Genomic DNA, 121896 nt, shown 5'->3' on the forward strand with positions numbered 1-121896 from the left:
AACTGGTGGTTCCACATTTGCTGTATGTGTGACACAGATAAAATGCTTAAAGCAAGAATCAATCCATGCATGAATGTGTGGCTATAATAGATGATAATTGTGACATGAGGTATGTAAACAAAAGCACTTTGAGTACTCGGTAATACTAAGCAGTGCTATATAAATGCCAGTCTTTCCATTAAATACACACATGTATGGATCACGTAACCACAGGCGCTGGATATATGATACATACTTATTCAGAGAGCTTGTGTATCTACACTTCCTGAGCACACAGTTTGGTCACACATCAACACAAAGCAGCTCACAACTACGCCATGCATTGACCTCGATCTTGCATTTGTTTTTCCGACACATGAAAGCGCTGCGATTCTGTTACACTATGTACACTGTCAGTCTTCAAGAGTCATAAATACACTTTAATCTAAACAAAGACCACAGTGAAAACCACACACCCATAACTGGCTTCTCAGACACTTCTGCCTGAACGGTCAGGACATTTCTTTTCACGTGTTTACAGGAAGATTCAGTCTGAGCTGTATACATTAGCCAAACATTGACTCAGGGACCTTTTTCCTGCATAGGAGATGTGAAAGGGTGTAGCCAACTTGCCCGGTCTCTTAGTGCCAGCACTGCTGCTCCTCTGCTGTCACAATGGCATCGAATCCCTCCACAGGAGGCCGAACTGTATCAATTACACAGCCAGTGACTGTTTAATTTGAGATTTTGGTTTGCCTTCCCATAGACTCTCTATTCTTTCTGCCAGATTCACAACTAACCAACAGCGTGCGACAGTATAATATATAAATTAATCGACTAATTCTCAAAACATTCAGTTTTCTAAATATACTATTTTTAACAAATGTTGAAATCCGTGTAGCATTAACATGTGGTAATCCGTGTATGGACCTCCAGTGTAATGCACTACAATAGCATTAAATACAGCCATTTATTCTGCGTGTGGTTAGATTGACACGCTGTGCACATTTACTAAACCGAAGCTGATCGTTGCCACTAACAGACAAACATAAATGTCATCGTTACAATGCTTATAAAAGGTTTTTTTTCTTGCAATGAAATAGCCCAGGTTTATCAGACAAAACGATTTACAACCATCTCATTGAGTTAACAATAATTAACATGCTGGCTGCAGTTGATAAAATCTGCCAGCCTATTTCAGTTAGTGGAATCAATTTGCCTTTGTTTTAAATCAAGCACCCATTGTTTCATAAGCTATTGTGAATTTCTGGTGGTAAGTCTTCCACTGTTGCAGTGCTCGGCTAGAGGGGAAAGCTTGGCGGGCATAGCAACAGTAAGGAAAGGAGGCAGGGCCTGGTAAACAGATACACAACACCAGCACACTCTCTCCTGTCTTTCTCCTCTGCGTAGCAGGTGAAGGGCAGAGAAAGGGTTCATGCATGCGGCAGCTAAGTGGCTCAATGCGCTATCGACTGGCTCGCCGAGGCAACCTGCAGAATTCCACCGCCCCCTCACGAGCCTGGCAGACTATCTGTTCGCCATTCCTTCCCTCCTCCTTCCTTCCCTACCTCCCTCCCTCCCTTCCTCTGTCCTTCTTCAGCTCCCATCCCCCACTCCAACAGCTCCAGGGAAGCAGTGACGTGGGGGCTCGCTGCTCTGAGAGGGAGACATGGAAAGAAAGGCTGGCAGCAAGAGGGTGATGTGAGAGAGAAAAGACAGAGCTGCTGCCACACTAAACAGAGAGTGAGAGAAAGAGGCGAGGAGCAGGAAAGAGAAAAGATAAAGATCTCCTCCCTCTCCCAGCACTCGTTGACAATGACACCAGGAGAGTCATTTCGAAGCAATGAGCCAGAAAACGCAGAGCCGCCGCTGCCATTCATCCTCCTAAGCACAACACTCAGTCACCACCGTGCCACAATCACATTCATCTCTGAGAGAACAGTGCTGGCTTAATAACATGTATGGCAGAACACTCGTGCTATAAAAACAGGCCATTTGAATGCAGTGACTCACTTTAATAAAAAATAACCGAAAAGTGAATTGAGATTGTGTAGTATGACTACAGTGGTTTAGCTCGCTCTTTCATTCATTTTAAGATATTTGCTTTTGACTTGTATTTTAATGCAATAAAGGGGAGGATTGATACCGTGCGCTACATGATGCTCGGCCTGTTCAGCCACTGGAAAGCAGCCAAGATGATCACGTATTAAATTAGGAAATACGTCATTACTCATTTAAAAACATATTTTTTACTTAAATGACAGTAATGTCCTTTACGTCAGTTAAACCTATAAATCAAGCATTTAGTATATACTGAATATTTAATGTTAAAAATAAAGGAACGTACTGGTAACTATCCTGCTACTGTGGCTATGCCAGTACTTTACTGCAGGCAAATTGCGAATTTACTACAATAGTTTTTTACTATAAAAATATTTTGTGATAATAATCAGAATAAGAGTCAGAGTACTTTATTAATTCCAGAGGAAATTATGTGGTCACGATAGCTCCAAGACAGTAAAAGCTTTAATACAAATAGCTCTAATATACAAATATCCCCTATGTAATAGACATAAGAAGTATAAAATATGAAGTTGAAGCTGAAGTGCCCGTCTTATCATACTGGCATTTATTTTCTCTGTAAAGGATGTGCAGATAACACTGAATAATACAGAAGCATTAAAAATATAATCCCGTCAGCTGTTATGACTATACTGCAAATGTTCCTAATCCTAATCTCCATAAACAGTGTATTACAGTGTTAGTGTAATATAAGTACAGCAACCTATGCATGCATGTTCTGGTTTACAGTAGGCACGATGTACAATTACAACGTGTAATTAATCATTAAAAAACTACTAAATAAATAATCTGAACTTAAACATTTATATCACCACAAATCTCCACAGTGTGAAATCCTGGGCTTTTTCCCCCCTATTTCTCTGTTTTTTGTGACTCTGAAGTCTCAAACGAGGCGGGAGAACAGAGGAAGCTTGCTATGATCAATGATGCATACGTGCATTCTTTGGAAGTGTTGTTACTTGTGACACTGCTTTTTCAGTCATCTGAAAAAGAAAGTTTTCCACAGGGCCCATGAAAAAAATAAATACACCTTTACTGCTTTCACAGGGAGAAGAACGAAAGCAGCAGCCAGGCGCTGATAATCAAATATGTTTGAATGTGGCCACCAATTTAATAACAGAGGTCCTGAGCATTTGGGTCTTTAGTAACACAAAGACGTAATCTTTGTGTCCTTTTGTCTTCCACTGTTTATCCAGGAGTGGACATCTCAACGTAAGACCATGTCATGGTTAGAAAAACTGCAAAAATATGGCTTGATTGGAAGGGTTGCCAGGAGAAAGCGCCTTCTCTTTAAAAAGAACATGGCAGCACACCCTAGGTTTGCAAAGCATAAATACTATCAAGCATGGTCGAGGGGTGATGATTTGGCGCCTCTGATGGAGTCACTGAGTCAATCATGAACTCCTCTGTACCCCGAAGTATTCTAGAGTCAAATATGAGGCCATCTGTCCAACAGCTAAAACTTGGCTAAAGGTGGGTGAGGTATCAGGACTGTGAATCCAAGCACTGCAGCAAATCTATATAAGAACGTAACACCTTGGTTATCTTATTTTTCCAAAGTCGAGAACTCAACCTGACTGAGATGAACTGTAGCTACATTATGGAGAAGAGTGGCTCAAAAGTCTTCCAGAACAGTGATGATAAAATGATAAAATCATACTGAAAATGATCACCTCGAGTACCTGCTGCTGAAGGACTGACTGTACAAAACATGTAGTCAAGACACTTTAACAATTATTCCCTCATAATTTGTCTTAGTTATTTAAATGTGCCAATTGGGTTAGCACTGACCCCCCTTGGTCTTAAATTTAAATGAGTTTGTGTGTGAGCATATAAAATGTGGATAACATGTGGCCTGTTTAAAGCACCTTGTGGTCTAAAAGACTGAAAAAGCACTAATATATATCATGAAAATTCTGACATCTGAGCTCATAAAATTCTGCAGTAACAAAACAGCAGGCCGACGATGCAGCAATGGTGCTATACTTTACTGAAATTGCTTTAAATGGACGGCTCCAAAGCCAGGATGTCTGAGTTTATTTTATTTTATTATGCTGGTGCCTCAACTCATGTCTCTTCTTCACCTCCTGTGGTGGGAGAGGATGCAAGAAGAGGACACAAGGAGAGGAATCAGGGATGATTCCTCAGGGATGAGTGAGAGGAGTGGTGTCTGCAACATCACTCTGATTTTTAGATTTAGATTTTGACTGTGTGCTAAATAAATCAATGGAACTTAACATAATTTTGCTCAGATGATTTATGGGCAGACTGAATCAACAGAGAGTCAAGTCTGCCTTATTTCAAAAAGAAGAAATATTGTATTTTGCTGTGAGACTACACAGTAGCTTGCTGCTTTTCCTCAGTACTCTCTGAGTATTGACAAAAATCAATCATAGAATCAAAATGTTGTGAACAACAAAATAAATTGTAATTTTTGCTGTAAAATTTGAGAGACACATTTTATAATACAAACTCACAAACCAATCAATATGTATGAAATAACATAAAAATAGTAATTTTCATTTAATACAGCGTCTTATTATTAATCCAAGTAGGACATCTTGTAATGGCCTGAATTGAATATTCATACCCAGCTCTCTACTTTCCCTTTTTTCTCTACAAATAATCAAAAATACCATTTCATTTCCCCCCAGTCAGCCCCAGGTCATGTGCTGATGATGAGATGGAAAACACAGCATGTCGTTAAGCTGCCTGCTAATCAGTGTTAGCTAGTAATCCTCCCCCTTTCCATCTACCACACGGGCCCCTTCTCTCCCTCCACCTCTGCTTCTTCTGCTGCTGCGCTGCTGCTGTAGTCTGCCTGCGAGATGGATGGCACAGCCCTAATCACCCCCTGCAGTGCACTGTCAGCGTGGCTGCGGGCCGCTCTTAACATTTACACCACATGATCACACACGCACACGCAATAAACACAAGCCAATAAGTGAGAAAATCTACCCTCCTCCTCCTCTTTTCTCATCCTGCAGGTACCAGCTCCCTCACCCTCCACTCTCCCCTCCCCTCTGCCTCTGCCCAGGGCCCACCACGCACCAACACTTCTCTCACTGTCACCTTGGATGGATTCAGTGAGATGTGGTTATGTCCTGAGGGCTAAGATAGATAGTCCTCCTCCTCCTTCTTCTCCTCCTCTTCCACTGCCTCCTCACACTGCGCCTTCCTGCGGTTATCTCCAAGCTGGAGCCTCATCAGCCTGCACAGTAGCTCTGGCTTCCAGCTGTCTCACCAGCAGCTCCAACAGGGGAAGAGGCTGCCAGAGGAGCTGGGAGGGAGGCCGCTCCTATATCAGCATCCTCTCATGTGGCCGGCTTCAAGGTTCCTCTTAGGCAAGCTTTCAGTCTTTCAGACTCATCTTGAGGCACGCACATGGAAACACAGCCTCAGTGGTTGGCATGAATTTTAAGAGTCTCAGAAGTGCAGATTTTAGCCCAGTTTTTATTATTTTAAAACAAGCTTTGGTTTGATAGTGTCTGTGTCATAGCTATTGTGGTCAAATAATAATTCATAATAATTAAATAAATCTAGTGCAACGAAAATTGAATGTGTCCATAAACATCACGAGGAAATATCGTGTGGATGTGGAAATTCTTTCTAATTGAGAACCAGATGTTCTTTCTGCATTCATACGGGAACAAATCAATCAGATATAGACAGAAGTTCCTCAGATAATAATGATCTGTGTTTATCAGATTTCTAAAAGAAACACGTCCAGTTTGAAGTCTTATTCAAGAACACATGATGTGCATTTTGTACATTTTGTTCCCTCAGCTTCTCAGATTCACTCTTCGCTCATTGTGTCTGGTTTCATAACACCAAGATGGCAAAAATGCTCAGCTCAGATGCTTCAGGACAGGACCTCACTAACAAGGGTGTGAAATCACAGTGGCTATTAAATCTTTAAAAAGAAAACAACAAAAAACAAACTTTGCTCTTAAAGTACATTTGACATAAAAAAAATAATTATTTTCTCATGCAAAGGCACAATTTGGTCTCCTTTACACTCTCACACCACCGTCATAATACTTACAGATTCACTGATACATAAAAGTTTGATAGAGATCTGAGGAAAGAGATCAAGATCTTTTTTTGTTTTGTTAATTTCCTCACGCCACTTTTGAAGAATGTTTGGGAGATAGCATGACTTGATATGCTTTTTTTTTATGCTAATAAAGCAAACAGGCATCTGGGAATGTTATTTTCCTGAAAGGGTGTAACTGTTTTGCAACATTTTTGTAGATTGTACCTGTTGAGAGTAACAGCCACATGTCAGATACCAAGGTTCTCAAGAACTCTACTGTCTCTGGCAGTCTCGATGTAGTCTCTTTCCCAGGTAAACGGTGCACAAAATTCACTTCTTCTATTGCTCCACGGTCCAGTTCTGATTCTCACATGCGAACTTCATCCACCTCTAAAACTCACCACAATGTCTGCAGCTCTGCAGCCTCTGTATGCAGGAAGCTGCAATGCTGTGTGTTTTCTGGCATCGCTCTTCTGTGGAACTGGACAGTCGTCACTCCCAGCATTCATCTGTGAGCCTTGGGCAGCCATGCCTCTGTTGCCAGTTCACTGGTTATCCTTTAATAGATATAATGAACACTGGGAAAATCCCACCACAAGATGTTTTCAAGGATGCGCTCACCCCGATTAGCAAACTATCAATACATTGGTCCTTGTCGTTAACTTCATCTGGTTTTAATGCGGTGGCTGACTGGCCACAAAAATCCTTTTTCATCTATTTCTGTTCAAATCTCTGACCTGGGTTATCCAGCTCCTCTTTGGATTGCTCCTCACCAACCAGGTCTCCTATTGCCTGGTTTGCTGAGTTTTTTTCCTGACTAGAGACATTTCTTGAAGGGGTTTTGAAAGAATCTTTCTTGCAAACAAACTTTTCAAACCATTATCCTTTTGACTTCCAAAGCTTTCAGAGATTGTGAAGTTACAGCAGTTTTTATACCTTCTAGAAGTCTTTTCTGTTGAGCTCCTCAAGTCTGTTCACTTTATACTACAGTCTGTCATCGATCTTCTGCAGGCGTGCAGCTCCAGTCTTCTCCATTATGGCCTCCAACCTGCCATTCTCCCTCTCTGGGAGAAGAAAGGCCTTCAGGGAGATTAACTTTATTTTTCCTCCTTACTTTTCTGACAGTTTCTTAAACTCTGCAACTGTTTCTGGTTCAAAGACAAAGGTCATTTTCCTGAAAGTTGCACATTTGTTCGTCTCTCTCACCTCTCGTAGCGTTTACGTCGTGCCTCCAACTTTGAAACTTTGAAAGCCTGAAGAGCTTTTTCTGACGAGAATTCCTTACTTTTGCTGTTCAGCGTTTATGTCCTCCATAGTTTTTCAACACTCCTGATCAGAAATATTCACATTATAAATAATTTAAAAGGTGAACCTAAAACAATAAAAGATCCTGAGAATTTAATTTGATGTTTGTTCGTATTAACTATTTCAAATATATATTATATTTTCTCAGTAATTAGTTCTTAGTTCCGAATTTGTTAAAAAAATGTCAGCAGCTAAGAAGGAAACAAAAATGAATTAAATGAAGTATAATTGTGAAAAAAACATGTACACATCGTAATGCAATTAAACCCATGATTGGTCCATTTTGGCTCACTACCCACTTAGGGGTGGGGATAGGTTAGGTTTTAAAAGCATGTTGTGCACATGCAGAAAGTACTCCGTTTGGGCTGGGGTACAGAGGCGGCCCAAAGCGAGGGAGCTCAAAGCGAGGAATCTTATTCACAAACAATGAGAAAGGTGGAGCATGAGGTGGAAAGGCAGATTTGGTGTGGTTGGAAGTTGAAACTTTTGATTTGCTAGTTCTTCTACATTCCAACACTCACCTGTGGAAATGAGATATGAGTGTTTCCACTGTTGGGTGGCTAGACTCGCCATTAAGGGTGCCAAAAGATGCCAGCTGAGGTGGTTTGAGTCTGGTCAGAGTGCTTGCTGGCTGCCTACCTTTGGAGGTTATCTAGGCGTGCAAGCTGGAGAGAAGATCTCATCTGGCCTGAGAGCACCTTAAAGCATCGGTCCTCAACCTTTTTTGCACCACGGATCAGTTTAATGTCCAACAATATTTTCACAGACCGGCCTTAAGGTGTCGAAGATAAATACAACAAAATAAAATGATACGACCAAGACAAAAACTGTGGTGTTTTGTAAATATAATAATAAACGCAAATTCACTGTGTAATTGTGTAATTTTGTTAGCAGCGTCCTCCTGAAATGTGCCAACAACATTGAGAGTAACATCCTCCTCTCTGCCCCTTAATGCTCTCTGGTCGCTATGGTAACGTGTAAATATTTCTTTAAAAATAAGACACACAACTACAACAAGGCAAAGATCCAGGGAAACCGAGTTAACGATAAAAACCCTGAAAACCATAAATTTAATTGGCCCGGTACCAAACGACTCACGGGAACTCGGGAGAAGAGTTCACCAGACAGAAGATTTCGATTTACCAAAAAGGTTAAAATACCATTTAAAAAACAAAAACAAAAAAAGAGTTAAACCTAACACTACAGGTTGATAGCAACGATAAAAGGCAGCACTCATGCCTTCCACAATGGAAAAAGCTAATTAAATGTTATTATTCATTGACAATACCTGAGAACTACCAGTAAAACAAGACAATCCACTGGTATGAGAGACAATGAAAACTGATATTTCTAGTTTTTATAGAGTTTCACTCAAGCGTGACGTTCACTTTGAGGCTATAAATTAGTCAGCGTCTTGTTATGGCATGCATTAGCTGTGTTTTGTTTGGCACTTCACTGTAGCTTCCTCATATGCTTTTATTTTCCCAGGATGCCTGCCAGGGCAGTCCAGCAAATTCCCTGCCCCATTCTGACTAAGCACATGTGTGTTTGTATTAAACATGCCCACGTCTGCTCCTCTCATGACCTGCTGACCAGATCATCAAATGAAACCATGTGTCCACTACAAGGCCAGGCTCCAGATGATTGCACTCAGCTGCTGTCCCTGTCCCTCCTCCAGCCTCCCCGCCAACTACACACATGTCGGCTCCGCCGCTCCCTGCCAAATACATAATTATCCCGCTTTCCATTGGCATCAGCGGCATCAGGTGGAAGTGTGAAAGACAAAGAACCAGCAGGATGCCACTACACATCTCCTAGGAGGCAGTTTAACAGTTCAACTTGCTCTTATTTTTTTTGGCAGCTTCTTGCTTTCATTTGTTGTACGAGGACATAAGGAGGTACACTGGAGCTGATTAGTCATAAACTGCACACTGAAGTCAATATTCGCATTTATGGACTTTTGAGTGAGTCAGGCAGGATGGAAGATGAACTCTGGACTGACTGGAAAATTTAAAGATTTGATAAAAAAGTTTCAGGCCCATGTGATGTTTGCGGGAGGCTCAGCTCACGTCACTATCCGCGCAACATCCATTATGTACACTTTGCTGCTGTGAGTCACTCGGCACAGTGGTCACTGCTCATGACTGGTACTTGCCTTTGACGCACAAACACACACATCTTTATCAATTACATGTCTAGATGGGAGGCTGAGTCACTGCGATGCCGGAGCACATCTTTCCTGCTTCCACTCTAAAATGCACAGGAGAGGCTCACAGCTTGCGTCGTGGGCAGGTTGCCGCTGCTGACGTAAGCATGAGGTCTCTTTAGAAAGCCTGAGCAAAGCCTCTCAAGAGACTCATTTAACCCCTGAGTCACGCTCACCTATTAGCTTCCACATCATTACAATCCAGATAAAAATAACTTGCATATCAGGACGGAGTCTTGAGTCTCTAATTACATGCCAGTGATTTATGCACGAGGCTCGATTTCTGCATCTCTGAATCCTTTTGAATTATGCTCAGAAGAAGAGACAACACGTGCGACTCCATGAATCCCGTCGAATTGACTCTGTCGCCTCAGCAGGTTAAAAACATTTGTCACACGCTAACACGCGTTGGGAAATCAGATTCTTTAGAAGAGGCTCTCAGGATTTCATTTCGCTTTCATACAGTAACTCCCACAGAGACAAATCTCTGAAGACAGGCGTTTATGACAGGGTTGCTGTTTCTCTCCATCTATAAAATCACAGCACATCAATAAGTGGCTTTGACGCTCTTTATTAGAGTTTTTCCACTTTATTCTAGAAGAAAATAAAGTACTTTTTTTACTGGGTTACATTTCTTTAAAAGCTATAATTAATTTTCATTTTAAAGGGACAGTTCACTCCAAAATCAAACGGTCATGTTTTTCCTCTCGCCTTGAGTGCTGCTTATCAATTTAGGTAGTGTGGTTTGCGCACTTCTGGAAATATCCACTGCAGAGTTGTCTCCCTCCTCTTGAATATCATGGATCTGACTGACACTCACTTTTTGGTGCTCAAAACTTTAAAACGAGCAGTGGTTTCTGGCACAACTTCAGCTACTTCTAAGGTGCATATTAGATGAGTACAAAGTCTGAAGAGGATAAGGTTCCAGCAAAACAATAAAGAGCAACTTTATTGTTTGACCAACATATTTTAGTCCAAAGAGCATCTGCCTTCCGTGGCTTTAATCCCGCAGAGGCATTAAGGACCACCTCATTTCTTATTTCTGCACCAAATGATGTTTTGCAGTAACTGTCTGAATATATGAGAAAATAAGAGATGTTACATTTTCTTAAGCCACCTTCTTTGCACAAGGATAATCCAGAATCCAACTCTGCTTGGAACAGTGTTCTCAACAAATACTCCTTTGCACCATACAACACCTCAGTGAAATCAGAGATGTCTGAAAAGACAAATTTCTGAAAGATGAAAATGATTATGAGAAGGACTACACCTCTCCAGCTAACACACAACCGGCATACAGTTTAGTTTAAAAACTCAAAGCACCAGTGCCTCTTTCTAGAAATCATCCTCCTGTATCCAGCTATTTTCTCCAAACTACACCCTACCAAGTGTATCATGCTGCAGAAGGAAGGGTCCATGCACACATCTGGAGACACTTGTGCAAAGAACTTCAAAATGCTCAAGAACACCCACTCTCTGGACTTCTGGTTTCATGGCGGGCGCTCGTGAGATGAATGAATGGGGCCATATGAGGCTAAAGGGTTCATTTTCAAAGGGGAAAAAAATAATAAATATAGCTCTACTTCTAGTTTTGAAGGGTTCAGTAAAATCTCTTTCTGTGAGCATTACAGATACCATGAGCTACTTTTTATGGCATGAAGTGAGCAGTATGCTGATAGCACTCAGCTTCACCAACACGTTTAAGCTTGTGCTGCGATTTAGCTGCACTTCTAATATCTCCTTTAGTAATCATTTGTAAGTGGGGCTCATCAAGAGAGCAGGTCAGTGTCAGCATGTATTACCTGAATGCCGGTATTTTATTTGCAAAGTCATCATCACTGTAAAAAGAACAAGAAAAAACAAACCAGAGTTGTTGTTTTATATTATTTCAGATTTATCCTCAATACTGCTTTTGTCAAGGTTTAGCTGCCTTCAGTGAGGACTACCTGGGCCTGGGTTCCTGCTTGTAAAAACTGCTGTTTTACAATACAATACAACTTTATTTATATAGCACATTTAAAACCGAAGGTACACCAAACTGCTTCACAACAAGGTTAAAACATAAGATATAAGATAAAAGGCTATAACAGAGTACAAGCCCCCCCCCCCCAAAAAAAAGTACCGGCAAAATAAGAAATAAGTTTTTTTCTTTTTTTCTTCATTTTTTAGTTGTGATTTCTGGGTAAAAACACGGCAGCTGGAATTTCCAAATCTACTTCTGGCACCCGGTCACCACTGGGCGAGAGCCATTTAGAGCTATTACATTCAATAGAAGGCAGACATGTCTATACCCGATATCTCCAAAACTGGGCAACTCACACTAAAACGACCAAGGTGAATAAAGAAACTCCAGGGGAAATATATGTAAATCTGACTTTTTGGGCTGAACTGGCCCTTTAACCTTTAGATGATTAAAAAAAAAAGACATGATGGGTTATTAAAATAAAGCATTAAACCAACAATTTTCTGGTTGGGCTCCCCAGAGTTTATACCAGTTCCACTAAACATTCCTGTCTCCTCTAAACGTCTTAGATGATTTCATTTCATGAAATCCAAAGCAGTAAAATATATTAATTAATTACTTCAGACTCAAACATCAAACACCTGAGTCGCTTAATGAATTAAAACTGTCAGACACGTGTCGAGTGATTTAAAATACTACAAAGTTAATGTGCTATATTTACAAAATTATACATCAAACCAAATGTGAAAGTCTCCTTGAAGAAATCTTTGTTAACATATTGTACGCGCTATATTTATTAGGGATTGAACCATCAGTGTGTGCATTCACGTTAAAACATTATGAATCATGCTTTCTTTGTCTCCCTCCCACCAGCCGTCGCTGCCTACCAAAGACGGTAGAACATGTCACGAGCGCAGGCTGAGAATGGCATTAAAACCTGTCTGTAGTGCAGCGCTGACTCATTCATTTGATCTGTGTGGTGAGAAAAAAGAAGCTGCGGTGAATCCCAGCTGAAAAGGAAACGCGCAGTGAAATAGAGAGATGACAGACTGGGCTGTTCGGCTGTGGGCAACAACAAAACTGCAGCAGTTTGTACCAATAATGCAGATTTCATTATACTCAACATGTGTTGGTTTAAACGGTTTGGTTTCAGGTAACAGTTTAAAAAACAGAAGTATTTTTAAACTTTGTGAAAATCTGCACAATTCAAAAGTCTGGAATCATTTGGTGAATGAAGTCTGTCATCCTTTCTTTTTCTATAGCCAGTCTCAGCAGAGAGTCTGACGTCTGCTGCTTTTCTCCTACATTAAAGAAACCTTTCAATTGATTAAATAATTGTAAAGCTTTTAGTTCCAAGGCAGCACTTTTCTTTATGTGCTTAATATGTACTTAAAGGATGTTAGCCGTGGTGGTTGGCTGACCTTTCACCAGAAAATATTTTGATTTAAGATTACTAAATGCCTCTGAGGTTAAGGTCAGACGACTTATTTATGGAAACTCCAGAAAACCTGAATCTCCCCTCCAAGTTCTTTCTTCAGAAGTCAAACAAACAGTAGTCGATTTGAAACTACACATCTGGATCTCAGCTTTCCTTTCACTGCCGTTAATCAAATCTTTTCTTCTGGACTTTAACGTCACCTCATCCCTCCATCTCCTGTTTTTCCTCTGCTGTTATTGGATCTGCAGCACTGCGCTGTGATGCAGGCAGAGCGTCATGTCTTCCTACGTGGAAATGTCATCTTAATCAGATGTTCCCACTCAGAGAAAGAGCGTCATCAAATGCTGGGGATTGGAGGATTTTTGTAAATGAATATGAGCTTTCGTGTCCACCTGCCGATTCACCTGCTGAATACTTCAAACTTACATTGGTTTCATATAAATCATGCATGTAAGACACTTATGTGATGCATGAGGAAGAATTTTCTCTTTTTTTTTCTTTGTTTTTCACTTCTTGTAACAGTAATGTCACTTCTTCCCCTCCACTCACCCTGTCACTAATGAATCCAGTCATTATTTTACTTCAACCCCCCTCCACCGTGTGACACAAAGACTTGCAATCATGCGCTTTAGTTTTTTAGCAGAGGGGAAGTACTCCTTCTAACTCATAAAAACAAGCAGATTTACTTAAAGTTTGCATCTATTAAGACTGAACAAGCAGCTCATTACAGGTGGAGAAGAGTGAAGGGTTGGGCAGGAGTGGGTTTAAACGTTCTCCTTTCAAAACTAAACTTCAAAATGAGCTAATTTCTCTGTAATTTCCTGTGGATTTCTCCTGTTAGTGCGCTCCCTTCATCCTGTCCTCTCACAAGCACTGATTTCATAGATCTGACTGGCACATGCACGTCGGGCTTTTCCATCTAAAGGACTTTCCTGTCCACACACATACGAAGGAAGACAGAAACGTTTTTCTTTCTTTTTTTTTTTTGTTAATGGGAATGTGGCAGAAACTTCCAACATATCCCTGCAGCATCCTGATGCATTTATTAGATTTTTTTTTAAACAGAAAGTTGGCATGAGGATGAATTTAGAAGGAGATCGAGACAAAAGCGAATCCAATCACGCGAGACCAGTTTGTTCTCTCTCTGCGTCACTTTTTTTTTCTCAGGTGGTTTTAAAATAAAACGGAGCCCGGGCTGTGGGAGGAATTAACGCCGAAATATTAAATAAACTGCGCTCGTGCAGCTGGAGAGAAACGGGCTTATTTGCGCTAAACTGCCGACGACTGCGCTGGTTTTCGTTCCTGCCGTTGGCGAATTTTAAAAGCGCAAATGCAGCCGCGCGGTGCTGCTCAGGTAAAGTTTCCGAGATACCGTTAATAACCAACACGCACGTGCGCCATCACATTACACCCACCCCTGGAGCACGTGCCCATGTTCCCAAAACACGAGACAAAAAAAAAAAAAACGAAAAGAAAAAAATATGTAGTATATCAACACTTGGCGCCAGCAGCCTTTTTTGCTCGAAGACAAATATGATACCTAGATACGATATTTGATCTTCAGCAGGTTTTGACGTCATCAGGTTTGAAGTGCAGACAGGTGACACGTGCACGGCCGCGCGGACGCTTGGTAGAAGCTCTCTGGCGAGCACGTTATGGCACTGGCACCTTCACCTTCACCCCCAGCTTCTAATTTGCGACCTCGGCTCTTCTGCTCATCCTTAATTCAGGAGTGACGCAGATGAATTAGCAGACCGCACGAGCGGCGCTGTACGTGTGCGCGCGCCGAGGCTGCTATGCAGCCCAGCACAGAGGGGCCGACTTGATGAGTATTGAATGTTTTGTACATATGAAAAGCTTTTTGGGGGGAAAACAGAGAAGTGCGAGTGCGCTGCGTTCGTTCGTTTCAGGCGATATTTCACTGCCGATTTGCGCCCATTGCCTTATAAGGAAAGACCGCCATGCCTGCCTGCAATAGGCCCAGCGCAGCAGCCTGCGGGAACTCTACACTTTAACCCTTTCGCTGCTGAATTTTATTTAGTCCTGCCGTCTGAAACAATGCGGCCGGGGCTGCAGTGACATTTTTACGCTTTTGTTTTCGAATAGATGTTTATGAAATGACTTCCTCCCTCAGATTCGGATTAAATGTAAAGAATAACAGTGAACAGAGAGCTGCGTGTGCCAACAGCGGGAAAGAACAGCACATGTTATTTGTAACCTCCCTCTGTGTCCGTCTAATTATATCAAAATCCTCAACCTTCCCTCAGGTGTAAATAAGCGCAACCATTTCTAGCACAAACCGTCGGCTTTGGTGCTGCAGGTCCGTGTGCCCCCCTCAGCTTCAGGCCCGAGCTGGTTCAGGCTGTCCACAGGCTGTCCGTGCCAATAATGGAACCGGCTGGTGCCTGTCTTGTCGGGGCTCAGTCAGAAATAACCCCTCCGGAGTTAAAACTGAGGGCTAGAGTAAGAGGATGACCTACATCGGCTGCCACTCAACCAGGAGCTATCTTCTAACAACGCGAAAATCCACCAGAAAATCCCCGCGACACGCTGCCATGCGAAATGTCATCTCTTTGTGTGACCTTGACTCAGGGAAGATATGGAAATCTATTCATTGTAATGCGCATTGCAGCGTAGGGGCTCTGTTCGCAATTTAACTTTACACAGGGTCACGATTCATGCCGCATTATCCACACTACAGGGCTTCGGATGGGAATGTGTTTTTCCCGTTTCACTGGCATTTGCCGTAATAGAGAAGGCCTTGTTATGGTGGCGGTGATAAATCAATGTCAGACGGGCTCTGGCCTTGACTTTGGTTGGGCCTGTTGTGTATTTTCAGGTGGATGGTTTCCATTTTGAGGCATACAATCTTAAGTTAACCACCTCATCGTGTGGCCCTCATAAAACACATTTTGGATAGCGCTTTAGGTGCTATTAAGTGCGAAGGCGCAAAGTTAAGAAAAAATATCTCGTATAAACTCGGACTGTTGATGTGCTGTGACTGCAAATACAACATTAATTGCAAGGCCTTGCTCAGATGCTGAATTCAGGCAGCACATTCGGGCCATCACGTTTCAGGATAAAACACTCACCATTCATAGCAGTCTCTTCCAGTTAGATCTGGCTTCGCGTTCAGCGACAAGGGAGGGAGGTGAGGCGTTCAGGCTCTTGTTTTGGCTCGTAACCTTTACTACCCCAGTCACGTTGTGTAGTGCACTTGTTTTTCTGATAGGCGTGTCACCCTCTTTAGTCACAAACAGTCTAATTTGATCTCACGTGGGCCAATAAAAGGGTGGGATAATAATCCACTTTTGTTTCAGTATAAGGAGACTATTGCTCACGAACAGATAATAATCAGGCTACATCTTAAAGATAAGTGGAATGTCAACAATGCGTCTTCTGACAGGTGTATCACAAAGGTTCTGCAAGAACGCGAAACCTTCATACATAAAGTTTTATATGTATATATGTATTTAAATAATCACATAATCACAGCATTTCACTATTCGTGTTTCCAGCAGTTTATCAAAATATAAGAAAAAAACGTTGTAATTATATAAATGTTTGGTTTTTTTATTTAGAAAGCAAATCAAAGATGGTAAAGACATCACTGTATTTCTCTCACTTGGATGTAAAGCCATCCTATATGGTAGTTTGTACCGTATCTGTTCCCCAGAGCCACATATTGAACACCCTTGCTTTAGGTAGAAAGTTTATTATTATCTGTCAAGGTGATTTTCCGCCCAGACAAACAGAAGAGCAGGTGATTTCACACACTGGCATCTCCCCACAGTCAGACATGGAGGACTTAATGATATTAGAACTTCCTACCAACAGGCCGGAGAGGTACAAGCTTAGACACTGTCATGTAGGCAAAATTAGTGTCATGTTTTTGTTTTTCTACAGGAAAAAAGTAAACGCCATTCATGTCTGGTTGGTGTTAATATCCTGGCACAATAAACTAGCCCACAACAAAATTTCAGCTACCAGATTTTGCCTTGGTTTTCATCCCTCGCCAAATTTCTCAAAGACATCCTCTACATCAGCCACTTACAGCTTTTTTCATGTTGTTTACGCGCCGTTGAAGTCGTGATTACACTTTTTACGACAGTCTCCGAATGCAGCACGGGAACAACCCCCGCCCCCAATAACCTCCCCCTCATGTAACGTCACACCAACGGCTATTTGCATGAAGTGTTTTCTGGCTGCAGCTCGAGCTCGGCTGCAGAGCGAGATCCTCAGAGGGGGAAAGCGAGGGAAGCGGTGCAGTGAAAATAGGAGGAGGGGGAGTCTTGTGTTTCACATCAGAGGAGCAGCGAGGAAAAACGGGCTGAAAGCAAGGATAAGGTGTCCGATAACAAAAGCAGAGAGGGGGGGGAAAGCAGAAGAGCGGCTTCTCTTGTATCGGAAAATGGAGCTACCCGCCGCGGGAGAGCACGTCTTTGCGGTGGAGAGCATCGAGAAGAAGCGCAGCAGAAAGGTTTGTCACAAGAGCACCGAAGGACATTTTTGCACACATGCACTTGGAAAGGAGGCTGATTTTTCTTTTTCACTTCTGCTTTCAGCGGAGCATATGTTGTTTTATTATTACTATTATTGTTATTCGATATTTTAAGATGACTGTGCAGCGCGGAGTAAAGTAACGTTACGCTCATTATCCCGTTTCTCCTCCTTCACAGGGACGGGTTGAGTATTTGGTCAAGTGGCGTGGATGGTCTCCAAGGTGAGTGCACTTGATAACAGAAATACACTCAACGAGGACGCCACATCCAAAACAGAAAGTGTGCGCAAGTGTAAATGCCTGCATTTTTCTGTGCGTGGGCGCGCGTACGGGGGGTTGCGCGTTCTTGCTCTGGGCACTCGGCGCGTTTATTGGCCCCGATGATGGATGTGGTTTCCCAATGTATGCAATCCCCAGTGTGCCAATTAGAGGAAGACATGTCTATAATTGAACACTATGTTTAAGAAATGCCACGTATCGAGATTTGTGTGGAGGCCGGACCGTTGTTTCCTCCCCCTATTACCGTGCGTAAAAGTTACCCATGATTTATTACACGTGTATCCACAGGGAGGACAAGCGTCTCAGCATGTTGTTTACATGCACGCCCACAATTATGACTCTAGGGAGATTTTATAAGTGATAGATTGAATTAGGTCCTGTCACCTGGGTATCTTCAGCCAGTGCCTGTTATGGTGAGCCGTTTTTGACTGGCCAGGGTGCACTCACTGCTCTCTGTCTCTCCTCTGTGGACAGATACAACACATGGGAACCAGAGGAGAACATCCTGGACCCAAGACTACTTGATGCGTTTCAAGACAGGTACGTTTGATAAAGAAGCTTCACAAGCTGCTGAAAAACATGATAGAACAGGTTTTAATCCACTGTATCTTACATTTCCAGTTTTTGTCACAGCACATAAAATATCTGTCACCCATCCCCAGAGAGTAAAGCAGGTTCCCCTGTAAGTTTTAGAAGTGTAGAGAGTTTGGTTAACAGAAAAGCCTTAATGTTTGTCTTTAGATTAAACCCTGTGTCATCAGAGTTGGATCAGGGTTAAGCTCAGGTTAGGGTTATCAGATCAAACTGAACCACTTTGTTGCGCATCTACTTTTTGTTACCTGATAGTTATTTGAGTGTCGGCATCATGTTATCCTGCTAAAGTGCTACCTGCTGTCCTGCCATCCACTCACCAGATGACCAGTGTCATTTTCCACAGCATGACTGTATAAGTGAATGATGATTGTTCAAAGGTTGTTTGATCCCTTTACTTTTTTGCAGGTTAGACTTTTTTCCCCTGGATTTTCTGATGTGCACCACTTTTAAGAACACAAATACAGAGGACACGAGACACCAATCACCAGCTTTCAGAGATGAATAACACTTAGTATTCAACTAAAAGATCTCCATTAAAAATCAATGAAGTCTAGTACTAGGATCAGTCCACATCTACGAGACAGAGTTATGATGTCACTTTATACTTCTTTAGTTGTATAGGTGTACTGCTTATTTAAAGTATCTGCATCTTTCACATTGTTTAAATTGCTTATGGATTTGCATTTATACAGTTTCTAGTGCTATAAATCCAGCTTGCCTGCACACATGTTAAAGTCAGACTTTCTGATGGCACAAAAAAGCCTCAGCAGACAAATGTGAAAATAATTTAGTCACATTCTGCACATTACATCATCGTGCATGGTAGAGTTTAAATATCTGTCTGAAGGAACATGAAGCAAAGTGTATTTTGGAGTCGAGGGAAAGTTTACATTATGGTTCACATCTTTAAGTAATCGGCTCATGATGTGATGACGGTGCAAAAGCAAAGCAAGATTGAAGGAACTACATAGTATCTTAGTAAACGTATATATCAGAAAAATTCAAATATTACCCTTTAGCGTTGGCTACCTTGGTGACTTTAGCTGTTTGGCTAAATACTAAATACTCTCCTGAGTGGCTGACCAGGCTGCTCCGTGTGAAGGGCAGTGTAATTGAATTTCCTAAATGCATGCTGTGTTAAACTGTCACTGGCTTCTCTCTCAGTCTCCTTCAGCTTTTGCCTACAGCAACCTTTCAGGCGCAGGTCACACGTTAAAGCAAAACATCGACTTCACTCTACGGCTGTTTTCGCAATTATCTCTCGCTTGCTCCAAAGAGGAGGGATTTTATTGAAACTAATTGCGTGCCTCTCGGGGGAGCCAAATCGTCTGAATGCCAGGCTATGAAAATACACTGAGTCGTCATTGTAATTAGATGTGAGGGGGGGAGGGTGGGGGAGGAATCTGACATCACTCCTGTCAGCGGTATTGAATTACTGTCTTGGAGGGACTTGGATGGAGACTGAGGAAAGTCAGAGAGGGGTTGGCCCTTATCTTCCACCGTGGATAGAGTTTGTTTACTGGATTATGAGTGTTAGTATAAACTGACTGTTTAGCTTTTGTAGCAGCTGAGGATAAATGTACATTTGATCCTGTTTAAACAAAGGCGAGGACAGGTAAATATATGATGAACAAATAACAATGTATGCTCACCTTACATCAGGAAGTGTAACACATGCTCAGCGTTTTCTAATAGAGCATGAGGAGGACACCCATGACGTTGTGTTGCCATGCAACTGCAACTCATCTCTGTGTCATGGTTCACTGATTGGCTGGTCTATTCCTCTCCCGCAGGGAACGTCAAGAGCAGATGATGGGGTATCGCAAGAGAGGACCCAAGCCAAAACATCTTCTGGTCCAGGTAAGAAAAAAAACATATAACAAGGAAACAGGACTTCAGTTTTTCTGTTTTTTATTAACCAGAACACCAGAAAGGCAGCAGCTCAAATAGCATTGTTTACACACAGCGCATTCACACACTGAAATATACTTCAAAACATGATTCTAAATGCTAATCTTGATTATCAGTAATGATGAATGATGCTTAAGTTTCATTTTTATTTGTACCTCTCTCTCTAAGGTCGGGAAATTTCAGAAAATATTAAAGAACATGTGAAATATGTCACGTTTCATCATGTGAAAATGATGAAACATGTCATGAAAGTTGTGATACTAAAAAAAAATAAAATAACGTTTTCGTCTCTAACATGGCTAAAGCTTTTGGTACCATTAAAGCCTACATTCCCCAAAATGCAACTCAAAGCTCCTTTTGTTAGACCCCGCCTGTTAAACGTTTGGGCTTCACACTCAAATTTTTTGGCTTTCAAGTTGTGATTATGAAAGCCATGCTAGATGAAGATGTTCCAAATAAATATGTGGTTAATATGTTTTTCTATTTTGTTTTTGTTCTTGTTGTTATTTATACATGAATAAAAGCATCTTTGTATAATATGCATAATTTCATGTCTGTAAGCCACTTCACATTATCTTTTTAACGTGAAACTCGTGGGACACAGCAGATTAATATTGGCCACAGACATCTGTAAATGTATTTGGGTATCAGTCAAGTTGTTACAGATATTTGGCTGATATATCAGTATTCCCTATTTTAAACTGAGATGACCCATCATGGTTTACTCCACAGGGTTTTGTTTTACCTGTATGATGAGATAACAAAGCTTCATTTGTAAAAATTTAGGTGTTGGCTCATTTACGGAGTGAAAATTTGAATGAGCGAGGGACGTTATCTTCATTAAATTCTATAGGAATCTGTCTCCTGACCTAACAGTTGCAGTTAGGTGACTGCGATTGTACATTTAATGCATCAATCACTGGCCCAAAGGGCTAAGGGATCCCCTCGGAGGCATGTTTTTGTTCCTCTCAGGAGGGTGTTGGTGGTAACACATGGGATAAAGTCAATGCCGGGACACAAAGCAGCCAATGACATTCCTCCAAGCTGAGGTCACAGCCACGGGAGACACTTTGAAATGTCACTGTGATGGCCGGGCTGGTGGCTCAGAGAGCTGCAAGGGATCTGTAGGAGGGCTGTGTCAACATGGACCCAAGGCCTCTGAAATAAACCTTGTGCTCGTTTGGAGCCCCGTCACACATTCCAAGCACAGTGTCTTCATTGCAGCTCGTGGGCCCCATGAAAGCCTTTTTTTTGTACCCAAGGAAAGACACGTGTGTAGAAACTGGAGACTCTTAATCATTAATCAAATTCCCAGCTCAAAGGGATGCTCTTTATTTTAAATGCTCATTAAAACAACACAAATCATTTGATTCTTTATCGATGGGGCTTGGGCGTTTTTAATAATGCTGATTACTGTGTTTGCTCGCAGGTGCCTTCCTTTGCCAGGAGGTCCAGTATCCTGGCTGACCTACAAGAGGCGTCCCTGGATGAGGACAGCTGTCAGAACGCCAGTCCCATCCAGATGCTTCGTCCGCAGCCCCAGCATTACCAGCTGAACAGTAAGAAGCACCACCAGTACCAGCCGCTGTGCAGGGAGCGTGAGGCTGAGCAGCAGGCTAACGGCAAGAAGTTTTACTATCAGCTTAACAGCAAGAAGCATCATCACTACCAGCCAGACATTAAGGTGCACGAGCCCATATTTGCTAAACCCAAGATAGACGTCCAAGCTCCTGAGCTGGCTAACAAAGAGTATAACCTTCCTCCGGTGCTGCAGCAAAAGTGGGTTCGGGACAAGGACTCGGGCTGTCTGACCAAAGTGAAGGATATCACCATGGAGTTGAAGAAGCTTCCGGCAAACTTCAACGGACACAAAGAGCAAGAGAAGCCAAAACCTAAGGAGGACGCTTTACCACAGCCCAACGGTGTCAGCAGCAGCAAACTAAAGATTGTGAAGAACAAAAACAAGAATGGCCGGATTGTTATTGTCATGAGCAAGTACATGGAAAACGGGATGCAAGCAGCTAAAGTGAAAAACGGCGAGTGTGATGCTGCTGAAAAGCCACCGCAAGGCACCGACAATGGTGCGGAAAAGCACCTGGAAAAGATGAAGCTCGTCAAAAAGCTCGGCCTCATCAATGGATTTGCTAAAAGCCCCGTAGACAAAGCAACGTCTCTCAGTTCTGGATTTAATGGAAATTGCCCCAAAGAAAAGGAACCGTCCCTGAAAGCGGAGCTAACTGTGACAGAACAGCATAAACATGTTGAGGTCAGGGGTCAGGGCCAGCTTCCAGAGGATCAGCCTTTGCAATTGACAACCAAACCTAATCTGCTCTCCCGGCCTTTGAACAGGGGAGTCCCCTCATCACAGGACAAAAGAGAAGGCCAAGGTGGGTTTCAAGGGCTAAAGCGACACCTCTCTGACACAGATGGTGAGGAACGTGAGGGTAGTAAAAGGTTTTTGAGCTCCAGGAGCATAAGCGCTCCCAACACAGCATCATCACCTGTCCAAAGCATCAACATCGACCAAAATGGACACCACAGTCACCCCGGGCTGCAGGATTGTGGGTATGTGGACCAAGTGGAGCCCATTGACTTGAGTATTGTCAAGTCGAGGCCTAAAGCTCCAGTTCCCACGGCAGCCCAGCCTGAAACGCACACACAGCCCGAGGCGCTAACACACACAGAGGAGGAAAGACAAACAGAGGCTGACACACAAACAGAAACTCAGCTTGAAACACAACAACCTGCAGAAGTGGAGAACGCCGAGTCGCTGTCCGTTTCTAACCACGAACAGAAAAAGGAGGACACATTTCCCTCCTTCAAACCTTTCCTTGGGAATATAGTCATCACGGACATTACCACAAACTGCCTCACCGTTACGTTCAAGGAGTACATAGCAGCGTAACAATCTGGGTACCAGCTGTTCATCTGTATAAATGTACATGACATATATTTGTATTTTTGGATGCTTGAATGTACAAATCGACCCTTGATGTTGTTTTCATTTTGTATATTGGTAGTTCAGATAACAAGAGAAACTTTTTATTTGCATATTTCTTCTTATAAGCTAACGAGAAACTGTCTATTTGCATATTTCTTTCTTATAAGCTCAACCTGTTGTTATTTCTGGAGATTTTATAACATGCAGTATCTTCTTGAAACCTAAACTGCAAAATTAGATCGAGCAAATGAGGGGATGTAATTAAAGATGCACTTACTCGTGTAAATAAATACGCTTCACTTTTCTATGGATGTAACTCGTTTTATACAGTCAACCGTCTACATGTCAGATAATGTCAAACAAATGTAGGCTATATGGAGAATTTTGTTAGGAAGAAAATTATATTGAATCCTGGTAAATTACACTGTGTGTGTGTGTGTGTGTGTGTGTGTGTGTGTGTGTGTGTGTGTGTGTGTGTGTGTGTGTGTGTGTGTGTGTGTGTGTGTGTGTGTGTGTGTGTGTGTGTGTGTGCGCGCGAACAGATGGACAGATTTAAAGGATGCGTGCTGCTTGGACAGATTATGCCATTAGGCATGCTTAAACAAGCAAATAAAGAAAAATGAAGCGCCTTTTTGTCAATAAATATGATTTGCATTGTTAAAAAGGCTTTTAAATGGAAGATTATTCAAGCTTGATGTTTGCTTCTGTTCTGTTTTTTAAGCCATGCCTCTCTGATGCCGAGCACCAGTCGCCTGTGACTCTGATAATTTATGTTTTGCAGCAGCACACTGACTGAACGAGGCTTCTTTTTCTTTTATTTGAATGACATCAGTCACAAATCTGCTAGTTGAGCTCTCTAATCTTACAGACTAATACCACCAGCTGGGTTCTCTGGATTCAACTTTTCATGTCTCTGTTCTTTGGCACCCTGACGTGTTCAGTGAAGGCAGTGCAGTTATTATGTATGGGATCCCAGAGGCTTGTCTTGACATAGTTTGCAGTGGAGCTGCAATTAGAAGTGTGTAAAAGCACTTTTCATAATCACTTCTGATCCCCTGTGTCTCTTCCTGCACTGCTGGAGGTGGATTGAGCTGCTCTGTGAGAACCTGGAGCACCGTGTGCTTTTGTGTGCAGAGGAAAAAATAATGGCTTCTTATGATGCATCATAATTTGCAATAATAAAATTGTTTGCAACTGAGTGTGTTTGATGTGTTTATTCTCCATGCTCCTATAGCAAAGGGGGGTACCCTGGTACCCTTAATCACGTGATGCGACCTCGGCTTCCCTCAGAGAGCTGAATGTTTTAGCAGGAAGAGGACGGCTGCTGTTGTCTTAAAAGGTTGCCTCAGAAGAAGCTAAATCTGATCTTGGCTCTGTCTGTCTCTGTGTGTGCGTGCGTGTGGGCTGCAGGCCACAAGGATTACAGAGCCGGGGTGTATTTTCAGATGAGCATCCTACAATCCCACAGGCTGTTTTGGACCAGCATGTGTGCCATAGTGGAGCTCAAAGTCAGGCCTTTTCACTTGTATATGTGCAAATTATTTTAACTCACATAAAAAACTGCTTTTTACAGAAGTTTGCAGTTTAATTCTGTCCTATATCAGCAACTGAGTTTAAAGTGAAACGATCACAGGCCTGAATTATGCAACAGTAAAAGAAAGACCTTAAATATTGAATATATTGAATCGCTGAATTCTTTGACTGAAAAACAAAACGTCTGTTTTGTGCTGAAATGAATGCTAAAGAAGTACGTTTGTAATTTAAAGCTCATAATTTTGACCTGAACAGCTGTTCGCGCCAGGTGTTTCTTTGATAAATCATGCTGCCACGCTGAGAGACTCAACAGGAGGCAACTGATTTCTTCGCTACAGGTTCAGCTTTAATGGCAGAGGCGGGGTATTATTTTCACGTTTCTTGTTTAATGCATGCATATAGTGAAGGAGCTGGTTCGTGCAGGTGAGCTCAGTCCTAAAGCTGCCCGAAACATTTTTGTCTTGCCACACGAATGCATCATCTATCCGTCTGCTGTGAGGGGAAATGCGCGATATCCGTATTTTCCGACAATGTGTGTGCATAAATAATCTTTAGAAAAGCGATGAAATCTGACATTCCGACAACCGCAATGACAGAGATGGCAGCTCTCGACCATTTCCTCTGCTCCAACCCGCCAATAAAACTGCTTTCTGTGCGCATTAATATGAGCGTCGACAGAGAAAATGGCTGTCCTCTCCTCCTCCGTGCGCGCTCTTCTCTTGCGTCTCTCCGAAACGCTGAGCAGCAGCCCGCAAATTATTACCGCGATGTTCCAGCTGAGGAGCTACAGCGGGAAATTCCCCGCAGGATCTAAGACCAAGTTACTTCCTTTGTAATGGCTGTTTGCGCTTATTCGTGTAAAGAATCTAATAAAAAAAATGTGACAGACACCAAACAAGTTGGTTTCTTACTGCAATCATCTAAAGAAGAATTGCACAAAATGCTGCACGGAGGATTTGCGCTGTTTCTCTTCCTGATTTGTGTCAGGTTGAGCTGATTTTGCGTGTGAGTGATGAACAGATCCAGGGCTCGTCTCACAGAAGACACGTGCTTTTTGAATTGCCAAACTTTTATTCCGAGGGGAGTCTCGAGTGGGCCGGCACTTTCTCCACACACATCCTTAAGTGCAGATTTTGGACTGCGCCACACATCAGCGCAGTTACAAACCTCTTGACCCGCCTGCCCTTTTTAAATTTAGATCCGGTTTAAATGCTGTGAACTGGACAGAAATTTCCACGCGTGACAAAATTACTGACTGAACCCGACTGTTTTAGCTCTTTATGATGTGAACATTAGTTCCGTTTGTAAAATGGGGAAAAACATCCTCTCAGGTTTTGTCCCAAACCCACCAATGAGCCTGGTACAAATATTCCTCTGAAACTCTTTTTAAAGCTGCTCACATAAAGGAGTCTTTGTGTCGTTTTTACACAGAAAAAAAGTTGTTTGAAGGGGAAACGGGTAGGAATAGAAACTGGAGTGTAAATTGCACATAAAAACATTAGAGACTAATAGTTTCATTTACGCAGGCAGCCTGCTGGGATCCCCCTGCCTTTTCCAATGAACAAAGTGACTAAAGCTCCAGTCATCCAGCGGTGACTGGCAGATGAGCTCAGCCCTTGTGAAGACTGTGAACTCATGAAGACTCTGGTGGTGGTTTTTTGTTTTGTTTTTCGTGTCAACGTAACATAATTATCCACAGTGTTTTCCCTAAGTAGTGAATTGGAGCCCCGCGCCTCTGATTTCGGTCTATTCTCTGTTCTCTGATCATTTTCACCCTGCAGGCTGTACGAGCCCGGTTGGTTTGAAACCGGTTGAGCCTGCACGAAAATCAAGTTTTCATGAGACATGACGGGAATCCGTGAAAGGAATTCAGCTTTAAAATGAAGAGAACCATGAAGAATATTGACTACCTGCCATGGTACCTTATTGAACTAATGTTTTTTCTTCAACTGCCCATTAGTGCGATTACCTATGGGAAAAAGGAAATTAATAAAGGCTAAAAATTGGGTCTAATGTAAACGTTTAAATCCCCAGACAAGTGAAAAAAATGGGGGAAAGCTTTAATTGGGGCAGGATTCCTTCAATGCTTAAGCTCCACAGAACGGACTGAACTTGGTCAATTGGATGTCTGAAATGTCTGGTTATTATTGCGCTATTTTTCGTATTAGTCCCTTTGTGCTGTAGCCGGGGATTCCTGTTTTGTGCGCACACCGGGAACACGCGTCTTGCCCGGATACAAGCCAACCAATGGTGTTTTAATGGCGGCGGCACTGCTGCACTGCAGGCGCGCCGAGACCAATCGCATCCAGAGTCTGAGGTGCGCCCATCTTCTCTTTCTGTCTGCGCTCAGAAGAAAAAAAAGCCGAAGCATGGATCAGAACCTGTAGCCTGGAATAATCACCGGGCCAGCTAAAGGCTTAATCCGAGCTTTGCTTCCTTTAAGAGGTTCTGATATGTCACTCACCGCAGCCTACAGATCCAGAGTAATGCTTTGGAGATTAGGGCATCTTTCAAATATTTAGTTTGGGTTTGGTGTTCGACCATTCCCTTTGGGTTTCACCTCCGGGGGAAATTATCTTACATAAATGGTAAATATTTCCCTCTGTGCGCGCAACACCAAATTACTGCTAGTCAATTTCTGTTCTGGCTCTTTCAGGTGATTTTGAGCCGGTTGTAATGAGTTTTATTCGAAGATCCTTTCGCTCAGAAACTGAGAAGAACAGAAAAAATGTTTAAATTTGGTTTATTAGAAATTTGGGGAATTTTAATGCGTCGTGGCATCTTCACTCAGCCTGTAGTCACACCTTTTTATTAGCAACAGTTTAGGAATTTAAAACGACAAATGCTCCGGATAGTTTTAAATTTCCCCGAAATTGTTGGTGCTCAGTCGATCTCTGCTCTTAATTATCCCGATGTGAGGCCTCCTCACCCCCGTGTGGTTTTCATGTTTTTGTTCCTCAGTCAGTGATCGTGGGCCTGCTGGACCTGCGCGCATGATTGAGATTTTAAACCAACCTCAGTTATTTGTTTTATTACGCTTAAAGCAATAAAGGCAGCATATTGTTTACCATGTACCTACATGTTTAGCTTTACATGATAGTGTTTATATTTTAAAGTGATGAAACGTGAAAAAGAAAAAGGAAAACGTGTTTTATTATTCAATAAATATAAATGAGGAATGTTATTAAATTGAACACATTATGTCGGTCTAAAAAAATAATGTGTGTGTGTGTGTGTGTGTGTGTGTGTGTGTGTGTGTGTGTGTGTGTGTGTGTGTGTGTGTGTGTGTGTGTGTGTGTGGCAGAGACCTATACTGTAAAATGTAATTAGTTCTCAGAAAAAAAATTATGCAAACTTGTTGCCTTAGAAAAACTAAGTGCAGCTTACTTAAGATGAATTAGGGCATCTTATTCGTTGAGAGTATGCGAAGTTAAATTATGGATTTCTCTCACCCACTCACACACGCACGCACACACAGAATATATTGTTAGTGAAGGCATCATCCTCCTGCTCCTCACGGAGTGCTTGTTCTTGAATTTGTCTTCTCCGCATTTGTAGTTTGCACCAGGGCCTTGCCAGGCTCCTCGAGAAAATCCTTTGCTCTGGAGCTTTCCTGTGTTCCAGTGTGACTTTGGATATATCCAGATGATGAAAGCATTTCACGCTGGGATGTCTAAGATGTTGAAACATATCACAAGTATACCGTAGGGTTCTCATTTTGCAGCTGTAGCCATTCACCAGCTTGCCCATGTCGTCCAGCCGTCCCTCTGTGGGATTATAATCCATGATGATTTCCGGTATTTGATGCTCCTGCTCAAACACTCTCACACCCTTGTGCGGCAGATTTTTCTCCTTTTTTATGTAGGACACTAGGAGGTCTGGGCTGTGAACGCACACCTGGAAGAGCTGAAAGATTTGTGTCTGGGCCGTGTTCAGGACGGTCCACCTTTGTCTGCTTCCTCTTTAGAGGCTCCGATCACAGTTTGTGTGACATAAAAACGCCATTGCATGTTGCATAATTTCCCTGTAAACAGATGCAAGTTGCATTTAAATGCATTTGATGACTTAGCATCACAAGCAGCCCTGCAGAGCTTCCTGATAAATGGCACCAATGCTCGTCCCAGAGGAATTCTGTGAACTCCCGTTAGAATCCGAAACCCCAGCAAGGAGTGCACGGGAGTGGATTTGGGCCATCTCTCTCATCCCTCTCTAAAAACGCTTCTTCCCTCTAAATCAATGTACCTCAGAGTGATTGAATGAATCCGGCACAGCCAGAAAAGGTTAAAAGGAAGACTGGATATCCAGCACTTGAGGAAATGACATCGGTGCTGCATTTTTACACTGTCAGCTCTGCGGGGTGTTTCTTTCTTTGGTGCAGGGAGACCATTTTCTTCAGATCCGTATTTTATCCCTTGCTGGCTGCTGATTGGCTGGCTGCTAATTGGCCGGTCCCGCGGTGTGCTGCTGAGCAGGGGTCCTGGGGCAGACTCGTTTTGGAAGGGGCTAGAGGTCAGTTTCATCCTCTTCTTCAAGCTCACCACAGCCAGAGTTTGAATGGATAGATGTAATGTTACGTTTCTGAAACGTTGTCAAGCTTCTCTGTCTTCGAAAATCATATCTCTCTTGTGGTTACCCTAGCGTTACATAAATGACTCCTAAAAGAATATTTGGGAGTGGTGCTCAAGGACGAAATAAATAAAATAAATAAAATGTGTATGTGAAAGAATTTACATCAGTTTTGTGCTTGAACATATTTAACAGTAAATGATCGCAGGTAAGTTTAACCTGACCTGCTGCTAAGACGTAATAGATTTCGATGATGAGTCATGAGTCTGAGGCATTTTTGAAAATTTTTAATTTATTTAAAAATATTCCAACCCAAGAGGAATTAAATGCATAATTAATAACCAGATTGTATGGCCATCTTTTTTTTTTTAGTTACTTACTCATTCGCTTCCCTTTATCGCCGCTGTCCTTGTGTTGGAATTCATTTCATCTCATTTTTAACTGACGAAGAAAGATCAGCCAGTCTCAGCAAAGATGTTCAAATGATTCAGCCAAGACTAACCGCTCTTTATATATATATATATATATATATATATATATATATATATATATATATATATATATATATATATATAAACGTAGTTATTCTTACTATTTCAACCTAATAAAATCGAATCTAAAAAATGAGCAAGTAAAAAATTATAAATATAAAAACAGTCTAATGAAAAAAAAAATAATGATAATAATAATAATAATAATAATGTTTTTAAATAAATTTTTATTTTATAATTTCTTTATCATTACACTGATACCAAAGTAAATGCATAAATAATCGAATTTATTTAATTTGTTGTTTGTTTTTTTGCGGGTAACATAAATGTGGCACTGTATGGGAAAACAGGGATCGGATTTATGAGCGGAAGGGCGCCTCACTGTGAGAAAGGAAAAGTGAAAACTGCGGTTTAACTTTGACCTTTTTGTTTGATGTGCGTTAAAAACAAGGGGCCTCGCAGGAGCTTATCCATAATTTCCGATTATCTGGGCTGAGAAATCTCATTATCGGGAAAAATTAAACAAAAATTCAAAGATGGCTGTGTTTCATAATTCAAAGAAACAAATCACAACCCCCCGTTTCACTGAAGAGACCAATCAGATGCCTTTAAACCTCACACAGCGAGAAGCTTTCCCAGATCTCTTCCTGGAAAATTCGTCTTATTACTGCTTATCTTTGGGCCGTGACAGCTGTTTTCCTAACGTCTGATGAATCAGTGTCACTGAAAGGTTCAGTTTAATCGCTGAGATCCAATGGACTGACCTCTTACCAAAACACAAATTTATTTTATAACATTACAGGCATGTATTTGATTTAAATGTATCACCCACTTTGCATTTATTTCAAACAACAGAGCGCCGGCGTGTGATATGCGGTAAATCAGACGGCTGAATATAATTACAATATTTTCTCTTTAAGGTGAACGCGCAGAGAATAATTAGATAAAATCACGTGAACGGACCGGGCAGATATGTAGCACTTGGCCTGACGCAGGGAGGACGTGGAGGCGATCGTTTGGTGTTTATGGAATAACAAAAAATAACCTCCGCTTCATCAGCTGATGAATACGCTGCTGTAGCGACCAAACGCAAATGGGGGAAACTACCTACGCGCTGGCGCGCAATTCAGGCGCCCTCGTTATTTCCTACTCTCTCTCTATTTGCCTGACAAGGCTGGCGTGTCCGCATAACGAGACCGCGTGCATTTTTGCGCACATAACTTGCGCGAAATGATTCACTCGCCGCGCGGGGAAAAAAGCCACCATTTCCCCCTCCCCGAAGAATTCGCAGAGGCGCAAGCTCCTCCTCTCCACTTAGCAACCAGAGCACGTAGCAACGGTTCGACCAATGGGTGCTCGCCTAAAGGTTCCACCGACTGCGGTTCCTTAGCAACGCTGTGAAAAAACTGCGCTGACGTCCATTCTGTTCGGGAGTATTATGGTCTGTCGGGAATTCAGAGTGGCTGGGACTGGAGAAAAATATCTGCTCTGCTAGCGTTAGCGTCCACCCAGCTAACGGGAGGTAGCACTGGGGTAAACATGGAGCTTTCTGCCGTCGGGGAGAGGGTGTTCGCTGCCGAGTCTATCATCAAACGCAGAATCAGGAAGGTAGGCGGGAGATGTAACGTGCTCTTTTCTCCCAGAATGCTGAATAAGACCACCACCGCCGCACTCTCATACTACTGTTAACCCTTGCGAGCTAACCAAGTCCTGTCTGTTTGTTTCTGATGGCATGCAGGGTCGCATTGAATACCTCGTGAAATGGAAGGGGTGGTCTCCCAAGTAAGTCCCGCTACACTGAGCCTCATTATGTTTTCACCCCGCGGCTGCCCTGCCCGCACTGTCTCGGCTGTGGCTGTCGTTAGCACAGCACATCACAGCTAGCGAGACAGCGGGATTAAAACTGAGCACGGTGGAGATTTTTAGCTCGCAGGCTAGCGCCGTGTGTCAGTCTCCGCTCCCTCTGTCTAACTCTGCGTTTTTAATTCGCAGATACAGCACTTGGGAACCGGAGGAAAATATTCTGGACTCCCGCCTGTTCGCCGCTTTTGAACAGAGGTAAGATGTCTGTGTGGCCTTTCTGGGCAGAGCCAGTGAGTGTTCGGTAACTGTACGCTGTCCTCGGTGCACTTTGCTCCCGTGACACTCAAAATGGGTGTCTGGTTTTTCACAGGGAGCGTGAAAGGGAGCTCTACGGGCCCAAAAAGAGAGGACCAAAACCCAAGACGTTTCTGCTTAAGGTAAAGCTGGCAGCTTGCTTTATTTTTTTATTGCGTGTCTCTAATAAAGCCCCAACAAACCCTTCCTGCGCTCTCTTCACTTCTGTAGATTGTGGCTTCTTAATTTTTTTCTTTGAGTGCATTAGTGAATGAGCAGGTTAAATATGCTAATTATGCATAATTAGGACAGCCTACCCATGAATGGGAGTGTATTCAGTTTGTTTATTGCCTAATGGGGATGTATTGACATGCTAAAACGGGCTTTGACTACCTAAAGACAGGGGTGTCAAACAAGCGGCCCCATAGGGCCAGAAGCACATCGCAAAAGGTGTCCCATCAGGGGGGCTTTTTTCAACTGGGGAAATTGAACTGTTAATTTTGTGGTGATACCAGGCATTAGAATATATATGATAAAATAATTTCTAGGTCCTGACAAATGGGTTGACCCAGAGAGTTTGGCATGTATCTGGTTATTTCTGCTTCTCTAAATGAAGAGAAAAATCAGATATTATGCAGCTGTTTTAATGGACTATAGCTTACATAAGGACTCTTTGTGTCCTGTTAAATAAAATGTGTTTAACAAACAGCCAGGCTGTTTTTCCATCCTTTCTTTTTTTTACACGCTCTGGGTCTGTTGTCTCTTTATTAAAGCCACTTTTAAAGCAAAAATGGAAAAGCTCCAGGTGGCATGTAATAAATTAGAATTCAGGAATGTTTAAGTTCTCCAATTTTGTAGATCAGTAATAAAAAAAAAAAATCTCACTTGAATTTTAATGTACAAATTTATTTGCCTCTAAAATATAGTTGTAAGAACTATAAAACTACTCTACTTTAAAGGACATGAGGTGTTTTTCTTTTCTTGAACACATGCCGTTTATGCATTTGTTGTCCCTGTTGTGTAATTTATAAATAGATTAAAAAATATAAAACAAATAGTTTATATACTGAAATGGATATGTGTCTGAAATAAATTATTTAATTAAAATTTTATGATTACATGTTACTTTCCAATGAGCCGAGGAAAACATCACGGCCTGATGCTTCATCTGTTCAGAGCGGTGAACCGTGAAAATTGCTTAATGAGCGGCAGTTTGTCTTGAACAAAATGCCAGAGTCTCCACTGACAGGGCTCGTTTAAAGGGGATTGGTAGAAGTTGAGTAATAAACATGGTGCCCTGAAACTAGTTATTGCTGTGAATTATTGATGTAAGATTAATATCCACTCTTTCGATAGTTAGTTTATTAGCAGTCCAATATGACAGGTGTAGGTAGAAGCAATCAATAGGCTGTTTAAATTACATTTTACAAATTAATAGAAAAAGCAGACGATAAAAGAATGAATGAATTCCTTTTAACTGATTCAGTTTGATGTTCGCTATGAAAAATGGTGTCATTTTCTTAAAATACTAATTTCAAAAATTTTCTGATAGGCTCAGGCAAAGGTGAAGTCCAAGTCCTATGACTTCAGGAGCGAAGCAGTCCGAGGAATGCGCGTCACCTACCCGACCCCAGAACCGATTGCCACCCCCAGGGCCAGAGAGGGCCTGAGAGCTGTCGTGCCCACCATCTTCCCACCGAGTACCGTCAACCGTGGAGAAAGCGTACGCGTCCGACCGCCTGAACTGAGCCCTCGTGAGCACCAGCAGTCTTTGCTTCATACTAGTTCAGAAGACCTCATCCACATACCTAAAAAGAGAGGTCCCAAGCCTAAGCCGCGGTTTAATGAGGTCTTCTCTGAGCACCATAAAAGGAGAGGGGAGGAGCAGGAGAGCCACGGCCCTCACAAACTGGCTAAGCTCCAGGGGGGCGAAGACATGAGGCTGGTCAAACTGGCCCACAGACATCCAGAGAACCACGGCCACAGCCATAAACATCATTACCACCACCATCACCACCACCATCACCACACACAGCGCTCTGGGGAGAGCTCCTACAAACAGCTGTACTCAGACCGCGGCCTGCATCCTCACAGAACAGACATGGACACTCACAGAATAAAGGACGTCTCCGCCTACCTGGTACCTGCACACTTCAAGCACCACTCCAAAATGAGTCTGAGTCGTCCCGCCGAGCTCCCCCAAATGGAAAAGCCTTATTTTCTGGACAGGCCGTCCCCAACGCGGCTCGACGACGATTTGGACGAAGTGACGTGGAGGCCGTCTCTCGGCAACGTGGAGAAGGTCCTGGTGACAGACGTGACCACCAACTTCCTGACGGTCACCATCAAGGAGAGCAGCACTTCTAAAGGCTTCTTCAAGGACAAAAGATGACTGACTGATGCTCTGTTTTCTGACTTTCAGCAGATCTGAAGTTTATAGGACATGGTGGGATTATCAAGCAACGCAGATTTTGTATGTAATGTAAAAAGGCAAATAACATAATGTGCATATGTGTATATAATATAAAGCTGGACATCTATTTAATGTATTGACCAAATCAAATGAAGTCCCTTTCACATTGTGCAATGGTTAACATGAGTTGCATGTTTCCTTTGCAGCGAGTGGCTACTTTCTGTACAGACCTTGTGACTTTTACTATTTTGCATTTAAAACTAACAAGAATGTATTTTTTCCACGTTTCTTCCCACCTGAGCTGTGCAGCGAGGATATTTAATTCAGGTTGTGGTCTGAATAATTCTCTTTATTTGAACTGATTTGACTGAAAGGTTTCGCTTGATTTCAAATCCTGGAATAATATTTAAAAATTAACTCAAGCACTTTGAATTTAAAAGTATTAGAAAAAAATCTTTATGTTGTCTTCAAAGACCGAGTTTGCCTCGGAGATTTCTAAAACCTAAAGTAAATTAACAAATTCAACACACTCTCTGAAGTTTTCCCAAAGTTAATATAACATTTTCCATTAACATAGTTCCTATATTTTACATTTTCATAGAAAAACGATCATACAGCTTTGTTGTAACTGACAAAAAAGAGGTTGTTGTCAAACTGCTTTTTAGACGCTTTTCAATAAATCATTTGAATTTCTCATTTCTTTGTGTTGTTTTTAAACCATCGTCAGCCCTCCGGGTTCCGCTTAGATCCATCAATTAGACCCGACAAACGACTTAACCGCCGGGCTTAGTTTTATATTCCCCACATATAATAATATCTCTTGATTTCAACGCGTTGTTTAATATTTATTTATTTATTGAAATTTCTGCAAAGTTGCGCCAAAAGTTAAAGGCCTCGGGCTCATCACCCAGCCCGGCTCGCACAGTCCTGCGGGAGGCCTACATGATTCTCCCTCCAGAGTTGCAACAGCACAAATTTCTCCCCCCTCTGGTCAATAAAAGTCCGTGAATCTGCTTTCATTGTTTAATTTTTGTATGCGTCGTGACTCTACATGGCTGCATGACCGCTTAGTTTTATTATTAAAAAAAGAAAAAGAAAACGATTGAAATGACCAAATGCAGACAGTCATTCCAATAATTATTCCATTTTTATTCAAGGTATATTTAAAAGCAAACACATTTTTAATGTTTTTGATTGATTTCATGATATTTTCTGTGTATGCGATTGCGCCAGGACAGGCCTCAGACAACAGCCTCAGAGTGCGGTGAAAAATGAGAAACGGGTAAATTGTTCCGCATGCAGGTGCACACATTTCACAGCAATATAAAGCGGGGCTCTGCTTTATTCATCCGCGACACAGGCCTACTCACATGTGGACCGATCGCGGGTTCTACGGCGTTCATACTGTACAGATTGGAGCGCTTCAATCACCGCACGTGTGTGGCGTAAAATCAGGAGCGACGCGGTCAGACAGGAAAACGGGTGAGGTCATTAACAATCAATTTTATCGGTTTTTAGAATAAAATAATAATAAAACATACATATGTCGCCTATAAAAATATGACAAAAACAAACCCTCTTTAGCTTCATTCGTAATTTCTGTACGTAAACAGACTGGGGGCGAATACAGCAGGCCTGTATATGTCCTCCACATGATGCGGGTGGTGCAGTGGCTGATGTGGGTTCAAACTTTCTGAACGACTGTCTGTGGAGTTTGTGTTCTCTCAAAGCCCGAGGACATGCGCGTTAGGTTAACTGGTCATTCTGAGGTGTCACAGTGGTGACCTGTTCACGGCGTGCGCCTCCCTTCGCCCTGCGTCAGGTGAACGATGGTGCACCTTCAACGTTTGCTTGTGTTCAATTTTCTGTCAGCTACAAGTGTGGACTGCCGTCTTGCGCGCGCACGTTTTGTCCCACATTTAGTTTTATGCATCTGGTCAGCCAGTTTATCCAAGTTTGAAATCCGGTAATTATCACACAAATATACTTTATCAGAACAGCAAAATCCTTCGTGTTTGTTTCATTTCCCCAAAAACGAAATAAAATGTTTCTTAGAGCTTTTGTAAAGCAAAGCGTGAGGACGGGGGGAAAGGTGTGTGAAGGGGGCGTTTAGACGCACGAACACGGCTAAGGAAAAAACATTCTGGCCTGCCTCCGCTTCAAGGTGTTAAGCAGAGAAAAAAACGCCATCTAATATGCAAATAACTTGAGGCGCTAAAACTTTTATGTCACTGAAACCAGAATCCAGTCGACTGTCTTCAGAAAAAAGGAAATGATTAAGATCTGCATGCAGGTCTGCAGTCTCGCTCTTATTCAAATAAATAAATACAACTTTATTGGAGCTTATGATTTATTTTATTTTATTCTATTCATTAACAAATTTCAGTCTGTGCAGCTACAGAAATAAAGGCGTAAAGGAGCAAATTACAAAGAATTCACTCTAGAAATAATACAACACATGCATATTTTGGTCATTAGATTGAAAGATAATGAGAAAAGAGACTCCAGCTTCAGTCCACGGTCAGTCAGTCACAGCAGGCCTTTTACTGCAGAGAGAGAAAACAAATTCAGATTAAAAACAAGTTTGTCAGTGTAGTTAAAAAATAATAATTCTATATCCCCTTAAATCCATATGTACTGTGAAGTGAGGCACAAATCAGTCTTAATATTCATATTAACATCTAATATTCAGGTATAGTTTTAGATTCAAGCAGGCCACCAAACTTGGTTTACTATCTTTATGACCAAACCACATGGACATCACTTCACCCTTAACTGAAACTTTATCACAGGGAACTCAGATCCTCTTTCATGTCAAAGTGACACTTTGGCGTTATCACAATTTAACTCAGAACTGGCGAATAAGCCTGATTTTGTCATTCTTAACCACTGATAGTGAGCCAGTTTGACTTTTGAAAAGAGTTAAGCAAGAAAACTAATAGTGTTCAAAGAAAAGAGCCCTGGCTGTGAGATATTTTCTCACAGCTTTCTGAGGTTTCCTGTTGTGCCAAACAGTCTTGATAAAATCGCAAAAAACAGGAAGAGCACTAACACAACAGCAGAGACAAACTTCCAATACAGAAACAAGTCATTCAGTTCAAAAGAGACAAGGGCTTTAGCCATCAGGGAATAAAAGGTGTCTAAAAAGGTGACTGAGATGAAAACTGAGGGGTCTGTTGCTGTGTAGATGCACTGTGCTGTAGTCACTCATGAATAGTTTGCAGTTGGGGTTAGAAGTGAAAGTTGAGACTTCGGGCGACTTTTGCCACCTTTTAAACCGGGTGTCCATAGTTTCTGTCGCAGCGTGGGTAGCAGTGAGGGTTCAGCCAGTGCTCCAAGTTGGTCTCCCGGGCCCTCCGATCCAGAGCCTGCATGTGGAGCAGATGCTCCTGCAGGGAGAAGATTGACATCATTGAATAAGACGAACCAAAAGACAGATGAGTGCACACTGAAAGAAACAACGAAAGAAAAATGCTGGAGCTCATTTTGCAAACTGAAACACAGCACAACATAAAATGACAGAGATGAGTAAACCGAGGGTGATATCACGTGTCCTGTACAGAGCTGGGGGATGTAATAAAAGCAGTGCACGTGCTTTCAGAGAGATTACTTTAAGAAGCTCAGGTACTGACAGGAACCGACAAGCTCAGAGTCTCAGCTGTAACCTGTAAATTAGATTAGGTGACTCGGACCTTTGTGTCCGTGCTCTCTTTGTCCCACAGAGAAAGGGTCAAAGGTTTTTGTTGTTTTTCTTTTACAGGTACCATATGTATTAAATAATATGTAATGACACAGTTTATTATAAATATACACATAGAATATATTCTGAAAAATGATCCTAGGTAAAATTCCCTTTAATTATACAATAGATGGAATTATATTGTATTTATTTGTTATATTTTATTTAATTTTCATTTGTTTGTTTTTTTACCTTATTTTAATTTTTTTTAACATATATATTTTTCTTGTCCCACTTGACCTTTTTTGACCTTATTTTAATTTTGCATGTGATTTAACGCAGGAAGAGTCACTAAATTACACTAAACAAACAAAGACTAATAAAATGAGGTGAACTCAAAAGTATTTGCAATGTACAAAAATTCTAAAAATTCATTCATAAAAACACTCACAAAGCTTTAACGTTTACCATCTCTAAGCAGACTATAAACAATAATAATAATAAATGTTTTATAAAATATTGTAACACGCTTTAAATGTTCTCTGAAGGTCTATGAATGTTTTAAAAATACTGCCTTTGCAAAGCTCCTCACCTGAGTCAGTGCTGACTGGTCTAGAAACAAAGTGATAAGACAGATTTGCTTATGCTTTATATCTTCAACTTAAAACTGTTTAACCCGCATAAATGTGATTAAACACTATAACTAAAAGCTTTAAAACACACACAGAATGAATTCATTATATGGACGAGTGACATGAGCAGGACTCAAATTTACCAGAAAAACCAAAATTTAAATTGCTTGCAGCACTTACACTGTGTTGCAATGTTCGGCTTTTATCCTGCTGACAAACAGGACAGCACAAACTGTGGCAACAGAGCTGAAGAGGTTCAATACTCTTGGTTAAATCTGTGCTTTTTCCAATATACTAACTGTGCTCTTTGCTCTGAGTGGACCTTACCCTCATTGGCTCATCGGGGTAGCCAGCCTTCATTGGCCGGTCCTGCCTCTTGGTACGGAGCAGCTGCTTAGCTACGCTCTCCTTGATTATGGGGTTTGCATCTAAAGGGAAAAAAATGTAAAGATAAGAGTTTGGAAGTAAACGTTTACTTACGTTGACTTCTTTCGGTGCTGTAGAAGAAGGTTTAGCAGGTTAGGATAAGACTGTTTTGCTCTTGCCTTGTAGATGTGAGTCAGTGTTTGTGTTTTGGCAGCTTTCTCTGTTTTTGCTTATTCTTAGACTCAGGAACTAAAACTGCCTGCTTTGAATTTAACCTCTGCCTGAGATATCTTGTTTGTGACATCTGTTTTCTTGGCAGCTAAGTTGTGGTCAATAAGAATAGCATTCCTCTCACTGAAAGCTGTACTCAGGCCCATAAATAAAACTCTCACACTATTTGCTGCTCGTGAGCTGTGGCTGGCCTGATCTATTTAGCTAGTGTCTATGTGAGGCTGTTTATTCCCCAGTGGCAGGCACACACACACACACACACACACACACACACACACACACACACACACACACCAGTGAGGGCTCTCTGTCTCCCTCTCTCTCTAAGCCCGGGCCTGCATTAGGAAGCAGGGTATTTGGTGGAAGGTAACAAAGTGCCCATTCAGCCCCCTCGCTCCCCAGGGAGTCGAGCCCATGCAGCATGTTACCCCAGCAGGCTTTCTGTTCCTCTCCTGCCACAGGGAGCTGCTGTGAAACTCTGTCAACACAGGCCTGAGCTGCTGGTGCTGCCTGGAGCCTCAGAGAAACGTGGCAAAAATACTCACGGTGTACGTCCACCTGTGGATTGCCACAAAAATAAACCATCCTGATGACATGAAAGTCTTCTGGCTTAAATCAGGCCAAAAGTCAATTGTTATAAAATACAACAGTGTTTCAAAAAGATTGGGCTAAAAATACAAATAAAGATCTTCTGCACATCTATGTAAATATTTCTACCACAACAAAAGGAAGGTGCAGCAAACTACCCTTAAAATAACCTATTCTTACCACAATGGTATGCATTACTCTTCAACGTCTAAGGATATAACTACACCAGCTCCCTCACAATTGCAAAAAACAAGACGCAGAGCACCTGAAAAGGTGTTCTGATGTGACAGGTCACTGTCCTCCATGTGTCAATTCCCTGAGAATTTCCTACCTGTGTAAATGGTCAGCAGGACCACGCAAAGCAAAAACACCACCAGCTTCTTCATCTTTTTCTTTTTCGCCCTTTTCCTGCCTGAGCCCTCTCAACTCTGAGGTCCTGACCAGAGTCCAGAGGGGGTGAAAAGAGGAGATCCTCCTCCTCCTCTGCTTCCTCCTTGACTCTGGCCACAACACACTGCCTCAGACTACCAAGGTTTCAAATAAACTGTAAATATTAGTGACACATTAGCACATGTAAAGATATATAGTTTACCAATTAATGCTTTAAAGGTGAACAGTTCCTGTGAATAACTAACTAATTTACAGCTCCTTATTTTTATTATTGTACCCTAACAGTGTCGTTTTGCATGATTGAGTGTTAAAAATTATCCATATTATCGTATGCTGAGCTTTTTGTAGACCCCATCAGTTCCTCCTCTTTCTGAAACAAGCTGCTTTAGATCCTCCCCCTTTAAGACAAATTTGTTATGATCAGTTGATCCATGTAAACAGAAGATTTGCACGCCAGCTGGGCGGAGCTTCTGTATCCTCTCAGTGACATCATATAGAGCAAAAAGTAGAAAAAGCAGTCTGAAACCACCAAATACCTGTAGAGATGAGGCACGTCAGCTGTATGGGACAAACAAGATCCAGGCTATAAACAAAAGCAAAACAATCCTACCAGTGGCTGCTCTGAAAGACAGCACAGAGGCACTAATCACGGCAGCACAGGAACAAGCTCTGAGCACAAGATCATAGAGGCTGGGGTCTAGCTCACAGATACAGACAGACAAACTGGTGATGGCTAACCAACCGGACATAGTAGTAGTGGACAAGCAGAGGAAAACGACCATAGCAGAAGTACCAAGGACGGAGAGAGAGCTGGAGAAGATGTGGAGGGTGAAGGCAACAGTGGTCCCAGTGGTAATCGGAGTGCTCAGTGCAGTGACCCCCAAGCTGGGCTAGTGGCTTCAGCAGATCCCAGGAACAACATCCGAGCTCTCTGTCCAGAAGAACGCAGTCCTAGGAACCGCAAAGATGTAAAAACAAGGAAAAGCAGAATAAGTCTATTTCAATGTATTAAACGTAGGTGTTAGGTTAGGTTGCAGGTAAAAGTCTGTCCACTAGATGGTGCTGCAAGCATAGTCATATGCATAGTTATAGTCTTGTTTTTAGATGCTCTTATATTTTTATGTCATACCAGCTGTGCACCCCATTCATAATGTAATATTTACATGTATCCGTCTGTTAACTACGTTTTATTTTCCCCTTTCTTTCTGCCTTTTTTCTTACAAAAAAAAATGTTTGTACACTCAGAAAAATAAAGGTGCCAACTGGAACCAAAAGTGGTTCTTTAGACTGATGCCATAGAAGAACCTTTTTTGGTGCCACAAAGAACCTTTCAAACAATGGTTCTTTGAAGAACCATTTCTTTCAGTGGTTCATTGAAGAACCTTTAAAGGTGCCCCACAGAACCATCAAGAAATGGTTCTTTGGGGCACCTTTAATGGTTTTTCAAAGAACCTTTTTAAAAATGGTTCTTTAAAGAACCATTTTTAAAAAGGTCCTTCAAATGGTTCTTTAAAAGAACCATTTTAAAGAACCTTTTTTGAGTGGTTCTTTAAAGAACCATTTTAAATCTTTCAAAATAAAATGCATCATAAATTGAATTTGAGTAGGGTAAAATAAATACGAGCACAGCATAGACATATATTAATGGTTTATTGTCATTTTGTAGTATACCAAAAGACAAAAAGGCATTTTAACCCTCAGCACAACATCACTACTAATACATGTCACATATTAGTGTTTTAAACAGTAATAATTAAATATATTTGCTATACTATAAATAAATATATATATGAATACTATAGCTACAGATAACACAACAATACATGTATTGTTTAATTAATAAAACATCAGAAAGTGATAAAACACATTAGAAATAGCAATAGCTTCATAACAGACCAATAAATCAACACATTTTCATCAGCAGATGTTTGCATGTTCAGTAACAATATTTCAACAAGTTTATGATTAAAATGATCAATGAACTTTAGCATTACGCTATGTAATGTACATTTCATGTTGTACTCATGGTCCTTTGTTAGTCCAGTTTAGGATAATGTCTCTGACGTATGTTTCATATCAAATACAGGGAGTGCAGAATTATTAGGCAAATGAGTATTTAGTCCACATCATCCTCTTCATACATGTTGTCTTACTCCAAGCTGTATAGGCTCGAAAGCCAACTACCAATTAAGCATATTAGGTGATGTGCATCTCTGTAATGAGAAGGGGTGTGGTCTAATGACATCAACACCCTATATCAGGTGTGCATAATTATTAGGCAACGTCCTTTCCTTTGGCAAAATGGGTCAAAAGAAGGACTTGACAGGCTCAGAAAAGTCAAAAATAGTGAGATATCTTGCAGAGGGATGCAGCAGTCTCAAAATTGCAAAGCTTCTGAAGCGTGATCATCGAACAATCAAGCGTTTCATTCAAAATAGTCAACAGGGTCGCAAGAAGCGTGTGGAAAAACCAAGGCGCCAAATAACTGCCCATGAACTGAGAAAAGTCAAGCGTGCAGCTGCCAAGATGCCACTTGCCACCAGTTTGGCCATATTTCAGAGCTGCAACATCACTGGAGTGCCCAAAAGCACAAGGTGTGCAATACTCAGAGACATGGCCAAGGCTGAAAGACGACCACCACTGAACAAGACACACAAGCTGAAACATCAAGACTGGGCCAAGAAATATCTCAAGACTGACTAAGGTTTTATGGACTGATGAAATGAGAGTGAGTCTTGATGGGCCAGATGGATGGGCCCGTGGCTGGATTGGTAAAGGGCAGAGAGCTCCAGTCCGACTCAGACGCCAGCAAGGTGGAGGTGGAGTACTGGTTTGGGCTGGTATCATCAAAGAGGAGCTTGTGGGGCCTTTTCGGGTTGAGGATGGAGTCAAGCTCAACTCCCAGTCCTACTGCCAGTTTCTGGAAGACACCTTCTTCAAGCAGTGGTACAGGAAGAAGTCTGCATCCTTCAAGAAAAACATGATTTTCATGCAGGACAATGCTCCATCACACGCGTCCAAGTACTCCACAGCGTGGCTGGCAAGAAAGGGTATAAAAGAAGAAAAACTAATGACATGGCCTCCTTGTTCACCTGATCTGAACCCCATTGAGAACCTGTGGTCCATCATCAAATGTGAGATTTACAAGGAGGGAAAACAGTACACCTCTCTGAACAGTGTCTGGGAGGCTGTGGTTGCTGCTGCACGCAATGTTGATGGTGAACAGATCAAAACACTGACAGAATCCATGGATGGCAGGCTTTTGAGTGTCCTTGCAAAGAAAGGTGGCTATATTGGTCGCTGATTTGTTTTTGTTTTGTTTTTGAATGTCAGAAATGTATATTTGTGAATGTGGAGATGTTATATTGGTTTCACTGGTAAAAATAAATAATTGAAATGGGTATATATTTGTTTTTTGTTAAGTTGCCTAATAATTATGCACAGTAATAGTCACCTGCACACACAGATATCCCCCTAAAACAGCTAAAACTAAAAACAAACTAAAACTACTTCCAAAAACATTCAGCTTTGATATTAATGAGTTTTTTGGGTTCATTGAGAACATGGTTGTTGTTCAATAATAACATTATTCCTCAAAAATACAACTTGCCTAATAATTCTGCACTCCCTGTATATGTCATATCAAAACAAACCCACACCTGCAGTTGTTTCAGTTTTTCACTGGCGTTTCCTGTCAGCTGGTCAACCTCACTCAGGCGGACATCCATATCAGCCAAACAAACGACAAGTTCCTCCCTTTGTGCTTCAAATCCCTCCCACTCTGAGACAAGGAGCTGAAAGAGAGAGAAAAGAGTCAATTATAAAGAAGAGAAAAGTGAAACCCTCCTCAGAAGGTCTGACTCGCATACCTGCAGTTGACCTGTGATGGACTCCAGTTTGGCGTTCACGTCATCCCTCGCCGATGCCAACAGCCGAGTCTGCCCAGGTGCCCTGGAAGAGCTGAGTTAATGTTCCACTCCTCCTGGTCAGGCTCTCCAGCTGGATGAGCCGAGATCTCCCCTCTCGCCGCTGCCTCTGAACACAGAAACACAAATTGCATCTGAAGCAGGAGGTGCAGATTTTTTTGCTATTCTTTTCTAAATGCAGGCTAGATCAAGTGGAGGTATTTGGAAAACTTTTTTGGCCAGTGGACGACTGTTGTCTTGCAGAAAGTCAAATCAAACATATGCGATACACAATCAATTCACAAGAACACATTATAAAAAATAAGTCCAGTTCTTGCCTGATTTCAAGTGAATTCTGCATCAAAACAGGGTGACAGAAGTAAAACGAGAGCACAAAGCTTCACTTTGTACAAGCCTGCTATTACAGTTCTCCTCTATGCAGACGACTTTCCTGTTTTCAAGGCACAACTTGGATCTGCTGTACGAATCTTATGGATACACACTAAATGAAACAATAGTGTGCATGACTCCAGATTCTGATCCCTCATCCTAATATGGTCCCAACATAGCAACAGCAATAAAGAAAGTGTTGAGGCTTCAAAATACAAAGTCCATAAACCAATGGCTGACATGGGTTTTATCATAAGGGTGATAAATATACAGATTTCAGTCTGTCTTAGAGATTTGATGTTCATTTACCTGCAGATGCCCTATACGTGCCTGCTCCATGGTTTTTCACAACGTTTTGCACATCACTATTTAATACAGGAAGTAGGTGAACTAAAACAAGTCATCTTTCTTTGTGAGAGGACCATATTAATGAAACAAACCTCAATGACATCATAGGGATCCCTAAAGATGCTCCTGCTGCTTCTCTTCCTCCTCATCCTAAGCTTCCTTCTCCTTGTCCTCGCCTTCCATCCAATTGTAATTCAACCTAATTGTGTTTCTCCCCCTCCTATTCCTCATTTTGTTGGAGCTGTGAACACAATTAATGTGAATCTGGATTAATTTGTGCAAACAAGAAAAATCTACAGCTTTTTGGTTAGAGGTGCTCTTGTGATTTAAGCCGGGTAGAGTAGATTTATGTGTTGATGCTACCTGCTTCAGCTCTGGCTGCTGAGTGATATTTACACCCTGGCTGGATTACAAACTTTAACCATGTGCTGAACTTTGGCCCAGCGTTGATACCTCTTGTTAGTATAACGACCTCTTCTTAGCTTAATGTATGATGGTGGATAAATGAGATATACAAAAAAATTTAACTATATTACAAAAGAACATCTATCTTGGAAACATCAAATGACCGGAGCATAACTTGTCAACTAGTCCGAAACTAAGTTATGCAGGAACAGTCAAAGACACACCTTCTCATGTCACATTTCTATTCATTTGTATATAATTAGATTAGACAATAAAGAGTCATCTAATCTAATTATTCATTCAAAACTCTTATGCATAGCTGCATTTTATACAGCTCATACAGAACTCAAAGTAGAGGTTCATGTGAGTATTTAATGTACGGCTGAGATCTACAGAATTTCAGAGTTTCTAGAGCAGACACAGAGCTCACATCACAACAGGCTTCAGGCGCCATTTTAGTGACTTTAATAATATATTAAATTTTAATTTCGGTCTTGCTGACATTGGGTTATGTACGCAGCACGCAATTGAACCACATATTTTAGAAGCCAAAGGTTCAAATTAGCTGGGAGCAGCTTCACTTAATTATAACAGTGGTTTTGTTAGGAAAACAGTTAGATACTAAATTGCGCTGACCTCAACGGCTAACGTATCTAGCTAATCGCTACTGTTAGCACAACATTAACAGCAAGCTACAATGACGAGTAACAAAAATAAAACCGTAATAAGGTTTTAATGAAAATGTTTTACCTTTTCTAACAATCCCAGAATCCACAGCTTCAAAGTCCAGCAGGTACTGAAGACTGTTATCCGTTTCGCTGTCACCGTCCATGAGTTTTTTTTCCCGAAAGGTCAAGGCCCGCCGGTCGCACACTCCGTCTGCGCATGCGCATCTCAACGACTGACCCCCTCCGTCCGCTCCCGGGAGGTTATAGTATGACGTGTTCTGACGTCACTCTCTCTCTCCCTGTCATTTATTTGGCTCGAAACACATATTAACAAATTGATCAGTGATGAACAACTACTCAGATCATTTACCTAAGCAGTGTGCTTTGTCAAAACGAAGTCTGTGTCCATTACACTGACATTCTGTTCTGCAATTGTTATTTACTTGTATTTTATAATTTGACTTTACATATTGCTGGGTGGTTTGTAAAGTTTACAATAACTAGTATTATCATTATGCTATATTTTCAAAAATATATAATAATCTCAAAAGTAATGCCTTGGAGTAGAAAATAGTAATGCTTTATTAAAATTTAAAACTAAAGTACAGTATTTGAATGTGTGTATTGTGTCTACTGTTTGCAAATATTTCTAACTTTTATTTGAATATTCAGTTTCCTACCATCTTCTCTTAAAGGGTAATTGCCAGGTATCCGGCCCTCCCCCTTCGCACACACATGCACACAAAGAAAACACACAGTATAATTCACAGCCTCATTATAGTGAATAAATATTTATGCCATTTACACCATCAAACTTAGATTGCTAAAGATGAAGAACCTTTTGTTCTTTAAAGAACCATTTGTTATAGCTGAAGAACCATCCACAAAATAAAAAGGTTCTTTGACGTATGATGGTTTTTTAAAGAACCATGAAGACATCTGAAGAACCATTTAAGAACCATAATTTTTCTGAGTGTAAGACAACATTATTAAATAAACGCGTTTTTTTTAAAGAATATTCCACACAAAGTACACTGAAACGTCACTTTGCTTGACCTGTGAATAGAGTCTGTACTGTGTGGCGCAGCAGGCGAGTCAGAGGAAATAACCACGATGACCGGACATGTGAAAGACGGCATCATGGGAAGTGGAGGATCCGCTGTTTCTACCGTCTAACCCATTTGGAGACCAGTCGGCATGTTCTGCCTTTTTCTCGTTCAGTTTTTCCACTTTGCATTTCTAATTTTTACTCTCCAAAACACCAGTGATATGACTGAATAGTCACTAATTAAGGTGAAGTAGCAGTCTAGCCGTTCTCAGCAGGGTTGTTATTCATTATCCTTTGTCACACACATTCGGACGGTGTTCCATGTTAAGTTACCCCTGCAGCTTAACCTTATACGATGTCTGCGCTAAATAAAAAATCTGAATCACAGCAAAGTTAAGAGGGTTTTTTTTAAAATTTCATTTAAAAAAAACTGCCACAAAGAAAAGGAAGTGCAATTGCAGAAAATATGGGAAATCTCTAGAAACTGGATTGAGCCGATTGAATGTGATTCTCGCAGAATTATGGATCAGGGTTTCCTATTTTCTTTTCTTTCTTTTTTTTGTTAAATCAGTTATTTGAGTGTCACGGGTGCGCCCGTAGCATACAAACAGATGCATCCTAACGAAACTCAATAAACCAGCAGCTAAAATACAGTTATGAACAATGTTAAACGTTATTCTCAGAGAGAAATAAATCGATTCTGTCCCCGAAATCCAACTTTTGTGTTAGTTTCAAATATCTCTGAGCATCACGGGTAAAGTGTCCCACACTCTCTCTCCCCTGCCTACATTTAGTTTGCTGAAGTCTGGTCATCCTAATCTAACCCTTAATATTTATTTAGCTGCTGTACAGGAGTGCCTCCGGTGACGTTCGATGGAATACGTCATTGTGCGTCATTGTTACCATTTCCTCGCGACTCCCTTTGCACGTTTAACTTAATGCACGTGTCCTAATAACCACGTGGACTTATTACGGCCTCATAATGTCACTGCTCTGATTAATTCCCGGGACCCAGAGAGCTTTCTGTTCTCTCGACGCGATTATCTAATGCGCTCTGCACTCGCAAGGCGCATGCGTGCTGATAACCAGCTGCTAGCAAGCCGGGGCAGCTGAATCAGAGATGAAATTTGAATTGTGAGATGTCGACTTTCAGTTACTTCCGTGTTCGCTCACATTCCAACGGAAACGGAAAATAGTCTCACCCCTCAGGGATCCCAGTTCCTCTTAAAGTACTGTTAACCTTATAATGCCAAACACAGCTGACCAAGAGCATGAGGATGGCCAGTGGTGAAATGAAACACAATACATTTACTGAGTGAACAGGTCATCAGCCTCACAGGGCAAACACCGACGACCACTAACACTCACCTTCACACCTACGACCAATTTTAGAACCACCAGTGAACCTAACCCCACTAACTGCATGTCTTTGGACTGTGGAAGGAAGCCGGAGAGAACCCACACAGACACGGGGAGAACTCCACACAGAGATGCTGGATTCAAACCCAGGACCTTCTTGCAACAGTGCTAACCACGAAAACCACCCTGCTTCCTTAAATATGATAAATACTTCTATAATATAAAACTTTAAACATTTTACAAATATTGTAGGCCTACATTGTGCTTCGTGCCATCTATTATAAGCGTTTAGTTTGCTGAATCATTATTACTGAAATTACCCAGCAGTATGTAAGTCATGACGTTTTTTCCTCCGTGGGTTGATCATCTTGTCATGTGAAAACTCTCTGCTGATGCTCTATCAGGAGGTGGCTCGTGGTTTTAACGTCATATCTCTGTCCTCTTGTTTACACCTTCCTATACGTGAAAATATATTTTAGCTGGATTCAGAACCAGCTTCCGGCTAGTGTTTGTGATCATGAGCGTCGCGTGGAGCTGTGGAGCGTGTCCGGTCTCCTTTAGGTGCCGTTTATCTGCCTTCTACTGATTTCCGCTCGTTAGCGTCTCGCCACGGTCCCGCAGCGATGTGCGGAAAAGGGGACGAGGCGCAGGACGACTGCGGCTCCCGGGAGGAGTGGACTCTACTGTTCTGGACCTCCGTGGCCGTCGTGGTTCCGGTCATCATCACGCTGTGGTGCAGCGCACAACGCTCCAAGAGGAAATCGCACATGAAGGATTTCTTTCGCAAGAGCAAGCACGGCTGGCACTACACCGACCTGTTCAACAAGCCCACCTACTGCTGCGTGTGCTCCCAGCACATCCTGCAAGGCGCTTTCTGCGACTGCTGCGGCGTGTGCGCCGACGAGCAGTGCCTGCGCCGGGCCGACCGCAGCCTGTCCTGCAAGGAGATCATGGCCCCCTCCAGCCCCGAAGGAGCCATGGAGCATCGCTGGGTCCGCGGAAATGTGCCTCTGGCCAGTTACTGTGCTGTATGCAAGCAGCAGTGTGGGACCCAGCCGAAGCTCTGCGACATCAGGTAGCGTAGCTGGACGAGAACCGCTGAAGGGATGCAACAGATGTGCAGCCGTGTTTCTGCAACCAAAAGCCTCTTTTTACACCCACGAGTTAAAAGAAAAATGATCAAGTTTCCTGAGTTAGAGCTGGATGATAAAAGACCTCACTCTTTACTGTGGTTATTTAGTCTTTTTTATATTTGTAGATTGGTTTTTAATCACATCGATATATTCTTCTTTAGAATTTTAAATCTGGGTTTTCTCACGACTCAACATGACTTTAGGGTTTACATGTAATAACGGAACCACCTCTAATGGGCTCCTGCTGCTGTTCAACATAGCAAATTTCAATCTTAAAAGACCCCACCTCAGCATGACACTCATCCCCCGCTTTGTGAGCAGTTCAGGGTCTTCTTTTCATTGGCAGTATTTCTTTTTATGTGCTTCATCACCTTTCTTATAGTTTCGCTCCCCCTGCTCCTCCTTCAGGTGTGTGTGGTGCCAGACCACAGTGCACGATGACTGCATGGAGAGCTTGACGGATGGAGACGTGTGCGACTTGGGCGAGTTCCACAACCTCATCATCCCCCCTCACTACCTCTACCGTGTCAACAAGCTGCGCCGCAGGCACCCCGACGAGTACAGCAAGGTGTTGAAGTCACGACTGGCCTCGTCATAGTGCTCCTACGTCGGGTGCTCCGGAGATGTTTTAAAAATGCGTTTTCTGCTTGTATCTTGTAGCTCGGCTCTTCCTGTGGCAGCGGCTGGACTCCAGTGTTGGTCTTGGCTAACACGCGTAGTGGGAACAACATGGGGGAGGTGCTGCTGGGGGAGTTTCGCACCCTCCTCAACCCGGTGCAGGTCAGCTTGCAGCTCGCCTGCATCTTTTGTCTCAGTGAGAGCAAACTTTGTCATTGCTCTTTTTCAGATCCTGGAACTAATCTTGTTTTCTGCTTCACCTCCAGGTGTTTGACTTATCTCAGCTGACTCCTTCCAAAGCCCTCCAGCTGTGCACCCTCCTCCCCCCCGGCAGTGTCCAGGTGCTGGTGTGTGGAGGTGATGGCACAGTGGGATGGGTGCTCGATGCCATCGATGCTATGAAGCTAAAGGTGAGACGTCTCTGCGCTCAAGAAAAAAGAGCGATCTTTCTTTTACACATTACTTCTTCGCTTTGACACTTTTCTACTTTCTTTTGTCAGGGCCAGGACCAGTTCATCCCCAGGGTGACCATCCTGCCTCTGGGGACAGGAAATGACCTCTCTAACACTTTAGGCTGGGGAGCTGGCTATGCTGGAGAGATCCCCGTGGAGCAGGTTCTCCGTAACATCCTCGATGCTGAAGTGGTGAAAATGGACAGGTGAGCGGTGTTGATACTGATGACAGGTACTCCTCAGGATCAGTCAGAAATGCCTGAACAGACTGATCAGGTTCACCAGTCTTTTTAAAACTGTAGTCTCTTAGGTATTTGGGGAATTAAAACACCCTGTGTCCTGTGTCTTTGGCGACTATATCTATACAAAAGCGGTCAGATGTGTCTTCTAGTTGACGGCTAGTGTTTACATTTTCTTTCTATATTAGGAAATTAATTGGTGAGTCACTTTGACCATTGTCGATCATCAACATCATGATCATCCACTAGCTAACCCCTAAGATGTACCCTACTTTATTGTCCTTTTTGAGTTGAATAGGATCCATACCTTTAACCATAACCATGAACTCATCAGGAAAGTATTTACTAAGGTCATAAATCAAGGGGTACAGCGTTTGTTATTCTCGTAGAAAACTTAAACCTCGGTTTCTGGCACAATTTAGCCTCCTTCCAGAGGTACTTGGGTGAGAGGGTAAAGTACGAAAAGGTCAGAACTCCAGCAACCGTTGCTGAATATGAAAAAACTTCCACATCTGATTTGCAGTGTAAATGACTACAAGCCCACACCACTGACTGAACATGAGCTACAGCCACCTGATGACGACCCTACAGAAGGCCCCAAGCTGAAACATGTTACCCAGTAAATCAGATGTGGTCAAATGCGTCTCACTTGACCTCGAGAAGTGGTTTGAGTGGCTGGGTCACATTGTGTCCTCATGGTTGTTTACATTGGATTTAATGTTTTCCACTTGTGATCTGATGTCACAAGCTGCACTTTCAAAAGCATGTGAATTACAAATGAAAAGGACATTTATGTTTTATCATTTACGCTTAAAAATTTAGAGCTGTGTAATGTTATTACAGTCAGCATGAGTACTGAGACGTGAGGAAATGTAAATAGTCCAAATAGAAATAAAACTTTGATTCCTGAAATCCAACGTTTTGACCCGTTTGTGTTTGTTTTCATTCCGCTAAACACCTTCATGATTATTTTCAGATGGAAAGTCCAGGTAGCATCAAAAGGCGTCTACTTTCGTAAACCAAAGGTGAGTTTTTTCTCTCTGTGCTGATTGATGAACACCGATGTCTTTCGTGACATGTCAATGCCTGACCCGCGGAAGCACTCAGCTGTACTATAAAGCAGACGCTGGATTTCCTCCTCAGGTTCTGTCCATGAACAACTACTTCTCTGTGGGGCCCGACGCTCTGATGGCGCTCAGTTTCCATGCACACCGTGAGAAAACGCCCTCCTTCTTCTCCAGCCGCATCATCAACAAGGTCCGTAATTTGAATAAACAAAGCAGGCTCAGGGTTTAAATATGAATGCAAAAACCTCTTAATCCTGTAACTGTTTTTGTTATTTTTGTTGTTTTTTTGTAGAGACATAAAGATGCAGCTTCATTTTGTAGTAATGAGTACTTTCCTCTTCCCACAGGCTGTGTACTTCCTGTATGGCACCAGAGATTGTTTAGTGCAGGAATGTAAAGATCTGGATAAGAGGATCGAGGTACGGTGGACTTGTGCACGTGATGAAGCATTATGCAAATTTTGTTTTAAGCTCATAAAGAGAATCCGAGTCACTGTAAGTCACTGCCATATCAAGCTTTCTCTATAAATGTGAATTGGTTGTCCTGTGACTTCAGCAGGGGGCAGAGAAACCAGTGTCTCATCTAGAGATGGACCGATCCGATATTACGTATCGGTCCGATACTGGCGTAAATTACTGGATCGGATATCGGAGAGAAATAAAAAAATGTAATCCGATCCATTAAATATCAAAAAAGCACCTCACAAAACTTGCGACATGGCGTAACTCGGCTCATAACCGTAGCATGTCGGAGCAGTGTGCTCACGTGATAGAGCGGCTGTGTGTATTTGTTTTTTGTTTTTTTTGCTGGGAGTTTGCAACCCTGTTAGTTAGGTTGCTTAATATTTCTGCTAAGGACTCTTTAAAATACCAGAATAGGGAGGATAGAGCAGGTTTAAATTTATTAGATTGATCAGTTTTGCTGAACTATGAAATATTTTGGGTGCAGTTGTGTTTTTTTTACATACAGGTATAACAGAATAGTTTTAGTGTTGTTGTTTATTTAAACTTGAGTATGATCTTATACAAAATGCAGCAATATATATAAAAAAAACTGTTTTATTGATTAAAAAACACGATATCGGATTCATATCGGTATCGGCAGATATCCAAATTAAAATTAAAACAGCGTCTGTATATAAGCCGACTGGTCCCAGTGTTGCCAAGTCGATCCAAAAGCTTCTGATGAGACATGAAAAGAAAGTTCCAAAATACAAACATGTGAATTTACTTTAGAAATAATTATCTTCACACAGGATTTGAATCCTTCAGTCCTCTGCTCACTTGCGATTAGTCAGAGTCTCCTGTCACAGAGCCCAAAGACGCTGTGCAGTAATCCAGTTCTTTATCAGATCCCGTACAGTTTGCTGAATGGGTGTTTAGATGTTTTTGGTGCTGTTATGTAGCCAAGCTTTAATAAAAATTCACACTTGTCTTGATTACACTTTAATGAAAGTGCAAAGGTTAAAAAAACAACCTGACAGCTTTTCAATTATAGGTTTCAACATTTCGGAATCAAGAAGTGTTAATTACTCAGCTTTGCAGGTGTAAAGATGTTTATTTTAACTTTAGTAAGAGCCTTGTTTCCAGTGCTGCCAGTAATAATGCTAATCTAATTAATTTGTTTATTTAATGTGTAAAAACAAATTAGATATTTTATAGTCTGCACTGTCTCATTTTTCTTACCTGGTTGATGTTTTCTATGTTTTGATCAACGTTTTCAGACATATTTGCCCATTTTGAGGTGGTTTTACTGACAAATGTCTTGATCAGTGTGTATCGTAGCTACAGCTGTTTAATATAAGACATTGTAAGAGAGATCCTTATTAAAAAATGTTTTTATAACACATAAAAATTTGTGAAACATTTATGTGTGTTTGCATGTGTTCCTGCCACAGCTGGAACTGGATGGGGAAAGGGTGAAGCTTCCCAGTTTGGAGGGCATCATAGTCTGTAACATCGGCTACTGGGGCGGAGGCTGCAGGCTGTGGGAGGGTATGGGAGATGAACCGTGCCCCCCTACCCGGTAGGTCATTTAAGAGCATATTGGTCAGGAAAATATAAACGGTCCATCTGGCACCGACTGCTTCAGGTTACCGGTACTATGGAAAGTAAACATGCTATTTCCTGTCTCTGCAGGCTGGATGATGGCCTGTTGGAGGTGGTGGGTGTATTTGGCTCCTTCCACTGTGCGCAGATCCAGGTCAAGCTGGCCAACCCTGTACGGCTGGGACAGGCTCACACTGTCAGAGTAAGGCTTCCTGTTTACCTCATTTACTGGCCACGCAGAACGACAGTAATTACTTTTCACTGCCATTCGCCTCAATCCAATCTAATTGTGACTAATCTGATTAGGCTTTTGTTACTGAGCTCCTGCATGTGTCCATTTACCCTCGATTGATTTCACCTTCATTCATTCTCCTTTTACATTGTGACATAAAGAGCGTTCATTAAAAAATTCACTGTTAATTAAGGCCTTCACACACCAAGCATGTAGTGAAAAAGCAATGCGTTATTGCAGAATAGATACCCTGATGCATGCTTTTGAACATATTTCATGATATCAGGGAGTAAGTTGAGAATAATTAATCTTGTGCATTTTTTGTAACACAGGAAATATTCGCACAGATTTCACACACCTGGTGTGTAAAGCCTTAAGATTACAGCAGCTACTTTCAAACATCATTTTGTAAAAACTATAAATGCACACACCTGCGTGTGGATTTGCCTTTGCTGCCAGAGCGTACCCACAACAACAAACTCATTTTACTGGTATTTGAATACCTCACATATTTAACTACATAAATATTGTAACTGTGGTGATATTTTGTACGCAGGCAAAAAAAAGTCCAATGTCCAAAACTTTTACGGTTTATTTATCCAGTTTGGCAAGCAACAAACAAAGATCCATTTTATGTTGTTTCCTGCTGCTTCTCCAGCTCTGGAAAAAACCACAGGCCCACCCCAGTGCATGCTGGTCCTATACTAGTCCTTTTACTTACAGAAAATGTCCTTACAGTTCTTCCTGTCTGACTTACAAAGATACAAAACAAAAAATTAAGCAATTATTAACCTAAAAATAAACCTTGTAAATAACCCAAGATAAAAAGTAAACCAAGAACAAAAAAAAAAGGAAAAAAAGAATAAATGGCTCCAGCACTGCACAGATTTTACACGCCTGCTGTGTAAAGCCTTAAGATTACAGCAGCTACTTTCAAACATCATTTTGTAAAAACTGCAAAGGCGCACCTGCGTGTGGATTTGACTTTGCTTCCAGAGTGCACCCACAACAACAAACTCATTTTACTGGTATTTGAATATCTCACATATTTAACTAAATACATTTTAAAAGCATCGCTGCTAACTGAGGGTGTAGGTAATGGAGGAACAGAGTTATAGATGAGAAGAAAAATAATCTATATCAGTAACATTTTTTGTTTTGTTTGCTCTCACAGGCTTCAATCAGAAGAATTAGAAATAAAGCTTAAAATACTGCTATTAATGGCCAAATCCAGTGTTTGCCTAAGCTTGCTCTGAAGCCCCCTGGTGGACTCTGAAGGTACTTTAGGGTGGCACTTACACATACCTTCCAAAAAAAAATAAAAATAAGAGAATACATATAAAATCTTTCATATAAAAAATAAATACTGATTTAAAAAACAGGCTGTTAATGGCGAGGAAAGCTTTAAACTGGACTGTTGCCAATCTGATCTGAAATAAAGTTGTTAAAGGAAAAAAAACACAACAAATAAAAAAGAACAAAGATGAAAGTTACTGATTTTAGTCTCACGTTGAGTTGTTATTATTAAAGGTAATAAAGTAAACCTTGTCTGAGCTACACATTTGTATTATTGGATTCTACTGGAGTAGCTTTGCATTAATCACAGTTCAAAATAAGTCTTATTTATCTTATACATGTCTCCCTATAAGTCAACTTTCTTCTGATTGGCTGTCTCTCCTAAACAGAAGGTTTGTACATCTGTGTTCACATCTGGAGCTGTGTGCCTGTGTGCTATATATGGTCATCTACAGAGCCAATAGTAGAAAAAAAACCTGAAACAGTGATCACTTTTATATACATAGATTTAAAAATTTGGTCGTGTTTAGCATGAGCACCCACTGTTGCACCAGTATGTATACTTGATCGCTATTTAGACTGTGAATGATTGGCCTAAGCTAACCTATAGGCCTATGTATGATTTAGCTAACATTTTTTCATTGTGCGCTGCTCTTCCATCTCCAGCTGGTTCTGAAGAGCTCCACGATGCCCATGCAGGTGGATGGAGAGCCGTGGGCGCAGGGTCCCTGCACCATCACCATCACCCATAAGACCCAGGCTTTTATGCTGTACCACAGCGCAGAGCAGACGGACGATGATGACGATGAAACCAGCGCCTCTGAGACGGAGAGCCCAACTCCTCACGACTCACCCAGGGCGGCGGGGCCGGCGTCTGCTCGAGCGTGACCCGCCGCAAACATCGTGTGACGTGAAGCTCTTGTTATCCTCGTTACTTATTTCTGCCTAGTTTGCATTATTCCCTCCTTTGCATTAGTCTTCCTCCTCCGAGGTCTTTGTAGTCACATCGTGATGATTAGAACAGACGTTTTAATTTAGAATCTTTTCAGAGAGCTCACAGACGGAGAAAGATTAGTTTGTTACTGAGCTGGCGTGAATTGTTTCTTCGGTCTTTTATCTACACACTCCCCTTTTAACTCAGAGCTCAGGCAGTCTCTCCTTGGACAGATTGCTCTTTAATTGCACTGATCCTCCGTGCCATAGATAATCTATAGACGACGATACTGTATTTATTACTCTGTATTTACAATTGAATTCTCCGTGCTGCCCTGCAGGTATCGGTGAGCCATTCTAACAGGTTGCCCAGGTTTAACCGACCCCTAAAAGCCATGTTTAAATCAACAGCAGGTGATGACGTTGTGTTTGTTGAGAGAACAGCAGGTTGCGCTGTCTGGTTGATGCTTTATTTCCCACAAATTTTGTATTTCACAAAAAGCACAAAAAGTGAAAGACCTGCGTTTGCTGGCAGGCCCCAGTGGCTCATGTGTCAAATGTGTTATCATCTTTGAGGATCCTCATCATCACACTGCTGGCAGGTTTTTAGTCACACAGGCTTTGAAATGTGTGGACTCGATGGGGCATGGACTCTGATAAAACCGCAGTGTGTTATCAATCAGCAGACATCAGTGTTTACGTTAAAGTGCACTGCCATTTGCCAAACTGTTAAATTATAATACGTTAAAGTGTATAAACTATGGTTGACATTCCTGTATGAGCTACAGGAAATAGCCAGAGTTGCTGAGGCCTGTTTGGGAAGTACTGCCAAGTAGACGTAGTTTAGTGGGTCCATTTTGCCTTCATTTTGAACCGTTGTTTTTCCTCTGTTTTGCTCCTGTTTACATATTTTGTGTTGCACTTTTTGGCATTTACACTGATAAGTACCTTAAACTGCCCAGGATGTTGACCTTTGATGTTACTGCCGATCGTCGTAATAGCTGCTGTTGAGATTATGCTCCCATTAACCCAAAAGTCACCACAAGGTGGCCCACTTAAGACAGTATTTCTGTAGACAGGATAATAGAGTGGTCTTCATATATATTAGGATCATTACACGCATGTACGTATCCATGTAATGTTCAGGTGAAATACTAATTCCTGTTTATTCTGTACTCAGCAGAATTTCTGCAGGAGGACTTTTGTGTTTCTGTGTTTTGCTGTTTGAGGTGGTCTGCTGCTCGGAGTCATATCAGGAATGTCTGTAGCTGTTAGTTTGTGCTTCGTTTTGAACCCGGAGCTGCTCCGAAGGCTGAACAGGGATACGAGTTTTGCCGCGCGATGCCTACTGCTTTCAAAATATGCACCTCCCTGGCACATAACCAAACCGCATGGTTTCATCGCCCTCTATTTGTTTGGCGAATGTTGTCGCTCAAGGACACCTGCTTGAACTTTTACCTTGTCATCCATGTTTACCAGAGCTGTCTGTGTTGCACTGAATTCTGCTTAAATGTGACAGGGTTTTAAAGCCACTAGGTCCTTAGCCACGCTAGCATCATGCTTCTAGTATATTTATAGAGAAAACACCCTGCTTTTTGTAGGAGTCACTACAGTTTTGTAGAGAAAGTCATCTCCAATGAATCCTAATGTTTGGTTGATTTAGAGCACTTCAGATCATGATGTGATACTCAAAACAGTAAAACTAAGTGTCTGTCTCAGGCTCAGCTACAGTTTTCAAACTCTAAACACAACCTGAGAAATGTTAGCATGATGCTAATTCGATATATACTTTTGTTTATAGAGAATTAGCATAATTAACATAGCAGGAACAACATGCCAACATCCTTGCTTGGAGCTGAATACAGCTGCAGTGGGTGTCATGGCTGCATCAGATACACATATTTTCAATTAAAATTTAATAAACGTGAATTAGACTGCTGATTCCACCAGCGTTTCTGTAACTTTAGCTCAATCTTACCAAACATATAAAATATGGACATTGGTACTGTCATGTCACCTAAATTTTAGCATTTGGACTTTTTGGTTATTTTGAGCCAGAAGTCGCCATATTTGTATGAGAGGGTGAAGTGCCACATTTTTAGCTTGATTACCAAGTTCTGTGTGTAAATACTGTTACATTTAATCATTAATTATTATTAGTATTATTATTATCATTGTCTTGCTCTCTTCCACAGCAGTTCTTTGTCCTGTCTTCCCCCCCCCCCATACACCTAGCTGCTCGCTGCAGGTTTCTTCCTGTTAAAAAGGAGTTTTTCCTTCCCACTGTTGTCGTGCTTGCTCACTCAGTTTTCTCTGTACACTTTAGGATCTTTACTGTTGAATCTATAGTGCTTTGTTTTGAAGCGACTGCTATCTAGATTTGGTTCTACATAAATAAAATTGAATTAAATTATTAATTAAATATGAGTGCAACATGCAAAAAACAGCCCTTATTATGACATGCTTTTTAAAAATTATTATCATTGTTATTTATTTACAAATTAAAAAAAATATAATTAAGTTATAAAAAGTGAAGCACAACCTTCTTGGATGGACTGTAGCAGCAAGCTAAGTTATATGTAAGATAACTGCAGTGAAAAGATTACATGCTCAGTGTAACTACATTTTCCATCGCATTAATCCGATTATCTGAGGTAAAGTCTAGAAGACAGCGATTGTTTACAGCCGTCTGTGTTGACATCCACCTGTTACAGCGCTAACAAAGCAAACTATAAGCCTTAATAAAATTCACCCGCTGCACAGCTGTTATGAAACCCTCCACATTTTTTCTATCAAGCTGTGAACGTGTTTTCTTCTGCGGCAAAGCTGGACACTCGAACACGGCACTCTCGTTTGAATAGAGCCTCAAGTGGTCATTCAAGGAACTGCACTCCCTGTGATGCTAGCGCGGCTAATGAACTTGTTTGGGAGATATGACTGTGACATTAATTGTTGTTTTGAATTCTGCCAAGTCATAGCTTATAGTTTATTATTTATGAAGACACAGAACAGTATTTATTTAGAGTCTAAGGCAAATTGAGTGAAGCTGTGCAGCTGTCCATCACTGGGATTAGATTACTAGAGCTCAGCTCTTGCATTTGAAATTCAATTGTTACATTTCACTGTTGCTGTTGATATTACTTAGTTATTGCATATTTGAATATAGCTATTTCTTTTTGACATGGGTAAAATTATAATAATTATAAAGAGTGAGAGACATCTGCAGAAAACACAAAAATCACAAATTTTTATTACAAGATGACTCCATTAGAAAAACAACAGAAAAACTTTAAACACAGAAACGCCATCTGAGGGGGGGGAAAGCTTTTATCAAACAATCATGTCAAACAAAGCTGTTTACAAAAAGAATCGTAGCGAGGGTTTGATGGGTTACTACTACTACTACAGGTGAGAGAAACTCATTTTGATTGAAATGAATGTAATGAAGCGATCTTTTGAATTTGATGACATTCCCATAAATATTTTCATATATAAACCAATCGTGTTTGTCTCTTTATTCACTTTTATATAGACATCTGAAAAGCAGCAGCCATGATCTCTGGTCAAAGATTACAACAGCAGCTACATACACACTAACAAACATGACACATGATGTTTGAATTCGTTAATCATTGACCAGTTTTGCAAACACTGATAAAGAGACAGTTTGAAACAGCAGCTACAACACTTACACTGTGTTTTGTGCTGACCTTTATTCACGTAATATTCATCTTGGATCCTTTTAATCATCAAATCATTATTTAAAAAGGAAACATTGGGTGTCATTTTTAAGGTTCTGATGTAAAAGGAGAGGATCCCAAACTCTTTAAGAAAAACAAAACTGATGGTCTCCACCAAGGCCAAAATCAAGTATTAATGTAAGTGTTAATCACACATCATCCAAGACTAAACAAAGCTGTAATAAAAATAATAATAATAATAATGATGATGATGATGATGATGATGATTGCACAGCACTTTTAAAGACAGAGTTAAAAGAGCGGTGTGGAACAGTTCAAAGAACCTGACCAGAAATCGGAGGCTAACTGCTCCAATAAGGTCTCAGCAGGTCTGTAATTCTACTACTACTACTAATAATACTAATACATTTTATTTGAAAGTACCTTTCAGAAGACTCAAGGACACTGTACACAGCAGAAAATTAGAAAGCAAGCATAAAAGCAGACAATTTACAAAATCATAAAACAGGGTTAAAATAGCAGAATGGAAAAGGTTACGTGGGATAAGCTATTTTGAACAGGTGAGTTTTGAGTCTAGACTTAAAAAGAGAAAAGGAAGTGACATTTCTTATGTCAGGAGGAAGGGAATTCCAAAGTCAAGGAGTAGAGCAGCTGAAAGCCCTGATGGTGGCAAGATGAGGGGAGGGGACAGAGAGAGAAAGAGAAGAAGAGGATCTAAGACACCGAGATCGAAAGTTGATCTGAACCAAATCAGAGAGATATGGAGGGGAGAGATGATGAACAGCCTCACATTTATACAAAAGTATTTTAAAACTGATGCGATATTTGACCGGGAGCCAATGAAGCCGCTGTAGGACGGGGGTGATGTGGTGAATAGAAGGGGTCCTGGTGATAATACGGGCAGCAGAGTTCTGGACATGTTGGAGTAAGACCAAAAAGAAGTGAATTACAGTAGTCAATCCGCGAAGTAACAAGGCTATGAACAAGAATGGCAGTGGCATGGTGGCATGTGGAGTGAGACAGTTGCACAGTTGGAAATATGCAGACTGCGTGACATTATTGATGTGTGAATTCAAAGATCAAGTTAGTTAAGTATGAGTGGAGTTGTGTGCCAACTACCTTATCTAATACAGGAAAGAGACTGGCTTTCTAGAGCTTTAAATGTTGTTAATAAATTTTAAATTAGAATCCGATAGATGGTAAATGGTCTGTATTTGTATAGTGCTTTACTTGGTCCTGAGCACCCCAAAGCGCTTTACACTATACACAATCATCCACCCACTCACACACTGGTGATGGCAAGCTACAGATAAGATATATACACAAATCTCATAATGCATTCAGGCTTCAGATTAAAATCAAATATTGGTTCTACTTCTTCTGATTTCTATGAGGACGTGAGTGTTGTGTTCCTGAAGAAGCATGGCCTTTGGGTTTATCTTTCTTGGTGAAATCAGATCCTTTCCCGGATCCTGAAGACTTATGCCCTCCAGCAGCGCTGTGCGGCCTCCTGTCTGGATCTGAAGTAAAACATAGTAGTTAGTCAGTTGTCTTTAATGTAGGATGCGCACCACTTGCTAAACAAATCAACAAACAAATAACACTCCTACACAGTTTTTATGTACAAAATACAATAATCCCTTAAAACTATACACCGCGCACAGAGTGAGGTTTGTACCCAGAGAGCTTCTTGTTGTATGTGTCCTGTTTATTTAATCAGTGGAATCGTGTTGTTATTCATCATCTGATTGGCAGGCTGACATTTTTTATAACACGTGAGGATTTGATTCATACTTGATTTCTCAGAAGAAGCATGGCCTTTGGGTTTATCTTTCTTGGTGAAATCAGATCCTTTCCCAGATCCTGAAGACTTATGCCCTCCAGCAGCGCTGTGCGGCCTCCTGTCTGGATCTGAAGGAAAACACAGTAGTTAGTAATTTGTCTTTAATGTAGGATGAGCGACACTTGCTAAACTAATCTGATTTAAATTTATTAAATATCAAAAAGTAGAGAAACCCATGGTCAGATCAACAAGCTGGAACCTTTTCTGGAAGCATTTTTGTTTTAAATATCACAATATAGTTTGCACACAGTTTGTCACATTTGACCTCTCACCTCACTTCTACATTTCACATCTGCCTTCCTTTCAAGTTGACTGCAAAATGTGCTTTAATTTAAAAAGAAATACTGAAAAAAAAAATACTGTCAAGAGAAACAGAATGAGCTGATGATTTATGCTGCGGTACACAATTATATAAGCCCACGTTTTACATGGCCAGTTATTTACAAATGAATACATATTAGCCATTAGCTCCTATATAGTTCTTAAGTACAAAATGGAATAATCCCTCAAAAGTAAACACTGCCCAGAGAGTGAGGTTTGCACTCAGAGGGCTTCTTGTTATGTGTACTGTTTATTTAATCAGTGGAATAGTGTTGTTATTGATCATTTGACTGGCAGTCTGACATTTTTTATAACACATGAGGATGTGAGTGCTTCATACTTGATTTCTCAGAAGGAGGATGGCCTTTTGGTTTATCTTTCTTGGTGAAATCAGATCCTTTCCCGGCTGGTTTACCTCCTCCAGGAGCACTGTGCGGCTTTCTGTCTTGATCTAAAGGAAAATATGCAAAACGTCTTCCACAGTTAGTCGGTTGTCGTTAACACAGGAGATGTGCAACGCGTCCACTAATCTGAACTGTACACAGGCATACTGAATTACATTTTGTCAGGTTTAAAATGAACAGTGTGAATGCTAGAATTACTATAAATGTTTGATTTGTGAAGTTGCTTTTAAAGGCACATTTACAAACCCAACATACAACATCTGCTCAATGAGAAGCTGTTTTTATTGGAAAGGTTCCAGAACTTTGGTTACTGCTGCTGTTAACTTCACTGTTGAGGACTGCTGCAGACACGCACGGCACACTGAACTGTAATGTACACAGTGGTCGCAGACGCTGCAATTCCTCGCGCCTCCAGCTGAGCCGCTGTCTCCATCGACAGGGAGGTAAGCATGGCAGGAGGCGTTGGATCCAGGGAAGGATATCTGCATATGTATGTATGTGTGTGTGTGTGTGTGTCCAGAGTTCAGCTGAGACAGTGTCCTTCGCCCTGCCAGGCTAAGTAAACAGTCTTCCAGCCAACCCCGGTGGCCTTGCGTAGGATAGGAAGAACAGTCTGTTATCAGGGTGTTTTTGTTCAGATCCAGCCTTGAAATAATGGTGGTTTTTACTTTAGTGCAAACAACTCATTGGAATTTCAAAGCTGTTCTAACAGTCCGACACTGGTCTCTCAATCTCCCGTTGGAGAGCCGTGAGCTTCTCCATGATGTTGTCATTCTTGCGCTCAAAGAGCAGATTCTGAGAACTCACAACCGCTGTGAGCTTCTCAAGGATGTAATCCAATTTTCGCTCAGAGGTCTTATTCTGAGCGTTCACGGCAGCCTCAAGCTTCTCCAAGATCTTATCCGTGCTGCGCTCAATGAGCCCATTTTAAGAACGCATGACTCATCCCATCATTTCAATCACAGCGGGCAGCCTTGTGGGGGTTTGAACAGCCGATTCCGCTTTCTTTAATCTTCGATAAGCCAGGGCCAAGCCAGCTCCGATCAGCAAAAACCCTGTTATCATGGTTCCGAAAAGGTAGATAACTTCAATGTCCTCGATCGACAGTCCCGCCAGGCACACGACCCTCCAGTTATGCCACCCGTCCATCGTGTATCCAGCAGGGAAAGTCCCTCCAGGACACTCAGACTCACCTGAGCTCAGGCTTCTCGTTGAGAAGAGGGTGTCAATTTCATTCAGGGACCAGTTGATCAAATCCATAATTCCTCTTTTTTTTATGAGGACTTATCACTGTTATCAATGGTGTGCTTTTTATTGCAGTTAATCAATTGAGTGTTCTTAAACTTTGGGTCCAAACATTCATTTGGATATTATTTTGACGTGCGCCAACCAACCTAAACATTTCAGAGTAAGCACTCCTCATCATGGCAACAGCACTCCCCATCAGCAGTGGTCTCCCCCACCAGGAAGATTTGCCACACCTTTAAAACTGCTTAGGAGCAGATTGAAGAACATAATAAAGTTCAGCCCATCGACTTAAACTCCAAACTCCACAGACCAAAATCCAGCTGAGCATCTGCATGAACAAGCTGAATCTTTCCAGACGCCACAGCAAACACAAATGTGTCAGAGCTGCTTTTGCACCACAATGAGGATCTACACAATACTGGCTTTAATGTTACGGTCGATCAGTTTATGACCTCAATCTTAATAATGACTGCCAGGAATGAAGACAACACTTTGGCACAAGGCTCGTTTTGACATGTGTCTTTTATACTTTGAAAGTTTAAATAATTTATGATGGGTTTACTGGTTATGGGAGGACTCGGCCTCAAAGTGTGCCTAATAGCTTGTAAAAGTGCCTAGCTGCATTCTATTACTGCCAAACCATGAAGGACATCTACAAATGTCCGTAAGCTTCTGGGTGAGTATGGGCGATGAAGTAAGGTCATTTTAGAACCAATCCCTGTCTAGGTCTTCACACACCTTCTTCACATGTTTAACTGACTGCGCGATCATGGTTGTCTTTCAGAACAGAGACATGCCCAGTGGTAAGTTGTTAAAACACTAAATGCACTATCAGATTGATCGAGTTTGCCTTAAGCACACTGACTTTTAGTAGATGTGATTTCATATCAGGCTGAAATAAAACAAAGGTGTTCCTTCAATGTGTGTAACAAGTCATATCCTGGATAAATCTTATACTGTTTATTAAAAAAATGGGGCTTCATCTTGCTTCTGTCTTTCATTATTTATAAGCTGGCTTGCAAAGGGTAGGTATTATGTGTCATTGAATTTTTAATTAGCTGTTAGGGCACCAATTAATTAACACATTGTCCCGTTTGTGGTGATTGGAGACTAAGCTGTTTACACAGACATATATGATTTTTGTCATTACAGACGTGTGTGTGTAAGAGAGAGATTTTAGGTTGTATCTTACTTGTGTTTTGTTGGGCATAAAATCGAGGTTGCCCAAAATGTTGCAATCGAGGTTGGGCCTGTGGATAATGGGGTGGATTCCATCTTTGCTGTGGTCTAATAAAAACGGGGATGGGAACCGGCTGGTAGTACGGCTGGATGGGTGGACTGCTCAGTGGACTTTGGAACGAGGGGTTGCTTCTCTGCTGAGGCGCTGCTGAGTAATGAAACAGTGAAATGAGAACGCACTCTGAACATCTTTATCACACTGTAAAGAATCACGTGTCACAAAGTGCTTGTAATGTTTTAAATAGTTTTCACGTATGTGCTTGAGGAAGGAAATTAACGATATTACAATATGATTTGCAGTATTTTAAATAAAAATGTAATATACGTTTTATTACACAGTGTGCCTTCTCTTGCAAATACACTCAAATAACAAGTGCAGGGAGGTGTAGTCAGTAATTATAGCTGTACAACAAGACCACGTTATCGTACGTGTATTATTAACATGAGATCGTCTTTAAAATTATAGTTACAGTGAATACCTGTATCACACTAGGAGATAGTCATATTGGCAGATGTTTTCAGATACTCTTTCAGTTCACATGTTACTGTATTCAAATATCATCCTATAATAACTCCTCGCTGATATAAACTTACCAGAATTTGGCTGGGATTCACTACCTCCAGCACTTTCTGGTCTGGAGACAGGAGCTGCTGTTTCACCTGTTAAAAACAAAGGTTACATTTAAAGAGTGCTTCCCAAAATACTTCCCAAGAAATAGTCACCACTGAAGAAGAATAAATTCATGAGCATTTAACAGAAAATCCTCAACAGTATTTTCCACAAGACAGAAACTCACCAGAATCCCCAAATGCACCAGTGTTAAGATCTGCATCAGAACGTGAAAATGATTGGCTTCGTTAATCTTTTAGAATATTAATCCAAATTTAAATTTTCTGCTAATGCGTGCCTGCACACAGACCTGCTTTAAAGAATGGTAATCTGGCCTCAACTGGCTGTTTAAGCATCTCCATCAGAGTCTCCCTCAGGGCTGCAGCAAAGCTCTGCGTCGCTATCACCTTCTTGGAGTCCAGATTGATTCGAGGCACGTGAGGCTCAAACTTTACAACTTTGGGCAACACAACTGAAGCCTGTGGGGGGCAAAAGAAAGGTTTTTATTTAAACTTCCTAATTATTTAACTTAACCACGCCCATTCTATCTTATTCTTTAGTTTAAGTTTTCCACGGGTGTTCGTCTCACCTGTAGAAAAGCCGAGGTTTGGGATTGACTCATCAGCCTGTTGATATCTTCTCTGGCTTTTCCCATCCTATTATAGTTTTCGTCGAACTTCTTTGTGAGATCCCGAAGTTTCATCTGACCGAGCTCCAGCTCACGGTCCACCTCAGTTTGGGCCTCGCGTTCATCTTGAGCCAAGATGTCCCTCATCTGCTGATAGACAGCTGCGAGTGCCGTCTTTCTTTTGTTTGCTCCATCCTGGAACAGTGACAATAAGATATGACAACAGTGAGTTTTTCATAGTTACTGCCAGCACATTTACTTTGTCTCTGTATGACATGTGGAAATTACCTTCAGCATACTCTGCATGTTGTTCATTTGAAACACAACATTTTCAGTCTTCTCCATTTTCTCATTCAGCAAACCCAACTTGTCTCTGAGGTCAGACTATAAGAACAGACACAGAACAGCTTAAGTGCACAAATTCCATACAGACACTGCTCAGAGGGCCTGGAGAACTTTGCAAGTAATGCTTTGACTGCATGTCCACCATCTGCATTATTCCATTATTTCATTTTTCCACTACATCTTACATGCGGAAATATTTTGAATTGTTAAACTTTATTTATAATGAGGTCATTCTTATCTGTTTCTAGTGTTGCCTTGACTAGAGATGTGTGGGCCAAAGTCATTGAATCAGATATTGTGGAAAAAGAAGTGTAATACAACCTGATCCATCAGCCTAAAGCAGTGGTGTTAAATATACAGCCTGAGATCAAAGCAGACACAGCTCAATGCCTGGCATACAACACTAAGAAAAACTTGTTAAAGCAAGGAAGACTTGAACTTGGCTGTCATTTACAAACAGTTGTACACAAGGGTCCCTTTTCAGGTATGAACCCACTTCCATCTTTTTTATACAGATGGAATGTTTCCTCTCCAGGAAGTCAGCTGACTGTCATCTTTGTTTAAAGATATACACACCAACATATTGATTTATAATATTACAAATTAAATAAGTTAAAACATGTATGAATTAAGGAGAAACAGTTAACTCTGTACATAAGTCAGTTTAATACAGTATAATCGTCAATGTGAATGCAAACACACCTCCTTCAGGTTCCTCTGCTCCTCCGGAGTTAAGAAGGAGCATCCTTTGTGGATATGCTGGAGGCAGAAGCTGCAAATCAGACGGTCATGCTGGCTGCAGAAGAACTCCATCAGCTTGTGGTGGTCGGAGCAGATGCGCTCCGACAGGTCTCCGACAGGCTCGCTCAGCTCGTGGAGATGGAAGACGGGGTTTTCCCGGTGAGGGCGCAGGTGCTCCTCACAGTAAGACGCCATGCAGGTGAGGCAGGTCTTCGATGCTTCTGCTTCCATGCAGGTATCACAGCGGATGACATCGTCTTTCTCCGCTTCGCTCTCTTCTTCGCTTTCTTCTTCTCTCTCCTCTTCGCTCACTTCTTCGCTCTCCCCTTCGCTCGCTTCTTCGCTCTCCCCTTCGCTCGCTTCTTCGCTCTCCTCTCCTCTCTCCTCTTCGCTCTCATAGCCTCTCTCCTCTTCGCTCTCCTCTTCATTCAGGTTGTCTTCGCTCTTGCTCGATCTCAATTTAAAGGTCTCCACGACGGCGATGAGGACCGTGTTTTTCTTCAGCTCGGGTTTGGTGTCGAACACCGTTCGACACTGAGGGCAGCTGTACGAGTCCTCCCAGCTGGCGAGCAGGCAGTCCTGGCAGAAGTTGTGTCCGCAGGGGATGGTCACCGGACAGTCAAAGGTGCTCAGACAGATGCTGCAGGTCAGCTCATCCTCCAGACTCATGATAGAAAACTGAGACTCGTCCACTTCGGCCATGATGGGACTGACGCGAATGAAGCTGCGAGGCACAAACAAAACTTATCATTACATCAGATAATCAACGAAGGCCAACCCCTCCTGCACCAAAACTCAGAACAGCCATTTTACTGCAGTAAAGTTCATGACGTTGCACATAAATAACCAATAACAAAGAATCCACGCGGAGCTGCTGTCTGCAAAACAAAACACTGCAGACCGCTTTATACTCACAGGCCTCTGCTGCGCGTGATGAAAACTAGAGTTTCTTCTGGCTATAGAAAAAACAGTCTTCCTGCTTGCGTAACAGGACTCGTGATACAGGTTCCACCCTCCGAGCGCACGTCAGAGCCAAATAATTTTTTTTATGAACACATTCTGATTCTCGCTGTGAGAAATAAATGAGTTATTTCTCATCCCTTTTTACACATTCAAAACATTTTTTAAAATGGAAAACGGTGAAAAAGTCTGTTCGAAGAGAGTCGTGTGCCCGCTTTAACCTAAAACGTACCTGCTCCTTATGCCACCTGTCCTTCTGAAAAGAAAGACATGTTTTTTTCTTGTCTTTTTTTTTTTTTACTAGTAATCACTGGTGAATTCAGAAGACATATTTTTTAAACTAGAATAAATGAATTGTAGCAATAATTTACCAAATACACTTACTTACACTCTGATCCACAAGTATTTGGACAGTTACAGAGGTTGTGTGACTTTACCGCTGTATACAACTATAGTGGATTTTAAATGAAAAATAAATCAAGCTGTGACTGAAGTTTTGAATTTCAGGTTAAATTCAGGGGGTTAATCAGAATATTACATTATCTGTTTAGAAATTACAGTAATTTTTTATGCATAGTTCTCCATGTTCAGAGACTCAAAAGTCCCTGGATAATTAACTTGACCAAGAACCAAGAACATTCTTGATTGTATCACTGTCGAGGTCTGCAATCACGAGATGCCTTCATAAATGTAAATCCAGACGGTTTAGAACAAGATGAAAACCACTAGTTACACTAGGAAACTGGAACAACAGGTTAGGAAAAGTATGAAGAAGGGGAGACACAGCTCATGATCTGAAACAGACGACATCATCCGTCAAACATGGTGGAGGCAACATTATGGCACAGGCCTGTACGACTGTCAGTGGAGCTGGCTCGCTGTTAATAATGTGACTGCTGATAGAAGCCACAAGATGAATTGTGAGGTATACGGAGTTATACTCCCTGCTCAGATTCAGCCAAATGTTGTAAAAAGGAGTGGACCCTTTACACTGCAAATAGATAATAACCCAAAACATATGGGAAAAGCAACATTTGGTTATGCCTAGCTGAGTGCTGGCAGGCACTGACTGCAAATGATTTTCTTCCAAACATTAAAAAGCAATCTTGATGTTGTAAAGGCTCACCTTTCAGCACATTCACTTCACCAGATGCACCTTGTTTCTTTTCCTCACCTTTGATTGGGTGTGGTGCTTGGCCTTAATTGCACTCACCTGTCACTCGTTATATAAGGACTGCACTCACCTACCCCTCACTCTTTCTTCACTCCCACATGGGGCGGCAGCTGAGGTGAGTTTCTCTTTGAGTCTCCTGAGTTCATGTATCATTTTGAGTTACTTAAATCGTACTTTATGTCCTTTTTAGAGAGAGCAGTCCATGTGTGTCTTTCTTTCCTTCCTTCTTTGCCTTATTGATTTGGAGAATAAAAGGAAAACCCTGAGAATAATTAGATGACTGCTTATTCTTATTCTAACCGGATGAGCCCATGATGCTGATTGCTTAAGCCCTGAACCTTCCTTCCTTCAAAACATGGTCCTCCGAGCCGGAGTGGTATTAGCGTCATGGATTCAAAGCAGCCATTGACTGAAGGTTTGAGAAGATCCATTCGTGATAGTCGACCTCCTGCCTACCTGCAGCAGTATGACGTTCAGTATCCTGGAGCTAGAAGAGCTACATGTGAGACAGAGAGTCAAACAGAATGCCAACATAGTGACAAAGACACACATGGGCTGCAGGATCCTGTCGGAGAGTCAGAAAGACAACCAGAGACATCCCCTGCTCCTTTACCCACCAATCAAGATGAGCTCTCAGCGAAGGCGGTCGCACTTTCTCCTCTCCTCCTCACCCTTATCTTCCCTGCTTAGCCTCTATGTCCTTGTCCTGTCTTGCGTGCATTACTTTCCCTGGAACAGCCTCTCACTGTCGTTCTCTAAACCTAAAAGAGAATTATGGATTTGATCAACTGGTCCCTGAGTGCTATTGACACCCTTTTCTCAATGAGAAGTCGGGGCTCGGGAGAGCCTGAGTGCCCTGGAGGGACTTTCCCTGCCGGTTACACGATGGACGGGTGGCAGAACTGGAGGACCGTGTGCCTGGCGGGACTGTCGATCGAGGACGCTGAAGATATCTACCTATTCGGAACCATGATAACAGGGTTCATGCTGATCGGCGTTGGCCTAGCCCTGCTTTATCGGAGAAATAAGAGAGCGGAACCGGCTGTTCAAACCCCCACATGGCTGCCCGCTGGATTCGAAGCGCGGGGACGAGGTGCGACCTCTCACAACGAACGTAATATGGTCAACACCTTGGAGACGCTTACTGCTGCTGTGAAGGCTCAAAACAACACCATTGAGCGTATGAGGGGAAACATCAGAGAAAGGCCTGCTCAAAATGACACCCTTGAGCGACAGTTGGAAAACATCGCGGAACGGATCACTGCAGTTGTGAAGTCTCAGAATCAAAAGACTGACAACACCTTGGAACTGAAGTTTGATACCATCATGGGGAGGCTCGCAGCTCTTCAACGCGAAGTTGAGGGACCTGTCTCAGAGTGCTAAAATTCGAGCTGCTCACAAAACAGAAATTAACAATATTCAACATTCGGACACCACGGCGCCAGCTGCAGGCCCAAGGCTGGAGCCCACCAAAACAACTCCCTGATAACGACTGTGTGATGACTATTCTTCCCGTCCCATGAAGGCCACCTGGGTTGGCTGGCAGACTGTTTACTTAGCCTGATAGAGCGAAGGACACTGTCTCCGCTGAACTCTGGACACGCACACACATACACTTACACTGATAAGCACACACTCATCCCCCCTCCCTTCCAAACGCCTTCGATGCTTGTTTCCTGAAGGGGCAGCACGGCGGGTCTGTGTGCCGCGCTGGAATGGTAGCGCTGTGCAGGGTGGCTGCTGTGTTCGCTTCGGATTACTCCTCAACCCCCACCCACCCCTGTGGCTTATCATGTCTTCACAATGTTGTGCTGTGGACATTTATGTGCTTCTTGTGCAGAGGAGTTTTTTTGTTTCCTGTTCTCATGCTGTCCTACCATGGAAGCATAGCATGAGTAGGGGTCTCTTTTTTTCCTCTTGTACTTTCCCCAGTGTAGTGTACATTTCAATGTTTTTTTCTGATTCTACCAATCTCTGACCTGTATCCCCATGTAATGTTTGTGCTATATGTGTAAGGTCGGGGGGGTCCTATTTCACTGCAGGGCAACCTGCATGTGACGAATAAAGCTTTGATTGATTGATTGAGGTGATGAGGGAACTCCTGATGACAATGAGGGAGATTAGGCAATTCATGATTCAGTTATCTCCTCCCCATTCTCACAGTTCCTCCAGATCTTCGATTCACACTGTCTCTGATGAAAGCAAACACATCAGCAACATGAGCAGTTCCCAGTGATTGATCCAGCAACATGTCAATCACACTCTCAGCCCCCCCAGGTTAGCCGTCACTCTGGTGCAGTTCTGGCTGCTAGCCCTTCTTTCCCTAATTCAACAATATTAGATGCTGCAGTTCCTTCAAGTGGTTTGCCTAGATCAGTTTTTCCTACACCAGATGAGACTCCTTTTAATTTCCTGGCCACACCACTGCAAGGTCCCCACCAGATTTCATGTGTTCAACCTGCTGTTCCTCTAGATGAAGACCCTGCTCAACCTCTCGTTTGCATTCCGGAACCAAGGCAGCACCCTCCTGTAAAGCAGCAACCAGCTACATCTGATGGTTTGCATGCACAAAACCCTTCAGTACCCATTACTGCTAGTTCTAGTCACCCTGTTAGCACTAGAACACATGTGTATAAACTTGAGGGTCCTTCTTTCCCAGACCTTACCAGAGAAGATGAAATCCAGTATAGGCTGTTACGAATGGCCCTTACTAACCTGCTTGACCCTCATGACACAGAGCATTTCAAATATCATGTCCTTCTTGATCATCTGAAAGTAGACCAAGCTAAACGGTTAGCTATTTCCTTTTCCTATGCTCCTGACCCATACACTCAAGCCATCAAAGCTCTTGATGAGCGTTATGGGCAACCAAGACAGCTAGCATTGAAAGAGCTACGGAATATACTGGAGCTTCCTCCTATCAGAGCAGGTGATGGTCGGACTCTGGATAATTTTGCTCTTCGTGTACAAGCTTTAGTTGGTTTGCTTAGCACTATGGGTGATCAAGGACGGACAGAACTAAATTGTGGCTCCCATGTCGATCGCCTACTTGAAAAGTTGCCCGCAGAGCATTCCAGTCGCTTCAAACGGCATATTTACAGGGAACAAGGAGATACGATGTATGACTTACCTTTGTTCTCATCCTGGTTGCAAATTGAATTCAAGTGTCAACCAAGAAAGGACAGTCCTGTTTCATCCTTTAACCAGCCACGACCTGCCCATAAGTACACCTCTCCACTCACAACAATATTACATGGGACAAATGCATCCGATCCTGTACAGGCAGCACAACCCATCATAATGACTAAGGCAAGATGTGCATATTGCTGCTCACCTGAACACCACATTAGCAAGTGCCCCGAGTTCATTAACAAGACAAAGGATGAGAAAATAAACTGGATAAGGAGAAACAAACGGTGCTGGCGTTGTGCTAGAACTCATCAGGCTGCGAAGTGTGATCTGAGGAAAGCATGTGCCACCTGCATGGAAAGACATCTACAGATCCTATGTGAGGTGAATCAGAGACCTAGAACTGAAACTAATCCTGTAGTGAGGACACTGTACTTTGATAGACCTAGCGATCGCCCTAGTGTCCTTTTAAAGGTTGTGAAAGTGCTCCTGCGTAATGGCAAAAGAACCCTGGAAACATATGCAATACTTGACGATGGCTCCCAACGTACCATGCTTCTGACATCTGCAGCTAAGCATCTCCACCTAACTGGGAAAGCTGAAAAATTATCACTTAGAACTGTCCATCAAGAAGTTGAAACCATTCAAGGTTCTTGTGTAAGTTTCCAGATTTCTCCCATCGCACATCCAGAGAAAACTTACACAATTAACAATGCCTTCGCTACAAGTCACTTAGCACTTTCAGACCACACCTACCCCGTATCCTCTCTTCAACGGAGATACAAGCATCTTCAAGGTATCCCATTAACCTTCATTAACAAAGCAGTTCCACTACTGCTCATAGGCTCTGATCATACCCACCTTATTACGCCTATTGCACCAGTTAGACATGGACCATTTGGATCTCCTGCAGCAGTCAAAACCCACTTAGGATGGACACTCCAAGGTCCAATCACAGACTTCCAACCCCAGAGCAGTTCCACGCATGCCCAATGTTTATTCACATCTTCCAGTTCAGGTTCAGGAGAACCGCTCCAGCACATCCTTGTGTCCGCTGATGGCTCTGAATTCATTCAGCCACCTCATACTCTACCATCAGCAGTACCTATGTCGTCACCGGCAGTGCCACTATCACCAGTTCCACCGCCTGTGGCTGCCATTCCGCCAGTGGTCAGGGCGCTGCCTGCTCCTGCATCACCTGGTCCTGCCTCTGCCAAGCCCCGTACATTGCCCCCAGCACCTGCAAAACTGCCCAACGGTCTGCAGGTCTGGGCCTGCCGCTGCATCCCACGCGGTTGGCATTTGGACCTGCTTTGCCGTCACCGCTGGTTACATGGTCGGCCCCCTGAACTGTCTAGCCTGCATTGTCGATCTCTAGGTCAACCCCCTGAACCTATATTAGACCTGTAGCATGTCTGATTCCTCTGCCCCCGCTTTGTGAAAAAGAGCATCTCTAATCCTTTGAACATATTTCTCAGTAGAAATATGGGGGCGGCTGTTGTAAAGGCTCACCTTTCAGCACATTCACTTCACCAGATGCACCTTGTTTCTTTTCCTCACCTTTGATTGGGTGTGGTGCTTGGCCTTAATTGCACTCACCTGTCACTCGTTATATAAGGACTGCACTCACCTACCCCTCACTCTTTCTTCACTCCCACATGGGGCGGCAGCTGAGGTGAGTTTCTCTTTGAGTCTCCTGAGTTCATGTATCATTTTGAGTTACTTAAATCGTACTTTATGTCCTTTTTAGAGAGAGCAGTCCATGTGTCTTTCTTTCCTTCTTTGCCTTATTGATTTGGAGAATAAAAGGAAAACCCTGAGAATAATTAGATGACTGCTTATTCTTATTCTAACCGGATGAGCCCATGATGCTGATTGCTTAAGCCCTGAACCTTCCTTCCTTCAAAACACTTGATAGTAAAAATCATGTTAGTTTGTCCAGTTATCACAGAGCCTCTAAAAATGGGTTTTATTGTACAAAAATAGGTCTAATTCCTAAACAGTTAATACCATTTTTAAACCTTTGCACTAAAGCTGAAACTCTGACAGAACAGAAATCAAGAAACATGGTGACCTGGAAACAGCAGTGAACACTTAGACACAAGGAGCACGCACAGCCAGGGAGACAACGACGTGACACAGCTGGATCTGAGTAACAGAACAGGGGAAGCAAAACTTTGCTTCCCCTTTGACTAACCCGCAAAATAAAACAGGAAGTAACACGCACATCGAGACCCAGAAAAGGACACATAAGCTTGACATTAGGAAAGGGGACTAACAGACATGGAAGCAAGTGACAGACTGGGGAGACAAGGGATGAGACGCGAAGGAAATGGAAACTGGTAAGGCAGACCGAAGACAGACATGACGGAGACACAGAGAGGGGGGGAGTGAGGGACAAAACATGGGGACGAGACAAAGCCATGAAAGAAACCTAATAGCAAAACAAAACACCATGAAGTAAAAAATCTCAGAGACCCTCAAAAGACCAGACTGTACAAAGCTAAAACTCAAATCATCTTCCTAATGCAAAAGAAAGAATAATGAATTTACACAAAACTCGAAACCCCTTTGCTTCAATCTTTAGTCACACTATTTGTTTATTTATTATTTGACATGTTTCTATTATATAGCGAGGCGCAATCATAAGCATTTTAAAGAGTTTTATTGGAAAAGAAGTCAAATTTAAACAACACAGTATTTATAGTGTTACACGTGCACTGACCATACGATAAAACATCCTCGTGACTTCATAGATCTGGAAGCAATTTGGTGATGACCAGTGCATGATGGGTCACTGTGTCATAAGTGGTTCAAAGTGATCAAATCACTATTTTGGATTCAACACCAGATCTTAATCTGATGCAGAATTGATGACCAGTGCTTAAGAAGCAGGAGATTTTGACCAATATTAGCACATTACTACATGTTTTGCATGTGATCTGTAAGGTTTCATGGTTTTCCACTGATAGAGTTAATGGAGCCAACAAATGTGCCAGCCAAGACCTGCACCTGGATAAACAGTGAATAAGAACGCTGTCCGGTAACAATGGATATAAATTATGCGCAAAGCAGTTAATATTTTGTGGGCGATTGTGGCTCCAGAGTTGGGAGTTCGTCTTGTAATCGGAAGGTTGCCGGTTCGAGCCCCGGCTTAGACAGCCTCGGTCGTTGCGTCCTTGGGCAAGACACTTCACCCGTTGCCTACTGGTGGTGGTCAGAGGGCCCGGTGGCGCCAGTGTCCGGTAGCCTCGCCTCTGTCAGTGCGCCCCAGGGTGGCTGTGGCTACAATGTAGCTGCCATCACCAGTGTGTGAATGTGTGGATGACTGAATGTGTAAAGCGCTTTGGGGTCCTTAGGGACTAGTAAAGCGCTATACAAATACAGGCCATTTACCAGGCCTTTTTTTTTTTTTTTTTTTTGATAAACTGGATTATTAAAATAAATTACTTATTTTTTGTTTTTACTTCAGGAGGAAATATGGCTACAATAGCTTTTGGTTGCTTAGTAAACTGAAAACTGAAACACCATAGGACACCTTTAATTATAGCAACAATCGCACCATCTGACTGTGTATGGTATTCATTGTTGCATTTTGCAAAAGGTAATGGAGGAGCCATTTGAGAAAATCCAGAAGGCTGGATAGATAGCCTCTAAAAAGGCAGGGTAAGGGAACTTGATAGTGTGGAAGGGATACGCCCTCTCTGCCACGCGATAGAACGTAGCGGTGCCGGCCTCACAATCCAACAGCACGCCGACACGCTTTGGATTTGGATTAGCAAGCACGGTCTCGCTGCTGTTATGCCAGACTGACAGGCCGACATCAAGCCACTCGACACACCAGGACTGGACGTTGCGGCCCAGTCGACTGGTGGGGCCTTCGCGGTCGATGCTGCTGTAAGCCAAGCCTATGCCAATGAAGTTAATGTTGGTCAGTCGCACTTCCCAGTAATGGCGTCCCGTAGAGAAACCCTTGGAGGCGAGCACCTGGGAGCAGACAGCAAAGCGTCCGGGGCAGTCGGGGTAGTTTATGTGCTCGTCTGACACGGAGGCCTTAGTGAAGTTCTCGGTCAGCGCGATGCTTTTATGGGCGGTGCTTGGATCGAAAGTGAGTTCTGTGGCGTCTGAAAGGGATAAAAGGAAAGACCATTTTATTTTAAAAAACAAACAGACACGGCTGCTGTTGCTGCATGAGCGGATGATGCCTGCTACACTTACATTTCAGAAGTTCACCTCTCTTTTCAGCTGTGCTTATGTCTGGGGGAATATCTGGAGCTTCTACAATTAAAGACAAAGTAAATCATTTGTGTTGCCATATTGGAAAATGGACATGGTTACTGTAAAACTGGAATTGTAGCTTGTGCCAAGTTGGGGTGTATTTACATGGTGATAGTGATGATTTTGTTTGCTTTCCACACAGCTGTCAGAGTTGCAATAAGTGAAATAAAGACATAGACCAAGTTTGTCATCAAGCTCAGAGATAACAGAAGATGAATGGCACCTGTTCTAAAGTCTGTTTGTGGTGCTGGGACTACATTAGCAACTCAGCATACAGTGCTCAAATCTGATGTCTGTCTACCTGGTTTCTGATTAGGTTCAGCTGCAGGAGAACAGTCTCTGGGTTCCTCTTTCACTCCATACTCCAGCAGGTTTTCCATTGAACGGGCGTTTTTCTTAATTCCCATAATGCCAGTGGACTCATTAGGCTTTGTTTTGGTTTCTAGAAAGTAGAGAAAGGCAGTGAAGTATTTATAACACTGAATATGCATAAATCAGATCTAAACACTGGCAGGGAAGACCCGACATTCTCCATATTTATTATATAGGTTCATTATTACATCTTCATCAGGACTGTGTGTGGAAAAACAGAGTTCATTACCAGTAAGAATTGACACAGATGTGACACAGGAAAAGATATGGCACTGAAACAATTCTTCACATCGTCACTGTGAACAGAGTCATAACAGATGTTTGCACACAGCTGCACAAGCAGAGGAAAAAAGCTTTTTAAACCTTTCTTTGGGTTTATGCAGTTTTTATGTCCTGATGACATTAAAATTACAATAATGGATCTCTCCCAGTTTATTTTGTGCAGGGCTTTAAAATAGACTTGCTTCTAGAACCGACCACCACCAAAACGTTTGACTTGGATTCTGTATATGGTGTCATCCTCTATTAGAAGTCCTGGAAACAAACTGTCGAGGGACTGTGTGCTATCTATTGGTTCATTAAAAAAAAATAAAAATCACATGTTCCTTACTTCGAGTTCTTTTCTTTTTGGCTGTTTGGGCTTGAGGACCTGGACTGTTGGACTCGCGGAGTCTGGGCTGAGCAGGAGAGCACTCCACTTCTGAAAAAGCATTAAAAAAAAAAAAAGATTAGAAGCATTTTATTCTTTAATTTTTTATTTGTTGCATGTGTTGCATTTAAATGACTTTCTTTCCTGAGAAGAACATACCCAACTCTGGCTGAGCTCCGGTACTTTCAGGTCTTGCTGGTCCTGAGACAGGAGCTGCAGTTTGACCTGTGGAGGGTAAACGGTTGCATTTAAACAGCACTTTACTTCTTGTTCGTGGGACTAGTGTACCCTGCCCAGTGTATGGTTACTGGGGCCCCACCTGGGAGGCAGCCCTGAGAGGGAGCTTGACAGAGAGTGGCTGCTGGCTGGGCCATTGGGCCTTTCCAGGTGCAGCCCAAAAAGCTACATGGGCCCACCCTCCTGAACCTGAGTGGTGTTCTGTTATTGGACCTCTTTGCAAATCAGTTTGTCCATAACGAACACCATGTTTGAAAATATGGATGTCCTGAATGGACCATGTTTTGCACCTCCATAGTATTTGGCAAGGATGCCTGTTGGGTGAGGTGTTTTGGGCATGTCCCAGCAGAGGGAGGCCCCGGGGCAGACCCAGGACATGCTGAGGAGATTGCATCTCTTGGCTGGCCTGGGAATGTCTGTGTCACCTGGATTAGCTGGAGGAGGTGACTGAGGAGAGGGAGGACTAGATTTCGGATCCTTGAAGAAAAAAAAATCATAACCCTTTATCACAAAGTCTTCAATCTTTCCTTTGATTGCCAACATATTAAACATGACACAAACTCACCAAATTGCACCAGTGCTAGTGTTAATTTCTGCAACAAAATTTGAACAAAACCTGCTAATGCATGCCTGCACACAGACCTGCTTTAAATAATAGTAATCTGGCCTCAGTGGGCTGTTTAAGCATCTCCATCAGAGTCTCCCTCAGGGCTGCTGCAAAGCTCTGCATCGCTATCATCTTCTTGGAGTCCAGATTGATTGGAGGCACTTTAGGCTCAATCTTTACAACTTTGGGCAATTCAAATGAAGCCTGTGAGGAACAAGAGACAGGGAACGCTGTTTATTGTGACATGATTTTTAATCCCTAATTATTTATCTAGTACCATAAATGCTCTGTCTTGTTCTTCAGTTTAAGTTTTCCACCCTTTTCTTCTTTCCTGCTTCACATTCCTGTGATAATGTTTGACTCACCTGCAGAAAAGCCATAGACTGGGATTGACTCAGCAGCCTGTTGATATCTTCTCTGGCTTTCCCCATCTTATTACAGTTTTCATCTAGCTTCTTCATGAGATCCCGAAGTTTCATCTGACCGAGCTCCAGCTCACGGTCCACCTCATTTTGGGCCTCACGTTCATCTTGAGTCAAGATGTCCCTCATCTGCTGATAGACAGCTGCGAGCGCCGTCTTTCTTTTGTTTGCTCCATCCTGGAGCAGAATAAATACAGACACAAAATATGAAAATAATGAGGTTTTATCAGTGCATTTAAATTATATGACAAGTAATCTATGGAAATTACCTTCAGCTTGCTCTGCATGGTATTTATTTGAAACACAACAGTTTCAGTCTTCTCCATTTTCTCATTCAGCAAACCCAACTTGTCTCTGAGGTCAGACTATAAGAACAGACACAGAACAGCTTCAGCGCACAAATTTCATACAGACACTGCTCAGTGGGCCTGCAGAAGATTGCAAGTAACACTTACATACTTGTTAAACTTCATTTACAATGAGATCAGTGTTATCTGTAGAAAGTGACGCCTTGAATAAAGACGTGTGTTTAGATGCTGAGGGGAAAAAAGATCCATTACCCTAAACTAGGAGTGTCAATAATACAACCTGAGGACTGAACTAGGCTTCAAAGAATCTGTTATCAGGTGCATATTAGGGGATAATATGCACCTGTCGATCACTGTGTTTAACATTTGCTCTCCTGGACTTAACTCGAAAAACCTGGAAGGACTCTGTTCTCATATATTGCTATGTCCATTCCAAATAAAGATATAATTTAAAAAAAAATAATTTTGGTACTTGAGACCCTCCATAATGCTGGTTTGTGTGATAGCATTGCTTCACATGCTACATTTCTATGAATAAGCTGATTGTTGTTATTGTGTAAAGTTAGTGATTGCAAGAAAGTCTTATCTGTTGTAATTTAGTGTGATAACATGTGCACCTGTGCTGACAAGCTTTGTTTCAGAGCGGCACTTGAGTGAATTCCTGGGTCCACTAGGGCCGTGCTGATCCACAAACAAGAGATTTAATACAAGTTAGCTCTGATTCTGTGTCTATCCTGCTCTTATCTGCTTCTATCCCATGGTTAACATTACATTTTATTGTGGTTTAACTGTAATACTTCATCTGAAAGATGCTGAATTATTGAAAGAGATGTTTATATTATTTCCTACTTGCATCAGTTTCAGAAGCACATTTCTACTCACCAGCAAGGTTGTGTGCTTAATGTGTGGCAGCGATAAATAAAGTTCTGCGATACAGTGACATCATCTCATGTCTCTGATCGGACATTAATACACGGGGACAGGATTGAACCACATTCCAGAGATAGTGGGCTATCGTGTCTGCTGTAACAGGATCCATTCTGACTGGTGGATGGATTTACAAAGTGTAAAAGCTACTGAGAAGTAAAAAAAAACTTGTTCTTTTTACTGTTTTCTCAGCAGGGAGCCCTTTGCTTATACCATCCCATGTCATAAGAGTCATTGCTTAAACTCTCAATCTTAGCCAGAAGTCTAAATTATGGTCAGTTTTGCAGCTATCTTACTGATAAAGACCCATGGCTTGCAATACTACACTAAGAGAAAACAATAAACCCAAGCAGCCGTGCCAAGATATGCTTGAAGATGCAAGGACAATGAAGATAAGGAGATAATGAAGGTAGATGAGGTTAAATACCTGGGATCAACCATCCAATGCAATAGACCGTGCACAAGTGAGGTGAAGAAGTGAGTGCATGAATGGTGGTTGAAGAGGAGAGTCAGGAGAGAATTTGTGATAAAAGGCAGTGAGACCTGCTATGATGTATTGTTTAGAGAAGGTTTGAACTGACAAGAAGGCAAGAAGGCTGAGCTGGAGGCTGCAGACTTGGAGATAAAGAGTTTTATGATGTTTTCATATTTTCCTGCATCATTGTTATGCATTTTATTTATTTTAGTGGCATTTTACATTGTTAAGCACTTTGTGCAGCATGGACTGTTGGTAATGTGCTACATGAATAAACTTGACCTTGACCTTGACAAACAGTGCTGCAAGGATGAATTTAGAATTTACTATAATAAGCTTGTCCTAGTTTGAAAACAGTTGCACAGCCAATCACTACAGGCTTGAACCTGTTTAATGTATAAAAACTGCTCTTGTGTGAGGAGCGGTGTGTGAAAGTGACATTTTCTTCTATTATGTCAAATTACAGACAGGTGAAGCACATGACTGAGCACCACCTTAAGCTGACAACCAACAAGAGCAAATGGAAAGAGGAACAGCGCTCTACTCCACTGAACACACAGGGAGGGGTGCTACTGTCATAGAGCCCTGCTCGCACTTTGAACGCGTTGTCTGCTAAAAGCTGACAACGCAGTAGGGTGTGATCAACTGACTTAGGGCTGGGCGATATGACCCAAAATTCATATCTCGATATTTTTTAGCTGGATGGCGATATAAGATATATATCTCGATATATTTTTTTTAAGCCATAAAGTAAGAACAAAAAGAGAGTTCTTAGTCAAAGCTGTGTCCCAGATGTCACACAGGCACTTTTATTAACATACAGCACAGATGTACATGAAAAATTACTCAAAATTAAATTATGAGCATTCATTAAATAATAATGCTCCATAAATAAAAGAAAACAAGGTTGTTTTTGTGCTAAACAAAGAGCTCACAATTGTGCAGTCAAAATGTAAACTAAAAGACGCTGAGCGTAATAACAAAGACAGACAGATTTCACAGCTGCTCTGTTCCCAAGTTTTACTGTGTGACTGATAGCCTGGAGTTTGAAATCCGCTTCATAACCACGTCTCTTACAGGTGCCATTTATGGTCCTTATACACACACAATACGGTAATATTACGTTGATGCACAGTACGTATCACTCCGCGAAGCTCTTCGGTAGCCGTAATGCGCCGACAATCTATCAAGCGGTGCAGCTCCGTAGCTGACCAAAGTCGTACTCAAACATTTTTGACAGATTGCTGAGCGCCGTGTACCACATAAAATCGGTTCGCGGCCATCAAGCACAACCAGAATTCATACATAAGGCGCGCTGTCAACTTTTGAGAGAATGAAAGGATTTTAGGGTTAGCGCTGTTAGCTCGTTAGCATGTTTAGCTCGTTAGCACGTTGACGCCGTCCAGCCCCACGCATGGGGCGATGCGCAGTAACTCGTTAACGGAGATTTGCCGTGTCCGTCTTGTCGCTGCCTGCACGTGAAGCGATGGGGTAGGAGGGGGAGTTGTCTTCAGTGAAGGCGAGGCGGAGTAACGTTGCGTAGAGACAAAAGTGGACGAAAGAGAGGCAAACTTGCGGCTCCACAACTATAATTATAACGTAACATAGACTATATCGATATAAAGGATATTGTCACATCTTATATCTCGTATAAAAATATATCGATATGTTTTAAAAACTCGATATATCGCCCAGCTCTAAACTGACTTACCCGTGGGGATTATGCAACAACTAAATGATTCATTCTGATTCATATGCAAGATTGTCATATTTTGACCATAAATAATAATAATAATAATAATAACCGTTTCCCATCATAAATGTGTAAACCAGTATCATTGTAAAGTGTGTCCATTTCACTCTTTGGAGAGCTAATAAAATGTAAAAGGTGGACCGGTATGTCTACTGTACGCTTTGACCTTATATCAGGCGGCTTATATCAGGAAGGATACTAAAACGTCGTACAAGGTAATTTCTGGCATTGGAATGTTGATTAGAGGAGCCATTGATTATGACCTGAGAAGGGGAAAGCTAAAGACAGGCCCCTCCTTTAATATGAAGTACAAGTCTAACCTAAATTTACTGGCTGCTAGCATTTGGACACATTTTAGAATTAACCATTAAGTTCCGATTTTCATTCATTGTGACCACAAACTGTACATAAAACTCTAATATTATCCTGAATATAAGGAACTGCCAGGTGAATACTAACAGACACACCTCTTTCAGGTTCCTCTGCTCCTCCGGACTTATGAAGGAGCATCCTTTGTGGACCTGTTGAAGGCAAAAGCTGCAGATCAGACGGTCATGCTGGCTGCAGAAGAACTCCTTCAGCTTGTGGTGGTCGGAGCAGATGCGCTCCAACAGGTCCCCGACAGGCTCGCTCAGCTGGTGGGGACGGAAAATGGGGTTTTCCCGGTGAGGGCGCAGGTGCTCCTCACAGTAAGACGCCATGCAGGTGAGGCAGGTCTTCGACGCCTCTGTTTCCATGCAGGTATCACAGCGAATGATCTCCTTTTTCTTCACTTGGCTCTCCTCTGCAGTCAGGTTGTCTTCGCTCTTGCTCGATCTCACTTTAAAGGTCTCCACGACGGCGGTGAGGACCGTGTTTTTCTTCAGCTCGGGTCTGGTGGCGAACAGGGTCCGACACTGAGGGCAGCTGTACGACTCCTTCCATGTGGCGAGCAGGCAGTCCTGGCAGAAGTTGTGTCCGCAGGGGATGGTCACCGGACAGTCAAAGGTGCTCAGACAGATGCTGCAGGTCAGCTCATCCTCCAGACTCATGATAGAAAACTGAGACTCGTCCACTTCGGCCATGATGGGACTGACGCGAATGAAGCTGCGAGGCACAAACGAAACTTATCATCGAATCAACGAAGGCCAACCCCTCTGGAAGTTAAACAACGGCAAACGCACTCGCACCAAAACTCAGAACTACGGAGGAGGATTAGGGCCACTGGAAAAAAAAAAATCTGACTTTTTTCTCAGAATTCTGACTTTTTTCTCAGAATTCAGAGAAAAAAGTCAGATTTTTTTTTTTCCAGTGGCCCTAATCCTCTTCTGTACTACGAGAACAGTCATTTTACTGCAGTAAAGTTCATGACGTTGCACATAAATAACCATAAATAACAATACTTGTTGTATTGTTTACAATGTGTGCAATCCGTGCTTATTGTGCCTTGGGGTTTACCGTAGTGGCAGTGGGGGGCGTGTGTATTACGGAATTATTATGGAAGTGGACGTGTGTCATTATTATGTTTACGGTAACAGGATTTATGACAAAGTCACCACAACATCTGCCTGAATATTTATTTTTTCATAAACACAGATTCAACCTGAACAATGAATAAATGAATAGACAGATATATTAACTTATTTGATATCCTGTTTTAGGGCGCTGTCAAAGAAATCAAGCATTAGGAAAGAAAATGAAAGATCTTTATGTTTAATCATTTTTAACATTTGATTGTTAATTACATTACTTAATTTAATATATAAATACAAGGAACAGGCTATGAATGCATACAGGGGTAGGGAACTCGAGGCCTCCAGGGCCTGTTTCCTGCAGGTTTTAGTTAACACCCTGGGTCAACACACCTGAATCAAGTGATTAGCTCATTACCAGGCCTCTGGAGAACTTTAAGACACGTTGAGAAGATCATTTAAATCAGCTGTGTTGGATCAAGGACACATCTAAAACCTACAGGACACTGGCCCTGCATCACACGCTGAAAGACAGCCAGCTGAGTTTTAACTGATGACTTCTCCAGCTCTTTTATATCTTTATTTATGCAGTTTTTTTTGCTTACATATTTAAGATCTTCCAGAATACTGCTGTGATAATAACCCCATTAGCTGAAAAAGCTTTAATGTTTAAATGACTAAAGAGATCATTAGTTATATTCATACAATCTTGGAGAAAAACTGGATGGTGGAAGGGTGGGAAAACAAATATACTTCAGATGAGTACTTTTAAAAGTACTTTTAGTTGTTAACACACAGAGACTTGAAGCCTGGAGAGGTGGAGGTATGCCCGGGAGTGGAGTGTGATGAAAGTTAGTAGTAGCAATACGGTATACATGTGTGTGAATGAGAGGGAGACAGATGTAACAATGAAGATGCAACGAGTCAAAATAGTGAAGGCGGATGAGTTTAAATACCTGGGGTAAACCATCTACAGCAGCAGATAGGGCATAAGAGGGGTGAGGACAGGGTGGAGTGGGAGGAGATGAGTGTCAGGGTGATTTGTATGAATGATAAAAGCTAGAGTGAAAGGGAAGGTTTTAAATATGGTAGTGAGACCTGCAGTGATGGGTCTGGGCTGGAAACAGTGGCACTGACAAAAAAAGATAAGCCGAAGGTGGCAGAGGTGAAGATGCTAAGATTTTAAGTTTGCGTGAGCACAACTGAAGGATTAGTAATTAATACATCAGCGAGACAGCTGAGGTTGAGTGTTTTGTAGTCAAAGTTAGAGAGATAAGCGTGTGTGTCAGAGGAAGGATGGTGTATATTGGATAAAGGATGTTGGATATGGAGCTACTAGGCAGGTAAAGAATATATAACACAGGTTGAGAGTGTTTATAATGAATAACAGGATCAATTAAACAGCAGCTTAAATACATTTGAGAAGTATTCAAGGTGACAATAGACAAATAATAGTGTTTAATAATATTTATAAAGGTTAGTTATGAAAATCATGACAGGAAAGGGAAAGATTGCGTTATGACAAAGTGGATATCCAAACTGAAGATAATTCTCTGTCTAAATGTCTTAAAAATATTATTTAAAATTTGTAAAATTCACATTTATATACATTGTGCAAAAAAAGCAGCTGTTGTCAGAACTTTGCCTTAATCAGCGCCATATAATCCAGTCTGGCATCCATAACAGGGCAGCATTAATCAGCTGCTCTTCCTGGCAGCCTCAGGTCTAACATCTGAACTAGACATGAGATGTGGGCGGGTGATGTCGATATGTGGCAGCAAAAGAGCAAAATTCTTTGACCTGCATCTTATTTGGCTTAAAGTGTCTTTAAAAGAAACAAAGCCATTTGAGAATCAGAAAAACCCTTTATTAGCAATATTCACTGGTTAACTTGCAATGCAGTTTTTGATTATGCAATATAGCAATCCAAGAGAATACAGCATGAACACCTTAAATATAATGTACTAACAAGCACTTTTTCAAAGACAGTAAGAGCACAAGATGGTTAACCACTGAAGCGTTACAGAAACACACGTACTGCTACACTTCTGTGTGATGCAAAGACTACAGTTAAGCTGACATTCACTAATTTACACAGAACAAATCATCTCAGTCCTGGAGTCTGCTTAAACTCGAAAAGTACTACAGGAAGTTAAAAAAAAATGTTTTGATTAATTGTATACACCACTATTATGTGATTTCAACGTAAGGTAGTAAGAGTACACAAGTGTCACCACGGTCCAGGAAAGGTATTGATAGTTTCTTAAACCCTTCTATGCTTTCTCCACTGTGATAAGCTGATTGCACCACACAGGATCAGATCCAGTACACCAATATCAGTGTACAACCTAAAATTATACTTAGTTTATGGATTGCACACTGTTTGTGTGAACCTTTCCTCGCTTATCACTCAGTCTGAACAAAAGTGTCTTTTGAACCTTTTAAATATAGTAAAGTTTGTCCAACTTTGTCAAAAAGAACAAAGTTAGGAGCTGTGACTGAACCACAAACTTCACTGTTAAAGCACACCGAAGATGTTCAACACTTAGTCTCATTTCTATAAGATGCACGTCTGACTCTTAAAGTGATCACTATATTAAACACTTTAACACCTGGTGGACTGGAGTATGCCACATCAGGAAGAGAGTCGTTGTTCTTACAGGCCGGAGTAAACTTTGCTACAACAAATAATTTACCCCTTTGAAACCGTACGTTTTGCTACATTTCCTCCACCTTTTTAAAGCCAACAAGGTTTTCTGATGGCTTGTTAGTTTAGTATGCCTACCATAGAAAAACGTGTATAGCATTTTATTTCTATGGGGCATCCCATGCAAGCATCATATCCCAAGATCAAATCCAGGATCTGATCAGCTGCAGATAATCGGTGACTCTTGCCATAAAAACAACCCAAATACAAAAGAGGAGAGAGACTTTCAGAACATGATGAAAACAGAGGAAACATGGCTTCTGTTCCCATCAGTTGAAAGAAGTGAGCATTTGGAGCTGGGTGATACAAGCTACAGCATAGATTCTCTTATGCTGATAAAATTTCCATGACATGTGCGGTGCTTGTGCACATTAAGCAGCCAATCATGTCACAGAAACATATTTTAGAAACTGACAAATGGAAGTCACTCTAGCTTCATATCAATCTTCAGATGTCAGGTATTTACAAATAATTTCTTCGTTTACAGTTTGGACAGATTTGAGCATTTTTGTAACGTAACGCTGAGGCAAATCTTTAAAGTCACCACACATTGTTCATATCATGAAAAACCGCTGCATCACCCAGTCTTAGAACCTCAGTTCCCACACTCTAAAACAAAGTCTCCACATGCAGAATTGATATCGAAACACTACGCAAACATGTGCTTCACAGGTAGACTCCCTGCTTGATCCAGCTGTAGTCACATCTGTTCAACAGTGCACGATACATAACCTGCACAGGACACACACTGTATGTGTGTGTTCTGCAAGAACTGCAGAAAAAGCAGGAAATAAATAAACTCTCCGAAAAATAAAAACACCACAAGGAAACCCTGACACCATTGAAAGTGAAATTATTGTATACATTAAAAAAAACAACATACATTTATATGGTTTTTATCTTTTGAGTTTAGGTCTGATGTTTTTTTCTATCCTGCTTTCTCTCGACACCAAGACATTTCATTTTGACTTGATGCAGTTTTAAAAGCAAACTTTGTTTTTAAATACTTTTCTTAAAGTGACTTGAACACATATTTGCTTCACAGTCACTAGAAAAATACAGGATATAGTGCATTACCTGCGTTTTGAGACAAATTCATTTAAATGAATCAGCTGCTGAATATCACATCCAGCACAGATAATAAAAGTTAATAACATCAGATATGACATGCTATTAACTCTTGATACCCACTTCGGTTGTTTGCGTAACTCTGTCTACTAGTACTGTCAGACAGGACCGAGAAACCGCTGCCATATATTCCTCAGATCTTACAGACATTATTAGCAGAAAGCACTACTAATCAGGACATTCACATTCTGCGTCTCAAATCGAGCATTTCTGTTCTCCCACTTGCCATTTTGAGATCGGCAAGTACAGCTACACGCATTGCACAGCAAGTATTTGGATGCACACGTGTAGCTGAACGTTTTATTACCCTCAAATACCACCAAGAAATTATCACTCAGTAGCAAGAGAGTGCATTAACAGCACTGATTGCAACAAGAATGCTTTGCTGCCTAACTTAGGCATTAACATTACGTGCTGTGGCAATGTCATCGTTATTGTAAACGGGTGGATGGTCATGGGGCGGTCAGAGGTTCAAAAAAAGTTGGAAATAGCCCCAAGATTTGGCAACTAGAGCAACAGTTCTGCTTATCGTACATCAGGAATGTCAAACTCATTTCCCACTGTGAGCCACATACAGACCACTTTGATCTTAAGTGGGCTGAACCAGTGAAACTCCCAGTTCTGTCAGTATAAAGATGCAGTTTCAAAAGCACATCTCTTTTTCTACATCATAAGGAAGTCCTGCTGTAGCAAACAACAGAAATCTGTCAGCATGTCTCCGGGCTTAAAATGAAAATTAATAAATGTGTATAATCACAGGAAGGCGCTCATTGCTCACTGCCCAGACTGTAATTATAAAACAGAATATTTTTATTAATTCACAGAAAAAATTTTTTTAATGTGGACCCATTGTAAAAATAATCACATTTCTATAGTAGACTGTGACATTTCTATTCATGTCTATCAGTTACCCATGTACTTTGATGTAGATGAATCGGCATGGGGAAGGTCTATACCCGCAGCAAAAGCTGTAAAATCTATGAAAATACAGTTAAGAGTCCAAAATGTTTGCCCTTCTTCACATTTTCCAAAGTGGGCCAGTTTGGAATCTTTGTTTGGCCGATCCTAGCCCACGGGCCTCATGTTTGACACCTCTGATGTACATGAAAAGCAGTAACAGAAATCTCTATGAGACAGTGATATTTAACCTGATCAAATGTCAATAAAGATGCTGATCAGTTGTGTAAAGACAACATTTTCCTCTTCAACAACAGCTGAACAAATAGTTCCCAGACAGCAGCTATAATCGGTCCTGATGTGAAAAATATCGTGGTTCAACTTTTTGGTGTTTAAAACATTCAAAAATTATTGCTAACTAATTACTTTTTCTAATCAATCTTTTTTGTTCCTCCATTTAAATAATTGTATATAATTTTATGTAGATTAAGTCTGTAATAACGAGCGATTGATTAAAGGTGCCCTGTGGAGCTTCTAACTACTGTCAGCACTGATGCATAGGATTTATAATGCCTCAATTTAGTTTCATGGTTATTTACTGAACCAGTTCATGAATCCAACAAGCAAAAAAAAAAAAAAAAAAAAAAAAAAAAAAAAAAATGCAGCGACCAACACCTACACATGCAGTTAAGTAGAAGGCAGCTTGTTAACCATAATAATTACCTTGTTAATTACATAATGCATTTTAATAAATTAGCTTTGCAAAATTTCTTTCCTGCACTTTTAGACCTAAAAAAAATTTAATGAATATTCTACAGTTACGTATAGTTACATAGTGACAATAAGTTACGTGTTTACAAGAAAACTCCACTGGGCACCTTTAACAAAGAGCCGACTAGCTGACTGCAAACTCATTGCTGCAGCTTGCACAAAGTAATGAAGGAGCCACTCGAGAAAATCCAGAAGGCTGGATAGACAGCCTGAGCGAAGGGGAACATGAAGGAGTGGAAGGGATACGCCCTGTCAGCCACGTTGTAGAATGTAGCAGTGCCGGCCTCGCAATCCAACAGCACGCCTACGCGCTTTGGATTTGGATTAGCAAGCACGGTCTCGCTGCTGTTATGCCAGACTGACAACTTGACATTAAACCACTCGACGCACCAGGACTGGGCGTTGCGGCCCAGTCGACTGGTGGGGCCTTTGCGGTCGATGCTGTTGTAAGCCAAGCCTATGCCAACGAAGTTACTGCTGCTCAGTCGCACTTCCCAGTAATGGCGCCCTGTAGAGAAACCCTTGGAGGCGAGCACCTGGGAGCAGACAGCAAAGCGTTCGGGGCAGTCGGGGTAGTTTATGTGATCGTCTGACACCGAGGCCTTAGTGAAGTTCTCAGTCAGCGCGATGCGTTTATGGGCGGTCCTTTGATTGAAGGTGAGTACTGTGCCATCTGGAACGGACAAAAAGAAAGATCATTTCACAACAGCCACAGCTGCTGTTACCACATGATGGAAAGACACCTGCTACACTTACATTTCAGTAGTTCACTTCTCTTTTCAGCTGTGCTTATGTCTGGGGGAATATCTGTAGTTTCTACAATTAAAGACAAATGCGATTAGATCTCAAACAACAGGAACAGGCTCCCATAAACTAGTCCATTTCTGAGCTTTAAGCAAGGTTTAGCATAAAACGCAAAAATCTGATGTTTACCTGGTTTCTGTTTAGGTTCAGCTGCAGGAGTACGGCCTCTGGGTTTCCCTCCAAACTCCAACAGGTTTTCCATTGAACGGCCAGTATTTTTATCACCCATACCGTCCCCAGTGGTCTGAGGATTTTTTGGTTTGGGTTCTAGAAAAACAAGAGAAGTAGTTATAAAATTGAATGTGCATATATCAGATTTAAGAGACAAACTCGGCATGGACCTCAAATTTGTGGGAGGATTTTGTAACAGCAACGACGGTCTTTTGTCCCCCCTCATTCAAGAGTCAAACCAGGAAGCAAGTGAGCCATTTGTGTAGTTTCACCCATGTAAACAGTGATATCAGGTATATCTGCTTTTTATTGTAATGATATAGGAAAGCATATTTTGCCTCAGCTTTCTGTGTGCTCAGTGGGTGAGTCAGACATCAGCATTCTGAAATGAGCCACTAATGAAGCTGCAGACAGCTGCATGTGCACAGAAGAAAGTACAAATATTAAATTACAAGTATAAATATTTTAAAGGTTTTTTTTAAATCAGAAATGAATGATGATTCCAAATATGTGGGAGTTTGTTTTTTTTTATCCTGTTGACTAACAAATTTACAGTATGGAACTGCTCCCATTCATTTAGAGAGGAGCTTCAAATTAAGCGCAGTACAAATGTGAAGCAAACATGTAGAACAGCCATTCCCAAAGTCAAGAGTTCTGCAGCCAACTTAAAAACAAGAAAATCCCATCTTTCCCACTCAATCTAAATTTTCACTCTGATCAAAATACAAGATAAAGAGATCCATCCATCATTCGCTTATCCTTTACAGCGTTGCTGGAGCCTATCCCAGCTTTCATAGGGCGAGAGGCAGGGTACACCCTGGACAGGTCGCCAGTCTGTCGCAGGGCCAACACACAGGGACAGACAACCATTCGCGCTCACAATCACTCCGACATTCACATCTATGGGCAATTTAGATTAATCAATTAATCTATCCCCACAAACTGCGTGTCTTTGATGGAGTCCACGGAGTACCACGCAACCATGGGGAGAACATGCGAACTCTACACAGAAATACCCCAGCCTGACGGTGGAATTTAACTCAGGACCTTCTTGCTGTGCGGCAACAGTGCTAACCACTGTTCCACCGTGCTGCCCCAAGATAAGATAATGCTAAATATAGATAAAGAGATGTATTTACTAAAAAATGCTATTAAAAAAAACCCAATAACCATAAACAACACAGGCTGTTGGCTATAAATTGATAATGCCACGCAGTCATACGCAAAGTGTAAAGGTCAATGTGCAACCCAAGTGCCACTGGGTCACACAATACATTTTCTAATGTAATGGGATTACATTTTCTTGCAGCCCACCAGGGGGTCCCAGCCCACACTCTGGGAATCACTGATGTAGAGGAATACTTTAATGGCTGTTGCCTGACCCATACCAGAAACCCATTTCTGTGCAATAAAAGTGCTTCTTCCTGTCATTGCCTTTCACAATAAGAGACTTTGACAGCCCTCTGTGCTGACTGCAAATCACAGAAGTAAAAACAAATTATAACAGAATTTAGGATTACAATAAAATCTATTTTAGTCTTATTAGATATGAATAACATTTATAGACATTTTGCTGGTTTTTGAGTTGCTGTGCCAATTAAATGGAAGATGACATTTTTCCTTATCAAACACTACAAATCTGGACTGATTTCATGAAGTGAATTAACTAAATTCTTTGAACTATGAGTTAAATTACAAATAATGCATGAATATAAAATGTCTGAATAATTTATCATTATTAATGGTGGTACTGTACAAGTCACATCAGTAAATGCAGAGGCTAAAGTCATTTCCTGTACACCTGTAGTTCATTAAAAAACTGCATGACCATACAACTAAAATAATGAAAAATCTCCACAAACATATCATTATGTGCTCAGTATCGACAATATAGTTCAACCACAAGACGGCAACACAAAATGAAAATTAAAGCAGTTTCATACTTGGAGTCTTTTTCTTCTGGGCTGTTTTGGCCTGAGGACCTGGACTGTGAGACCTGGGGAGTTTAAGGTGACCTGGACTGGACTCCACCTCTGAAGAAGCAGTAAATAAAAGAACAGACATTTATGCTTGACCGGTTATAAAAATCTTGTTTTATAAACCTGGTACTGGACAGATGAATTGACTTACCATATTCCAATAAATTTCCGGAGCCCAGTGGAGACCCCACTGTAGACCACAGAGTAGTGTAGGCTGAACCTGGTTTTTCAATGAAAGCATGAACATTGAGTCATTACAGTATTGACTCTTTATCAACACTTAATGTATTCAACCTCGACCACAGAACGCGGTATCAATTTGAGTATTTTCAAAATATACTGTTCAGAAAAAAATTAAGGGAACACTTGAACAATATTAACTGCCTTGATAGTTGGTGTGATTTTTATCCTGCTCTCAGTAAAGATGTTCAACTTGAAATTTTCCTTCAACAAGATCCGATACACGATTTAAGTGTTCCCTTAAATTTTTGAGCAGTTTGATTGGAATCCTGTTTTCATTGGTCCCCACATGAAACAACTCACCAGCTGCCAAAATATCAGGGTTAACTTCTGCAACAAAATTGGACACCATCTTCACTAAACTTCCTCAATGAACCTTAAACTTTAAAACGTCAGACAAAACGGGTCCATGCACTCACCTGGTGTATTTAATGGTAGTCGGCTCTCGACGGGCTGTTTGAAGATCTCTGTCAGATGCTGCTTCAGGGCAGCAGCAAAGGCCTGTGATGCCAAAACCTTCTTGGAGTCCAGGCTGATTTTAGGAGAGTAAGGCTCAAAGTTAATAGCTTGGGGGAGGTTAAATGGTGCCTGAGAAGAGAGGAACACAATGTTGTACGCTCAGTCAAGATAATCATATCCCCTTTTACAAAATGTAATAAACTACTATGTGATGTAATACATTTATAATAAACAAACATCTATGTGTACACATGTGGGGTTTTTGTGATGGTTGTGTTAAAATATCCCTCTAACACAACTATCATAAAATCAGAAATCACATCTCTGTTAGAGAACAACAATTGTTTAGAATTAAATTATATTTGACTTATATAGCACCAAATCCAAAATACAGTTGACTCATGGGGCTTTATGTTGCAACATAAAGACCCTACAATAATACAGAGAAACCCACAACAATCAAACGACCCCCTATGAGCAGGTGGTGACAGTGGGAAGGAAAAACTCCCTTTTAACAGGAACCTCCAGCAGAACCAGGCTCAGGTGGGGGCAGCCATCATCCCCAAACAATACTATTTACATGCAATATATTGATTAGACGTTGCTGACAATGCCTAGCAAGCGGAGACTCCTCTGACTTTTAACGAGTTTGGTTCTAAATGCTTTACTGCTGATTGTAGGACCTCATTTGCTAGTTTCGAGTCTCGCTGAATAAAACATATATAGGGAGTGTTTTATTTATATCGCACCAGATCACAAAAACATTTGCTTCAATGTGCTTTATATTGTAAGGTTAGGACACTAAAATAAAGCAGAGAAAACTCCAACAACTCTGTGACTGTGGGAAAGTAAAACTCCCTTTTAACAGGAAGAACCCTACGCCAGAAGCAGGCTCAAGGAGGGGCAACTATGTGCCCTGACTGGTTGGGGCTTTTATCATTTTGGGTGGTTACATTTCTCTGTGAGTATATTAGGTGTATATGGTTGTTTTTGGTTGGAACAGCAGAGAGACGTAAGCCAAATACTCTCCTGTTTACAGTTAGTTGCCCCTCAAGTTTAAATGGTCTGCTGCCGACTCTGAACCTAAGCCCAGTCACCTAGGCTTTGTACCCAAACCTAGCTTACAAAACTCAATTATGTGACCCAATTGTTTAACCTGACCTTCAACAGGTTGGGTTTGGTGTCCAACCCGAACCAACAATGGCATTTAAAGCCAACCCAACAGCTTGACCTAACCCTAACTTCTTGTTTAAAGTGTCTATCCATAACCGATGTTGGGTGTGCTGCCACCCAACATTTAAAACACTACCTCATTTAAAACTGACCTAGCCCCATAAGCCCGACAGATCTGTGGCCTAAAGGTCGTAAGTGCCGTTTAGGGAGCTCAAGGAGCCTGAAATATTCTAACATGTTTAGGAAAAAAAAAAAAAACTATCAAAGCTTTTCATAATAAAGGCAATGGTTGGTTCTCCAAAACAGAGGGGAAGCGATTAGAGTTATGATAGCCAAGGAATTCTTCTTTGAATTTTTGCTATTTTTTTGGGGTCATAGGGAAACGGTCAACTTTTTTTAAAATTCCCATTTGATACATTTCACCCATTTTCAAGCAATAAAACTCAAACATCAAGGTCCAAGGTTCTGAAATGTGGTTTGCTTGGCATTTTAGATTCGAGACACACACCGACTATGAAATTCTTGGCCAACATCACCATGGACCTTATTCGTTACCCCCTCTGTTCCTTGGAAACAAAAGCCATTCGTCATCAAAGTAAGTGGGGTGTTTGAAATTCTTCCAGCAATTTTCCACACAGAACATTTAACTAGTAGAGGGCCAGACCCTGATATCAGTCTACGATTGAATGGGTCAAGTTGGTATTCTTATACTTTGCCAAGCAAAATGAACATGCTGTTCACTTTGTAAATTACGGCTCACACTGCAGGAAGGGGAAAGGCAACATGAGGGTGCGGCTGCTTTTATCGTGATTCAGGTCTGTTTTAGAACCATTACTCACTTTTTATCATGTGTTAGTATGTTATCATTACTAGCAGCTGTATGAATTAACAATCACAGACGTCCCACCTGCAGGAAGGCCTGGGTTTGAGAGCGACTCAGCAGGCTGTGGATTTCTTCTTTAGCTTTCGTCATGTTGTCAACGTTGTCACCAAACTTCTTCATAAGAACTCTGAGTTTGGTCTGACCAGTTTCCACCTCTCGGTCCACTGCGTTCAGAGCTTCGCGCTCATCTTGGACCAACATCTCCTTCATCTGCTGATACTCAGCTGTCAAAGCTCTCTTCCTGCTGGTCGCCAAGTCCTGGAGGACAGGAGTGAGAAAACATTCATAACTGGATCAGCAAAGAAATAATTCAAAGTAATACAAAATGTTCCTTTAGCCTCATCTTTGTTTTTGCTTATGAGAAGTCTTACCTTTAGCTTGTTCTGCATGTCCTTCATTTCAAATATGATGGTCTCATTTTTCACAATCTTCCCATCTAGCAAACCCAAATTGCTCCTCAGGTCAGACTGCAAAGAGGGAAACATGATACAGTCACTTACTTTAGCCCTGTCTCTTTACAAAAAAAATAAATAAATTAAAAAAAAAAATTTGTTGGCATAAGTGATAACTTTGGCCGTAACCTTGGCTTTCTGGCTTCACAATGAGGGTAAACTCCTAAATGGATGCTATGGTTATACTCAGGTTATCAAGTCTCTCTTTTCATAATTCAGATATTCTAATGACAGCATAACCAATATCGAAAGATAACAGACGTGCAACCCAAAATTTTAAAGCTGTGAGCAGCTAAAAAGGAATTCCACTCATTCATATTTTAAAGCAGTTCTCAAACTGTGAGACACCTGCCAGTATTAGGCTACGTTCACACTGCAGGCGAAAGCGCATCAAATCCGATTTTTTTGACCCTATGCGACCCATATCCGATAATGGTGTGACAGTGTGAACGGCACAAATACGATATTTTCAAATCCGATCTGGGTCACTTTCGTATGTGGTACTGAATCCGATACATATCCGATGTTTTAGAAAGCGACTGCTGTTTGAACGGTCATTAAATCTGTCTTTTACGTCACCGACACAAGACAGACGCCAATTATTAGCACCAGAGAAGACATCGCGAACGCTTCCTGGCCATCCAGTGAAACTGTTGGGAAGACAACGTGAACATTTTATTTGTACTGTATAATCTGCAGATTCTGACAGAAATCTGCAACTATCCTTTGAAGCACCACTCCTCTAAAACAGCAATAAGGATCATTATTAGGTTATTTACATTATTATGTAAATAACAAAATAACTTAAAGCAAAAATTGGGAAACGTAAAGTCCGAAGTCTTTATATTAAGGGCCATCAGTCAAACAATATTGTTTGGTCTGGGTCTAAACAGAGCGCGTTGTGTGTGAAGTCTTCTTTTGCGCATGCGGGCCGCTTTGAGCGTTCACACTAGAGAGCGTTTGCTGTCGCATTTTATTTGTAGTGTGAACAAGCAGACAAAAAAATTAAAAAAATAAAAAAATAAATCGGATTTGATCAAAAAAAAATCGGAATTGAGCATCAAGACCTGCAGTGTGAACGTAGCCTTAGTTTCTGCATCTGCAGTTGTGCAAGGACTACTAAGGTTCATCAATTTTGTCTCTTAGGTAAACGTAAGGCTCTGTGCAAACACCTGTGTTTCTGTGAAATGCCACACTATGATGTAGCAATTATGTATGGATCCTTCTGAGCCTCCAAACGGACATTCAAAACGTAGGAATGACTACTCGACCTCATCAGGTTGTAGAGTGCGGTTTGTAGGCCCTATACTATTTGAGGATCTGCGTGGGTGAATGCAAAGATCTGTTCTGAGTTGTCCACAAGGCACTGCTACAACTGAGTTAAAAGATGGACGTAGCTTCCATGTCTGAAAAGTAAAGGCCATGTCTAACATCTCTTTTCCATTAGAACCTACTCGCCTCGACTCAACTTTACTCTACTTGATTTCAGTCGTTTTCCATTACAACTGAGTACCAAGCTGAAGCTTACTTCAGCTCAGTACACATTTTACTGGTCACTGGTCTAAATTGCTAGTTTGAGCTCTTAATGAATAAAATATGATGCTCATTTTGTGAATTATGGTCCTATTTGCTGTCAGAAAGGAGGATGAATCAGGCTAGGCATATGTTATTCAATAATCATCCGTGTTTCAGTTAATTAACTAGATCTGTGACATCTGGAAAACTACACAGCTTGAGGCTTTGCAGGACTCTTATAAATAGTGGGAGATGTCATGATAGCTACATCCATAGACTGTATCCAGGTACTGGACAAAAGTCCAGTCTATTGCAGCTCCTAGACTGTGGAACAACCTCCCGATTGCCATTCGCTCTTCTGAGACTGTTCAGTCTTTTAAATCTCGTTTAAAGACCCATCTTTTTACTCTGGCTCTGACGTAAAATAGTTTGATTATCATTTGGTTGGTTTCTATGTTTGTCTCGTCTTGTATTGTTTGGTAATTTTGTCTTATTTTATTTATTTCCTAACTTGTGACGCACTTTGATCAAAACTGTTGTTTTTAAATGTGCTATATAAATAAATTTTGATTGATGGATTGAAAAGTGGAACTGGAACAACTACTCATCCATGGCATCTACCACTTTTCTCAAGTACGTGAAACTCAGGCTAGCCATCCTGATGAAAATACAGAAACTAAGACATAATTATGTTTTAACAGGAAAAATAAACCCATCTTTGTTTAGATGTGGCTCTTTAAACTTCTCAGGTGAATACTGACAAACACACACCTCTTTCCGGCTCCTTTGTTCATCAGGGGTTGTGAAGGAACATCCTTTGTGGACCTGCTGGAGGCAGAAGCTGCAGATTGGCCGATCATGCTGGGTGCAGAAGAGCTCCATCAGCTTGTGGTGGTCGGGGCAGATGCGCTCCAACAGGTCCCCGACAGGCTCGCTCAAGCTGTGCAGACGGAAAATAGGATTTTCCCGGTGAGGGCGCAGGTGCTCCTCACAGTAAGACGCCATGCAGGTGAGGCAGGTCTTCGACGCCTCTGCTTCCATGCAGGTATCACAGCGGAGGATCTCCTTTTTCTTCACTTGGCTCTCCTCTACAGTCAGGTTGGGTTCGTTCTTGCTCGATCTCACTTTAAAGGTCTCCACGACGGCGGTGAGGACCGTGTTTTTCTTCAGCTCGGGTCTGGTGGCGAACAGGGTCCGACACTGAGGGCAGCTGTACGACTCCTTCCATGTGGCGAGCAGGCAGTCCTGGCAGAAGTTGTGTCCGCAGGGGATGGTCACCGGACAGTCAAAGGTGCTCAGACAGATGCTGCAGGTCAGCTCATCCTCCAGACTCATGATAGAAAACTGAGACTCGTCCACTTCGGCCATGATGGGACTGACGTGAGTGAGCCTGTGAGGCAGAAACGAAACTGACTTGAGGAGGCGGAAAACGAAAGTAAATTTTTTCGCGTTATTTCCTTGAACCTAATATTCGATACATTCGGTAAATTTTGTTTTTAAAAGAATAAAAATCCGCTAATGTAACATATAAACCACCCTGCTATAATATATTTGAATATAAAGCGCGACACGTTTTTACATAAATCACAAAATTAAAGTCGCTTAAATATATTCGGACTATCCGTCATTACCTGGATTCGTTTGGGTGTGCAGCACTCAGTCCAAATGGATAAACAACTTCGGACTTTACGCTGCCGTGTTGTACGCAGTTCACAGCTCCTGCGGAAGTCACTCCTCCCACCCTGTACGTGTGACTCAAAAGCGCACTTGCGCACACGCAGTGGACCACAGGCAGAAACCAGTTACATACATAATCTCTCTACCTGAAACCAAACTAACACACACGAGGGAAGTGCGTGACAGGTCACACGCAAACAGGGATAATGACAAAAGAACGGAAGGAGGAAAGCTTCTCCCTGTTTTTGTGTGCAGTCATCATTGTTTAGACTTTTAGTAGCATTCGCTGTGTCAGCACCATCAGTGATCCGGTTTATCCACAAAGTCATTTTGTGCAAAAATGAATTCAATATTTTACCTGAAGCTAAGTTGATCATATAAATTGAATAACTGCTACACATTAAATAGAATTTCTGTGTTTTATTTATTAGCGCTGTTTAAAGAAATCGTTCTGATTTGACTCATATGACAAGGATGCCATCAGGGCTGGACTGAGACAAAAAATAAAAAAATAAAAATCGGCCGTGGCATTTTTGGTCCAGGCGGCCAAATAACTGGTATTGAAACAGGTTTAAATCAGGTTGGTACAGTTGTTGTTGGGTTAGTCATGCAGCATGTGACAATAATTAAAAGCTACACTTAGCTTTTCACCAAAGTAGCCATTCATTTTGCCTGAATCCTGTTAATCTCTCCCTCCATCTAATTTCTCACCACGTTCATTTCAGCTTCCTCAGTCGCTTCCTTATTTCTCCGCAGCTGATGCAGCAGTCCTTAATTTTACACATTTGCTGCATTTATTTTTGGTTTTTTATATTGTTTTCTCTCAGCCTACTACTCCACCTTTTGGCCACTTTCGTGCTTAACTTTTTCTACACGGCGCACACTAGCGGACAGCGAAGGGAGGGGAGAGACCCCTCACAACACTTGAGGGGCTTTTAAGAGGTTTGATTGGGCAATCTAGTGTCAGTAATGAAAACGAATGAATGGGCCACTGTCAGCGTGTAAGGTGCGCAGAGGCACTTCAGGCCAGTCCCATCGGCCACAAAGTGCGTCGGACCACCGACGTGGCCAGTGGTATACCAGGTTACCATCCAGGTGGAGGGCAGCAACCCCTCCTCCCTCCCTGACGACCTCAACGCGTTCTACACCAGGTTTGAGACGGACAACATGGCCCAGCTTAAAGAGTTCAGATCCTCACTCAAACCTGGCAGCTCTGCACTCACCTTCAGGACTGAAGATGTGGTGAGAGCCCTCAGGAGGACCAGGGAGAAGAGCTCACCCGGCCCTGACAACATTAGCAGTCGAGTTCTGAGGCACTGTGCAGGGCAACTAGGAAGTGTGTTCTGGATTCTATTTCAACACTCAATTGACAGTCACACCGTCCCCCAGCTGTGGAAACACTCCACAGTCATCCCCATCCCCAAAAGAAACAACCCAAAGTCTCTGAATGATCTCCGTCCTGTGGCCCTCACCTCCCTGATGATGAAGGCCATGGAGAAGATCATAAAACAGCACATCGTAAGAGCAATTGACCCCCTGATGGACCCACTCCAGTTTGCTTACCGTGCATGCAGAGGTGTCAATGATGCCAAAATCTTCATCTTGGACTCCATCCACAAACATCTGGAGCTCCCTGACTCCTCTGCCAGACTTCGGTTTGCAGATTTCTCATCAGCGTTCAACACTCTGCAGCCTCATATCCTGGCCACTAAACTTTCCACCTGATTTCACCTGGATGATCAGCTAATCCTGTGGATTTTGGACTTTTTGACCAACAGGACTCAGAAAGTTCAGGTCAACAAGTCTCTTTCTGGTCTCTGTTCCACCTGCACTGGCTCCCCCCAGGGCTGTGAGCTCTCCCCCCTGCTCTTCATCCTCTACACCGATGACTGCAGATCCACACAGCCCAACTGTCACCTGGTGAAATATGCTGACGACACAGTTCTCCTGTCACTGCTGTCAGGCCCCTCATGACACCACGGGCCCGCTCTGCAGGAGTTTGTACAGTGGTGTGACAGCTCTAAACTTGAATTGAACGTGAGCAAAACCAAAGAGATGGTGGTGACCTTCTCCAGTATGCACAGGGATCTGGCTGCTTCAGTCACCACCACCATCCATGGGAAGCCAGTGGAGGTAGTTGAGGAGTACAAATACCTGGGAAGCATCTTTGACAACCTCCTGAAATTCTCTGCCAACACAGAGGAGATTCTCAGGAGGTGCCACCAACAGCTATACCTTCTTAGGAAACTCAACTCCTTTGGAGTCAGCACACCCATCATGACTTTCTACTATGCCTTCCTGGAAAGCATCATGACCTTGTCCATCACCTGCTGTTTCCACTCCCTCAGCCTCCAGAACAGGAACAGACTGCAGCACACTGCATCAGTGTGTTCTAAAATCATTGGCCTGCCTGTCAGAACTCTGGCACAGGTTTTCAGACAGGCAGCCAAAATCATCAACAACCCCACTCACATTCTTCACCCCACATTTCAATGGCTCCCCTCTGGACGACGCCTCCGCTGCATTTCCTGCAGGACTGAGAGGAGGAGAGCCACCTTTGTCCCCAAAACCACTCTGCTTTTTAACTCCAGCCGATAAGAACATTTCCCGCACCCATAAACTACACTCTTCTTACACTGCTGACACTTTATTCACTTTTAATCACTTGCAGTTATTTAGTCACCTTCAGTCACTTTAATTTTAAAACTGTCGGGCAGCAGGGGCGCATCCAGATTTTTTTTCATAGGGGTGGCCATAGGGGTAGGGTGACCAACCATCCTATTTTTTGCACTTGTAGACATTAGCCTTTTTACTCTTCAATGCGCCATATAGCGGCTGCAGCAGGTGTGCCACTCTGTGGAGAAAATGGTTGTAAAAATTTCCCATCCCCCAAAATTCCTGCAGTGCTTTAATAGATGTCGGAAGCAGAAAGTCTTGAACAGCCCAAATTTCTTTGGCAATGGAACCGCACTCTCAGCGGAAATACAGTGTCCCAGGAAGTCTAGAATTGGCAACCCAAACTGGCATTTAGACGGGTTAATGATTAGGCCACATGCAGCCAAGCGCTGAAAAACCTGACGCAGATGGGACGTGTGCTGTCTCTTCGAACTGCTGGCCGCCGGGATATCATCTAGATATACAAAAACGAAACACAGCCCGCGCAAGACCAAGACCATCAAACGTTTGGGTGGCATCTTTCAGGCTGAAAGGCAAGCGCAAAAACTCAAAAAGGCCAAACGGAGTAATTATGGCGGCTTTGGGGACATCCTCAGCACGCATGGGAACCTGGTGATACCCATGTACTAAATCAATCTTACAAAAAAAATCAAGGTCCCGTGAAGATGGACGGAAAAATCCTGGATGTGGGGAATGGGATAGCGATTGTTTGCTGTGACGTTATTAAGACGGCGAAAATTCTCATAAGGCCGCCTCCCACCGTCAGATTTGGCCACCATTTGTAACGGGGAAGCCCAGGCACTGCACAATGCCCAGGCGCTCCATAGTCGCAAGTGGTAATCCTTCGCAGCCAGCAGCAGGGAGTTGGCAAGGCCAGGTCGCACTGGAGCTGGCAGAGGAAGAGGTAGGTGAAGAGGAATCCTCCGTCATTTGTTCCTAGCAAGGACAGCATGCTCTCCATGAGCTCAAGAGCGGTACCATCACCCAGGCGCGAGAGAGAGGAGTTTCTCAGCCTGCTCTTCATCAGAGAGGGAGTAGCACCTCAGAAGCAGTGCCCTTGAGAGCGGTGTATTTCCCTTGGGCGGGGGCAATCCTGTAGGAGGGTCATCACACACTGGGTGGACAGTGGATCCAGCAACGCCATCACATGATGGCATTTTGTGTCATTGGAATGAAATGCCACGAAGAGCAAACTGAACTTCGACGTGCATGAACCATGAAGGGGGGTTGTGAAGCCAAAAATCCAAAAGTGGTAGAACTTATTTACCTCTTGTTCCTTAAACATCTTGATAATTTATCCCATGTTATTTCACAGTTGGCCGTAACGCTTTATTTTAGATATTGCTGGTGTAACTTTACTCTAAATACTATCCCGGGTTTGTTTGTGGTAGCATTATATTACATGCACGCATATTCTTTTAAAGCAAATACTACTTAACCATCAGGTGATTTGACTCTTCTTCTGTTGACAGGTAAATTTCTGGTAAATTATGTTTGCTTATGTTGCTTTGGCTATACTTACCTTTGTCTGTCCCTTTGTTCTGGTCATATATCCAAAGCAGGTGTGTGGGAGGGGCCAACCCAGCACTTCCTGTTTATATAAGGTCATGAGGTCAGTGATTGATTCACTGGGCACAACCAAATGAAGGGTTTTTTCCTTTTGATAGTATTGTTTATTTTCTTTAAAGTAACGTTTGAGTTGTACTATATGCAGTGTTTTACTTTTCAAATCATTTAGCTGTGTAAACGAGTCTGTCAATTGGATGAATAATTTTATTCCTGTTTATTTGTTTCGATTATCTTGTTTGGTCTAACCTATTTCTAAGGTAGAGAATAATGACATTGAGATGTGTGTAAAATTCTATATAAAACAAGTGAGATTTTGACAACCGGGGTTGTTTTAAAATGGTAGAATGGACATGCAAGGAAATATAGTACACTTAAAAGAAATTTGACCCGTCTGCTGATACTGTCCTTTCCTTGTCACTTGCTCTACACTACCACCCACTGCTAAATTCAATATGTATACTGTAGTCTTTACCAGGCTACATTTTGTCATTCTATCTGACAGCAAAGTTGACTAATGCAGCTTTCTGGGGGCAGGAGGTTCTTGCACATTAAAATTTTTACAAACCTATTTTAAAGTGTTTTTCTTCATTTGTTTTTTTCTTTTTTAATTTTTATTTTCTGTTAGAATTGTATTACTTTTCTGTTTGATTGTTTGGCTTTGTGGTGGATTTTTCCCATACAGTTTTAATACACTGAGATGGTGACAGAGAAAACACTCTTCACTAACCAATGGGTAACATCATAGTGGCTCTCCTTTTTTTTTTATACAGTCTATGACTACAGGCAAGAAAAACTATAGATTTTGGGGTTACCTGTCCCTGCAAATCCATAATCATAATCAAGTTACAGTGATTATTCTTGATTAAAATAGACACAAAATAGACCACTTACCATGACAAATGCAAAATAGACTCCTTAAATAGAAAAACATTAGGCAGCAGCTTTTTTTATTTAAAAAAAGGGTTTACAAGCAGAGATACAGTGAAAGAGGAAATGCGAACAAATCCTTCAGCCTTCATATTCACCTTAACTGGAGTTCATTATGGGTATCTTTATAAAATAAACTTATATCTAACCAGGAATTCATGATTGTGGCATCAGGCTGTGTGTGTGTGTGTATGTGTATAAAAACTATGAAGCCCAAAGCGTAACCCTTTTTCTCAGGGTTCAGGTGGTGTTGAGTGGTTTTTCAGGATGCTGTGTGTTGTTTTGGCTGCTCTTGTACGCCTCGCTGAGCTGTTGAAGGTCACTTAGCAGACCTGCAAACTGCTCCTCCTGTGTGAGCACATTAAAAACAGCTGTTAATATGCTGAAATCAACCACTGTCGCTAAACTTTAAATATCCAGTACCTTAAAGGGAACATATTTGGTTAAGAAATACAAATTAGCTTGTTTAAAGGGCATCAAATACACTTAAACCACTCTCAGATCATTTCTTATAAAACTTAATCAGCATAGTTGCATTTAACTGCTTTTTAAATATTCAGTTTTTATGGGTCTACAGCATATGAAACTGTAATCTTTTAGCCTACTGATAACAATAGAGGCAGTGTTTGAAATATGCAGAGGATGTTTATCTATCAGCAGTGATCCGGGCTTTTTCCTGTATAAGGTTTTGGCCTCCCCCTAAAGTAAAGTCACCGGCATTCTGTTAAATATTTTGAGGGTTTAATTTAATCAGGCATAAAATACACTGTTGTTTATGAAACAATCACAAATCTCAGAGAATTCAGTGACTGCTGATGATTAAGGTAATACAGGTAGCTTCTACTATTTGAGGCAGACTGTGTTTGCCTGCATAGTAAACATAACCTGCACCCTCTGTTATTAAATAGCAGATTCCATCACAGTTTTTAAGAGACTAATGAATATATTTCTGCCTTTTAGTTTGCTACGTTTTAATTTAAGGACCCCCCTAGGGCTGGACTGAGATGCTCTGAGCCAGTTCTGGCTGTCTTCACTCCTCCACTGAATGGGCTTGCAAAGAGAGGTGACCACCTCTACTGGTAGCATGACTCAAAGTGTCATTTATAAATATCATGCAGTTATATTGCTCATAAATTAAATTAAATTTCATATAGAGCGTAAAAAAGTAGGTATTCCTAGGCTAAATTCCAAAGCCTGCGGTAGCTGCACATGTTAGAATAGTCTAACTAGGTCAGAACAGAACAGAAAATAAAACCATTAAATTTATAATTATATAAAAAAGTACTAAATGTTACTACTTAATAATTTAAGTGAACTGTTTTATGTTAGCGTTCTCTCTATGGACATAAATTCTTTTACCAGAAAGTTTTTGATTTCTGAAAATTTTAAAAAATCACTGGTTTGGTTCTATTTTTCTATCTCAATTTAAAATGCGAAAATCTTTTGCATCCCACTGGACCCTTAAACCTCATCTCTGATCAACTCATTAGGCTAAGAATAAGGACTTCCTTCATGATGACTGACAAAATACCGGATACTCTCTAGATCAGGGGTGTCAAACTCCAGGCCTCGAGGGCCCGTGTCCTGCAGGTTTTAGATCTCACCCAGGGTCAACACACCTGAATCAAATGATTAGTTCATTAACAGGCTTCTGGAGAACTTCAAGACATGTTGAGGAGGTCATTTAGCCATTTAAATCAGCTGTCTTGGATCAAGGACACATCTAAAACCTGCAGGACACCGGCCCTCGAGGCCTGGAGTTCGACACCTGTGCTCTAGATCAAATCAAGGCAGATAAATGAGGAATAACAAATGCAGGTGACCTGCAGTACCATCATAGCCCACCAGGGAGCACCAGCGCACACTGCTCTGTGGGGTTCAGGAGAATAAAATGTGGATCTTGAAGTGAACTATTTACAAGCACTGTTCTTTGACAGTGGACTTTCTTCATCTCACTTACCAGCACATTCACTCTCTCGGCTGCTGCAATGGCAACACTCAGCTTCCTCTCATCTTCCTCCCTTTCCTCTTCAATCACACCCAGCCTGCAAAACACACAGATAAGAAGACATGCTGTTAAGAGAGAAACACTGAGGTTGCAGATTGAACAGGATAAAGCACAAACAAAATGCATGCTTTAAAAACAGAATATATGAGGTGTGATCAAAACATTCTGAGAACTGGTTGATAAAAAACTCAAATCTAAAAACTCTTTCCTGATTTCAATTTGGCTGTTTCTTCTGCGTGTGGTCACCTCAGATCTTGACCTTTCTAGAGACCAAATGTGTGTGCTCAACACTGATCGGTTCATTGTGGGATCAAATTTTAGGTAGCTATAGAATTTAGGTGCAGTACTTTAGGGAAGACAGGATGATGCCTTGGTGCCAGTGCTCTGGAGCAGCTGAAGCGGTGCATGAGCGTGATTTACAAGTGTGCAGCTTTTTGTGTAGTGTGAGAAAGAGGATTCAGAGGTCAGAAGATTTCGACACATGGAGGGAGATCCCACTGCACGAGTGCAAGCTGATCGAACATGACTGTCACTTAGAGATCTAAAATAGTAGGTGCTCTCAACACTGTCCAGAGATGCACGACCTTCTGGTTTTAAGTATGAGATCCTCCAAATTTAAACTGGATAAAGATTTTTTCAATTTCTTTAGTCACACCTTGTGTTTACTTTCAAATGGAACACACACACACACGTTAATGCACAGACTAACCTGAAGGTGGCGCTGGCAAGCTGCTCCTCACGCATAGCCAGCACATTCCTGAGCTCGTTGACCTCTTCCTGCAGTATTGCATTCTGGTCCTGACTTTGGATGATGAAGTCCTCCAGGCGCTTAGCCATGTCCAGCTCACGCTCCGTCACCTGCTCTATGCCCAGGCGAAGCTCTGACAGCTCCTGAGCATGCTGTCATTACACGTAGACATCATATAAACTGTAGCATTGAAAGCAAACACTTTACACTGTCACTATAATATGTAGGAGGCTTGCCATACCTTATCCAGTAAGCTGAATTGCTCATTCTCAGTCTTGATCTCGCTCGGTTGCCGGGTGTGGCTGCCTGGTGGGTTGGGGTCCCCGGGTTTAATCCAGGGAACCGGTGCAGGTGCACGCTTGACAGAGACGCTCTGGGAAAACATGAGCAGAAACTCCCTGCGTTATTCCTCTCAGTGAAACTTGAAAAAATATGTGTGCACTTACAGAAGCGTGACTCAGAGGTGCTACTTAAGACCCCTGATCTGTGTTTATGTATGCTGTTGTGATATTCCTAGACATAAAAATGTTTCCTATGATGATTTTTTTTTATCCACTACTCATAAAACTTGGACCTGGCCGATAAGTGTGGCAAGTATAAGTGTTTGTCCACTTCCAATCAATGCAATGTACTGCAATAATGTACGGCTCTCAGGAATTCCATTAATCTGAATATTTTGAGTGTTTCTGCATAAAATATTCAAATATTACAAATCTAGAAACAATCTGATCCAGATTTAACTTGAGCAAAAGAAAGGAACAGATAAAAAAAAACCAGCCTGACTGTGATAACAACCGTACTTTGTTGTTGATTAGAATATTACAGAGTCACAAATTTATCTGTATTTTGCTGTTACACTGATATATGACGTATGCAAACTGTAATATGACTCAGATGTAACTTTATTAATTTTTTTCTACTTTTATTACAATAAAGTAAAGTTGTTTTGCAAGACTTAAGAAGATAAATGTAATTATGTTTTGTAATTTGTGTCTTTAAACATTTAATGTTGTAATTATATTACAACATTTCTTTCACAGACAAAAGATACAGTAGAGATGTGATAAACAAAAACAGATTCATATTATTTCTGTAAAAAATCTAGTCATGCTTGGTCATTAAAAATGGCCAAGGCTGTTTATTGTTTAAAGGCTTTAGAGTATGAACTATAGCCTCCTCTGTGAAAAGCTGAAGTCCTTTTTGCATAAACACGAGAACATGAGCTGCGCAGCTCAGTTGCTATTACAGGCAGTTCACAGTTCCTGTTTATACTCACAGTATTTGGTGGTGAGATAAGTGGTTGGTTGGGCTCCGCCTCCTGTTCCTGGTCAGATGTCGGCAGAGCCTCGGAGCTCGTTTGCCTCTTCATCTCACGTTTTACTTGTGCCGGACGTCTGTGTGGGGCACTCTGAGTTCTGGCGATCGGTTTCCTCCTTTGACTCCTGACATCCACGGTGAATAAACGGATCAGTGTTAATTATTTAAATGCCAATGAACACATTATACAATGTTTAAAATGCACAGACAAAGGATCCCAAATGGAATAAAAAAATCAAATCTATCTGACCCAAACTGAATTTGTAATTGAATAGCTTGAGAGAGTCCTTCCTCCACACTGACATTGGGAGGAGCTGCGTCTGACCTCCACTGTGCCCCTTTGAAACTGACCTGTTGTCACGTGTGCTTTTGGATTCCTGAGGAATATGCTGGAGAGACGACTGGAGAGGGCTGTACTTGCTCAAGTCCTTAGGTGGAATATACGCTGGCTTGATGTGTCCTGTTTGGCTACAGGAATACCACTGTTTTAGTAACATGCAACAGAACTAATATGATGGACAAATCACACAAATCAACATACCTGTTAATATCTATCCGAGGTGCTTCAGGGCCTAGTGACTCTGTTATTTGGTTCAGAATTGAAGGCAGAGGGTGCAGCTTGTCAACTGTTTGCTGAGGGAGAAACAAGTAGCATGTTAACCTTCACTTATACACAAAGCATGAAATAAGTATATTTATATAGTGAATGGATACATAATTGCTTCTGGTAAACTTGAGAGAAAAACTACATCTATGACCACACAACACAGCGATACACACCACACACACCACATTTTTTCTACAAGGCCTTTTAATCCCTTAACCTACCAGTGTTAGAATTAGGATTCTGTTTACAAATCTTTATATGGGATAAAGGGGTAGCTGTGAATCTCTTAAATCTGTGTAACTAGATAACAAAAATCAAACCCTATCTTTAATCAGAGCTCTGATCACAAGAATAAGATTATTTCCTTCTGTGTCTGTAGTTCACTATCAATAGTTTTACTTAGGTCACCTGACAGATTAAAAAAATGGGGGGGGGGGGGGGGGGGGGGTGTCAGAAAAATAAAAAATTATATCTTCTAATAATATCCAGCTATTTATGTCATTCTTGTGACTTTATCTGCAGTACCCCCATAGTCCACTTGGGGGCCACAGCAAAAGCTTTTTGTCCTGTACAGCCTCCATCTTGTCAACACAATCTTAAAGGGTAGAATTAGTGCGTGAGTACACCATGTATAACTGAAGTGATCTATATGTGGGTGTCAGTCAGTCCAGCTTGTACAGAATGCTGCAGCTCTCCTTTTGACTCGTGTGAAGAACATATTACTCCGGTGCTTGCTTCCCTTCATTGGCTTCCAGTGTGTTTTAGAATTAAATTCAAAATCTTACTTTTGACTTATAAAGTGCTAAATGGCCAGGCACCGGACTATTTGTCTGACCTTTTGCAGCTTTATACGCCCTCTAGAGCCCTTCGATCAAGTGATCACCTGCTCCTTACCTTACATAAGTCTAGGATGGTTCATAGAGGAGATCAGGCATTTGCGGTTTTGGCACCGAAAATGTGGAATGATCTACCTCTCCACATTAGAAAGGCCCCAACTGTTACTCTTTTTAAATCGCATCTTAAAACATATTTTTTTACTCTGGCTTTCGAAACTGTATGAGAGTTACCAATTCTTTTATCCTAAAAAACTCCTTTGTCCCACACGCCATCAAACTGTTTAACTCCTCTCTGGAGGGGAGAGGGAGGGGAAACAGGAGGACAAAGGAGGGGGGAACAACTAAGCTGTAGTGCCTCTTCACCTCACTGTACAATACCTTGTGCAATACTTTTTGTAAATAGTCAACAGTGCAATAGACTCAATACTTGAAATGTGCAATTCACTTGTATTTTTATTTTTTATTCCTATTTATTCTATTTATCCCCTTTGTATATTTTATTTATATTTGTCTCTGTATTTATATATGTGTGTGTGTGTGTGTGTGTGTGTGTGTGTATATATATATATATATATATATAACAATTCTGTAACTGTAACTTCGGTCGTTGCTTTGCTTTTTGGAAGTCGAATTTCCCAGAGGAACCCACCCGAGGGATTAATAAAGTTCTATCTTATCTTATCTTATCTAATTTTCTTTTAATTTTCTTACCTGTTGTTGTTGTTAATGTCATTGTTTAATTGTTATTTTGTACAGCACTTTGGTCAACTCCCTGTTGTTATTAAATGTGCTTTATAAATAAATAAATAAATGAAATGAAATCTTCATATAAACTCTATAATTATAAGTATCCCCCTGATAGCTGCTTATAAATTGTCTTCCACTGTGGTTAAGCTAGCTAGTGGAGCCATGCAATACAAAAGTCACACAATTCCTTTAAAACTAACTACCAAACTGGACTAATGTTTGCCTGCCTACCTGGTCCTTCTGGTAGATGATGTCCACCAGCAGTCCATGGAGCACAGCCAAACGCAGAGGCAAATCCACATAGCCATCAAAGGATGTCATTGCAATCTCAGTGTCTCCACTCGACACTGTTTGTAGGAAGCCTCTCATTCCATCCCAGTGCTGCTCCAGGAATTCATTCATGAAGAGCATGTACTCCTCCTTTTCCCCGAACCTAAGTAAGAACAACAAATTTAATTTACTTTAGGTATTTATTTCAGGCCCTTTATTGTTATTGTACATGTGCAACAAAAAAATATCTTTATCCATATTCCCAGATTATGTCTTTCAGTGTGCCAAAACAAACAAACAAACAAAAGCAAACAATCTGCTCAGGAACAAATGCACAAACGTGACATAAACTACTGACAAGGTGAAGTTGGCCAGATTCTGGATGACTTTGGCTGTCAGTGTAAGGGTACGCAGGGTGTTTGGCTCCGGGTACGGTTGCGTCAGACCAAAAAGGGAAGGACTGAGGATAGCAGGACACAAGAAACGAAGGAAGAGGGAAGCAGAGATGAGCCGATGGCCAATCTCCGGTTTGCCCTGGTCTTCACACACCTCCACCCAGCTGGAGAAGATCCTGTTTAACTCTTCAGGAAAAGGCCTAGTGGAAAGAAGCATGTCAAGTATGAGATCTCTGAATGTGAGAGATGCCCAAATCATTTATTGTATGTTAAGCTGATTTCTCTCACCCATGGAGCTCAATGATCTTCTGCACCACCTCCTCACAGGTTTCCCTCAAGTGCTTCTGGTTGCTTGACAGTTCAGCCGCAGGACATTTACGAGGGTCAACTTCACAGTTCTCAGTCGATGCATATAGACGGTTGATAAATTCTCCTGCATTGAAAAGAAAGCATAGAGTTCAGGAAAACCCAGTACGATTGAATACAAGCAGCCACCTTTACGACTGATCTGCCCTACCTAGTGTGTCGATGAGGTACTTCTGACCAACCAGCTTCATATATTCATCTATAGCTTTAGTGGCCAGTGTGTTCTCTCTGAAGATCATTGCTTCTTTTTCTCCAAGACGCTCCACCTCATCGTTGCCCAAATCAATGAGGAATTCCTAAGGAATAAAAACTTACTTCTGAATATGCTTCTGGTTGTATTTTTGATACATATTGTGAAAAAATAACGTTTGATTCATAAATTGCATTAAAAAATTTTTAAATTTAATCTCATTCTTTACCTTGGCCTTGCCGATGCTCTGGAGTACGTGGACCAGAGCTCCTGCCAGCTCTTCCTTCTCCTTCACATTCAGAAGTGGCTCCAAGTTTCTGCACATTTCTACGTAATCCACAGTCACATACTCGGCAAACTCTTTATATTTCTCCATTGGCAGAACTTGCAAGTTCTGGAAACGGGCCTTGATGCGAAGTGAAGCCTGCGGCCCCAGAGCTTCTTTGTTCCCTGCTGAGCCTGACGCCTTATATGGAGTGATGGGGTACCACTTCTCCTGATAGGTCCTCCCTCGAATGTCAGCTAGAGGTATGGTCACGCTTCCCAGAGGGTGTAGACTGGAGTCGTCTCGGGAATGCCGCTTTTTCTTGGGGTCTTCTTCCCGGAAGAGGTGCAGGCTGATTTGGGAGATACAAGGCAGGTTGTCGAGCTCAAAGAATTCTCCCCAGAACAGTTGGCACCCTCCAGTCGCACCTCCACTGGCCCCCAGGCCTCCCGAAGATCCAGCGGAGCCATCTGCTGCCAGGCTGGAACGGTTTGGGAGCTTGCCAACAGCTCTGCTGGTCGTGCGGGCGAACAAGGTGCCATCCAGGTGTACCTCACAGTAATAACGCTTTTTGGGTGGCAGATCCTTGGCTTCATTAACCCACAGACTCAGCGAGTTCTCTGTGCGCTCGATGTTGTCCTGTGAATATAATGAATGTTATTAGTAGCACAACACAATTTGAATATTGCGTGACCGGTGGGACCGGCGGCTGAAAGCTCACCTTGTTGGGCTGTGCAGCTCGTCTCAGATCTTCAATCCAGCGGTCACGTTCAGCAGCCGAGGAGCAGCCGAAGCAGTGGGTGTTCTCAGAGTTTATCACCTATAGCACATTGAAACTAACAGTTAGTGGTACTGGAATACTTTACGGTACTCGTTAATGAATCTATGGGAGTGCCCTTTAAAGTCTACCTCAAAGCAGTACTTCTCCCCCAGAATGGAGCTGTGGACCGGTCTGATGACGGTGCTGGTGTCTGCACTCAGATCTAGCGTCCCCACTGGACTGACTGGAATTGACACAGACTCTCGGGATTCATAGAGCCTTAAAATTAAACACAGTGGAAGAATTCAGTCAAAAAAACGAGATGGAGATTTGTCAAAGGTACTCACAATGTACACTTTCACTACCTGCAGGTTGTTTTACCATCGACACATTACATTAACACTGTGGTTGTTTTTAAAAAGAACATCTTGCAAAGTTTTATTTGCAACATGTTTGAATTATTCTTTAGTGAGGTTTTATGTGTGTGTAGGTTCTCTCTCAACCAGGTCAACCAGGTCATGCTGAACTCTTAAGTTTCCAAAACTTAAAGACGTCCAGTTGCTTTCTTTGCAAGCTTCTTGGACCTTTAGTGAGGTTTACTATGAAACTGATCGGTTAGTCTATTGTTGAAGAAGTGATTAAGAACACGATAGATGAATTATAGGCAGGGTTTTTTGAAGATAAGAGTTTGGCCTTAAATTATGAAAGACAATGAGAGAAGTTACTTTAGACCAAAGGTGGATATGGAGTGCAGTATATCTGCTTTGAGAAACACAGCAGTGCACTTTACCTGCGTCCTTTGTTAAGTCCCTGTTGGTTTAGCTGGGTGTTGCTATTCCTCTTGGCTTTGTTCTCAAGACGTCGCTTGATCAGTCCCTACGGGTGAAGAATGCAAACACAGTGCATTTGGGCAATTATGTGTTGTATCAACAGGAAAAGGAAAACTAGCGCAAAGATTGTCTCTGGCGCATACTGCACTCACCCTCACACCGCCATCTTGAGCCTTTGGTCGAGGACCAAGCTGGCCCCCATGGTCGGGGCTGCATTCTAGGGATTGGGATGAAAATGGAATTCTCTGTCAGTTTTTCATTAGTGTTGGCAGGACAAGTTGGCTTAACTAAATGAAATTATAGGCAGTACTCATTGTTTCCATTTAGAGTTTGTGGTCAGTACTTCTACGTATTTCTTCCTTTTTGTGAGTCAGTTGTTTCCAGGCGTCAAATCAAATGGTTGCCAGGCTAACTTTAGAGCAGATATTGTGTGCTGGTGAAGCAGGAATAGCACGAATATTAATACAATTAAAATTGGCTAAGTTCCATTACGGTAAGTGACTTCCAGGTCATATGAGAGCACCTGGGGTTAAATAACCTGTGATTTTTTGCTTATATGAAAACAAAGCAGTAAAATAAGTAGTTATGCACACCATCTTATGACTAATTTTCAAGCAGTTAGATGAGTGTTTTTTCACTCATCTAACACAAATAACTTCTACTGAAGACTCTCAAAAACATCAAGCAAAAAGTTTTAATATTTCCAGATGGGTTCAGATGAGCCATTTCAGGATGTGGTTTAAAGCTGTAATCCGATAGCTAGACCTATCTCAGTAAAGTTAACTAATTGCACATATGTCACTAAATAACACATAGTGTACTGCAGCTTTACATAGAACAAACGTAAATGTTCCCATTTTGATTTTTCCTGTTTTGTGTGAACATTTTAACCTTTTAGTCAGAAAATTGATATCTCTAACTGGAGATCATGATATCCTCTTTTGCTTATTTATACTCAGCGATATTGATGTGTTTAATTACAAGATTACACAGGTGTCCGATTTCCTTTTCGCTGCTTACCCAAATTCCCACCACAAACAATCCAGCGTTTAAATCCTATCATTTAGTCCAGAGGTGTGTGCAAAAGCCCTGTTACTTCAGTCTCTGTGTCTTTATCATTTCCTTTCTGTCGTCTTCAAAAGAGCCGATTGAGTCACCCAGCCAGTCGGTGCAGAATCGAACACCTCCACAGTGCAGCACCTCCACTCTTCTAAGCAAAATATATAAACTGCATGGATGGAAGATACCGACTATATCATCTCGCTCTGTCTTTCTGCGAGTTTTCATTGGACTGCTAAAACCCTGTCTTGATGCTATCTTCCCCAGAGGGAAAAAAAACACAGAGGAAGCGATCTTACAGACATTGCCACGAACAAACATTTAGCTATTTCCTCTGTGTCTTCTGCGGAAATAGTGCAATAGTCATCGCTGATGTCAGTAACAGTTAAGCTGGGGGGTGTTTGATGATTTTTCTTCATTGCATTTTAATCTGCACATCATTTTGTTTGCTTTGCATGTGTATACGGACCTGTGTCAATGTCTACAAGGTTCTGCATGCTGAGGTTGGACAAGCAGCTGCTGACACGGTTTCGAGTCCACATTGTTGGCTAAGACGGACACACAAAAACGGGCATTTTTTACTCTCCGTGGTTATGACAACATGATTTGAAATCAGTGTAAATAACATGCTGTTATCTGTGGGTACCTCTTCCTCTGGGGAAATGAGAATCTGCCCATCTTCCAGGCAACAGTTGCTGATGTCCCATAAGGGGACCTCCTGAGGCGGGACCCATTGCAGTCTTGAGAGTTCGCAGGGTCCGGCTGGTGTCGGCACAACCTCATTCAAACCTGCAATTCAAGTAAACGTTGCACAGACAAACACATTTTGATACTGATCAATCATGTAAGGTCAGTATACACATGTAATCACGTGCTAAATATGTGCTGATTTCTCTCACTTTGAAGAACTGACAGTAAATTGTTTATGATGTACAGATACTGTTTAACTGGAGGCGTATGCTGCCGGGCTGGTTTGTTTTTGATTTTTGGTAATGACACTAATCTCACACAGCGATTGGCCACTCCCATTTGAGGTGTTGCCTTGGCCACTGACGCTATTGGTCTCTCTTTTTTATTACACGCCATGAAGGCCTGCGCACATCCTGTGGGCTGTCGTTAGGTTTTTTGTGTCTTTTTTTTTTTTTACTCGATGTCAACATCCATTGTGCTTTTATGTCGTCTTAATGCTTACATTATCTTACTATCAAGTATATGCTGTTCTTGAAACGCCAGCAGAACATAAAGATAATATTGCATCACTAAAACATGCATAAAAGCCCAGGAGAGCAGAAGGTGGCAGGAAAGTAATGCTTGTTTTTAAAGCAATTATATTTTCTTCTTGTTCTTTTTAATAATAAAATATGGTATCTTCTTCATGCAGCCATGCCTCATTTGGCTCACACCTGCATGATCTGTCTGTGTGTGTTGCAGATGTTTCTCTCACTTCCTGTCAGCTGAGATGAAAGACGTCTAGAGAACTTCTGTATAGGTACAACTATTTGAATCTGTCCTGAGGTGGATTGAGGTTTCTGATGTCATTAGACAAATGTTCAGACATCATTTGTATTAGCTGTCTGAGGGCACTCCTTTTTAGTTTCTGCACAAGTACAGGAGTGCGTGCAAATCTGACTAGAGTTCATATTTTGTATCTGAACAGCAGGTAGGCTTCTGGTTGGATTTGCCTACCATTTTCATATAAGGGGCACAGAAACGTCTGTGTCACAACAACACATTATGTTGCTGTACATTTTTAGCCATGTACCTCTTAGTATGCATTTGTTTCTCAGCGCTGGGGAAGTTGGTTAGTGAATCTAGTTAAGTGTGGGTGCTGGTTTGCAGTTCTTCAGTTACTTTGAATTTCTGGGTCATTTCTCTGCTGTTTTGGCGGTTTTGGTCTCGCAATGATTCATGTCTGAAATGAGATAATGACGATTGTCTGGGTTCTGCTTTTTAGAAGGAGAGAAATCTGTTACCTACAAGGAGAGAGCCCTTAAACATAGACTTGAAGGGCGCAGGGCTTAGATTTTAAGCTTGTCCAATGACTCCACACTTGCCTCACAGATTTACTACTACTACCACTACTGCTGCTACTACTAATGTTTTAATCTCGGCCTATACTTACTGTTTGTTTAGAAAATATTCCAACAGTTACAGACTTTCCTTTTGTCTTTGTACTGATCATTTTTTACTGTTTATTTGAGGATGTAAATGTTGCATCTACAAATCTTCTAAAAGAGCTTCCTTGAGGTTAGGGGACTTTAAATAGCCATCAATAGACATCAGATTTGTCACATTATCCGAGATCACACTATCGTTTAGCTTACTGGGTAATGGCTCAAATATCTTTACAACATTTTGTTTAAATTGTTTGCTGATGTTTAAGATATTTTTGGAAGTGTCAAAGTCATTCACTGGTGTTTGGCTGTATTTAACTCTTTCATCACTTTCATAACCTGTAACATTTCTGAGATCCACTCTTTTACTTGTGATTTATAAATGATTTATATTTATAATGTATTTTCACATAATGTAAGCCTATTTAAATTCTCAGCTTCTCTCTTTAATTATTTCTACATGTGTTTAATACTGAGCCAGATGCTAAAATAGTCTTAATAGTATCATTGCAGATGAAATTTCCAGATGCACTTTTGACAGAGGTCACCCATACCACTCATACTGCTGAGTGTTATTAAATGGTCCTACCTACTTAACAAGAAATCACAAATCGTGTGATCGCAAATAGGAAATAGGAAACATTTTCTGATATTTCACATAATATTTGGATTGAGTAATGACCTTAATGCGCAGGGCTTTGTGTGTACGCTGTACTTTTGTTGTAGTAGTCTTACCTGCAAGGGATGGCGTGCTGTTGCGGGGCTGTAGCTTTGGCTTCTTGAGCTTCTGGGACACACTCCGAAGATATTTTTTAAAAAGTGCCCCTCCACCCCCTTTCTGTGAGGGGTCACTGGAGGCAGCCCCCGAGGCTTCTGTGCCAGCAGAAGTGGCTGCAGCAGAGGATGAACCTGCGTGAGCCGAATTGGCAGTAGAGAGGGCTGCAAACAGCGACCCAGGAGGCTCGGACAGAGCCCTCCTGAAGGGGTTCTTTCTTGTTCCTCCGGAGGCTTTTTCAGGCTTGGCTGCATCGCTGCTTTTCCCATTGGATGAATTCTTTTCTCCGGGGTCCTCGCTCAAGGCCTTGCGCCAGTTTTGCATCTTGCTCCACTTGTTGCTAGAGGCCTTCTGAATTTTTTCCATGGTGGATGTGGAGGATGCCGGCGTTCCTTCTCCTTCTTCTTTCTGCTCATTGAGGGTTCCCTTGGAGCCAGTATGCCACTTGTATGTGTTGAGAGGGTCGCTGGTCTCAGATGTTTGTGGAGGCTCATTTTCCTTCTCAGGTGATCCCTGCTCCTTTGATGCTGGCTGAGCTGCAGGCTCTGGATCTTTCTCCTCAGTGCCCATTTCACACTTTTAGGGTGTAACTAAAATTCTCTCTGTTTTTTAAGGTCGCATCAAAAACCTTCACAAGAGAATTCACCTGTCTCCCTCCTAATTTACCGCCGCTTTGGAGATTGCTGCGTGTGCAAAAGGAAGACAGCGTAGTCTGTATCTCCTCTAACTGTCTGTTTCTCATTTCCTGTCTTGCAAAAACGTTGATCAACAACACGCGACTTAGCTGCTCTGCCTGTGGTTGCTGTGCTGCTGCACTACTCCCATCTCTCTGGGCTGTTGGCTTCCTCATGAAATGACACAGAGAAGTTCAGTGTTTTCATTTAATACTTCCTGTCATCCGTTCTTCCTGTTCTGTCAAAAAAAATAAAACAAATCTGCATTCAATTTGTGTGAAACTCAAAGAAATGTCCACAGATGTTATAATAAAATGTGTGTTTTAGGTTGTCCACCTTGACCTCAAAGGAAGCCTACTTGTCAGATTCAGTCTGTCACATTATGAGCAAGGGAAATGTGGTTTTGCATGTTACAAAGTAGTAGAAATCCATCGTGAGACAATATTAGGCAAGATGTGTAATATGAAGATATTTAATGAATCTAATAAATCACCAGTCCCTATACAGTTAATAAGATTCATTTTCTTGGTAACTTGAATGAAATAAACCACCAAGGACAACATCTTTTTTGTCAAATATACGTGAAAAATATTGTATGGAAGACTCTGGACCCAGTCTTACTTTTTTAGTAAGACCACTAAACTGATATCTGTGAGAAATAAACATAAGTATCCATGTGGTATCAGCTACCTGAGAGTTTACAAGCTGTTGACAGTTAAGAGTCAGTTTCCTGTCAAAGCTACAGGAAACTGACTATAAAAACCACTTCCTGCTCTCATGCTGCTCTTTTCTCGTACACACCTGCAGGGTATTTCTGTGTACCAGTGGGGTGAACTGCCAGCAATATAGTCAGATGTTGTCTTTCTAATTGTGGGAAGTAATGGTGGAGTACAGCAGGACCTTTAGATTTTTCATTGGGAACATTCCTCTAGTTCACTTCTCCAGTTCTTTAAGCTATAAAATACCTGGGAAGTGGTTTTATAGGAATCACATTCACACAGTAACATTAATACAGTATCAACATGCTTATATCTGTGTTTCTATAATAATAATAATGGATTGGATTTATATAGCGCTTTTCAAGGCACCCAAAGTGCTTTACAATGCCACTATTCATTCACTCTCGCATTCACACACTGGTGGAGGCAAGCTACGGTTGTAGCCACAGCTGTCCTATAAAGAGCTGAGTGTGTGAAAACACTGAAAGTTACATTTTTGTCTTGTTTCGTCCAGGCCCTCTAGTGGCCGGGGGCATTTGGTATTGAAAATATGCTTTGACTGTATGCGGTTAAATTTGAAACGTAATCAATGAAAACTGACTGCCTCAGCATAAAAAAAAATAATTAAAATTAAATGTAAAATTTAAAAGAAAAACTGTAACTGAAGTTTGAGAGTGTTTATAATGTGTGTGCTGTCTTTTAGAACTATAATCAACCTTTAACCTGACACTAGTTTAAAAGTAAAAGGGGTCCATTTAATTTTTAGCCTTTATTTAAAAGGCTATTTACATTATGTGATAAGAGGCAGTAATCTCAGGTTTATCACTGTGCAGTTGCAAGAATACTTTTTTTTATTAACATTTGAACAACAAGGGCACTGATCTGGACTCAGTGACAACAGAGAGTCTCAGTCAAGGTTGCTCTGTATACGTTAACACCGTTCTTGGCCATAAAAACCCTGAAAACCACGAATACTGATCACAACAGGATTTGAAGTTAAACATTAACAGTAAAATTAATCTTTGCTGGTGCTGAAGTATTCTTAAAGCACAACAAAAGAAGTATTTCACAAAGCAGCATGTCTGTACAACTCAAAATGTTGGCAAAAATGATGAGTGCTGCAGGAAGTGCTTGTTCTGTTTACAACTCGAGCCAAAAACAGCTATAACATTTGCAAATAATAAAGATAAACGGGTAAATGTGTAAATACTGTATACTTAAGTATACAATAAGTTATTAATATTTAAGATGAATTTACAGTCACAAAATCAGAAAGTATTTAGATTCATCTGTGGAAGTCACAGTGTTTGTCTTCATCTGGTGGTCGATTGATTTACTGCAGAACAGTTTACCTTTTACCTTAACAAGAAACATGTGGTACAGACAGCAGCGGTTTTTGATATGGACATTGGCCAGCGCTGCGTCGTGGTGGGTCGCATCATGGGCATCGGCAAAAAAAAGTTGCTCGCACCCATGCTGCCCGACATCATGCCAGCACATTTTGGGGATTGCATGGGCACCGATCGGAGCGGGGCGGCCGGGGGTTCTCTGGCTGGCTGAACAGGTGTTGTGCCAAAAAGTGATTGTCTGCCAAAAACTGATTTCCGGTATTTGCCAAAAACTGACTGCTTGTATTTAAACTGCTATAAATAACTTGTTGGTCTATAATATGTGAAACATATGTCAAATGTATCCCTCGTGAATGATATCACGTCATCTTCAAATCAAATCAATTTATTTATATAGCACTTTTCACAGGATAAAAACCACAAAGTGCTTCACAGTAATATAAAACAGAAATACATAAAATACATTACAATTCAAAGCTTTAAAAGTCAGTACCAAGATTTTAAAATGAATTCTAAAATGTACTGGAAGCCAGTGTAATGAGCGTAACACTGGTGTAATGTGCTCTCTTTTTCATGTCTTAGTTAAAAGCCTTGCAGTAGCATTCTGGACTAACTGGAGACGGTCAAGATTCCTTTTGCTCAAACAAAGAAAAAGACTGTTACAATAATCTAAGCGAGATGAAATAAAAGCATGAATAACCATTTCTAACTCAGATTTAGACAGCAAAGTTCGCAGTTTGGAGGTGTTTCTTAGCTGAAAAAGGCAATTCCTAATCAACTGGCGAGAGGGTTGTTCTAGGGACATGGCAGAATCAAAGATCACACCAAGGTACCTGAGGCTCAGGTGAACAGATGAGCCAAGAGAACCAAGATGCTGCTTGATTAGAGATATCTGGTTGTCGGGGGCAATAATTAATGTTTCTGACTTCTCAGAGTTCAACTGTAAGTAGTTGTCACCAAGCCACTGTTCAACGGAAGCTAAACATTTAATTAAAGAGGACAGTTTATGGACTTCCATTGGCTTAAAAGAGCAATAGAGCTGAATATAATCAGCATAGAAATGATAACACACCTCAGGGAACTGCCTATATAAGTCCTAGAGGTAACATGTACAAAAGAAAAAAGAATAGGACCCAGAACTGAACCCTGCGGTACCCCACATGTCAGATCCTTAGAATGTGACATAAACCGATTTGCAAAAACACTAAAAGATCTGTTGGAGAGGTACGACCGAAACCACTCCAGAGCCAGACCGGACACACCGACTATGTCCCGGAGCCTGTTAATCAGGATGGTATAGTCAATGGTGTCAAAGGCAGATGTCAAGTCCAACAAAACCATGACCGAGGATGTTCCAGAGTCAGCTCACTAGAGACTTTAAGTAACGCGGTTTCTGTTGAGTGACTTTTACGGAAACCTGACTGAAATTTGTCATAAATTTCGTGTTTTTTTTTTTTTTTTTAAAGTGGTAAATTGATCTGCAACTACTTTTTCCAGAATTTTCGATAATAATGGAAGGTTTGAGATAGGCCTATAATTCTTAAACTGAGTTGGATCCAAACTGCTCTTTTTTAATATCGGCTCAACAACAGCATGCTTACAGAACCTAGGGACCACACCTGTTAAAAGAGAGGCATTGCATATCTCTACTACAG

The 121896-nt window shown here is 41.7% G+C and overlaps 8 protein-coding genes and 1 long non-coding RNA gene across 12 annotated transcripts; 3 read left to right on the plus strand and 6 right to left on the minus strand.

Moving 5' to 3' along the window:
* The first annotated feature begins 16455 nt into the window (after positions 1–16455).
* LOC101477503 (E3 SUMO-protein ligase CBX4) lies at positions 16456–24433 on the plus strand. Its single transcript, XM_004538796.6, has 5 exons — positions 16456–17489; positions 17689–17732; positions 18264–18329; positions 20177–20243; positions 21724–24433. Exons 1-5 carry the CDS (start codon positions 17199–17201, stop codon positions 23197–23199), a joined length of 1944 nt encoding a protein of 647 aa, XP_004538853.2. The 5' UTR covers positions 16456–17198; the 3' UTR covers positions 23200–24433.
* A 6723-nt stretch (positions 24434–31156) lies between these two features.
* Positions 31157–35031, plus strand: cbx8b (chromobox homolog 8b). Its single transcript, XM_004538795.6, has 5 exons — positions 31157–31433; positions 31564–31607; positions 31818–31883; positions 31999–32065; positions 33475–35031. The coding sequence occupies exons 1-5, from the start codon at positions 31365–31367 to the stop codon at positions 34312–34314; spliced, it is 1086 nt and encodes a 361-aa protein (XP_004538852.1). The 5' UTR covers positions 31157–31364; the 3' UTR covers positions 34315–35031.
* Positions 35032–36667: 1636 nt separating this feature from the next.
* Positions 36668–40337, minus strand: lg6h17orf67 (linkage group 6 C17orf67 homolog). Its single transcript, XM_004538794.2, has 4 exons — positions 40163–40337; positions 38974–39074; positions 37605–37724; positions 36668–36881 (listed from the first exon to the last, which is right to left on the minus strand). Exons 1-3 carry the CDS (start codon positions 40215–40217, stop codon positions 37608–37610), a joined length of 273 nt encoding a protein of 90 aa, XP_004538851.1. The 5' UTR covers positions 40218–40337; the 3' UTR covers positions 36668–36881; positions 37605–37607.
* A 1671-nt stretch (positions 40338–42008) lies between these two features.
* LOC112434943 (uncharacterized) lies at positions 42009–46364 on the minus strand. The gene is made up of 4 exons (XR_013099040.1): positions 46020–46364; positions 44957–45105; positions 44091–44256; positions 42009–44015 (listed from the first exon to the last, which is right to left on the minus strand). It is a non-coding gene; the product is annotated as an uncharacterized LOC112434943 (long non-coding RNA).
* A 2359-nt stretch (positions 46365–48723) lies between these two features.
* dgke (diacylglycerol kinase, epsilon) lies at positions 48724–58658 on the plus strand. The gene is made up of 11 exons (XM_004538793.5): positions 48724–49419; positions 49886–50045; positions 50138–50257; positions 50362–50505; positions 50596–50753; positions 51763–51811; positions 51930–52043; positions 52201–52272; positions 53751–53878; positions 53992–54103; positions 56096–58658. Exons 1-11 carry the CDS (start codon positions 48968–48970, stop codon positions 56315–56317), a joined length of 1731 nt encoding a protein of 576 aa, XP_004538850.1. The 5' UTR covers positions 48724–48967; the 3' UTR covers positions 56318–58658.
* Positions 58659–59588: 930 nt separating this feature from the next.
* On the minus strand, positions 59589–68495 carry LOC101475981 (E3 ubiquitin/ISG15 ligase TRIM25). Of its 3 annotated transcripts, none has more exons than XM_076885241.1 (11): positions 68358–68495; positions 67404–68166; positions 66645–66740; positions 66318–66551; positions 66039–66207; positions 65916–65945; positions 65713–65778; positions 65072–65263; positions 62568–62678; positions 61858–61974; positions 59589–61583 (listed from the first exon to the last, which is right to left on the minus strand). In XM_076885241.1, exons 2-11 carry the CDS (start codon positions 68142–68144, stop codon positions 61435–61437), a joined length of 1905 nt encoding a protein of 634 aa, XP_076741356.1. In that variant the 5' UTR covers positions 68145–68166; positions 68358–68495; the 3' UTR covers positions 59589–61434. The 3 variants fall into 3 exon arrangements, with proteins under 3 accessions (XP_076741356.1, XP_076741357.1, XP_014267401.3); XM_076885242.1 differs by having other exon boundaries at positions 59589–61577; positions 65072–65266; XM_014411915.3 differs by having other exon boundaries at positions 65072–65266.
* A 6860-nt stretch (positions 68496–75355) lies between these two features.
* On the minus strand, positions 75356–83797 carry LOC101475477 (E3 ubiquitin/ISG15 ligase TRIM25). Its single transcript, XM_023154411.3, has 9 exons — positions 83201–83797; positions 79540–79635; positions 79214–79447; positions 78884–79052; positions 78164–78229; positions 77966–78055; positions 77285–77425; positions 76924–76983; positions 75356–76829 (listed from the first exon to the last, which is right to left on the minus strand). The coding sequence occupies exons 1-9, from the start codon at positions 83795–83797 to the stop codon at positions 76288–76290; spliced, it is 1995 nt and encodes a 664-aa protein (XP_023010179.3). The 3' UTR covers positions 75356–76287.
* Positions 83798–86029: 2232 nt separating this feature from the next.
* Positions 86030–103278, minus strand: LOC101470747 (E3 ubiquitin/ISG15 ligase TRIM25). Of its 2 annotated transcripts, none has more exons than XM_076885244.1 (10): positions 103239–103278; positions 98135–98753; positions 95768–95863; positions 95421–95654; positions 93301–93469; positions 92793–92861; positions 92606–92695; positions 90621–90758; positions 90444–90503; positions 86030–90360 (listed from the first exon to the last, which is right to left on the minus strand). In XM_076885244.1, the coding sequence occupies exons 2-10, from the start codon at positions 98729–98731 to the stop codon at positions 89828–89830; spliced, it is 1986 nt and encodes a 661-aa protein (XP_076741359.1). In that variant the 5' UTR covers positions 98732–98753; positions 103239–103278; the 3' UTR covers positions 86030–89827. The 2 variants fall into 2 exon arrangements, with proteins under 2 accessions (XP_076741359.1, XP_014267436.2); XM_014411950.4 differs by lacking the exon at positions 103239–103278 and adding an exon at positions 98995–99152.
* A 922-nt stretch (positions 103279–104200) lies between these two features.
* Positions 104201–118346, minus strand: rasal3 (RAS protein activator like 3). The gene is made up of 19 exons (XM_004538787.5): positions 117460–118346; positions 115257–115399; positions 115080–115158; positions 113704–113768; positions 113512–113597; positions 112871–113000; positions 112683–112781; positions 111926–112600; positions 111658–111802; positions 111429–111573; positions 111104–111340; positions 110707–110908; positions 108827–108918; positions 108637–108753; positions 108245–108410; positions 107210–107341; positions 106930–107120; positions 106173–106257; positions 104201–104560 (listed from the first exon to the last, which is right to left on the minus strand). Exons 1-19 carry the CDS (start codon positions 118067–118069, stop codon positions 104453–104455), a joined length of 3507 nt encoding a protein of 1168 aa, XP_004538844.1. The 5' UTR covers positions 118070–118346; the 3' UTR covers positions 104201–104452.
* Between the last annotated feature and the right edge of the window lie 3550 nt (positions 118347–121896).

Source organism: Maylandia zebra, linkage group LG6 (assembly GCF_041146795.1).
Source record: "Maylandia zebra isolate NMK-2024a linkage group LG6, Mzebra_GT3a, whole genome shotgun sequence".
NCBI classification, from domain to species: domain Eukaryota; kingdom Metazoa; phylum Chordata; class Actinopteri; order Cichliformes; family Cichlidae; genus Maylandia; species Maylandia zebra.

Bases quoted from the DNA above. Each gene is read 5' to 3' on its own strand.
- dgke (XM_004538793.5), top strand. From the start codon at position 48,968: ATGTGCGGAAAAGGGGACGAGGCGCAGGACGACTGCGGCTCCCGGGAG. The intron at 50,046-50,137 runs GTGTTGAAGTCA...TGTATCTTGTAG, and splicing joins ACCCCGACGAGTACAGCAAG to CTCGGCTCTTCCTGTGGCAG. The intron at 51,812-51,929 runs GTGAGTTTTTTC...TTTCCTCCTCAG, and splicing joins TCTACTTTCGTAAACCAAAG to GTTCTGTCCATGAACAACTA.
- LOC101477503 (XM_004538796.6), top strand. From the start codon at position 17,199: ATGAAGTGTTTTCTGGCTGCAGCTCGAGCTCGGCTGCAGAGCGAGATC. The intron at 18,330-20,176 runs GTACGTTTGATA...CCTCTCCCGCAG, and splicing joins CTTGATGCGTTTCAAGACAG to GGAACGTCAAGAGCAGATGA. The intron at 20,244-21,723 runs GTAAGAAAAAAA...GTTTGCTCGCAG, and splicing joins CAAAACATCTTCTGGTCCAG to GTGCCTTCCTTTGCCAGGAG.
- rasal3 (XM_004538787.5), bottom strand. From the start codon at position 118,069: ATGGGCACTGAGGAGAAAGATCCAGAGCCTGCAGCTCAGCCAGCATCA. The intron at 113,001-113,511 runs GTAAAGTGCACT...TTTAATTTTAAG, and splicing joins GGACTTAACAAAGGACGCAG to GCTCTATGAATCCCGAGAGT. The intron at 108,919-110,706 runs GTAGGCAGGCAA...TTTCTCCCTCAG, and splicing joins TCATCTACCAGAAGGACCAG to CAAACAGTTGACAAGCTGCA.
- LOC101470747 (XM_076885244.1), bottom strand. From the start codon at position 98,731: ATGGCCGAAGTGGACGAGTCTCAGTTTTCTATCATGAGTCTGGAGGAT. The intron at 95,655-95,767 runs GTAAGACTTCTC...CCTGTCCTCCAG, and splicing joins ACATGCAGAACAAGCTAAAG to GACTTGGCGACCAGCAGGAA. The intron at 92,696-92,792 runs GTAAGTCAATTC...CTGCTTCTTCAG, and splicing joins CGGAAATTTATTGGAATATG to AGGTGGAGTCCAGTCCAGGT.
- cbx8b (XM_004538795.6), top strand. From the start codon at position 31,365: ATGGAGCTTTCTGCCGTCGGGGAGAGGGTGTTCGCTGCCGAGTCTATC. The intron at 31,884-31,998 runs GTAAGATGTCTG...GGTTTTTCACAG, and splicing joins TTCGCCGCTTTTGAACAGAG to GGAGCGTGAAAGGGAGCTCT. The intron at 32,066-33,474 runs GTAAAGCTGGCA...ATTTTCTGATAG, and splicing joins CCAAGACGTTTCTGCTTAAG to GCTCAGGCAAAGGTGAAGTC.
- lg6h17orf67 (XM_004538794.2), bottom strand. From the start codon at position 40,217: ATGAAGAAGCTGGTGGTGTTTTTGCTTTGCGTGGTCCTGCTGACCATT. The intron at 39,075-40,162 runs GTAGGAAATTCT...TTTTCCCTTTAG, and splicing joins CCTGCTGACCATTTACACAG to ATGCAAACCCCATAATCAAG. The intron at 37,725-38,973 runs GTAAGGTCCACT...TTCTCCCTGCAG, and splicing joins ACCCCGATGAGCCAATGAGG to GAGCATCTGCTCCACATGCA.
- LOC101475981 (XM_014411915.3), bottom strand. From the start codon at position 68,144: ATGGCCGAAGTGGACGAGTCTCAGTTTTCTATCATGAGTCTGGAGGAT. The intron at 65,779-65,915 runs GTGAGTTTCTGT...TGTTTTTAACAG, and splicing joins TGGTGCATTTGGGGATTCTG to GTGAAACAGCAGCTCCTGTC. The intron at 62,679-65,071 runs GTAAGATACAAC...ATTTTCCTTTAG, and splicing joins TTATGCCCAACAAAACACAA to ATCAAGACAGAAAGCCGCAC.
- LOC101475477 (XM_023154411.3), bottom strand. From the start codon at position 83,797: ATGGCCGAAGTGGACGAGTCTCAGTTTTCTATCATGAGTCTGGAGGAT. The intron at 79,448-79,539 runs GTAATTTCCATA...ATTCTGCTCCAG, and splicing joins CCATGCAGAGCAAGCTGAAG to GATGGAGCAAACAAAAGAAA. The intron at 78,230-78,883 runs GTCTGTGTGCAG...TACCCTCCACAG, and splicing joins ATTACTATTATTTAAAGCAG to GTCAAACTGCAGCTCCTGTC.